This window comes from Diadema antillarum, unplaced genomic scaffold (assembly GCF_040938485.1).
Source record: "Diadema antillarum isolate AM-2024a unplaced genomic scaffold, OU_Dant_1.0 seq00001373_RagTag, whole genome shotgun sequence".
NCBI classification, from domain to species: Eukaryota; Metazoa; Echinodermata; class Echinoidea; order Diadematoida; family Diadematidae; genus Diadema; species Diadema antillarum.
Window position 1 is genome coordinate 818,247 of NW_027272134.1, and position 103,563 is coordinate 921,809.

At 39.3% G+C, this 103,563-nt stretch overlaps 2 protein-coding genes and 1 non-coding gene across 3 annotated transcripts; 1 reads left to right on the plus strand and 2 right to left on the minus strand.

Moving 5' to 3' along the window:
* Nucleotides 1-6,364: 6,364 nt before the first annotated feature.
* LOC139708775 (E3 ubiquitin-protein ligase DTX4-like) lies at nt 6,365-73,059 on the minus strand. Its single transcript, XM_071620725.1, has 10 exons — nt 72,762-73,059; nt 23,488-24,295; nt 22,699-22,872; nt 19,839-19,915; nt 15,151-15,297; nt 13,442-13,503; nt 11,424-11,573; nt 9,054-9,215; nt 7,989-8,078; nt 6,365-6,647 (listed from the first exon to the last, which is right to left on the minus strand). Exons 1-10 carry the CDS (start codon nt 73,000-73,002, stop codon nt 6,420-6,422), a joined length of 2,139 nt encoding a protein of 712 aa, XP_071476826.1. The 5' UTR covers nt 73,003-73,059; the 3' UTR covers nt 6,365-6,419.
* Trnat-ggu (transfer RNA threonine (anticodon GGU)) lies at nt 64,594-64,666 on the plus strand. The gene has a single exon. It is a non-coding gene; the product is annotated as a tRNA-Thr (tRNA).
* A 6,025-nt stretch (nt 73,060-79,084) lies between the features above and the next one.
* On the minus strand, nt 79,085-86,076 carry LOC139708796 (galanin receptor 2b-like). The gene is made up of 3 exons (XM_071620745.1): nt 85,474-86,076; nt 82,140-82,266; nt 79,085-79,524 (listed from the first exon to the last, which is right to left on the minus strand). Exons 1-3 carry the CDS (start codon nt 86,074-86,076, stop codon nt 79,085-79,087), a joined length of 1,170 nt encoding a protein of 389 aa, XP_071476846.1.
* Nucleotides 86,077-103,563: the final 17,487 nt, after the last annotated feature.

Consider the following 103,563-nt stretch of genomic DNA (forward strand, 5'->3'; position numbering starts at 1 on the left):
ATCCACACTTTTTCATGTTGTTTGCAAAGCATTTCTGTTCAGCCCCATGTATGAAATCTCACCAGTGTACAGTGTAACATTCTTTTTTCGTGTGATTTACCAGGTACACTTCAATTTGTATTTCTTTCAAAACTCAACACACAATACGTGGAGAATGCTATGGTGTTGCACAAACTCCACAAAAGAGGGAATTGGTTTTTTCATATAGTCAGTAAGAAAATCAACTAAACCACCTACACACATAAAAAAAAGGAATTTTTTGTTTTGTTTTGAAGAGGACATTGATTAGTTGATGCTAGCTCTTTCTTCCAAGGTCCACTCAATGAACTGCATAGTAGGTTGCCCACTGACGTTTCAAATATCAAACTGTCCTCGATTATTTGTCTATTTTTTACTCAAAGTCTCACTAAGCTCTTGTTACCAGTTAACTGATTTCACACACACAACAAATCTTTGAAGAAACAGATTTCCCCGGTTTATCTCTGTAAGTATTCCAATAAAGATTCCAGATGCTGAGAAAACTTAAATCACACGCAAACATGCAACTGTTCCAGGGTTTGAAAATAATGCATTGTTATGACATCAATCATCTTTGGTACAAATTGGATGATAAAAAAAAACACTGAAAAAGCAAACAAAAAAACAGACAAAAACTCCAAATTTTTCTGAGCAGGGAATGGAATTAGTTTCCCAAATGAAGACCTAAACAAGCCACTTAGTGACTTACATTCTCACATCCCCACTGCACTGTTTAAAAGGACATTTAAACAGCACATTCATAACACAACAAAAGATTGAAATACAAATTATGTTAGTAACTGGCTCTTTTCTCTTTAAATTTTGCTTTGATTAATGCATATCACATCTCAAATAATCACTGTCTTCTGAGAAACAGACAAAGTCCGAAAAACAGATGATGTAAATTTCAAATGGAAAACTTTAATATTGGTTTCTTTTAACTTTGAACACATACATGTACTTGGAGGAAGAGTTTCTAAGTTAGTCTCCAACCAAGACCCTCTTTTCTCATCTTAATTTCACACTTCCTTTCCTTTGGCTGCAAGTAGAAGAAATCAACAGATTTCTGGACACTCAAGAAAAAGGTGTCTTGCACAACTACACATTACCTTGATCACATGTGCCAAATTTCAACTGAATTGCTTTAAAACTGAGAGAGTACATTGTAGTTCGATCAACAACATTTTGCATGATCTTAGTATGAAAATTTGCTGCTACTGTGGTGATGCATTGCTACATATACTGACAAAAAAGGTGTCCTGCAAATTTACCTATAATAGCAGTCACATATGCCAAAGTTTTTGTCAATTGCTCAGTAAGTGAGCTAGTAGTTTAAGCCACAACATATGATTTTTATGAAAATTTGCCATTACCATGAAAATGCATAACCCAGTACTGATAAAAGAGGTGTCTTCCACATGTACCTATGATAGCAGTCACACATGCCAAATTTTAGGTCGATTGCTAAAAAATGAGAGTAGTTCGAGCCACAAGATCTTGCAATGAACAAACCGACTAACCGATCGACCGACCGTTCGGCCACATGACCGCAGAATGATTCCTATATACCCCCATACCCACTATATGTGGGTGGGGGTATAAAAATTTCCCAGACCCACATTTGATTGGGAAAAACATCAGTCAATATGTATGTAAGTGGTGTGGCTCTACTAGCCATACAATGATATTGGCATTTACAATGTCGCTTGGGCTACCATAAAGTTTAGCTGTATCACATAAAAATTCTGCCAATTACCCACATTGCCTAAATATTTGAACTCCATAATCTGGAAAGCTATGAAAATACAAAATAAAAAACAAATGATGACCGAGCATTATCTCTCCACACCCGTACCAGCAAATAACTACATATAATCAACATACTGTAAAACGAGGAATTTTTGCGTGCACTTTAATTTCGCGAATTTCGCGAGCGCCAAGATTCGCGAAATTAAAATGCACGCGAAAGTTCCTGTTTACACTATATGCATTGAATGCCAGTGGCACTTCGCGAAAATTTCATGCCACGAAAAAGGCTGTCAGCTCCAATTCGCGAAAATTTCATGCCGCGAATATATCATGTTTTACAGTATATTCTCCAAACCAGTTTTACCAGCAAGCAATGTGCAAGCCATGTACATACCTTTGTGATCACACACACAAGTCCTAAAAAAAGAAAAGAATATAAGCTTATCTATTCAAGAGGCAAGATTTAAAAAAGAATACTGTCCTACATAATAGGGTTAATGGAAAGATGAAAGTATACGAACTGTTCCGATGTGACATTTTACATAATACCCGAACATCCCATAACAAGGTTGGAAATCAAATACAACTGTGGGACAATGTGAATCACACTGTACGAGAACTGTTTTACAGAAATTAGCAAAACTTCAAAATGTCATAACTTCCTTATTTTTCATCAGATTTCAGTCAAATCTTTACTGTTGAACTCATAAGATTTTACTCTCTTTTTTCTTTTATAGATCAGACTAACTCATATTTGGACTGGATTTCCCCTTTAATGAACAGTGTATTTGAACATCCTAAAGTGTACTGTATTCGTGCCAGAGGAGCACTTAAACATTGTTAAAGTGTACTGTACAGTGCCAAAAGTGGACCACTTCTTGATGTGCTCCTTATGCGCATTGTACCATACCGTACTGTGCCAAAGAGTGCTCAAACGCAAAGTGGTCCAAAAGCTGTTGACATAAGAGCGTGTGTAACACACACGTCATAATGGAAAGAGTCGATTATCTTTATTGAGGACACCTGTATGTAATATAAACACGGCAGGTGAATGATGCTGTTACTACAGAAAGTGTCGCCCTTCTGGCTCGAGTCCAAAAATAACTCGTGAGGTATGCTATCTCCACAGAGCATTTGAACGGTCCCAATTTGGCAAAATATGGTACAGTACGGTACAATTCACATCTGAGTTCACGAACATGGCCAAAGTGAAAAAGTGTTGACAGGTGGGGAAACCTTCCATAATATTTTCGACAAAAAAATGGTATGATAAGCACATTGCTGTGAAAAGTGGTACACCATTGAAACTTCTCGCACAAACTTCCAGCAACTTGTGGCAAAAAAATATACGTACAGACGATCCAACGTGTCGAGGACAAGACAGAAATTATTGGTTCGTGTAGTAGTGCTTGTAATCTACAACAAATCGTCAAACGTTGGTAGAAAAACATACACAAAATATCAAAGTTGAGAGATGAAAATTGAGATATGTGTAACAGTTGATTTCCTGCTGGTATTGAGAGTGGAAAATGTTCAAGCAATATCAGTATGGTAAAAGCAACAGAACAAAGACATTTTCATCTTATCAGCGACCTTCATCTTGACATATGACCTTTGACCACAAACTTTCCACCAATCAGTGACTATAGTGTCACATACCTTGGCATTCCAAACTTATTCCAACTAATTGCGGATTGACCTCAAAAGAGAACAATTCTTGGACAGCGGAGTATAATTATACAGTTAGTATGCTGTTCTATTTTGCACACTTTCTCTAGGACTATTTTGAAGATAACAGTTTCACTGACAACATATGTATGTGGATAATCATGGGAATCACCGCAAGTTTGCATTCAAAAGGAATTCCAAAGCAATAGAGGCAACTCTGTTAACTCTCCTTTCAGTTACAAGCTTCAATTCATTTTCAGGTCCACATACAATCACAATACACTTGGCATTTGTCTTTTATAACCTGGTATGTCCAATGATGGCTACATCTCTATGAAGTTACACTGGTCTGATTGCAGGAAGGAAAAATGTTACAAAAAAAAAACACACAAACAAACAAACACAGACTATCAATACAGTCTGTGCCCTTTCCCCCCATCTTACCTTTGTCTTATGTTCTTAAATTCTACATACAACCACTGTCCTAACAACAAATTCCATTATGAAGATTGCTTGTCAGTAGTCACGTACCATTCAAGACAGTGAAACATTTATTCAATGAAAAAAAACAAATCTCCCTGCTGATTAATCTCCATGGCAACTGGTTCCTTTCCAACCACCCACCCACTTGCCCATTCTTGTGGTACATGTAACGCAAAATGCCTTCTGTGAAACGATTATTCGTGTCTTTCACTCATACAAAAATAGATATATTACTCAAGAAAATATTTAACAGCTTCCTTTCATTTTGCCTATAAAGGGCTTCAATGATGTTCATTTTTTTTTTTACAAGTGATGTACAGAGCGAAAGAAAAGCAAAAATCACCCGCATTAAAGAGATATAAGATTTGTATATATATATATATATATGAATATGACTACTTAAATTCATTCATGCTCTAACAAATGGAGACATAATAATCCACTTCTACATCTACACAATAATTCAGACATACTTGCAAAATGCACACACGCACACACTCAAATTACAGACCAAGTCACACCCTAAAAATGAACCTTGCTATAAGCAAGAACAAGCTAAGTAACCTATCAAAGGAAAGCAAATCTGAGGAAGGAGATGAAAAGGAACTGACGACAAGAGATGAAAGCGAAGCATATGAGGTTGAGAATAATGTCATGGAATGCATTCAGTGCAGACTCACATGTCTGCACTGCCCTAACACGGTGGTCTTTCTGTTTTGTTTTGCTTTTTTAATCTACCATCATTACGTATAATACACTTACTCCACAGAAGAAGAAAATGTAGCAATGGTAAAAGCAAGTAAAATAGCTATAAACTATCTAGACACATGAAGTGTTTATGCATGATGATGTATGTATTGCCCCCTTTTGGCTATTAACATTTCACAGTGTCTTTCTTCTTTTCTGTTCTCTTTTTTCATATAGTTTGCCGAGGACAGCTCCTATGTAGAAATAAAATTTGTAAAGAATAAAAACATAAAGAACATCCATGTGGTTTTGAATTAGAAGAATGGTATATGAATTCTCTACCTTCCATTCCCCTCCCCCCCCCCCCAAAAAAAAAAGAAGAAAAATCATGTTCTGCAAAGAAAAGTGGTTATTACATTGATTGTCTCTTCATGGAACATGGAATAATCATGTGAAAATGGGACAGGCTTGATAAAGACTACTGCCAATGGGGTAGCAATACTGTCCTGTACTGTTTTTACTTAGGCAGATAAAATTACTATAAACATTTCTTTTAATTTTTTCACCCTACCAAATATGAGTGCAAAGTCACATGACACTTTGAGTGTGTCACATGACCATTCATGGAGAGGATATCAAGACTCCATCCTCCAGCTTAGTTCTCCAGATGCTCTTGAGCCATTTTTGAGAGAATCCTTTTCCATAAAAGAAGAAGAATACCTGAACTAAAGTTCCCAAAATACTTATATTCAATCAAGGGAAATAGAAAGGAAAGAAATAAAGGAAATCCCACAAGCTAGTATTTACAAAGCATCAGAAAAAAAAATCAAAAAACAAAACACAACTCTTTGTAAATTCACATTGGATTGCCTGCTTATTGTTCATACTGTTTTAAAACTGAAAAAAAACCAACAACAATATTCGCCTGTAATAATTTTTGTACATAACATACCCAGCCAATAAGAGCACCTATTTATTACACGGAGAAGTAGTGATTTTTTCCCATTATCTTTTTTTTTTTTTTCTCTTGAGGCATGTACCATCATACAGGATGCTTTTCAACACCTACCCACATTCTTTGAAATGTGGAAAAGTATTTTAATAACAAGTGGATGCAATAAATTAAAGGTAGAAAGCAAACCTTGATGACTGCTTGGCAATTTGAAGGGCTATACTGCACTACTGTATCACAAAAAATATCCTATTACACCTTTTTTTATCATGAAAAAAAAAATCTGTTTACCAACTGCCAACCTATAAAATATTTCATTTCCAGTGCAAAATGCTATAATAATATCATATATATGTATACATATACATATATACAATGTATAATGCATGTATTACTGAGTATGATATACATAACACACACACATACAATCATAAGTATATGTGTATATATATGGGCCATGACGCGAGAAAAGGGCCCTTAGCACCGCTGCGCGGAAACGCCAGAAAACTGCGCGGAAGTTTGACAAAGCAATACGCGCAAAAAAAGATCAACTGGCTATAACTACGCGCACACGCATAGACGTATCAAAAAGTGACAGGATTTGGGCAAAACATGTTTTTTTGAATGTCATAATGGGGTCATTTATGATTGGAATTTCAGAAAAAGGTTTGCATAACTAAATGCGTCAGAGTTTCTTCTACAATGTGGAGGTAAAACCTCATTTTCGGTATGTAATGCCCTAAGGGCCCTTTTCTCGCGTCACGGCCCATATATATAACATACAAAAACCTAGAAATAATACATACGGTACACATCCTAACTATACATCACACAAACGCACACACATACACACAAACACATTTCAGAAGTCATCTAGACACTCCTCCGTCACACCCTGCGATGCCAGCTCGCCCAGGACGTTGGAGAAGTAGTTTGGGTCCGGGTAGCCGTGGCCCGTCACGTTGGACCCAAACTCGGTCTTGTGGTGGATCTCGTTCCAGACCACGGTGTTGGGCTCGCCCGTCGTGACCGACGTCCCTATCGTGAACGTCAGCCGTCTGTCCCACGCCACGATCAGGAGCCGCAGGATCTGGAGACAACACCAGAGAGATAATTTAGGGGCTTTCCTTAAAGTGAAAACAGAGTTCTGGTAAGGGTTTGAGAACCCGTCTTGCACCATTTCTTATTTGCTTGCAATATATTGAAAGAGTCTACCAAGAAACTTACCTGGCTGATGCGATTTGCCGGGATGATGAGTTGTTTTGGAATATTTTGAGATCAAAAATAAAAGTCAGTATACCAACTTTACTCCAGAAGGATCCACGCTAACTCGGTCTCAGAGACAACTCAGCCCTATTTCAGACAATTTACTCGCAGTTCATGAGCGCCATATTTCATACACATTAATTTTGTATGCGAGCCAAAGAGGTTCTTTGATGTGCGCGTTGTATCAACTTGGCCCATAACTGCGACCAGCCAAAATGCGAAGCGCTCCCATAGTGCAACACTGTACAATCCAGAGGGACAACTCAGCCCTACCGTCAATTAAAGCGAGGCCAAGTTGTCCCCGGGTCCAAATTAGCCTGACCCCGTTCTGAGATTGCGACTCTGGCAAACCTTTTTGGTTAATATTTCGCATTTTCATCGTTATCCAACGAATATCTTGTTATTACAGTGCTATTCCACACATTTCTAAGGCATATGTGTAAATTTTTGGAGCGAAATTTGACAATTCCGCAGGTGTACCAGAACTATGTTTTAACTTTAAATACAACTGCATCATTGCTATTCAATCTATAAAAATAAAAAAAAATAAAAATCTGTATCCACAATAACAAATGACAATTCTTGACCCAATTTGCAAACACATATCTGGCATTAATTCATATACTTTGGATAAATGTACAAATACATTGTATGTACACACACAAATCACACAGACATATATGTATATGTACACACGCACTCTCTCAATCGACATCATAGAACATACAGCTTAATGTTACCAATCTGTCATTTGAAAAACCAAATCACTACATGAAAAGGTAAAGATATTAGCTATTCAGATTAGTCTCATGAGACTGAGTTATTCAACTGAATGAAAGAAGTTTCAGATACATTGCTTACACCAAATACTCACAAAGAATGAAACTTTGTCTAAAGCACATACAATAAAAAAAAGAATCAACATTATAATGAGTCTAGGACCAGGGGGAAAAAATCATTAAAATAATGCCTAATATGACTGCAAAACTATGTTAGCCATTTCTCTAGGACCTACAGGGACGATCTGAGATTTTTTTTTGGAAAAAATCAGAAATCAAAATTTTCAGGTGATTTTGATACATGAAAACAGCAAAATGTGTAGACTTGAGAAAAAATAAAATCTGAAATCACACTTAAATCTATAGCAAATCATGCCTGGACCTACCTTCCTTCCCATTTCGTTATCTGGTAGATAGCACATTCTGGGGAATCCCCTAGACGTGTACCGCTTCCCTGGACTCGGATGCTCAGGACCCTACACGGAACGAGAAACGTGTAATGTCAGAAGAAAATTGCCCACTGTAATATTCAAACACCATGAAATCAAGCTTAATTAATACATTGTCTATGTGACCCTCCACATTTTGAGCTTTTTCATTCTTGTCCTGCAAAACTAAAAAGCAATCAAACAAACAAAACAAACAAGCTCCCAAAACTTGCAGAATCAATAGCAGCACTTAAAAGTTCATAAAATTCTCAATTTGTAAATACATTTCCTCAACAAAAATCACATAATGAATAGACTTCGATCACATCTCCAGTTCAACTTCAATCACTGAATAAAGTTTTCTGCTTGGTGACTGAGGAACTCTGTTCATATGTCACAGACATGACATAATTACCTCTGCCAAGGGAGGAGGTTATGTTTTCGTTTCCGTTGGTTTGTTTGTTGGTTAGTTAGTTAGTTGCTGTAGTTAGTTCGTTAGTTTGTCCGTGTGCAAAATAACTCAAAAAGTAGTCAACGGACTGGAATGAAACTTGCAGAAAAGGTTGAGAATGACGCAAGTAACAAACGATTAACTTTTGGTAGTGATCCGAGAATTTTTGGGGGAAATCATGAAGGATTTTTTATATTTTGGCAGGTAGGGTCAATGAACTTGGGAGTTCAGGCTGCGCGTATTTGAGGTTTGCATATGCGGACTTAAGTGTGTGCTCTAGTTTCTGCTAGGGTGAGGCGCGCCGTGCAGCTGAGGGTTTATGACGTAACAAAGGCTTCTATATTGGGAAATCGGGCGACTTTTCATGCACACAATGTTGTAAGTACGTAGGGCCTATGGATGGAAATCACTGATATCTCTATGGAAGAACAAGATCAGTGGTGGAAATGAGCTGCGTGCGTGGTGGAGGTCTGTGCTCTCAGAGTGCTTTTCTAGTTATTACATGGTATGGTATTAAGCAACAGACCTATCGCTCAATGGATACGGGAAAATAAACTGACGCTGGGACTGACCTGGGTTCCTGGCGGTATATTGTAGATGATGCGTATTGTGCCACAGGTGGAGAAAGCCGGTAGGGAGTGTGGTATAACGTGGTAGTCCATGGTCCCCGGCGGCTGGTTGCCACACTTGACCCCGTATATGGCCTTGCAGGTTGGACACTGCAAACTGCCGTCCTGTGAAATATTGACAGTAAGCATCATAATCAACATCTTGTCGGAAGAATCTACAGAAGTCATCATAATCATCGTCATCAGGCTCCTCCTCCTCCTCCTTTTCCTCCCCTCCTTCTTTTTTTTTCTCCTTGTTTTGTTTGACACGATATGTCCACATGACACTAGTGGCTGACTATCAACTAGTTGCCTGGACTAGAATGCAGTGGGTAACTATCATTTACCCGTATCCTGGAAGCTGTGTGCAATAGAGCAACATCAAGATGCAAACATTCACTAACCATAATCAAGAAGGCTTCATGGAGAAATCCGGGAGATACTCAAGTGTCAATCCATCCTGACAGCAGAAAACACAGCCCAACTTGGGGAGAATTCTATATTGTCTTTTAACCCTAAAAAGGCCGGGGGGGTTGCCCTCGACATTTTTCGCGACTACTCCGCCGTGCGAAATTTTTTGACCGCGCCGTTCACTGACTTTTTACTTTCAAGTCTCGCACATCTTTTGACATCATTTTCGCGAAAATCGCTTCTCCTGTTATGACGCTGCACGACCTTTTATACATGCCTGTCAGACCGAAAATGGCTCAAAAACGTGATTTTGTGTAGAAAGTCTATGCAAATGGAGTTTTCTCACCTTATTCACAAAGATATGATTATTTTCACTTTCAACGGCTGAACTCAATTATTTTCAGCATGATTATGCTTGAAATAGGTTCTGTCATAAATTTTGTTTAAAAAAATGGAAAAAACAAAAGGTCGAAAAACAAGGAAATACATAAGAAATTCATAAAACAATAAAATACTTAAGAAATTAGTTTTGATACCAGATTTTTTTTCAAGTACATTGTTAGGAATGCTACAAGGAATAATGTAATCAAAAATTAGGATGCCATTAGCTTTATTTTCTGAATTAAAGCAAAATTCATGATTTCACGCATATTAATTAATATAAAATATAAAAAATGAACAATTCAATTTTTTCTTTTACAGTTTGGTAGATTACGTGACAGGTAATGAATCAACCCTCCCCCAGCCACAGAACACCCCAAAAAGCCCGGCCTGGTTAGGGTTAAGGACATTTAGGTAAAGATATCTAATTATTCATGATGCTTCCTGCAAAATCAGGGACACTTGGTAGCTCTGATAATGCTCCTTTAATATCTTCTTGTTTTATACAATTCATTTATTGTGACAGTAGATAACTTCAGTTTTGTTTTGTTTTTTTGCGGAGCCTAGCACTCTATGCCATAAAAAATCATCTTCCTACCTAAATGAGTGAATGGATGAATACACAAATAAGTGAATAAATGGATGAGAGGCACAAAAGAAAGAAATGAATTCCTGCGAGGACAGGCAACCATTTTTTTTTTTTTTTTTTTTTGATGTAGAGTGCTAGGCTCCACAAAAAACAACAACAACTGAAGTTGTCTACTGTCACAATAAATGAATTGTATAAAACAAGAAGATATTAAAGGAGCATTATCAGAGCTACCAAGTGTCCCTGATTTTGCAGGAGGCATCGTTAATTAGTTTAATCTTATCTGTTTAAATTTATCTAGATATATATTTATATCTTTTTTTTTCTGATACACAAGAAATGTATCTACACTTTTCAAGAAAGCGTATTTTGCCTTGAGATTTTGCATAATATTGCATTATAAATTAATATTTCATGAGCTTATTATAATTTTGTATTTATATGATATGTAATCTTCCACTTTTTCTTTCTTTCTTTTCCATACCTCTTTATAACTGGTCCCCATGGAAGACCAGCGGCACCAGAAAAGTGCAGCTGATTATGGGCTATCCAGCCATTATCTTTCTATAATCCTACATTCTATTCTTTTTGTATATCGATGATGTGTCACGCTATTCATTTGCCATGTATGTATGCTTCATTTTTATGCATGATGTATCATTTTCCTTGTACTATACTGTAAAACAAGGAATTTTCGCGTGCACTTTAATTTCGCGAATTTCGCGAGCGCCAAGATTCGCGAAATTAAAATGCACGCGAAAGTTCTTGTTTACATTATATGCATTGACCGCCAGTGGCACTTCTCGAAAATTTCATGCCATGAAAAAGGCTGTCAGCTCCAATTCGCGAAAATTTCATGCCGCGAATATATCATGTTTTACAGTATATGTTGTCTTTTATATCTGTATGTATGTTTATGATGGAAATAAAACAAACAAACAAACAAACCATACCTTTGGACCACTGTTGTACATGGCATGGAGACAGCTCTGGTGAAAGAGATGACTGCACCTCTCCAGCTTGACCACACGGTCACTCTCCTCCTCCTCCTCCTCGGTGTAGTGGGAGGAGCTTCCCAGCTTCTCAAAGCAGATGGGACATTCCTGCATAGTGCGGACCAATCATCAACACGTTAAAACGTTGCATCCTAAATGTTACATGTTATGTGTTTACATGCCAAGTATGACGCTCTCAGTGGCGGATCCAGAGGGGGGTGCACCAGGCATGCGCCCCTCTTTATTTTTTGTTAAAACAAATGAAATAAAAAGAAAAAAAATTGGGGGTATGTGCACCCCCCCCCCCCACCTTTAATTTTGTAAAGGCGCCTCCCCTTTACGGGATTCCTGGATCCGCCCCTGCACTCTGATGAAAAGGTTACATTGCATTACAACTGTCATGCCTGGTCACTAATGAACAGAACTTGTCACAGATAACCAAAAATCTCTACCTGTAAATGTCAGGTTATTTCTTCTGCATATATGGTGGCAACACATTATGACTGTTCCAGACCAATATTTCATAAAATGAGAGTGATTTTTAAGAATAGAATTGATTTATGTTCATATACCTAGTTGGTAAGGGATATAACAATTCTTTTAAATATCAAACATTTGATTGCTTTCATTTTGTATACACTTTTGAACATGTATGGGAACTAGACCTTTCTATCATTTGGATCTCTGTTCCAGAATAGTTTTTTTTTCATTATTATCTATTACTCACCATGTTGCAACATGTGCTTGAGCCCCATTCCCCCCCACCCCCCACCCCTTTAAAAGCTTTCAGCAAAATTTGCCTAAAGGTATTTCTATCCTCATCTGTAAAAAGTCCTGTCATACCGTCACTCTGAACTACATCTAATGTAGAAATCATTAGACATTTCTCACTTGATTGCGTTGCCTGATAGAAACATTTCGAGTCGTGAGACACATTATAAACTGAGATGAATGGAAGGGAGCAGAGATGACTGAAAGCACATAAGTACAGTACTTGGTAAATTTATATTTGATGCAGATAACTTTTCTAATTTGAAATGCTTAATACACTCCTCTCATGAAGTCAGATTCAGTTTGACTCTGTACCAAACAGTGAGAGTTTGGTATCGTAACTGTCTCTTTTTCGAATTTCAGTTTCTCTATGGTTTGAGATTCAGAATTATTGAGATTTTCATGACGCATGCTACTTCTGTCTTTTGTAATGCCCCATTACATTTAAGTGTCCAAACTCTGGCATGCCTGCTTGCCAGCGTGCAAACTTCAGAGCCATTGATCCCAAAGTAGTGTTTATCTGGTGGTTGGATATCTGACCATTTCTTTGGTAGCTTTGATGGAAATGAAGTGGACCAAGTTGCGTCTAACTGGAAAGCAAAGAGCCTAGTGACTCTACACAACATTATAATCAGAAATCTGATTTTGGTGACTTCATCAGGCTTTGGTGGTGACTAGCCACAATTGGTGGATTTCCAAAATGTGTTCAATGGTTTTAACACCTTGGTATGGTGCTAATTATAAATGCGTCAAAATACAAGCGAATTCACTGCCAAAAAAGAAACCATACACTGTAAACTGCATTTTGGTTTGGCACAGGTCCGTACCACAGCTTATGGAGACCTCGGCAATACATCAGAATCCACAGTACTGTTCCCCTGAAACTAGAAATAGCTGCTCGCGGTGCCACATTTTCTCTGTACACCAATAATTTCTGCATCCCCCCCAGCTTTTCATTCCCCATAAGGAAATATACGGGACATTGCCATGTTATGCTATTTTAATTCTATGATAGTTGGTAACTTCAAACTCATCAAATAGTTCCCTACTTAATGTCAGTCGCTTTCCTTGCCCTGTTAGATGCAATAACACACAATGCTGTAGGTTAGATGCACACCAGTCAGACATACTGTACATTGTACATGTACATTGATGCTAATACACATTTGGATGAATGGTCCTAGCACCTCATTTTCTTTTCCTACCTCATCTGGTGGCTTTTCCTCCTTCTCCACGTATTTGCATACAACTTCCTCTGCTGTTTGGCCTGTAAAAACAAGAGGATAGATAATACCACATCAGGAATGGTGAGACGCTACTGATATTCCCTTCATACATGTCTTACGACAATGATAATCAAATGATGATGATGATAATGATGAAAATGATAGTAGTCCAGTAGTCAGAGTCATTCATGTCAGTATCAATTATCTAAAATAACAACACCAAGTAGAACATTATAACAACTATGATAATAGTCATATCACTGAGAAAAAAATTTGCACAAACTTAGCAGTGCAAAAATGAAAACATAGTTTTACAATATCCATCCTGCTCACTGCCAAAGTTATGAAATTATTGTCTACCTTGAAGTGAGCAAAACATGCCATGAAACGAATGGTGTGCAATCAAGCATTCATCTATGTCTTACAGTCCCCTTGGTCAGTCTTGTTATCACACAGTTTTCATACTGCTCATCTCAAATTTCAGCTTGTGGCAGCATTAGACGAGATCACACCAGACCTCGGTCGGATGACCAACGTGTCGTCTTCCAACTTTCACATTAATCACACTTCCTGTTTGCGACAAAAGTCATCCCACAACTCAACGACAGCAGTCTCACTACGGCAAAAACACAAGCTGTTTTTTATTGCCGGTGTACAAAATCTAGTTTGTGGCCAAATCCCAAGCAGAGGTCCCTAGTTCTCACATGGCAGATTGTTTGTGCAGAGAAGACCATGTAAAATACCTAATAGCATGGAGGGAGTTTACGGAAACACATGCAAATCAAAACTCATCTCACTAAGTCCCTACCACCTGCGTCAAAAAAACAAATGATGCTGTCAATGTCCCCTGAATGAGCGTTGGCAGAAAGGGGACATGTGGTGTGAAACTTTCTTGTGTGTGATTTGTGACTAATTTGGCACGAATCATCTCTCTTGTATTTGGCTTTTTCCCTGCAACAACAAATTACCCCTGCTTTCAACCATGGCAATGATCACTGAAGGCAAGAGGTTCATGTTGTCAGGCACATGTTTTTAATTCACATATTTGTACTGTCATTCTGGATTATGCTTTGGATAATCTCTTGCATCATACTCACGCCACCCGAGTTTGTTCCATTTTGTAGCGCATCATAAATGCGGACGGTATGATCTCCTCGAGCATGAACACATTTCAGTACCAGTGCTTTTATGATCCAAAAATTACCAAATTTATTATTTCACCATAATAAAAGAGAACTCGATATGGATAAAATACTGCCATAAATCATGATTATAGATAACTTCCTATCATGCATGAAATTACATGAGTCATGAGGGACTTGAAAAGTGATTTCATCTACCAAAAATGCTTACAATAACTGTCAGACATCCTCAGAAAAAGGCATAAAAGAATTAAAGATTTGAGATATGCAGAATTAAAAAAAAAAATGCAAAATACCGCTTTCGTCATGTGGTATTCAGCTATGAGACAATGGTCAGTAGCCTGATGCACAAGTGGGGATATTTCTCTTCTAAATCATATATAAAAGATGTGCTTGGAGTATATCCACATTTTTGAAGATGGAAGAAAGAAATGCCATGACTATACTGTAGTGTCTAGTCTGTAGTTTATGGGGTTCGTTTGAGATGTGTGCTGTCACTTTTGTACAGCATGGCCAGCAAAGAAAGGGGTTGTATGTTATACGCACCTCGGAGCGAGATTTTCCTCTTCTTCTTCCGCGGCTTCACCCCCTCCACGGGTCGGATCCCCCCGGACATCGGCGGGCAGTAGACGGGCGCCCTCACGGGCACGAGTTTGACAGGTAGTGCTGTGGAGAGCAAGATGCTCGTCATAGCTGGAGGGAGGGGCGGATATAGAGGACAGACTTTGATGGATTTGATAGCATGTCAGTAAGTAGGGATGACAGCCGGTGACAGGATGAGGGATGGTGCTCATGAGGTTAGGCAGGCTCGCCCACAGTCAAACTTGTCATCTCGCATGCTGCATACAATGTTACGGCAGTGACGTGGGTCTGGCGCAATTCCTGCAGTGCTTTCAGTAAGAAGGCGCGTGGTTTGTGTGCGGCCGTAAAACTTGTGTGTCCACATGCATAGACTCTAGGTACACCTGCAGTAACATCTCTCAACAAAGCTGTATCAAGGAGTACTGTAAACGTCCATATTTTCGCGCGATTAATTTTTCGCGCTGAGCGACTCAAAATCATACTGGCGGGTTCTTGAATTCGCGCTGCACGATTGTCAACCCATTCAAAATGTACAGAGAAAATTGTGAAGATATTTTGGCGGATTTTAGAATTTGCGCTAGCCAAAAGTATCGCAAAATGTGCAAATATTAGTGTACCACAAAAATTTGTGCATTTACAGTATCCAGTTACATGTTCATCATTAATTTAATAGATGTAGTAAAGCAGAAGCATGGCTGGAATGCCTCCTCGGGAGTAGAGAGAATATGCACAGTGTGTGAAGGTGATATTTCAGTAGCCGGATTGATTAAGACATAAAGTGTTGTAAAGGACTTTAAGCACTGTGTCATAGTGAAAATATAAGTAAATGTTACTACAGTGTATTCCACACATGAAAGAGCTTGTGTATCACGCAATGCTTTGCCACACAGGACATTCAGAAATGAGCCACCTTATTCGGTGATAGGGAAAGCCCTTCTGAAACGACAAGTGTTTCTGTACAAGTTTGACTGTGTGCACCGGATGAATGGGTTATACGAAAACTGTTAAGATGACATTAAGTAGAAGAGTATAAAGTCTTAAGATGAATTGTTAATGGTTCTGTACAGGCACTCCTCTGTAAAAACACAAACACAAGAAGACAAAAAATACAATACTGTGCAGCATTAAATATTGTCACATCTTTTCTAATGTAGTTTATTCTACCAGATACTGTGAAAGTGGAAATTTTTTCGAGCAACTTTTTGCACTCAGATGGGCAAAATTAATTTCAAGTGTTTCTATAATATATCATCACACATTACATGCAAAAACAATTGCGCTGGTGTCATATCGCATGAAATGCACCAAAATTTCCACTTTTACAGTAATAGAAATACTGAATTCAACAGTGACTTGCCTCTAGGTTAGTAATAGCTATAAAATACAATGATCATGAAACATATTTTCATCACTACTACTACTACTACTACTACTACTACTACTACTACTACTACTACTACTACTACTAATGTTACTACAAATATAAATGAGAAGAGAATAAAATGAGAAAAGAAGGAGCATTATGAATCATGACTTATCTTCAGCTTTTATGAAATATTCCAGATTTTAGTGAGACAATCCAAATCAGGAAGCATTAGCAGGTCAGTTATACAATTAGTAACACTTTCTTCATTGATAGTGTAAGGACATTAGTTTTACTCCCATACCCTTTCAAGCTTGGGTTAGCTTTCTTCTGATTCAACATAAAAAGGAAAGTCCTTGTTTTGCATTTTCATGTCCAAAAAGGTGAGGCATACCTGGTATATGTAGTGCCTTTTTCACTTGATTTAAAGTTATTTCATAAGTTAGTTCACCACTTCAGCTATTAAGGAGACATTTTATTCATCCTGTGACTCAAGACTAACCAAAACTATTTCACACAAAGTTTCGAGAATTCTTTGGCTGGTGTTCTTTTATAGATATGGGTAAATGTACTTGTGTTTCCCTTTTTGAAATTTGTAGTACTAGCTACTCTAAAAGAAGAAGCTTCAATTTATTATCCACTTCCTCAGGAGGGAAATGCCTTTTCTGAAACCAACCTTATTGATAAGAGTGACCATGGCACCAGTAACAATTACTCTGGTAATAAAAAAATGTCCCTTAAAAACCATGAAAAATAATCTCTGATTCCCTATTGTGAATATCTCTGGTGCACATTCAGGTGATAGATGCTTAAAACAACAAAAAAAACAAACAAACAAACAAGAATGTGTGTTATCTCATGTCTTTTGAAGAAACTAGAAATGTCGCTATGGCGACTGGTATGCCTTTGCCATAATGCATGGTTCTCCTAAGTACAGTTGTACAATGTCTTGACAACATGTGATGACAGTTTCACATAATGAAAAAAATATTAAAATGACAGGTTTGTCACCAATGTGTTGCATGTTCACTTTCCTTGAAGTACATATTGTAGGTTGAATTGGATAAATGGTTATACTGTTTAAGAGTGCAGGTATTTGGGGATTTGAGGATTTTTACCTGACTTTTGACCCTTTTATAAGTTTAAAGAACTTAGAAGTGAAATTTAGCACTTTCACTTGACCTTTGACCTTTTGACCTTTGGGCAAGAAACTTCCAACAGAATCTCTATTGGGTAATACATGCATACACAAGTTTTAAGAAAAATCCTGCAGGCATTGCACAGATAAGAGAGAAATAGTGAAATTTTGAGGAGTTGACCCTGACCTTTGACCCATGACCCCTAATTCCCTAGATAATCACTGCAAGTCAGTACATGCATATGTACTAAGTTCCATGAAGATACTTTGAACCATTTGTGAGATATGGAGAAAAAAGTTAAATTTTAACATTTTCACTTGACCTTTGACCTTTTGACCTCACTACCCAAAACTCTCTCTGGAGAATCCTTACTTGGTAGTTCATGTATACACTGAGTTTCACGAAAGTATCTTCATGCATTGCATAGATATTGGGGAAATAGTGAAATTTTGAGCATTTGACCTTGACCTTTTGACCTTTGATCTTGAGCATGCGTGCCCGAAAGTTGATAGGCACAACTTCGCCCACTCATATATGTACATGCCAAGTTTCATTAGGATACCACTCTAACAGTTTTTTAGATATGCTGTCCACAAAATTGATTACGGACGAAAGACGGACGGAAGGACGAATGGAAGGACGGACGGACTGACGGACGGACGGAAGGACGGGAGGACGGAAGGACAACCTGAAAGCATAATGCCTCCGGCGACACTTCATGGAAGAGGCTTAACAAAAAAAGAAACTAATAAAACCCTCAGGTTGTAACTTGAGAAAAAATTGTTGTCAGCACTTAGACAAAGCAATGGACTCCCTATACTGCATTATAAATGACCAAAATGGTATGTATATCGATGATTGCAAGCATGACATGCATTATTGATAAGTGCTCTGATAAAAAAAAAAGGAAATAGTTTTGCTACAAATGTCACTGACTACAGACATAGCAATGTGGATATAACAAGCATCAATTCTACAAAGGTGGAAATTTTCTCTCAATTCATTTTTCATGCCATGCTAATTTCTGTGAAATTTGCTTATCTGAGATTAAGTGGAAGGCATTACATTAGGTGACCTAATATCTACAAAAACATTTATTGCATTGGTTTTTGCATTTTGTGCTAAAAAGTTACTGCAACTGCAAAATTTGTGGAATTGTTCTCACCATCAAACTTTCCACATTTATAGTGTCATGGAATGTGCAGTAACACCACTTGTGAACTTAGGTAGTACAGTAGCTAAAATGTGTGGTACCAGTATCTGTCGTATGTACAGTATATAAAACTGATGCAAATGAAAACAAACTAGCAATAAATGGTAGGTGTTAGACACATTATATCATAGATATCCAAATGAAAATTCAGCATGTATGAAATGTAAATGCAGAGTATTAGAACTGGGTGGAAACACACGGAGTGGTGTGGTAGTCAGTTGCCATGGTGAAAACTACACCAAATTAGTGAATACAAACGTGATGTATGATCCCAACTCAATGCAGAAAACAATACAAACACTTGCTACATGATGTGAGGGTCATACTAAGAATTTACTGATTAGAAAATTCCTAGGGTGTCCTCATCAAAGAGGACTGCCTTTCATCTTTAATGCAAAGGAAAAAACCAATAAAATGTTGTTGAGCACTTGAATTACACATTAGACAGTGAAAGTCATCAAAGACCGCACTCTGCCATAGACCAATAGGCAGTTTCATTTTTATGTTTCAAAAGAGGATATTGCCTCAAAATTTTCAATTGCATGATAGCCAGTGTAACTGGATTTTCATTCAATAAAAAGTTGCAAGCTTAGCTGACCTACACTGTCAATTATTAACGTTTCCCACAAAGGGGTGTTCAAAACTACTTGGTTAAGACTTGTAAAACATTTATGCCTGATCAATGCTAGAATTTCGAAAATTGAGGCTATGTGACTATATAAAGACTATACTGGAGGTCGAGATTTGTGCCAGGGTCCCATTTCATGAAGCAGTTTCTGACAATTGCAGCATGCAATGATGATTGTTGCCATGGCAGCAGCTGAGCATTAACCAATCAGCTGCAAGTATTTCTCTCATCACCATGGCAACTGTAATTCATTGTAACTCTTGATAATGGTGTCAATGTCTCCATGAAATGGGACCCAGGTATAGTTACCTGTCATCACAGGACTCAGGCGGGCACCGGCTGCATTTGCTGCCCTCGCTTGGATGGTGCATGGTGTGGACTGAGATCTGAAGGGGCGACAGTGAGAAAGGGTGGGGGGTGGTAGAGAAGGAAAGGGAAAGAGTAAATAGAGAGAGATTTATGAAATTGCTTACAAATATCTCTTCCAGGTGAAGAATTCTGTGGACCAACATTAGTGAATGACCAGAATAAATGCAATCCATCAGCATGCCGTACAACTACACAAGTTGGTATTAAAGACATTTTGTCATTAAGTATCAGCCACATACGTGTGGTTGTGTGTTTGGGTTCTCCAATACGAGCTGAATTTTTCGTGGTGGTTTTAATTTCGCGAATTTCGCGAATCGTCTTTGAACCGTGAAAATAAAAACACGCAAAAATAACAACGCACGAATAACTATGTTCAGTTAGACCCTCGCAACCGCGAAATTAACAACACGTGAAAATGTCCTCCAAGTAGCAATTCGCAAAAGTATCTGTACGTGAAAATTTTAGCTCGTACAGTATAACAAACTTTTTCTTCTTCTTTATTTAGCTTTTTTTCTAAATTTCTGTCCTCCTCCTTCATTCTTTCCACCTCCATCTCCTTTTTATTTTTCTTCTACAACAGTACCATCCGCCATACTCACTCATACCACATTCATGCACCAGCAGGTACAGTGTGCATACACACGTTGCCGTTATCAACTCGTCTCTAATTTCTGTGATGAATAGCCTGAAAGACATTCCGACCAACCCAACTTTGGCAGGGCTGGATGTTCGACATATCTTCAACCCTCAAGAGGGCTACAGATTGTGTTTAGACAGCTGATTATGCCACTGCACAATATACCTTGCCTATGCGTGATCACACAGCTGTCACACGCCTGATTTGTAGTGTCTGAGATTCGTATGGCTTAAGTGGCTACATGATACCCAGAGAGACACGAAGAGAGAAAGAGAGACAGAGAAAAAGAAACAGAGAGAGAGAGAAAAAGACATCTGATGATATCACAGGTGACTTGGATTGGATCATGTGACTAGTGTCATGTGATTCCTGTCTACACCCTCGGGGCACATTAACCTCATTCAGCTATTAGTACTGTTAATCCCTTGTCTCTCAAGACGTGGTCATTTCCAAAGATTCACTGCACGCCACATCCACTTGCTGTAAGTAGACGGTTAATTAAATGATTGCTCATTACGAACACTCTTCATGGGAGCCATATTGCTTTTCACAAAAGTCTCCTGAAAATGTAATTCACACACACAATATCAAAGGGATCATTCAATTTACCCCATCAAGCCCCACATACCACAGTTCTGCGCTTTGGGGCTGTACGATACTTCCACCAATGAGGTTTTGTTTTTTTCCGGCATTGGTTTACTGTAAAACGAGGAATTTTCGCGTGCATTTTAATTTCGCGAATTTTGCGAGCGCCAAAATTCGCGAAATTAAAATGCACGCAAAAGCTTTTGTCTACACTACATGCATTGAATGCCAGTAGCAATTCGCGAAAATTTCTTGCCACGAAAAAGGCTGTCGGCTCCAATTCGCGAAAATTTCATGCCACGAATATATCATGTTTTACAGTATCTGTTTGTCTGCTTGCAAAATATCTCAAAAAGTTGTAAACAGATCCAGATAAAATGTCCAGGTTCAGCTGATAACATAAGGAACAGATAATCAAATCTTCGTAGTGATCAAGATCACTGTCTGGATCCAGGAATATTTTGGCATTTTTTTTTTAAGGATTCCTTATCACTGGCAAATACGACAACATATGAGCGAATTCAAGCTGCGCGAATTTGAGGAGCGCAAAAATGCACTGAGCTAGCTCTTGAGGCATAGCAGGAAGCTCTTTTATAGAGACACTAGAAGGACTCTTTATCACTGGGAAATTTGATAGGACCATTTTTAGCATGTTTTTGTATGAACGGAAGTGAGCTGCTTGGCGGAGGTCTGTGCTCTCTGAGTGTGGTATTCATTGTCACTGTCTTATAATGTAGAGTACACAATTCCCCTTCATGTCAGTCCTTCGTTGTCCGTATATCATTACTGTTCTTCTTTTGTGTGTTTATGGAATGTTCAAAGCCTCCTTATTTCTGAAATGATAAATTAATCTCAAAATATCACCACATTTCAGAATATCAAAATTCATGTTTTTATCTTGACTTGCATCTTTCAGACGGCAGGGGAAATGATATTACCCTTAATATATATGTCAGTGACAAGTAAAGGATTTGTGTTGATTTTATTCCAAAAAATAAAATTTTGTGAAATTCTCTTTATATTTTCCTTATATCGTTCACGCATGTGACATCATACATTGTAGTAGTCTTCTTATCCAGCAGTTACTACGCAGATATCTTAAAAATTCATAACTTTTGAACGGTTTGTCCAATTTTCCCAAACTTTCACTGATATGTTCTAGTAATATAGCTCCATTCACTCAATTCACATGTATATGAAGGTGGACTTGTCCTTTAATTTTGCTAAATAATGGCAATGCAAAGAATGCTCATCATTTGTGTACTTTGCTACTGTGAATAGGCGTTTTCACATCAGCCCGATAAAATCCAAGCTCGAGATATTTTCCAATTTCCAAGTCAGAAAACAGCGTGCTATTTCGAAACATCAGGCTGATGTGAAAACGCCTTTTGGTTGTAACAAATTTTACTTTTGTTCAGAGTCAGATTTCATGCACAGGCTTAAATTACATAAATGCTGCTCACCATCATCATCATCATCGTCATCATCGTCATCATCATCATCATCATCATCATCATCATCATCATCATCATCATCATCATCATCATCATCATCATCATCATTATTACGCTTGCATACTTTCTCATCCTTGACGTGGTTGCCGCGGCAGCCGTTGCCAGCTGTGACATTGTGGCACTCTGGGTTAGTGGCGGCAGCACGCCCCCGGAGCTCGGGCCAGGGCTGGCCGTGGGATGGAGTTTGCTGCCCTCACTGGACTGAGATGCAGCCATGGATGCTGGAACGCTGACAGACCTTCCATTTTTTTTTTTTTGGGGGGGGGGGGTAGGAAAAGAGATTTTTAGAAACAAATTTTGAACAAACATAAAACCAATGTAACACATGCATGTCTTGATGGGATACTATCCCATAATACATGAATTGGGGCCACAGAATGTGACTTAAAATCATTTTTTCGTTTTGTTTCCAAATTTTCCTCATGAAAATGCATCAAGGTAGCTAGATGAGATTTGCCTTGGAGTCTTTGATTCTGCAGAAAACAGAACTACCCATATGACACAGCATTCCATGCACAACTAGAAATATTGAAAAAATAATTAAGTCATATGATAATTGCAGGTGCAGTCGATAGATTTCTGCAAAGAAATCACTCATACAACCTCATCATTCACAAAGGTCAAACTGAGCTAATTTGACCGAACAGTAAGTAGTAAATCAAGAAATTCCATCGCTGTCAGAAAGTTGTAGGAAGCAGATGACTAGAAAATAACTAAAAAGAAATTCAACAATTAAGAAAGTGTGACTTAATTTGTAAACACTATGGAAACAGCTTGCTGGCAAAATAGGTGTTAATCTAAGACTTTCAAAGATGAAATCAAACAGACTCATCACACTAGAACTTCATGGCACCTCGGGAGGGTTGTTCTTCCAGTGCTGCCGGTTGATGAAGCCGCTGAGCTTGTACTTGCAACGTCTGCATCCCCCGGACTGGTCCATGCCACGGTTGCCTGGACATCTCTCGTCGCTGCTACCGCTTTCCTGGATGATGACCGCTTGCCATGCAACCGCTTCCCTGTCCTTTGTGTTCCTGTTCCTGTTCCTGTTCCCGTTCCCGTGGTTGCAGGATCGATGACCTGAGGCACATTTGGCGTCGTTGCAGCCGAGGCAGGGCTCGGCGAGCTGGCATTGTCCGCTTCTTCAATGGTGTCTGTTATCGATAACGAGGTTGGCCGTGATAACTCCAGGCCCGTGGGTTCAATGACCGTCACTTCGCTCACCATCTCAATCTGACAGGTTTCCAAGGTAACATCCGGACCATCCTCACCACTACCATCATCACCACTGCTACCACCTCCTTTGTCATCAACTTCCTGAGTCTGTGCCAACCGTTCCACCATGCCCACTGTAACATCCTCACTTTGGGGATTGTTCGCCTTGGGGTAGGCAGTGTCGAGGACCACTCTGCGCAGTGCCCTCTTGAATCCTGAAGTCCTGCGAATCTGCATCATCTGCGTGAAGTCGACGGTATAGGGCAGGTGGCACTTGGTCTTGGAGAGGTCCACCAGGGGCAGCCGGTTGTTGTAGGCGTCCTCCATGATGGTGCTGGTGTCGAGGTCGTACTGGATCCAACCTGAGGAGTCTTCCCACTGCCACTCCACTCCCTTGCCTGCAGGGGAGCTGGCCGGGAGCTCCCTGCGTCTGATTGGTCGGGCATTACCTGACAAGACAATTTGAAATGAAACAGAAGAAAGAAAAAGATAACAACATCTGAAACTGACAACTAAACACTTTACGGGCCGACACACATTGTTGCAACTTACAAAAGCTATTTTACTGGATTTCAGTTGATCCCCATCAAACTTGACCTCAATACGAAGTTGGACAACCACTTCGGTTTACAACAATGTCACAGTCTTTCATTAAATTTCCAAGATGATACAGCACAGTTATGGTGATTACTCGACCACATTCATTGACAATTAGATTCTGGATTTCTGAATTATTTGAAAAGAACGAAGCCAGGTGATATGCCAATCGGTGAACGAAGTACAGTAAAGGTTACACAAAGTGTGCACTTGTTTAGGTACACCTCACAAAATGAACGAAATAGCTACATGCCAGTATACTGACAGTGAATAGTGGCAATGCTATAAACTTTGTATTTTGATTTTTCAATGTTTTGTTCATGTTATGTTTGTAAACGATTTTTGGGCTCTTTCTCAGCTCTTTCTAGGTGATGAAAAGGCACTTTATAAATATGACTGCTATGTTATCTCAAGTTAGGTAACTCAATGACTAATCCTGTCGGAAACACTTTGCAATCTCTTCTTTTCTTTTCACACACATCCCTCCCCCGACATCTGGGTTTGAACATTGAATTTGTTACCGGGTCGCGATGAATATCCCAGTCTTAGGTAATCCAGTTTCATACACATCCAGTCACCTCTAATAATGTGACTGTACACTGCATTCATGCAACAAATTGTGCATCATTTGTAATTATTCTGTATTGATCATATAAATACTCAACAGTACTGGTGCTGTTGGAATGTTGCCATGGACAGAAATTGTAACACACAGACTTTCCTATAAACTATGATTCTTAATGTCCAGATTCAACATGATAGCCATATGGAGAGCAAAAATAGAAGTGTATTTCTGTGCTGTTCCTTTCGAACTTGGCCCTAATTCGTCCTCCTGCATTCCTTTAGTCCCTGCATGCCAACATACCTATTTAGCCAAAAGAGATGCTATTACCGTTTGGATGACTTTTGCTAAGTTTCGGGAGGGGGGGGGGGGGGGAAGAAAAGAATCTGCGCATTTTCTTTGTCCCTGGCTCTCCTTCCCCTACGTACATGAATCACGTCACAAACTGGAACAGAATAATTACTATAATAGAAATTGGCAAATGAGCCAAATCAGAACTACAGAGAGACAAAACTGGAGAGTAAAGAAATTTGATGATCCACTTTTGACCAAAAAAGAGAGGAACAAATCTTTAATTGGAATATCCAATAAAGAGCTTCTAATTAAAAGTCTGAATTGCTACCAAATTTCAGCTCAAACACAATGGAATTACAATAGAGAACTTCAGTCCTGTGGTGGTGTATCTCCCAATTAAACATGGCAATCTTTGGAAATGTACTCCCTGCTGCAAACTGTTAGATCTCACAGTAGTTTTTCATGCTACGATGTACATGATCACATTGCTCATCGCACATACAATACTGTATACAACTGAGGTAAAGATCGCCAAGCTCGGTGTAAATGCAGCGCAGCAAATTTTCACCTCTGCTGACCTACAGACGTGGGGGGAAAAGAATTCAGCAACAACCACACCGGAATATGATGTGAGAATGACAAAAAAAGCTACTTGGGCTTTGATTCTTCCCCCCCCCCCCCCAGTTTTCCCCATTTTCCTTGGCAGCATTATGAAGAACATGTCTCCAGGACATTCAACGAAATTTAATTTCGGTCTCGCTCTTCCCCTCAAAACTCACTTTCCATAGAAATAATGATCCATCATAAAACGAAAACAAAAACACACACAAAAAATGTGAGAAATATCCGGAGGATAGAGAGACGGAGAGAGAAGTTGACAAATACATTATGAGTGAGTGTATGTGTGTGTGTGTGTATGTCTGTGTGTATGGGAGAGAGATAAAGGAAAGAAAGAAAATGGAAAGAATTAGAGAGAAAAGGAAAAACGGGAGAGCACGAGCAGCAACAGACCGAAGGGTGTAAACTTGAGCTTGGACCTGGCTACCAGGGGACTGCAAGGGTAACCTTTTTGTATGACACTGGACTTCAATCACAGCCAGCTAACCTATACTGTTTATTTTTAACTCCCTCCTCGATATTCGCTCTGATTTGCCCAAGAGATTCCCAGCAATTCCTCCTTTCTTTTTGCAAGGACAACACTCTCGTTAAAAAAATAAAAAATAACCGAAACTTAACCCCCACCTCATCCCTGAAAACACACACACGAACACATATTCACACAAACACACTTATGCACATTTATGCACAAAAGACACTGATAGGCAATATCTTTGGATTGATCAAATGACATGCTCTGTTAGCCCTAATCAATATATGTGACCGTGCACCACAAAACGAACAAAAAGTCGCACACACTGATTTTGTGTGAGGACTGGAAACAGGTGAAATGGGTCAACCGAGCCGATCTTGACTTTTTCATATTTTCTGCAAGAGCAAGTCCTTTTCTACACTATGGTAAAATTTGGGATCATAAAACAGGCAAAAAAGTGTGTTTTTTAGCAGTTTCTTTCGAACATTTTTGGCAGAATAGTTTGATTAAGTGTGTCTTTAGAGTCCTCTTTTTATTTCTCAAAAATCTTGTACACACTTTCCACTTTCAACTCCTGTAACTTTTGAAAAGATGATGCTTCTGCTTTGAAAGTTGGCATTAATTAAGGACAGAGTGTATCAATAAGGCATGCTCAATTTCAGTTTGATCTGATAATCCTTTCATTGTTGCTACTCCAGTGGTTTACATCCTGTTTTTTGTCCCATTCATCGCACAGCCAGCACGGCTTGGTAAAGATCATGTGCTTGAATAGACACTGTACTTCAGAGTCTCTTTTTTCAGTTCACACTTTTCCTGAGTGTGTGCTTTCTTTCCAATATTTAGATAGGTTAGGTAAGTCCATTTGATTTGAGTTATACATCATTTTAAAGCTTAAAGTCTGCTCTTCCATAATATGCCGTTAACTAAAATTTCATGTCTGGCGACTTTATGTTTGTTTTGTGGTGCAGGGTCACATATGCAAAAGATACACACTCTATATACCACAGATTTTGCAATCAAGCACCAAAGTGACAGAATCAGATTATATGTTCAAAATCCCTTTTCGAGAAAAAAATTCAGTGATTTTCTACCTTAGATACAATTAACAATGCATCTTTGTATGGGTGGTTACATTTTTGCAAGGTGTTCATGTCAAGAATATCAGCGGTCTCGCAAAACTAAAAACACCATAAAAATTATTTCATGTATGTAGCAATTAACATTATTGCCATGAAATTTCTTCAATTTCATGCAGAAACTTTGCAAATCATCAACTGTGATCGTAATATATGCAGAGTTGCACAAAGTAGACTTGACGTACATGTAGACAGACGGGAAACTAGTTTAGGATGAACATGACAGGATTTAGGCAAAGTCCACATCTCTAGATGCTCTATACACTAGAGTACTCCATTGCTTTATTTGCAATGAAGAATGCACATTTGTTTATTAAGTTGTTAACTTGTTTGTTTAAAAAAAAATGTATTAAAGGAAAATACACTTTGAGGTGAAATGTTTTCATATTCCGAGCAGGCGCTGACACACAGCAGATGATAACAGAAAACATAATGGGGAAAAATCAGACAAACATACAAAAATTACAATCTAAACAAGTCATCAAAATTTATCATCAATTGGCCCTCTCAAATGAGTCACTTCGGTCAAAGAACTATGGCATAACTTACAGAATACAAGAAAAATGTGTTTGCATACAAGGTCATCTCCTACAAAATGTTGTTTTAAATGCAAACAATAATGTCTTCAGGGCTACACTTGAGATACCAGAGAAAAAACGAACAACTTACACCCTCTCCATAGCAAGGAGGCTTGATACTTTAAAAGGATGGTTTAGTTTTGGTGGAGATGAGAATTGAGCTTATAAATATTTGTGAGAAAAAAATTATAAAGTAAGACAGAGCATACCATTCTAAGAGGAATTCAAAATCTATCAGATGACAATTAGTTTTCAAATGGCTGAGACATCCAAAAATAAAGTAAAACAAAGCGATCCTAAATGAATGGTGGGTTCAACCTTTTATCAGGATTGCTCTGTTTTGGATATCTCAGCCATTTCTTAACCAATTTTCATCAAATCAACATTGAATCCCTCTTGGAATTACAAAAAGAATCATAGGGGGGGGGGGGGTGAGATGTGTACATGAGGTATTCGGAAGTCTGCCCGCCCATCTTAAAGATAATGAACAAATTTAGAACAGCTGAACATCACCTTGGGGACAAGTGAGGTAGGAGACATATTCTATACAATTCTTTACCAAAAAAAGAAGAGAATTTTCATGCTGCTTGGTGAATCCGTGAGAGCATTGCTCCGAAATGTGAGGCTATAGATCCTCCAGGAAAACCAGCCAAGGAGATTTAATTGAAAAACGACCTCAACACCCAGACGACCATCATTCATGTTGCATCTTCGGGGAAGCCTCAGGCGACACAGCATACAGAATGAAAAGACAAGTCAGATATGATCTGCGAGCAAACCTGACTTTTTAAGAAGGGAGAAAAAAAAATAGTTTGAATCCTTGAAAAACAAAGGTTGGAGAAAGGGGATCATTGGTGTAATTGGAGATAACATTGCCTTCATCCACCCGCCCTATAACACCTAAAACACGTGTGATGGATCAGGTTGCACCTCATAACGACCCGACAGCACAGTATAATTACATTCCTACACTCTCTCTCTTTCTCTCCTTCTCTCTCTCTGTCTTTCCCTGTCTCTACTTCACTCACTTCTTTCCATCTCTCTGCTCCAAGCGACATGCAAACAGAGAATTCAAAGTTGAGAGCGGATGCAGAGAGACGTAACAATGACACATGACACGAGCCATGTCGCAGAACTGGGATGGGAGACGGCAATATCAGTATCGTGGATTACGTTATCTTCTCGCCCAGGGACGACTTGACTGCAGTGTGATTAAGGCTGCGTTTATCTAACTTGAGAGAGAGAATCACGTTTCTAAACGCGTTTGGAACGGTGTTTGCAAACATGGTTTGAAACGCGATTCTCGGGGTGCCGCGTTTATCTAACCATCATACAATCGCGATTCGAGTAGTGTCACTGCACAGCTACTTTGTGCCAATTGACCCGGGAAGTAAAGGTCAACTGCATACCACCAAACATGCCTCATCAGTCACACACAAATAATGGGCAGAGAGCACCACCGGAAACAGGTGGGATTTGACCTTGAGATATAAACGCGTTTCAAAACGGCATTGCGTTTATCTACTCACAGAACGGCGATCGTGGTCTCAAACGCATTTCAAAACGCCCTTTCAAGGGCGTTTCAAAACGGCATTCCTAAACACGTTTGAAAACACGGTTGCGTTTATCTAACCCCCTGAAAATGCCTCAAACGCGTTTAGGATCGTGATTCTGCCTCAGAAAATTTTTAGATAAACGCAGCCTAAAACTTCTTTGATTCCCTTGTGCCCCATTTGACATACTTTGTAAGCTTCTCTGATTTTCCTTGGTCAGAACAGTGTTTCATTATGACACTGTCCAATGCAATAACATGTGTCAGAAACCAGAGATCTAACAAGCAAGTCCTTTCTTATTCTTCCTCTGAAAGAAAACACTTTATGGTGTCTAATTTCTGTCACAGATATTGATGATTCATCGCTTATTTTTTCTTTTTTGTATGTGAGCTAAAAATTACAAACAATAACATTACAATGAACTGTTTAAACAGATAAATATAAAAACAGAGAATAAAAACAAAAACCATACTGGATAGAATTGTATGACTCCTCCCTCTTCCTACCCCTCACCTCCATCTTACTACCCCTTCCCATCTATCTACCTCCTCAATCTCCATACCCTTTCCTTCCCTCTATCTACCCTTTTCTTCCATCTCTCTACTCTTCCCTCCCCCCCTCCATCTACCTGTCCCTTCCTATTAACCTACCCTCCATCTTGCTACCCCTCCATCTCCCCATCCCTCCAGTTCCCTATTCCTCCCCTTCATGACCCTCTCTTTCACGTCCCTACCCCTCTACCTTGCTACTTCTTCATTTCTTTACCCCTCTTCATCTACCAACCCCCTCCCACCATTTTGCTATCCCTCTATCTCCCTATCCCTCCCCTTCATGTTTTTACCCCTCCACCTTGTTACCCCTCCTCATCTGCCTATCTGCAGGGTTGCCAAGTTCAAAAAAATTTATGAGTGAGATTTTCATGACTCGGCATGCGAATGTGTGCGCGAGTGAGGGTGTGGGAGGGGTTTTTCCCCCCTGTGGCCTCCCACGGTAGGGAACTTTTTCAATTTTTAGCTCTTAATGGTGCGATCAGGTGCATACTTAAGTGACTATTTTTTACTTATTTTGAAAGACAAAAGGGAAATATACCTTCATTTGCAACTATCACTTTAATCTTTTGAGCTATACTCATTATTATAGGCCCAAGTTGCAGACTTGGCCCGATGCATGAGAAAAATGGGTGTCATGCGTGAGATCGTGAGATTGCCCCTAAATGCTTGAGTCTCACGCAAAATGCGTGAGACTTGGTAGCTCTGTATCTGCCATCTCTCTACCCTTCCTTCTTCATCTCTCTACCTCTCCATCTTGCTACCCCTTCATTTCTTTACCTCCCCCTTTCATCTTCCAACCCCCACCATCTTGCTTCCCTCCATCTCCCTACCCCTCCCCTTCAGCCCCAACCCACCCCCATCCTCCATCTTGCTACCCCTTCTCGTCTACCTACCTTCCCTCTCTTTGCCCATACGTCTCCCCCTCCATCTTGTTACCCCTCAAATTCCCTACCACTCCTCTCTTCATCTCCTAACCAGTCCCCTCCATTCCCCTACCCCTCCATTGTGTTACCCCTCCATCCCCCTACTATCAACCTACCTCCTCTTCCCCACCCCTCGACTCAAGCTAATGGACACTGCCAAAGGGCTGGGAGCCAGACAATTTTAATACCTTCAGTGTGTCAGAACTCATGATTTATGCATGTTCAACACAAAGAGTAGCTTTATCATAAGCATGTATGCTCGAGCGATATTGCTGCTACAGTGCACAAGCCATTGCTTTACACACATCTTATGTGCATCCAAGTTACTCTGGGAAAAAAAATGTAAAATTGATCAACACTATCAAAAGCTTTCTTGTGTACCTTTGGGTCTGGCATACCACTGCAAGTGCAAATGACCCACAGATCTCAGAGTATTCAAGGTAGATTGCCATCAACTCTATTAAACGTACAGACAAAATTGACTCTGGCTAAGGTTTGATCTGACACTAGCTTTTTTGTCACCCTTTCTGAGGACATGCACCCAGCCACAACCTGCATGGCTCTTTGAAGTTAGCATTCAGTTACTTTCTTCCCTTCCAAATCAACTAAAAACAAACAAACAAACAAACAAACAAACAAACAAATACCAAACTTAACTATAATGCTATGTTTAAAATAGACAAAGTCACTTTGGTTGAATAATGTGACAGTCACCCACAAAGGCGGCGGCTGCCACACAATACAGCGTAATGAATTAAATGATCCCTGTTCAATTACAGCTCAGTTAAGTGTGGGATGTGTACTCGTTTGACCATGGAGAGTGAGGACCATGCAATAGACTCGAAAGAGTGCAGTGCAGGTTGCAGGCAATGATTTTAATGTCTGTTGATGGTCAGGTGTATTAACTAATGCCTTCTAAATCATTTTGAGGATGGTTCACTCAAATCATCCTTATTTTTTTCTTCTTCTTCTTCTTCTTCTTCTTCTTCTTATTCTTATTTTTATTTTTATTTATTTTTTTGAATTTATTTATTTATTTATTTTTTTTTTTTTTTTTATTTATTTTTTTTTTTTGGGGGGGGGAGTCTTTTGTTTACTCCAGCCCTTGGAATAGAGCATGTAAAGGGTGAGCCACCAATGTACAATCAGACCCACTTCAGCCACCACCTGTCCTTAAAGACCACCTGTCCTTAAAGACCACCTGTCCACTGTCAGAAATGTTTCTATCCCTTCGGAGCAGTTGACATCTTGCTAAACCTATCAGTGAAAGACCTCTCTTTCTATCTCCCTAAGGTTGGTACTTGGTAAATATATAATGCAACTTCACTAAGCCATTAAGTCCTGAAGTGATTTTCATGCAGAAATTATCATCTTGTCTCCACTATGTTGGAGAAAATTTTGATGGAACTGGAAAGATTCATAATAATGCACAAAATAGTAACAAATATAAGTTACAGAAATTGTCAACTCAAAAATAGAATCAAATCAGAAATAGAATCAATATCTTTAATCTTCTAAAATGTATTATAATTACACCCCATTTACACTAAGCATAAAGGGGGTTCTGAAGCCTCACAGAGCAGCCTTGAGCAGCCTTACAGCTCAGTATAAACAGACAAAATGCAGAAAAGGAGGTCCGGTCAGGTCAGGTTCTGAAACCGTCTCCATGGGGTAGTTTCATAGCCTGTTATAGCAGCCTCAAAGAGCCTCAGCTGTACTATCAACACTAGGGCGTTCAAGAAGCCGCTTTATTTGCCGACCCGGAAGTTAATCACTGAAGGTCATCGCCAGCTAACATAAACAACCCAGCCGTCATGGCCAGCTGCCGCTGATAAACGCCACACAACTTGCACACTTCCGCGCTCAATCACGTTTGCAGTTATGTAAGAAATTCAAAAGCCTGCACCGTATATCCAGGGAGGTGGGAAGAGACAGGGGAACTCTGTTACCATGGGAACAGAGCCAGTCGAGCCTGCTAGGGCCTGCTTTGGGCGAAATCAACTCGCGCAGTATAAAGAGACAAGAAACTGCTTTTTCCAACCTCCTCCAGGAGGCCTGAAAACCCACTTGCAGATTAAATGGGTTATAGTTAAGAATCTAGTGATTTACAGGATTTGTTAAATCCACAACTAAGACAAATAATGGTATATATGATCACAAGAGGGATCAAATGAAAGATAAATGTTTGAAATTCTTCCTTATGAAATACCAGCAATGAATGATGAAAATTACAAATAAAAAGATTATGGTACCAAACCACAGCAATATGGGTGCTGCAACTTATTGGGTTAAAGAACGGAAGCTAATGGATGTTAACACACTGAACTGGTATGTGTTCAGTGCAGTACTTATAAACAGTATGTCTTTTTATAATTTCTATGTAAAGGTAAAACCATTTGGCTGACCAATGAGGAATACCTGACTTTTAAGATAGTATGCTTGATTAATCAGCCATCCATGCTATACTTTTTATATCTCAAGTGGTCATTGTTCTTACTAGTATCCAAAAGGGAAAAATATGAAAAATAAAAAATGATTATCATCACATGATAACGATGACTGTTATATGGGGGATGCTATTGTTTGTTTAGGTGTACTATCCATGCATTATCTGACTCCTCTAGACTTTGGTGATTGATCACAATAATCCCGAGGTATTGTGTATGTTCCAAGCAATCAAAGCTACAGTCCGCCGTCAAGCCTTTTGTTCACTGAAGGATGATGGATCACCCCATGAAAGAATGATCATAATGTAAGCATGTCTGAAAGAAAATATCCACTCTGCTATCATGGTTTTATTGTTAAGGAGATGATATATCAGAGGGGCAGTGGGGAGGGGGGGGGGGAGGAAGAGATGGGGAGAAGGGGAGAGAAAGGAGCACATGAATATTTGTCCCTCTGACGTCAAGCAACATTACCCAGACAATGCACGCTGCCTTCAAAGTGCACATCACCTCTTCCCTTGCCATTCAGCTGGAGAGAAATGTTCGACTAATGCCTGCCAAGGTTCTTTACATTAACGTGTGCCATCGTATCCCGCTACTGCTGTATATTCACTTCCAAAACACGACAGAATACGACCCGATATTCGCCGCCAAGGCCCGGGACATTCGTGCAAGCCCCCCGGTGTAAAGTATGTGCGAGATGAAAAATCTCTGCATATGTATACACGAACACACTCATACGGCCATCTGCGCCTTTTCCCCTGAGACACGCCATGGGTACCCACGAATTTAGCACAAGCTGTCCCCGTGATAACAATAGAAAGTGGTATCCATGCCAACAGTGGCAAGGAGTAGCAACTCTCAGTTCTACCCTATGCCGTATATCCGATGGCGGCACACACATACACAAAGCAAGGAAAGAAAGAAAACACACAAACATACACACACACACACACATGCATGCACACACGGGTGTGTTCACACATGTAACACAGGAGCACACACACATATGAACATGCACACATGGGTTCCTACATGTACATTGACAAATACATATGGACACCGACACACAGACACAGACAGACAGACAGACACACACACACACACAAACACACACATGAATGTTCTCTGAATTGCAAATTATTTGAGTGACTGCTTTCGACGTGCATGGAATGTATCTCGCCATCATCATCATGCACATTGTCAGCAGCGCACTCGTCACAAGTATGAAACCTGACTGCTAACAACGGCCAGGAGTTACGACCCGCATGCGACTCGAAAAAGTCAGCCAGAAACAGAGTGTAAATCTGTGCTTGTCTATTCCTCCAACATGAAATGTACACATCTTAAACATAAAGGAAAGTATGAGATATCCATAGATTAAAAAAAAATTGAAAAATGCCTCATGACAAACCTCCTGAAGGGAACCCACTATACACTAAGCACATCCACATGTATACACAAACACACACAACACCATAAGTCCTACACATATTACGTATCTAGATGATTACTCATGGGAGAAACATCTGCGAGTTTCAGGAACATCTGCTGAAGGTAACCTAGCAACAACATCCACCCGTACACTAAATGCTTGATAAAACGAAAGAAGAGTTAGAAATCAACCTCTTCTCCAATTAACCAAAATAATCACAAAACACTGTCAGTAAAGCAAAAGAACACAACATTCAACTGTGCACAAGAAAACCTTGGAAAAAGTTGACTCGATATTTTTTTCTCCCTGCATATGATAACAAAATAACTCGGGGGGGGGGGGGGGGGGGGAGCTTGTTATTAAAGGCTAACATCATGCCTTTACTAAAAATACTGATTTGAAAAGGCTCCACACTTTCATATTCCAGGGTACCAGCTGCATCACAATTTAGGTCAGCAATAAGATCAATCCATAGAATGATGAGTTCTGAAGTTTTTGACAAATCCCCCACACAGTCGCCTCTTCCACCATCTCCAATACCCATGGATGCCCCCTCCCACAGCCCCCCCCCCCCTTCCTCATGACATGCAGCCAATGGCTAACCCTCACAGAAATGGGTCAATACAATATAAGGAATTCTACTAGCTTTGCATACAATGGGCACAACCAATCCAGTACGAGGAACAGTGATTAAAGTTGTATGCGCTACATGTTAAGATACTGCACATATCTCTGCTAGTTGACAAAATGTGATAATCCCTCAGAATTAAGACACGTATACCCATGTTGTTTTTTTTTTAATCACATGATCAATGTTTACACTGGAAATTACTTTGTTGAAGGTACATCATCGCTGTTTCATTCTAGTGGTCTACAGTTCTGCTTTGCTTCTACCTTTTTTCTTTCCCTTTTAAATTGACCAAAAATCACATAATTTCAGAGAGGAACACATTCATCCATCTATCACATCAGTAACAATCGTCGTTAAAGCAGCAGTAATCATAATCATCAGCATTACCTTTATCTGGGCTCTCAAAATAATAAGTCAGCAGAAATAGCTATAGCAGCATAGACGCACGGACGATACAGGTATTGGAAAATGATAATTACCCTCATTCCAACAGGATTGACTGGGAATGAAACTAAACCTCATGATTAGAAATAGAAGACAGAGATAACAATAAAAACCAAACATATTGCCCCTAAAATGCCCCCCCCCTCGCTAAAAAAAAAAAAAAAAAAAAAATGGGAGTGATCAGGCAGCCTTTGACAACTGCCACTCTATAATCAGCATATCACAATATCAAGCGTTTGTTTACAATAAAGAACATGCAGGCCTTGCTTCACAGAAACACCTCACGCAAACATATAAAAGTGGAAAAATGAGCAGAGAAAATGGGATTCCATCGCAAGTCGAACCTGAGACCTCCGGATTGCTAGCCCGGTGCTCTACCGACTGAGCTATAGAAAGAAGCCCTAGTACAGTGTTCGTCCCAGAAACCCTTAATTCTCAATGCTCAATTTCTCAATGCTCAAAAACATATAAAGTGTAATATATATACATATCATATATATATACAGAGTGTATATATGAGCACTGCGGTACATCTTGATAAAAGGAATTGCATGTCAACATCTTTATGTCCCCAAGTAGGCAGCAGTTTCCCATTGACACCTTGCTCAATGGTTCGCCCTCTCTCTCTCCCCCCCAGTGTCTACCTTTCTCTCTCTCCATCTTCCCTAGATATTAATCTTTCTTTTTGCCTCTTGTCTCTCTCCCTCTTCCCCCCCCCCCCATCCCCCCCCCCCTCCCCTGTTTCTGTCTCTTGGGTGTTTATCCATCTTTTTAGTTACCTTCTTCTTTCTCCCTCACATTTTCTGTTTTCATATCTCCTCAATGCTCACATGTTTCCCCTCTCTCCCAATCTCTCTCCTGCTCAATTCAGCTCTTCAATGTCTTTTATATATCAAATCCACCTTTGTGATTCTCTCTCTCCTCCTCCACCCTCTCTTACTCTTTTATAAAACAGCCTGAAATTTCATTATAAACAATTTTCTGAACCAAATGACCTGGGAATGAGTCTAATTCTCTCTTCCACGTATTAAACGGTCTTATATTTCCCCTCATTTCTCTTTTCTCCTTCTTCTTCGTCTCCTCCTCCTGTCATGACATTTGGATTGACTCATTAAAATCCGCAAACATCGAGCATCTTTTCCTCTTAGTCGAATGCATTCTGAGCCTCTTAAAAGCAGCTCACAGGCGCATTATAGTTGCTTCCCGAGCGCAGCTACATCTCCCTTCCACTGCCACAGGATTTGCCACGCCAAGTCTATTATTTCCTCTTCGTCTAGGACTGGCTGTTTACATTAGTCGCCACGTTTGTTGTCCTGTCTGCCCACTCAAGTACACTGTAGATGGTGCACTGTGGGGAAGACAGAGGAATATCTAGTGCCAAAAAGGGGACAAAGCAAATTCCCATTTCCCCCCCCCCCCTCCTGAAAAAGAAAGAGCAAAGAAACTGAGCCTGGGGAAAATTGTCTGCAATTAAGCAATGAAGTTATAACTGCTTGCATTAGCATATCATCTCATATCACAACACCCTCATATGAGAACCTGATTTTCTTTTTTAATCACTTTTTTGCTTTCTCCTATTTCACTATCATCCATGATTTCACCCTTTTGCAGGGCCTTATGTCAAACTAGCGTATCAGGGCAATAACCCCCTTCCCCAACAATTAACCCCCCAGCTAAATACTGGTTAGTGATAAGGGTAGAATAAAATTCAGGTTTAGGGTTAGGTTTAGGGTTACTCATGGCTGCCCTTGCATTGTGTGTGTGTGTGTGTATGCATACAGGTATCTTTCCATGCCCGGCTCATATAGCCCCATCATTCCTATTTTGTACTTCAATTTCCACAAACAAAAAGTTACTTGTCGAAACCCATGCACATTGATTTCAAATCTATTTTTTTTCTTCAGTGAAAGATTGGCATTACAGGATACCTTCAGGGTATGGAGGGTTAGCCGCTTCATGACCCCACAACTTCTATCTTCGTTATCGATTATCAATCATCATTCTCTAGCACTGGTCCCAAGAGGTCAAAGTTCATGAGATGACATTCTGGCGGGACCTTGACCGGATGGACAGACGGTCAAGGTATCCTGCGGAGTGTCCTACTTTTGGCTCCTTGCTACCACCCACAAGTTTGGGATGACACAGCCAGCTCTCGAGGCAGGATGGCTTGAGACACAAGAGGGAACCAGACGGGAGGAAGAGGCAAGCACCCTCCTGTCGTCTTACATGTAAGGAATACGCTCTGATGCCGAGACTCCAGCAAGAATTGCATTCATACTGGAATAGATTTCGCCAAAAGGCAGTGGATGCGAGAATCCTCTGTCCTTGTCAGGCAAACACGGAGGCACTCAGCTCGCCTTGACCTGCTCAGGCTGAAGGGCATGTATGACCTTTCTTTTTTTTCTTCACTGCATACCCACAACGACCATGCTGGAATCGATTCACCCCCCCCCATGGAGGCTCCTCGGCAATGACGACGATGGGGTGCATAATGTTATGTCGAAGGTATCAAATATTACCGTTTGTGATCAAACTGTAGCAATGCAGACCATGGAGAAATGACACTGTCAATGCAGTTGTGGCTACCACACACATTGCTGTACAGGCATTGAAGAGAATTTTTTTTTTTTTTAAACGCTATGAGAGGGAGAAAGCAACTTATATCATTCATTATCTATGATTTCATGTACCCCCCCCCCCAACCTTCCCATTAACACAACACTGGCTGGGCAAGACATTGACAAATGACCCTCAACAGAACAGTGGCATGAGCCAACGTGAGAAGCGTACCAAGTCTTTGACCATACGATCCCCCTTCACTTGCCCATCAGTTTTTAATGACTTTGGCGCTTTGGCTAAAGCAAAACAGTGATTAACTCTCCCTTACAAGTGCATTCTAATGAGAATAAGCCTAAGTACCAAACTATGGCTTTGGCATTAAAAACATTAAAAACATGTCACATTTTTTTGTTCTCCTTTCAGCAAAGATCACTTTACAAAAGTGAATATACATGCATGTATGTGTATATATATATATATATGTGTGTGTGTGTGTGTGTGCATGCGTATCAATCACAGCCATATGAATATTAAATCATCCTTGTATGTATAGAGGCCTAAATTGAATGTATAAGGTGATATCTACTATGCTAATTATTCCCAGGCACGTCCGATGTGCCTATGATTGCAAGCGCCGCATGGAATATCTACATTTGAAGGAAATGCATCTCATGCCCCACTGCTCCTAACATCGCATTAATATCACTGCTGTCAGAGAAGCAGAAATGTGTCTTCTTTTCATCACTTTCTGTTTATTCATCTCTCCATTTTTTTTTCTCTCTCTCTGCCTCAGTCTCTATCTAATCCATTTCCCTCTGGATGTGAATAAAACAGTCTCTCCAGTAATCCCATAAAGCCTGAATGAGGACTGGAATACGATGAATGCAGTTGGTCGATGCACAACATCCCAATTAGGGCAGCGACACATCTAAATTCGCTTGTTAGCATCCCCATCCCCCTTTTTTTCTGTATGTAGCACCACACTGGAGTATGCAGAATCTACTAGTGCACCACACCACTGCCTTCCCACTAGAAATAGTAGGAGTGTGTTCGTGCAGTCAAAGTGCTTATAGAGATGTAGATTTCAGAAAAAGCAACCAAATTTTCATGCTTTTATTGTGTTTATGAAATATAAAGTGAAGATTGAGTACAAAATAGCACAGAAACGAAATAAGTTAAATGCCCACTTCAAGAAGTGGTCCTTCTCAATACATGATGTAAATCAAGTCTGACCTCAACCTTAGTTTGTTTAGTTCTCACATGTTAACACTATATAGCCACTAAACTACATTATATATATGTTTCACTCTACAATTCTCATGTGTTACTACTCTTGTGCTTCAATCCTTTTGTTAGAAACTGTGCACTATTTTTGTAAATATGTTACTTAGCATTCTTCTTGTATCACTCTATGTTATACACTGTCTATACGTTAATAAAAACAAAAAGATAAAAAAGTGCTTCAGCTGTAAAATAAAAAGAGAGAAAGGGGGGAGGGTGGGGAGTGAGCATTCCCTTTCCAGAAAGATATAGCTCTATAACACTTTACCTCACCTGAACAATATCGGTAAATCTAGTCAACTGGACTTCATCATATACAAGTAAGTCCAGTTGACTAGATTTACCGATATTGTTCATGTGATACTTTACCTGGATGACTGAGAACATTCACAGACTTTACCTCACGCTTTCTCTCCTTCTTTCTTCCTCTCAAACACTACCTTCTCATTCTTTCATCTCACATTTCTAAATCTCTCTCAGCATAGATACAATGAAGTAGTTAGTGAAAGGGGGAAATAATACTGAAAGCAACGACACAAACAATATACCTTATCCACTTACAAAAGAACTGTGAATGAACTCTCTCACTGTGGCTGACAATTTGTATTTGTCCAATGTCAAATGGCATATTGGTTTGATGACCAGTGAGGGTGGAGGTATATACAGTTGCATATACGACAGTATATTTCATTCCATCTAACCAACCTCTAAACTGCTGTATATACTTAACAAAGTGATGATTCCTCAACAGTATATAAATCTAAAGCTAGTTTTTTGTCACATTACTTACTAGTAAATGGTAATACATGTTTTAAACTGTAACTCCATTGTTAGCAAATTTCAAAGTGGCACTAAACATACAACTCAAATTGCTGTAAACCTGAGCACTGTGTCGCAACGACCTCCTACCCTGTACATCCTGTTTGTCTGACAGTTCTGCTCTTTCTCCGAAAATCATGTGATTTCAACCCTCTGTATCAACCTTCACAACCTCACAAAGCATATTGTGTAAACGAGAACATCTTGTCGTGTACACACCGGGAGCTTGCAAGGGTCGGAAACTGCATCTTGGGTTGTGGAGATGACGCAAATACACCGGTGGCTATTTTTGTGGATCACTTCCCTGCTCCCCTCTTTTCGGAAGATACACTTACTTGAAAAAAAGAAGAAGAAAAAAATCAAAACAGAAAAATGAATCTCAGCCCCTACGTCACACACAGCACAACTTATATTGATTGAGAGCATGACATCTGTACACGTGCAGGACTTATGTAGGTAGGGGAAAAAAATAACCCAGAAACAAATAGGATAAGATCAACCCCACCCTCAACTACCACCCCCATCTCCTTAATACACTTGCACATTGCCTTGGGGCAGAACGAGTTCGTGGCGTCATCAGTGTCGTCGACGACACCGGACAGCAGAGGCACCGTAGGAGTTAGATGTCGATGGATCGTTACTTTCCCTCCATATTCCCAGAGTCCCCCCCCCCCCCACCACCCAATTCACACTGAGATAGACCCATTTCACATTCAAACTACATGAGGAGTTCCGTATAATTTCTCTTACCTGTCATGACTCATTGCACTATATACACATTGCTTCTAATAACCATCACATAATTTGCGGGTCATCGTTTCGCATTTGATAGGAGACAAAATAAGTACAAGCTCTTGAGTTCTGAGCCGGAATACTCTTACAAAACACACAAAAATATTGCTCCCTTGGCATGAATAGCACGATATCTACAGACTATGGTAATAGACCCCATGGAAATTCAATGCCAGCAAAGCTCAACTTGTGCCTGGTGAAATTGAGTTGTTTGGCAAATAAGGTAGATTCTGCTGGTCTCAGGCTACGTTTATCTAACTTGAGTGAGAGAATCACGTTTTTAAAACACGTTTGGAATGGTGTCTGCGAACCTGGTTTCAAGTGCGATTCTCGGGGTGCAGCGCTTATCTACCCATCATACAATCGCGGTCCCAGTGTTGTCTCTGCACAGCTGCTTTGCACCGTTCAACCCGGGAAGTGAAGGTCAAATGATGTTTAAAATTTGCATTTCTAAATATCCTTTGAACGACGTTTCAAATTGGCATTTCTAAATGCGTTTGAAAACACGGTTGCATTTATCTAATCCCCAAAAATGGCTCAAACGCGTTTAGGATCGTGATTCCGCCTCAGAGAATTTTTAGATAAACCCACCCTAGGGATCTCAGAAGCATGACAGTTACACACAGTGCAAACTTAGGCAGAAAACAAAACACTTTCAAATAAAGAACTATTATGTAATACAACAGAATAGTTCAAAGCAGCATTTGAATGAAGTAAACTTGACATTATGTGAGGTCTGTAACTGGGTGGAACGTAATGACATGCTGTCACTCCATTCAAACCTCCTGAGATATCAATAGCTACCTTCAGACGGTGATCCTTAACTTCGAAGTTAAGCTCACTTTGAGGATAAGCTCGTAGCTAAGTACCATGTAGACGCACTGGAAGTTAAGCTAACTTGACGTTAACCCAATGACAACCACAAGATTCTCAGGGTTCATGCGCAGTCCATGAACCAAGGGGGGGGGGGGGGGGGGGGTCCTCACTTAAAGCTAAGCATCTTGCAGACACAACTCTAAGGTAACCGTGACCTCTCTGTAAACCTCCATTCCCTTTAGCTTCCAGTTCAACCTCCCAAATATAAATACAGTACCTCTCATACTGGGGTCATCACAAATTTTCGGTTCTGTGGTTTTGTCATTAAGTGGCACGACTTGCTTGAAGTCACGGGGACAAGGAGCTTTCTGTAAAACGAGGAATGATTGTGCGCATTTTAATTTTGCGAATTTTGCGAGAGCCAAGATTCGCGAAATTAAAATGCATATGAAAGTTCTTGTCTACACTATGTTGTATCTGCATTGAATGTAAAAGGCGGTCGGCTCCAATTCGTTAAAATTTCATGCCATGAAAATATTGTGTTTTACAGTATCATCGATAAGCTACCTTCACGGATAAGCTTCGTTGTGTGGACGCGCATTGCTTATCCTCAAAGGTAGCGTAACTTTAAATTAAGGATCACCATCTGCACGTAACTATCGACTCTAAATGCCGATACCACAGTGTACAAAGATGTCCCTTTTGGTAGCAACACACGTAACCATGGTGCAAAAAGGGGTTCAAGTAAAATGGGGGTCAAAGTTCATCCTTACATCTTCATTTAGGTCAGAATGACCTATGAGTGTACTGGTTCTTCTTCAGTATAATGAAAATATGAAGAGGTTTGTGCACAAGGCACACCACACAATGGGTAGTCCACAGCGGCCACTGGATTATTCCTCTAAGGGTACGACTTTGTTACCGCTTACTCACAGCATGAACATCGTAGGGAATCCCGGAGAACTGACAAACTGACAGACACACATACAACAAACTGACAGACACACATACAACAACACACAACAAACACACACCTTAAATGATGAAGTGATTCATAAACAGTCTGCTATATACATGGCACTAAAATACACAAACACACCTCCTGGACAGGAATTCTTGAGTGTGATAAATGTAAACTGCTCCAGTACTGTTGTTCAAGTGTCAAAACTGCTTGCAGGGAGATGCCCCTTTGACTGTGCAAAACTCATTTTGGAATCTAGATCACAACCCCCCCCCCCCCCCCCACCCCCTGACAAGCGCATTTAAGAAATGAGAATGTTAGTTATCATATTTCCATAGCTTGACTTTACCAGCTCTTACCCACAAGTCTCACTTCAACTTCAAGTCAGAATCGTGAGAGACATGTAAATGTAAACATAGAACTTGAAAACATTGGACGATATTGCACACCACGCAGGATGTTGACAAAGTGAGAAAAGTATTACGCTTGAAATATCTGTCCTACTTCAGATCGAATACTTGAGATTTATGACCATTTTCTTCAAACCTCTGCTTGCATGGAAGTGAATACTGACCTGTTTCCTCTCTGCAGAAGAGTTTTCATGGAAATACTCCAGATTTGAGAGCCATTTTGTTTTTAAAAAAAGACGTAGAAGTAATGTGCAACATTACAATACACTATTCTATCATCCAGGAATACCAGCTTTGCAACAGGACAGCAGTAATCTGAGAGCTAAAAGGCCATTATTTTTGCTGGAAAACAGTATTTTACCTTTCCTGCAAGTGCCATGTGTAATGATACCATATATGGGAAAATAGTATTTTTCATGAAACCTGTGATATCTTTGGCAAATAAAACAATACAAATACTTTTAAGAGTGATAAGTGTTATTTCTGTATTATCTGTCTGACAAAGACTGGTGAAGTGATGATGGTTTCTTGCTGTCCATATAACATATTTCCACTGTCTCCCATGGAAGCCCCATGAGAAAACATGCCATGCATTTTAAGTTGAAGCAAAGTGGAGCTTTTAACCCCTGCAAACATCCGGAATGGATCTCTTCCCTAACCCTAGTCCCCCCACCCCCCCCCCCCCCCCACTCATTGCCATCTCTTCCTAACCCTTTTCCTCTCGTCCTTGCCCTCTCCCCTTTTCCACCCTGTCCCCTAAACCCTCCTCTCTCCCCTCCACCTGTACCCTTTCCTCCCCCATCTATCTTCTCTTTCTAAAACCTTTCCACTCTCCCTCTTCTTTCCCATTATCCCTCACTTCTCCACCATCCTACATTTCCTCCCAGATGTCTGTCCTCTCCTCCTGGTCCTACTGCTACCCTCCAGCCCTCTTCCTACCAGTCCTCTCCCCTTCCTATTTCTGCCCTCTTCTCCTCTCCATCCTTTTTTTTCCCCTTCACCATCCCCTTCTGCTCTCTGCTCATTACCTCCTGCCCTAAATGCCCTCTGCTCCTCCTACTCTTTCTGTCAAACTGTCCTCCTCCCTACTTCCTTGCATCCTCCCTTTATTACCACCACCTCCTCCTCCTCCTCTACCCTATGATCCTAACCTCTTCCTCTGCCTCCTACCACTCCCCCCTCCTCCTTCTCCTCCTCTTCCATCTCCTCCTCCTTTTCCCTATAATCCTAACCTCTTCCTCCTACCACTCCCCCTCCTCCTCTTCCTCCTTCCATCCCTTCCTCCCCATCCCTTCCTCATCCTCCCCTCCCTCCTCATCCTTTTCTATCTCCTCCTCCTTTTCCCTATAATCCTAACCTCTTCCTCTGCCTCCCACCACTCCCCCTCCTCCTCTGCCTCCTTTCATTCCTTCCTCCTCCTCCCCTTCCTCCTCATCCTTTTCTATCTCCTCCTCCTTTTCCCTATGATCCTAACCTCTTCTTCTGCCTCCTACCACTCTCTCCTCCTTCCATCCCTTTCTCCTCCTCTTCCATCTCTTCCTCATTTTCCTCTTCTTCTGCCTCCTCCTCCTCCTCCTCTTCCATCTTCTCTTACTCTTCCCTAAGATCCTATTACTTCTCCTCTACCTCCTACCACTCCCTCCTCCTCCTACCCCTCTTAATCATCCTTTTCTCTTCCCACCCTCATTGCCTGCTCTCCCCTTCTCCTTCTGCCTTCTCCCTCTCTCTCTCTCTCCTAAAGTCTTGCCCTTCATCCCCAAACCACCTCCCCTCCTCCCCTCACCTCCTTGGCCCTCTTCACATGGGGTATGAAGTACCATCCTGACAGTGTGTGACAAAGCAGCCTAATGACATGACAGAAATGTGCCGCTGTACATCCTAGGCCTAGCCAACCATGGTGCCGATGAGACCTGATGGTGTAACCCATACAAGAAAGTATCAGATCATGGATTTAAAATGTAATCAGAACTTCTTGTTTTGTTTCTGTCTTTTTTCATTTAACAGGAACCCTAACCACTGTTACCTACTTTTCTCATTTTTTTTTTTTTTTTTGGGGGGGGGGGGGGGGGGGGGTGGGGGGAGCATATTGCTTCGTTTCACATTGATTTTTTTGTTCTCTATCTGGATACACATATGTATGAATTTCACATAGTGCTAAATGCCTCATTTCTTTTTGATCAATTAAGACTGCTTGATTTGGTTCTGAACAAATTTCTGCCATTGTAACTTGTATTCCATACATGCTTTAAATGGACAACAAATACACAATGGGGCTGGATCAATCAATGTCAGGTATTTTTACTGTTTTGTGGAATGATTAATCATGTGAAAAAATTCTTTTTACCACATTTGACACTTAACAATGATCATACAACATAATTGTATGAAAAAATGTGCTCCTATGCAGGAACAGCTGTCAGTGAAATAGAGACCTAAGTAAACCTCTGATCCTCTGTTGCTAAACAAAAACTTACTAAATAATGCTCACGTTTCTAATTACACAGCATGAAAAATGTATATTTACTATATAAATGAGATCCCAGAAATACATGTAGGGAGATACTTTCTTCTTTTCTTCATTTTTTTTTTTTGCCTTTTAATACAGTGCTGAAAAATGAAAGAAAATTGTTATGCACAATGAGGAAAAAATATGCTAGTTTTATTTTACTGAGATTTGATTAACTGTGCAATAAAATTACTCTGTAGACTGGTATACAAACACATTCTAATTTTTTAGGCAGGCATCAATTCCTAGCACAGATCATTCCTGTCAACCAGAAAGGTTACCAGTCTTGCCATGTATAGTAGCAACTAATGCATGCACAGTGCATTCTAAGTATTGGAAGGCACTATACAGGTGGGTAGGACAGCTCGTTACTTTGGTCTACAGATCAGTGGAAATATCCCACAATTTTACACTAAGTATTAAAACAGGCTTACTTTCACTACTTCCAAAGAAAATCCTGCTCAGTATTTGATCATGTCCGGTGCAGATACTCTTAAATTCATGGACTGTTCTATCAGGTGTATGGAGTAATTTGAAATTCATCAACTCCTTGCATGCCTTTTGAGGATCTTCTTCTGTTTTTTAACATGCACCCAATCCAATTTGTATTCATCAATCATTGCTAGTTAGAAAATGGCGGGACAAGATTTCTAGTTGCTGTGATAACTAGATCTTTTTATTCTCAGTGTGTGCATATGACGCTCTTTATACAAGACAATATTTACAGATAGTTATGCATTCTTTATACCTGGAAAAACTTCCTGGGCACCACAGCACCTGGTGATGTTTGATTCCAACGGGCTTTACATACAGTATTAAGTCTCCTCTGATCGCAGCTGGTAATAAGGAATCCTGCTTGTCGACCCACTCACACATTATCTCCAGCGACAGGTTAACAAATGCTCTGGCTGAGATACAGACACTTAACCCACAGAAGACTAGTCCCATATATAATCAGGCATGTGTCTATGGGAAACGTATGTTGTTGCAAAATCAGTTCATATTCCGTGGGTTAATCACTCACAACCACGTCAGCCATTTTAGCTGTGTAATACAAATGATGTGTGTTTTGCCACTCTTGGCTTCCCATTACCGCCATGTAATGAGCACTTTTTTCCCCATGGACTAATGTATTGACTTATGGAGTATCTTCGGCCTTGCAACAAAGTAAAGAAATAGATGGCATGACTAAAACGACAAATATTGATGATTTAGGGCATGCAAGCAAAGCTACAGTATGCACAGAATCATGTGTGTACAGTATTCATATTATTTTTTGTTTTACTAAATATAACATGAATGTATTTCATGACGATTGTGGCAGCCTCAAGCAGCTTATGATTTGTGCAACTGACAAAAAGCATTTTGATGAAATTCTGACAGAGGGCTAAAAAAAAAATTATTCAAACTATACAATCATTATCAATGATGTTTACAATATTGGAGCATATTATGATTTGACAGGATATGGGGAGGGGGCCTTAGACTAAGATAAGCAGTATCACATTCAATGCCACCCCATGATAGTTTCACACTATTTGCATATCTCATTATATTTTCTCTTACATGACCTCGAACGATGGTTCTTCAGTGAATTTCTACCAGCAGAACAGCCGTGCTTCACAAACCATATGTTCACCCTCAACACTTCTGCCCATCTCTCGTGTTCACGCTGTGTTCATTTTCCACCTTCCACTTTACCTTGTTTGGCCCATGTTACCTCGGGTCTTTTCAATTTCCTTTTTGCATTGTATTTCCCTACCTGCTGGATGACGTTTCTGCCCCACCCTTCCACCTCCTCCTTCTCCGCCTCCTCCCCCCCCCCCTCCTCCTTCTCCCCCCTCATTATTATTTCCTACACTTTCTGCGACATGTGCACCATCTAAATGTATGAGCCCAGAGGAAGCGAAGGAGTATTTTTTCGTATTCTTGACGAGTATCCTCTCCATTTCATTCCAGTCATGTTCTCAAGACACAATTTTCTTCCTTGTGTGCAAGTGTACACATGTTACATTTAAAGACACTCAGTCGTGGCGAGTGGTTTGTGCGGCACGGAGACGAACGCAACACGCTGCCTCCCCCATTCTGTATCAAATGTAGTGACCCCCGAATGAGAATAGCGCTGGCTCAATGGGTCAGCGAAAATACGGTAGGCTACAAGAGAGCTCCCTGTGCTTATCTCCTAACCCAAAATGGCTGTCCCAGCGAGCCACGAGAGCTTCCGAATGGACGCACACTCTCAGTGCGCATGCGCATGAAGAGAGGCCAAAAGAGCCACGCGTCTTCTGGCCTCTCTCCTCCAATCACCGCAGCTCGCGGTGACAATATTTGTGTATGATGCGTACACACACACGCACACACACACACACACGCCGCAGCGTCTTCTGGCCTCTCTCCTCCAATCACCGCAGCTCGCGGTGACAATGTTTGTGTATGATGCGTATACACACACGCACACACATACACTAAAACTTGTCTCAGTGGTAGCATTACACGAACTTCGGTCGTTCGGAGTTTACGTACCATTAGGGATGGCGATCGGCTGCCTTTAAACATTTTTCTGAAGGGAGGTGAGTGACCCCATTTACTGTTGCACTTGCCTTACAGATTGCAATTGGATACAAATTGGAATGTTTATGGTTGTTTTTGTTTGCTTTCTGCCCATTACATCACAACTTTAAAGGGGTCATATAGTTTTAGTTGAGACATAACTTCAGGCTTCTAATATTTTTTTGTAAAATAATGAGAAACCTTTCATAAAATATGAAATAACATATAATATCAATTCCAAGAGGAATTCAACATTTATTTGATGAAAATTGGTTTTGAAATGGCGGAGATATCCGAGTAAGAGCGATCTTAATAAAAGGTGGGACCCACCTTTTATTACAATCGCTTTGTTTTACTTTGTTTTTGGATGTCTCAGCCATTCCAAAACCGATTTCCATCAAATGAACTTTGAATTCCTCATAGACTCATATGGTCTGTACTACATAAGTGGTTTCTTGGTATCTCGCAAAAATTTAAAAGCCCAATTCTCATCTCCACCAATACTATGCCATCCCTTTATAAAACCAAATAAAACACAAAACAAAACCTGACCTTTCAAAAACACTATTGCTAATTCTAATGAATCTCAATCTGACGGGGTAAAAAAAGTCTTTAGATAAATGCCTTGCCAATTCTAATTTCAAATTTATCAAGCTCTGGAAATGAGATAAAATATAAATCTGCCTTTGTGAAATGGTCCCACAGACATTTTCACACAGCGCCTACATTCAAAGCACTGACTTCCACAGAAGAGACTGTTCTGAGAAGAAGTACTTTACACCGGAGTCATCATTTTCGGCAAGGTCTCCTGTTAACAGAGTAAAAATAACAATGCTGCTTGCTTCGGTTATCAAATGCAATTGTCAAGCCAGAAACATTCATGGCATGAAACTTACGTGAACTGGATCCATCAGTCTTTTTCGCAGCATGAAACTTTCGCCAATTACTGCCCATGCAGAAATTACGAGCAAACTGCATGTACTGGATTGTACACAGAAATACTGTCATGAATCATGGCTTCTTGCAAAATTTGTGAAAGTTTCACGCACTTCAAAATTTTTGGTTTTACAGTATAACACTCAAAATCATGCTTGTAATGATCAAGCAAACACAAAAGAAAAAATAATACACCCTAAAACTAATGGAATAAGTGGCTTCAACCCTTCAAAAAATATAACAATATCAGCACATTCCCTTCAAATCACATTTTAGTTATCAACAGCATACTGGGTCCATCAGTAGAAAGGCTAATGAATTTTGATATTTGACAATCATGGAAATTAATCTTGTATTGCTCTCACTTCACTAATCAAAATGTAATTTGCAATATGTACCTCTTGGCCCCATGATATATGAAATATCCTGCAATTTTGCTTATTAAAATGTGCTTACTTTGAAAGAAGGCTTCAAGAGTGACACATTTCTCGTCAGATAATTCATATCTAGATTTGAATATACATTCCATTTGCACTGTGGATACAGCTATATCTTGTCTACTCATTTGTTTTTTGTTATTTTTTTTTTAATGTGTGATATTTCACTGAGGTTGGATTTACATCACTAATGTGTGATATCCCTAACATATTGGCACATCTCCAGGGAAATTCTCATTATCTCTTTTTTTTAAAATCAAAACGGAAAGCCCTCGAAAGAAAGTAGACAAATATCTGACAGCAGTTTTCACAACAACAAGCCCTTGAAAATGTCAATTCAGAAAATCTCTGTGACATTCACACTGGGCTGGCTCAACTCCAAAATTACTTGTCAGTGACTGACTTTGATGATAGTGGATCTACAAAGGATTTTATACGCTGGGATTGTGCGAATGCTCATGTAGTTCAAAAACTTTGGCTTGAAACCTCAAAGTTACAGCCGTAAGTGCATGCTCTTCACCACAAGATTTCATGATCACTGTAAAAGTGGAAATTTTCGCGCATTTTGCACAACCAGACACTAGCGCAAAAATAAAAGCTCGCGAATACTTTTGCTTGCTTTATGTTGCAGTAGCGCATGTCTTGACTCTGCGGAATCAAAAACATGCTAAACCAATCTTACCTGGCCAAGTGCAAAAAATTACACACACAAAAATATCCACTTTCACAGTAGTTTGATTAGTTTAGAAGTCATGGATAGTTTGATAACAGGGATTCCCCCCCCCCACAACATCATAACTTTAGTGCCAAGTGTGAACACAGCCATCTAGGAGCTCTTTGTCAAGCCCCATATTTGATTATGTGCAAATGCTTTGTAACTCTTTGCAGAAGAACATATTGGCCATTTACCACTCACACCAAAATACTGTGATCCTTCAAGATTCAAGCAGATTCACTTTCAGTCTTTCCAATGCGAACACAAATCTTCTAATCACCAAAGAACATGTACACGTATGCACATGAAGATTTTTAGCCTTGTGTGTGTGAATTTGTGCACTGTCACAGTGTCTTCATGTGGGACATACATGCATCAACACTTGTGATGACATCTCAAATCGGAGATGGATAAGCAGTCAGTACATGATCAATCTACAGTGAGCTTTTGAAGCATCAAAAATATTTTCAAGAAGTGAAAAGAGGACTAAAACCTTGTCAAATTTAATTTTTGAGGTGTTTGCACTCGAGAATGGCCCTATATGAACTACTGTATGTTAAACTCTGCATTGAAAATTTGAGCCAAAACTTTGACACGTCATACCAACATCAAATGCAATCTTGGATGGATTCAGCAGAAAGGGCCATTCTCACTCGCGTAACCTGAAAACTAAGTTTACCCAAACCTAGCTACCCAAACCACACTCACCTAAAATATTTTGGTGTTGAAAGGCACTATGCAAAAGAGGTTACACATCCATCCTGAAAAAAAAAAAAAATCCTTTACCTATGTCTGAAAGTTTATATTTAGAAGTAAGTGTTAACAGTCCTCGCATCGACTTTTCCATTCAGCGGTTTGCATGAATTCTCTCCCTCTTCATTTCCGAACTAACCTACAGGCATCATCACTCACAAAGTAAACCGCTCATTAGCATATTGATGGGAATTTTGCTCTCCGTGAAAACCACAGTGGTGGCCTAGTTCTGAATGCACTCCAGGGGTAACTCTTTTGTTGTTGTTGGTTTTTTTTTTGTCTACCTAAACTGAAACATCAGCTGATAATAGCCTTTGTTGTCAGCCTTGCTTTTCAGTATTATTTATTTTGTACAATACATGTACATGCTGTACATAGCACAAAACCAAAACAAACAAAAAACCTTAGATAAGTGTGAAATGTAACAATAATCACATTTTCAAAGTCATATGAAAAGGTACAAAAGGTAAAATCATCTAAAGAACATAGAAAAGGTGTACCTCTGCGATTACTATTGGAATCCTAGCCCCAATGACGATCAGAAGTTGGTTTATTTGTTCAATGTATATTATTTCCAGGCTATGTCACAATCAAATTAAAAACAATAGTGTAGCGTAACAGACACGCTTCATGCATTAGCCTTGACTTTGTTTATGATTTTGTTTGATAATAGCCATCTTGGTCATGTGACTCTGATGTAATTTTTTTATAACATTAACAAAAAGGGACCAGCAAATGCTCTTTTGTAGATTTTACATGATGAATATGGCTTCTTTACCTTTAAGAATTTGAACCAAATGTAGAAATGTGTGCAGGTTAAAGTTTCCACTCTAAATGATGCAGGGTGAAGTATAAGCTTTTCTTTTCATTTTTTTTTTTTTTGCAATCCTCACAAAAAGAGGAATAATGTACATTTGAGCATACAAAACATGGTGATTAAATATTGGTACAATGGTGATATTGTTTTTCGCGCTGTTATCACACACACATGTAGCTATAATGCACTAAAATGTCTGCATCCCTGAATATTCCATCTTAAAGGTTCTGTGATTCTGATATTTTATCTAGAGCAAATTGACAATTTTGCTGTCTTTTTGACAGAAAATGTAAATTGAGAGCTGTGCCAAGTGGCCCGCCAATGAGAGGTCTGACATTAATGATGTCATAATCATGTGACCAAGATGACCCTCTATGACAAAATGGTCTCATTTGACTGTCAGTGTGTCAGCCATTCTCAAGAAAGGGATTTTTTTCTTAACAACCCTCTTGACGCAGAACGAGGGCATTCATTTGCAATTCCCTGAATTTTACTTACAGGAGCAACAACTCACTGGATGAATGGATTTCCAGTTATTGCCATATTATGCTCCACTGTGACAAGTTATTGTATCTTTGGCAAACAGGCCCAGTATCTTTACTATAGAAAGACTGAAATCCTCATTTATGAATAAAAGAGGCAAAGAGTCTTGACTATAGGTTAGTCAGAGTCCAGAAATGATTATTCAATAAGCTTTTATTGTTTGCATATATATCATGATGTCAAGAATTCTATAACTGCCAAAGCAACTTTAGAAGGAGTGAAACATACGGGATGATCACATTCTTGTGAAATCAGGGAGGTTCTACAGAGCATTCAGGAACATACTACTTGTTTGTTACATGAAGTCGGAAGGAATAATTCCAAATCAGGATAATTTTGCCATTATCTTGTCAGGATACGTAGTGAAAAGTACGTAGGCAGGAAGCATCCTACACAATCTGGGAGACTTGGATTATTTAGCATTTTATATAAATATGTAGTAAGTATACAGACTGAGCATGTACGCTTCCAAGTCTCTGACATTACCATCATCAGGAATTGAATTGGTTTTCATATCTTGATGCGTATTTGACAAGACAAAATTGCTTTCTGCTTGTCACAAATGGGTTGCGAATAAACAGAGTGATATGAAAGCAATGCGTGCACTTAATCCACATAAGGCTCCTCAATGCATGTATGCAAGTCGATGTAAACGCTTCTTCACTGCCGATTTCATGCACGCTGCCGATTTCATGCACGCTGCCGGCTTACCACAATTCCTGGAATTATGTCTACGACGATGCACCGCTGTCTCTGACTGAAATGTCACACAAGGATTTGAATGTGAAACCGTCTTGTTTTCTGCAAAACTGCTTGAAAGGCACACTAAATGGCTAATAATGCAGTCTGTCTTGGTTGCTGCCTACATACAGCTTCCTGGAGCAGTATAGGGCAGTGGTAGTCGGTGGTATCATCAACCTTTTCCCTGTAAGATACTGAAATCTTCATAGACTTTGTAGACACCCCACAAGTTTCCTGTACACAAAGGGGCAAAACTTTGGAAACTGAAAGATGAAAATGTTTTCGTGTAACATATAAAACAGGCTTGCTCATCCTAGCTGGCAATCATTATTTACACAATTGTAATAATTAAAAACAATTCCCACAACTCCAGGACTTTTCACGGCATTAAACAGATTCAAGCAAATTCCCAATTATCAAGCCCTCTCTAGGGAGAAAAAAAATAACAATATATACAAATCAATAAAGACAGCTTTCAAAAGAGACTACACTCAAAGCAGGTGAAACAACAGCAACAACAGCTATTCGGTAAAGGCTGACAACATTCCATGACCTTAACCAGGACAGCCTACTTTATCCTAACCAACCGACATACATACGTGCACTTCCTTTGTACACTGTCATGACAACCACAAAAGAGTATTAAACTAGGTCCACGGAGTATCTCTTTATCCTTCTTCATGAATCTTTTGCAACCACCTGCCAGTCGCTACAAAAACAGGGAGAACCGAACAATATCTATTTCCCGCCCTATATAAAAATGTCCAGTTCAGTGTATTCTGTGCCCCGGGGTAGTTCTGTCTTCATCTGTCCATGGACTAACTTTCATTGAGTTTCATCTGTACAGAGTGGGAATGACAGGAAGTTCTCAATCTTTATGGATCTCAGTTTCAGCATTTTGTTCAGAAGTCCTTCTCTTCCCTTTTGCTTTCCCTAACACTAAAAAAAAAAAAAAAAATACACACACACAAACAAACTGAAACAAATCTTGTACAATCAGGAGGAAAGTTTCAAATGGAATCACAGTCTCATTTCCTTTGATTCATTAGCCACGGTCACACTGGCAAAAAAATTGCGAAGTTTAAGATGCAAAGTCTATGTAATCTTTGGTCGTCCAACCACACTGTAAGCCAAACTTCTCAATATTTAAGTTCTTGAAGTTTGGGTCACTAGTGCATGTGCATAAGAAAGAAGATAGAGTACACCGTTTGACCGTGAATGATTGTGACATAACAATGCACACAGGTACATCCCACAGAGACACTGCCCGAAAACCATCAATCGATGGGGCAAACAGGTGATGGACTGGTCATGTGACAAACTTTGTGAAGTTTCAGGGGTGAGCGTTCAAATATCGGGTCCCTAGTTTAAGTGGGAGCTTTCGCAAGAAGTTTGTAGTCACAGTGGCAAAATTTTGAGTGAAACTGTGCCACTAGTGTCACTGTGACAAATATTATTTTTTTAGTGAGAGCATGCTCAACTTTAATAATTCTACAAATTGCTCAATTTCTGTTTGGTTTTCATGAAATCTCCACAGTTCCCATGATATGAAATTCCTCCACTGACTGCTAAATTTCACAATGAACTAGGAGCGGATTTTTACTCTGTTATCATATAACAACCATGAGATTGGTGATGTAAAACAAAAACCCCATTTCAGGTCATGACATATTTGTGTGTGTGTGTGTGTGTGTGTGTGTGTGTGTGTGTGTGTGTGTGTGTGTGCGTGAGGGACTTTGATAACTAGTGCTTTGATCAAAATGGGGTCTAAAGCAGACATAGGCATGCTTACCTGGTTTCTTAGGAATGATCAAATGCAAAAAATCAATATTGAGGCATTTTCCACCAAAACAGCTACAGGCAATTTATGGACCAGTAAATACATTCTACACCACACATTTGAAAATGCTGGCAGCTTTTTCCTTCTTTTTTTTTTTTTTACTCATTGGTTTTGTGTTTTTGTTGCTCTCACTCATTTGATTTTGTGTCTTTGTTTCTCAAGCCGAGGTAAGGACTCCCCTTTAGTGCTAAACATCATGACTTATTGAGAGAGGCCCATAGAATCAGCTCTGACTAAATATCATCAGCCTACCAATCAGGAGAGCATGATGCATTCAAATACGGCCTGTATAGTCCCATCTAGTTGTAGCACTTCCCAAAGAATCTCATGCATTTTGAGCCAAAGACACTGGTTAGGGGCCTATACCCTGCTTGTAGACAGTGAAAGCTATTTGCTCAGACCAGGGAGAACTTCTAAATACAGCAATGAGTCTTGTTTTTCCCTGAAAGCATTATTATGATAAGCATTTTCAGAGTAAATTTGGTTAGAAGTACTTTTGAAATAGAGTGTATTATTCAAAACGACCACACGCTGATTCCTATACCCCTTTACACTTCGTGTATGCAGGGGGTATAGAAATAACCTACATTTTTAACTCCTGAAATGTGTAAACTTTTTACCCGCTCAGCCAGTTTGTGTAATCAAAAAAAAAGAAAAAAAGAAAAAAAAAAAGGCAGTTGGTGCAATTAACAAAGTTGATTTTGGTTAAACTGCATTCAAATCAAGACTCCCAGCTCTTCTTTTTTATTGTTTTTCCTTTTATTTTGGTCTAAATTACTTCTCACCAGATACTTTACCATATTTTTCACCCTTCCCCAGAAAAGCAGCACGTAAACAAACAAGCATGATTTACTCAAAGCAGATCTGATAATGTGCATTTTGTCTTTGTTCTTTCTTGTCTCTGCAGTGATTTAGCTCTCCCTTGGTTACAAGGAGAAGGTGACTCGTGCTCTGACGAGGAGGGGAGAGTTTTACGACTTGCCATTAACGCATTAAGGTCGCTCCTCGCAGAATCCTCTGCTGTCCCATTTTATCGGCGCAGGGAAGCATCAACGCGGTCCTAAAACAAATCCCGCAAATGCTAGTTCAACAAAACACTGGAGAAGAGCAACATACCACTGCTACGAACACCAGTAAGGTCACATGACTACCCGGTAATAAGGCGAAGAACGTGCGAGGTTTCTTTCTATTCATGAGAAGGACGTCTCTGCTGTAAGTGAATGAAGCACTCGCTTGGCGTTGCTTGAAAGCCAAAAGAAATTCATCCTAATCTCAAAAGGTTGATCAGACAGGGACATCATATGGTAAAATATTCTTGGTATATCACACTTTAAATTCAAAGTTATCTTCATTCAAAGCTTAAAGCACATCTAATGGACAGTTAAGAATTTATAAATATACATACGTAAACCACATATATCTTTTTATCACATGGAGAATATTACAGGGTTATCTTCCTGTTTTTGTTTCTGTTTTTTTGTTTTTGTTTTTGTTTTTGTTTTTTGTGGGTTTTTTTTTTGGTGGGGGGATGGGAGAGGGGTTGCTACAGACTACTAGGGTATGCACCATGTCACAACGAACCAAAATGTAAGAAACTTAAATACTGTACAAGTACATATTTTCGTGCGATTAATTTTTAGCGCTTGGCTGGGTGAGAAGAGTTTCGCATGTTTTTGATTCCGCGGAATCAAGACACCAAGTACAGGAACATACGGCAAACAAAATTATTCATGTGATTTCATTTTCGCGCTGGTTTCTGGTTGCGCGAAATGCACAAAAATTTTCAACACCGCGAAAATTTCCACTTTTACAGTAAAACTTTATTTTCAAGGGAGACAGAATGGTACCAATTACTCAAGAAAGAACACAAGCCATTGGAGGTAAAAAGCGTTGAAATTACATGTATACACTACAATTTAATCATTTAGTCATTTAGCCTTTTTCCAGCTTCATCCATTTTAATTCACAAAGTTTCTACTGGGCAAGTTGCAGACAAGCTTGGTTTATTTTGAAAATTACTTAACTGACCATGTCCTTTCTCGATACGTTCAATGACCCAAAGAAAAGCCGAGAAACTCCCTAATTTTCGAAACACCAACTTTAAATCAACGGAACATGGGACACAGACGGGATGAAAGCCTAACTTTCGTATTTAAGTTTACCGATTTCAATATGCATTCCAGTTTGTGACAACACAGGAATTTTGAAGTTACATTATAATTATATAACATGGAATGGTGAGTGATGAAATATAATTGGTGAAAAGTGTGGCAAGATATTGCAAAATGTGCTCATTTGAGACAGCTATTTGATACTTGTAACAAGCAAAAGATACGTGTGTACCTACACTATACTCAAATCTTGCCCACAGTCCCAAAAATATTTGTTAGAATGTTGCCTGTTCAATGCTTCTTTCATTTTTTTTTTCTTTTGATCTGAAGGAGGTAAGTTACATTACAGCTGTACATGCTCAAAATTATCAAAAAGGGTGTCGCCTGTTCAATGCTTCTTCCTTATTTTTTTCTTTTTCTTTTGCTATAAAGGAGGAAAGTTACAACATTACATGCTCAAAATTACCGGTATCTAAAAAAATGTCGCCTGTTCAACGCTTCTTTCATTTTTGTTCTTTTCTTTTTCTTTTGCTCGATAAAGGAGGCAAGTTACAACATTACATGCTCTGCTTGTGACAGAATATGAGCATAATGAATAAGATGGAGATTTAGGCTGATAACTACATCATGTATGAACGGGGATCATCATGAGATATGCTCTCTTTACTCACTGTCTGTCTGCTCTCTTCTTTGTATCATTCGTTTGTCTTTGTTTGTCTTTGTTTGTATCGTTCGTTCCCTCTCTCTCTCCATCTCTGATACAGCACATTCTCCCCCACTCTCCTTCCCTCGCCTCTCAAAGTTTCTTGGAGAGTAGCAGGAGGCAATGACTGCTGAATTCCCTTGCTTACGTCACCGGAGGTATGTACGCGAGAATCATACCATTTCTATCTCAACCCCTCCCCCCTTCCCCCCCCCCCCCCCCCCAAAAAAAAAAGGAAAAATCTTCATAAACATTCCCCTTACTTTTAATAGCCAGGCTATGTTTAGATCCAAGACTTTCAATTCAAGAGGATTTTTTTTTTCTTTGTCTTCCGTTTTCCCCAGTTAATCAGTTTTTGTCCGTTTCCCCAAGAGAGGAAGTCAAAGACGACGTAGAATAGAGGGAAAGTGAAAATGGGGGTGGAGGAGGTTGGAAGGCAAGAGCTATTCCCATTCTTTAGGAATTACTTGCAGTTTCAAGTGGGATCCTTACGTACACAGCACAAAGTTCAATTGTGTTATCGTACATGTACATAAAAATTTACTTCAAGTCAGTCTGATCATGTGTTTCTTCTCCTATGCAGCGATACCACACGACTACAGTAATCCCTGTATTTGTGGCTATAAACACCCTCTCTGAATAGGAAAAAAGGCAAATTAATTTTTGGATGCATATAGATTATAAAGAAAATAACTTCACTTTCACATAAGCTAATTGAATAAAATAATCTTCCTTTTGTTTACCTGATCTTGATATACTTGGCAGACTTTCAGAGTATCACAATACCACAGTGAGAGATTTTTTCTTTTGTTCAAACCAGACTCAACAGACTTTTCAGACTTGACGTAAACATTCCGGATTAGAACAACTTTTGATTTCAATATGTCGGATAAAAGCGCATGGAGATAGAAGGCAAGCACAACTTTAGACGAGCGCAATTTTAGAACAAGCAATATCAGTCTCCATAACTATCTAAACTAAAAAAAGAAGAAGAGTATAAGCTAAAATGAAGGTTGTGTACAGAAGTTCTTTGTTTGATAATCAAGTCAATCACACACTGGAGAATCCGCCATGCACACAAACCCTTTTTTCGCTTTTGCCAGCAACATCTCGTGTGCTGGAGAGGCAGAGGCAGGTGATACCCACGGCTGTTTTGAAACCGACGTCCCGAATCGATACAGCCCACACTCTCAGCCCCATGGGCTATATTGTATAATGTTCTCCCGCTCTCCTATCGACGAGCAGAGAAAGCCGAGAGTAAGTTATCTCTAACCCCCAAACACTTAACCTGGATTCCCGGGGCTGACAATATTGCTTGGAATTCATCAGTCCACAGAATCGACATCCCTTGGCCTACATTATGATGATAAGAAAGGATGCCCGATGGGTTTTAATTTTTGTGAAGATAAAGAGCCCCTTATTCAATTACAAAGTGTACACTGTATAAAGGCTGAACCATGATTGCGGTCTACTCTTAATCATGTTTTTGCCAAAAGTATCTATGTGCTAAATGCCATTTCTTATGTAATTTTTTTTTCTCTTTGTTACAGAACAGAAACGGAAGTTTCAAAATAAAGGTAGCTACTGTAATGAGGGATTGGTATACATAAGAAATGCAACAGAACATACTGTCCTTGGTTGAGCATTAACTTAAAAAAAAATTCAAAATAGATAGGCACATTAAAAAAATGCCACTGCACTACATGCAGTATACATCTGCGAATGGAATACAAAATAGCTCTCTAGAATAAGACTTGAGTCAAAAATAGTCACCAAACGTGGACTTGACAACTTCCTGTCACTGCCGTTCAAATGAGAGTTAAGGAGCTCATTCCCTCATTCACATTTTCTCTTTTTCAGAAGAAAAGTCATGAAAATGAAGCAATATTTCAAAAAATGTGAGTCTGATTAATCTGCTACATTGATGTTAACATATGCCGGAAGCCATACAAATGATGCTCAAGGACAATACAATCGTTGACCATGGCTATTAAACCAACAAAATACTGTAGATCATACAGTACACACAGTATACAGGTAATAACATATTTTGTACACACGTTTGTGACAATTAGAAGGAAGCTGCATATATATATAGTGCGTAATCCATCCCTATAGCTGTGAATGTGAATGACACACTGACCATTCGCTGGTACACTCCCCATAGAGAAAATGATATCAAAATAATCTTTTAAGGTACGCAAGGGTCTGTTGTTATTAAGGCTCTATCATTTCACATTTTTGTGGCTTAATATTTCCTCAATTGTGTCTTTGGCCTCACATTAAACATAAATTAACATTGTTATTGTTCTGCTGCTCTGCACTTACCCATGGTGTAAAACGAGGACACACACACGAACTTTACATTTAAACAGTCTGCTTTTGCATGCTTTTGCATGTTCATGTTTGTAGGTCCTCGATTAACATTATTGTAATACATCCAATTGTAAGTCCTCGGTTGGATGGTAATACTAACAAGGAAAAGTAGAAATTACGCGGTGCGTAATATATGTCCCCGCCGGAAGTAGCATTTAATAGCAAAATGTACAATATAGGTAAAAAGATGAAGGTCAAAGGTCAAAGAAGTCAAAGGTCAAAATTCTATGTAGAAGTTTTGAAGCCCTCACCTAGTGCCATCACATAAAGCAAACGGAATCGAAATCGGGTTAGAAATGGCGAAGGAGTAGCATTTTGTAGCCAATGTACAATATAGGTTCAAAAATCAAGGTCAAAGGTCAAAGAAGTCAAAGGTCAAAATTCTGTGTAGAAGTTTTGAAGCCCTCACCTAGTGCCATCACTTAAAGCAAACGGAATTGAAATCGGGTTACAAATGGCGAAGGAGTAGCATTTTGTAGCAAAATGTACAATATAGGTCAAAAATCAAGGTCAAAGGTCAAAGAAGTCAAAGGTCAAAATTCTGTGTAGAAGTTTTGAAGCCCTCACCTAGTGCCATCATATAAAGCAAACGGAATCAAAATCGGGTTAGAAATGGCGAAGGAGTAGCATTTTGAAGCAAAATGTACAATATAGGTCAAAGGTCAAGGTCAAAGGTCACAATTGAAATTCTGTATAGAAGTTTCAAAGCTCCCATGTAGTGCTATCATATAAAGCAAACAGAATCAAAATCGGGTTAGAAATGGCGAAGGAGTAGCATTTTGAACATTTTGATCACACACGGACGCACACACGGACGGACACACGGACGGACGCACGGACGCACGGACGGACACACACACGTACGGAGCCCGTTTCATAGTCCCCTGCTCGAACTCGTTTGGCGGGGACAATATACGAATGAGTCCTCGGTTGACAAGAGTCCTACTGACACACAGGTCCTCGGTTATGTGGTAAAATTCTTACAGGTAAAACAGGTCCTCGGTTTCCACCGTAGACACGTATCATGTGTGTGTGTGTGTGTGTGTGTGTGTGCATGCATACATGTACAAACTACATTGTATATTTGTCCCCGCCGAACGAGTTCGAGCAGGGGACTATGAAACGGGCTCCGTACGTGTGTGTGTCCGTGTGTCCGTGTGTCCGTCCGTGTGTGCGTCCGTGTGTGATCAAAATGTTCAAAATGCTACTCCTTCGCCATTTCTAACCCGATTTTGATTCTGTTTGCTTTATATGATAGCACTACATGGGAGCTTTGAAACTTCTATACAGAATTTCAGTTGTGACCTTTGACCTTGACCTTTGACCTATATTGTACATTTTGCTTCAAAATGCTACTCCTTCGCCATTTCTAACCCGATTTTGATTCCGTTTGCTTTATATGATGGCACTAGGTGAGGGCTTCAAAACTTCTACACAGAATTTTGACCTTTGACTTCTTTGACCTTTGACCTTGATTTTTGACCTATATTGTTCATTTTGCTACAAAATGCTACTCCTTCGCCATTTCTAACCCGATTTTGATTCCGTTTGCTTTATGTGATGGCACTAGGTGAGGGCTTCAAAACTTCTACACAGAATTTTGACCTTTGACTTCTTTGACCTTTGACCTTGATTTTTTAACCTATATTGTACATTGGCTACAAAATGCTACTCCTTCGCCATTTCTAACCCGATTTCGATTCCGTATGCTTTATGTGATGGCACTAGGTGAGGGCTTCAAAACTTCTACATAGAATTTTGACCTTTGACCTCTTTGACCTTTGACCTTCATCTTTTTACCTATATTGTACATTTTGCTACTAAATGCTACTTCCGGCGGGGACATATATTACGCACCGCGTAATTTCTACTTTTCCTTGTTATGTGATTGTATGTGCATGTGAGTAGTGTGCACACTCAATAATCAAAAACTGCTTCAGTGGGAATGATACTTCTCTGTTGTAGGTGTAATGAAATTCAATGCAACAATATCAATTACTGCAGTATCACCATGAAGGTGACCCTCCCTGGTATCACTTACCAATTAATAATTGGCATCATATCTGGCTTTCAATCTAAATCAGGACAGATTTTGGCTGAAGCACTTCCAAGTTTCACTGGCCGTCATAAAAGTCTACAATGGATATTTCAATCTAGGGAAAGTAATTACAGGAATTTTTCCCTTTACCAGAAGTGTTACTTTTCTCATCAACTATAGATTCTGTGGAGCATGCAGTCTACAAATCTATCATTAGGCAACAGAATGACCACACTGCACTGAATAGAGTTAAAAACACACTTCTTGGCTGTTGTCCACTAGAGTACACAATTTGATGTAAAAATTGTATACCATAGTTGCAAAGAATATACAAAGCCTTGGATGCTTCACAAACCTCCATGACCTAAAATGGAAAGCGGCCTAGCAGTCTTACTCTGGTATATTTTTAATGACGCATGCAGTATAGTAATATTCAAAATAAATTGAATGTAGGGGAGACTATAAAATAAGCAAACATACATAATTTCATTAAAAGCACACAACCCCAAATGCTGAATCGAGATGGTTTCTTGCAAGGTGTACACTTATACTTAAAGAGAGAAGAATTTCTTAACAGAGACCCCAAAGGTGGTATACTAAATGTGACGAATTTCAGGAATCATAGTAGTCAATGTACTAAACAAACAAAACATGTTCCCTATTAGTATTAAGAAGAAAGACAAAATCTGTGCAGATAAACTAGCAGGCATGTCATTTCCAGGGATCTGCTGTGACTGCAGAGCGAATTCAACACACACAACTACATTCTCCAGGCAATCCATACTGTATAATCAATCTACTGCTCTCTGGTTCAAACACACATACACACATACACACATACACACGTATATAAACACTGGTGGTCGTAAGCCAGGCGACACTCACACGTCAGAATTGGGAGGCTCCAAAAAGCAATCAGGGCAGAACTCATTTGTTACATCACTTTACATACCATGCACATAAATAATAGAAAAATGACGCCCAGACCCCAGGAGGCCCATTCTGTATACGTGTCAGAACATGAAGAGATATTATACACTAATCAACGAAGTTTCTCAGAGCCTCATACAGAATCAGGGGGGTTGGGAAGCTTCGCTGGCTGATTAATTTTACATCACTAAAATTGAAAAGAGCGAAAATTGAGAGAGCGATCGCCTGACAATACAACATGCACACATGTGGTTCCACTTCACGACGTACAACACATTGAACACAAATTGCAATATCAATTAATGACAATTTTCGACTAAATGATCCCCAGTCCGATATCGTAGTGATATGCGTGGAAATCAGTTACTTTCTATTTTTCATTTTAAAACAAGATAAATCACTACATCATGCAGTACTGTTTTATTAGGATTACTTTGTTTTGGATATCTCAGCCATTTCAAAACAAATTTTCCTCAAATAAACTTTGAATTCCTCTTAGAATTATATGCTCTTCCATATTTCATAAGAAGTTTCTCATTTGTAAAAAAAAAAAATCATCATAAAAAAAACCTGAAACCTAGAAGCCCCATCTAAAATGAAACTTTACTCTCCCTTTACAGGGACATACATTGTATCAATCATATTTCTGTTGGTTCTCGGAAATATGTAAAACCTATCAGAATGACACGAAAAGAAGGTCATGACATCATCATCATCTTATCTCATTTGCATTTTTAATTCTGTAAAACAAAAAAAAAATTCTTCAAATTCATGAAATTCTTCCATCAAGACGGAAGAATTTCATGAATTTGAATAACTAAGCAGTACCCGCTGCATGCTATAAGGATTAGAACCAACACTTGCTGTCGGGCGAAAGCTCGGTGGTCTAGTGGAGATGACGCCTGTCCGGTGATCAGGAGGTCGTAGGTTCGAATCCTGCTCGAGTTTGTGCACCCTTGATTTTTTTATCATGGCTACTACTAAAACACTGATCAATTCAGTGCTTACCTACGTCGATGTAGGGCAATTTGTCAATCAGTTGCAAAAATTTTTCTCATGCACGAAACTTTCGTGAATTTCGCGAGCCAAGATTCCCATACTACAGTTAATATGCACACAAAATTTTTTGTCTACATTGAATGCCAGTACAATGCCGTAAACTATCATGGTTGACCATGATTGGCCAGGCCACTAAAAAAGCCAATAGCTCAAATTCACAAGAGTTTCGTGCCAATGATTGTTTCTGGTTTTACAGTAAAATGTAAGTCTTCTATCACCACCTTATTAGTTGAAATGTAATGTTATTAGTTGAAATGTGAAACTTTTTTTGGTGTCAAAACTTTCCTAGTTGTGTGGTTTTAGTGAACTCCTACCAACAGCTGCATTCACATTTACTGAAGTTAGCAGTCATCACATCTTCTGTATCATGTCTTCCTCAATTATTTGTGTTTATTTCGATGCATGTAAAATAGGCATATTGCTTTTCCTTTCTTCATGCTATGTTTTGTACACCGACACTCTTCGTTGAAAATGAAAATAAATGCAATCAAATCAAATTACTGTATACGTTGTTATTTTCGCGTACAGATATTTTCGTGAATGACGAGGTCATAGACATTTTCGCAAGATGTTTTTTTCGCGATTCGACCCGACGCTTACCTTAATGCACTATTAACAAAGCAAATGGAGGCATTTTCGCGTGTTGTTAAATTCGCGATCCAACTATGATTCGCGAAATTCGCGAAAATTAAACCCTCGCGAAAATAACAGCTTACACAGTAAATGCATCTCAATGAAAAAAAAAAATCAGACTTATCTGCTAGCATTCACATACATGGCAAAAAAAAAAAAAAAGATAATAATGTAATAATAAGTTGGCTGATGACTGCATATCATGCCTTAACAATGACCAGTGGTAGAGTGTGATCCCAGGCATCTGAATTTGTGGACCTAATGTAGAAAGTTGCATTGTGGGATTTTTTTTTTTTTTCATGTGCCCTTCAAACAGGCTGCAAAAGCAAATTAACAGGAGTTTCAACAACAACAACAAAACATTCATGATGAGTATCATGAGAGTCAAAGATATTTCTAGTGGTTTTCATACTGCAGCCAACACCCCCCCCCCCCCCCAAAAAAAAAAAGATTTTACAAAAAGCTTTCAATTTTGAGTGTGTATCTCTTTGTTGCTTTTGTTGAATTTAAAGGCACATGGTCCCGGTGGTTTAGTCAAATGCGTACACGGGCGCACGGCGCAAGTTTCCTATATAGAGACCTATGCTATCGACTCCTCTTTAGCGCTTATGCTGTGACCCACTTCCCCGAGTCCGAAGAAGTTCGATCCACTGTAGTCAATCACAGTTCACAGATCACAGTTCGGCTCGTGATTCGGCTGAGAGGGATGACAGCTTCAGCAAACTTCTTTTATGAAGTCATAATAAGAAGCACATATGCACACACCCTGACATTACTACAGACTGCGTGATGCGCAGAGAAGACAACTAAGGCAACGTTACTAAGCAACACCTATGCACTTAACTCTTGATGACAGCTCAACTTCGCTAATCTTAGTATCAATGCTAACGGTGATCCGCAGTATCATCAACAGCGCCCTCTACACTACTGGGACTATGCGCCTTCAAGAGACAACTTGAGTATGGCGAGGCATTTAACTATAAGCAGAAGCTTGATAGGCTTGCACTTCCAAATTAGTTTATCAAACCTTGTTCATTCTCATCTCATGTTTTGACGACAGGGATATTAGAGGCTGGTAATTATCTGAGATATTGGACCTCGGCACAACAATAAAAAAAAATAATAACAATAATAAAAGACACATCAGCCACGAGAAAAAGAGACAGAGGAAAGCATTTCCAGAGAGAGTGAAAAAAGACGAAGAATGAGGAAGGAGACAAAAAAAAGAAATAACAAAAGCAGAGCATGGAAAAAAGAAAAGGACTGAAGAAAGCAGAAAAAAAGGAAACAAACAAAAAAAAAGGAATGCAGAAAAAGGGCAAAGAACAAAAGGAACAAGAAAGAAAAAGAAAGAGAAAATCAGAAAAAATAGAGCAGAAAAAAGAGGAAAAATGGTGAGCAAGAAAAAACAAAAATAGAAGAAACTAAAAGTAAATCAAAGCTAAAAGTTGCAACCTTTGCAAAAGAAACAAAAAAAAAAAAGGTTCTAATTTCATGACAGATAACTAACTGTATTCGTGGTTCCTCTGCGGAAACAAATTCCTTGAATGATCAACCAAACAGTTCACTGGGGATGAATAATAATGGAGCTTTCAATCTCAGATCTACCACCCACGATCTTCATCGTGCCAGATTGCGGTATAAATATTTCACAGCAAGTACATAAATCATTCAAACTGGAGTTTTAACCAGTACAGACCTTTCTTTTCCAAACCCTTATAAATTCCTTAAGAAATCAATTTCAAGAACATGTGTCATCTTTGGAGTATGAAACAGGTATAGGACATATACAGCTGTATTATGTCAAATGATTACTAGTTGCATATAATGTAATGAGCCCTTTGTGCCTTCTTTTGACATCCAAGAAAATTTCATTGCAGATCATAATTACATAGTCTTTACAGGGTTTTCAGCTTTAAAAAAAAAACAATGCCATGTATGGCTGCGGGGATGAAGAGTGTTTGCCATGCAAATTTCTTTTTTATTCGGCTGCAATACGTCTGTCATACTCTGACCCCGTTCTTTCCTGCCTAAATTGGTCTTAAAACAGTCGGGGTAGAGGTTACGTTTCCATCACATAATTGACCTGTCTGAAATTTTTACCTCACTGGTGAGAAATCTGACGCTATGAGCTACTTCATATCCATTTCTATTTAAATCTAATTAGTAGCAACCCCCATTCCTATAAAAAAAGAAAAGAAAAAAAGAAGAAGCTATTACTTTGATTGAATTCAACAAAATCTGAAGTCCAGTCTCGGATCTTCATTTTAGTGTTTGTGTTTGTTTCTTTCCCGATGATATTCAATTGCATGCTGGGAATTGCATATTTCCTGAGCCAGGATGGATGGATCCATGTATAATGTGGGGTATAATGTGGTTGCTTACAAACCAGGACATGCTCCACCATGAAGGTTAGGTTTCATATTGGTCACCCTCAAGTAATTCCACCAGTAATAAAACTAATTTTCAAATAACACTCACACTTAAACCTCTAATATGGATCCCTGTCTGTATTATTAATGCTGTAGTTTGCCAACCAGGACATTCTCTACCACGAAGGTTGGGTTTTATATTGGTCACCCGCCTTGAGTCATTCCACAATTTAAAAAATGATTTTGTTAAATTTTTTGTTCAAATTACATGTACAATCATGCTTTGATTAACTCTAAAAGTAAACAAACAAATCAATTATTTGACCAAAAGTCTCAGCATAGTGGCAGATGAGATAGTGAGCCACTCCCATTTATTGGGCAGCACCTGAATTAAGGACTTCCAGTGATTGTATTTACGGCTGAGCAGTTGACCACTTAATCAGGTACTCTGGTTAATTGGATAAAGTCTGCACTCACTGATCCTGGATGCAATTAAGTATAGAGCACTGGACACAATAATATGAAATGGAAACAAAAGACTTGTCTGAAACATGGCACTGTATACAACAACAACAAAAAACCCTCTTTATGTAGACAAAAAGCATGTCATACACAAAGACTAAACAATAATTACAATCCAGCTCCATTATTTAGTATTATATAAAATAGTAGAGGAGGATGCTGTTTTCCGACATTGAACACTGTGGCATTTCTGACATCCATTATGATAATCCACTGAAACCATACAAATTTTGTCCTTGAGCATACAACTGTGTAGATGCGTGTATAGATCGCTATCTATGTACAAATGTACCAAACGGGGATGACTGCTATGATTTGCTAGTCGACAAGTCTTATCGCAAGGATATCACTACTGATTGGAAAAGTTGTCCTTGAACATCAGCAACACATCCTTCAAAACCATCACCACAGATACGCCATGACAGAGACTCATTTATATTGCCATCACCACATGGTCTGTCAATATCCATTCTGACATGTCAACAAGATGGAATAGGCAACAGTATACTAATTGCAGAGTGCCAACGCAAATTAACAAGGACACATACAAACTGTGACAGTGTGTGAGGGCGATGAAATGCTTGCATGGACAAAAGAGGCCACAAATGATTGTGATTCACAATTGAGACTTGTACCCCTTTCAGTAACTCATGCATTTTTGGCCAGCTCCTGGCCCGAGCTAAATTGGCCCGCGCCAAGCAGTAAAAATTGCGTTCAGTAACTACAGCGAAGCAGCACTACTTTTACGATGACCCATTCACGAACCTGGCCACGTAAGGGATAACTCATACCATGGTAACTGAACGTGCGCTCTGGCGGAGGCACGGCCAGGAAATTGTGACCTTTCACCGTGCAAGGACTTTTGGCCCGCACCTGGCCCTGCTATCGTTCATAAACTCTTCGATCGGCACCAGGCCCATGCCTGGCCCGTGCCTGGTGCTAGGCTGCTGCAGCACCAAAATAGTCCGCGCCTGGCGTGGGCCACTTTGCCCGAGCCAGGAGGGTTACATAAAAGGGGTATTAGTGCACTTATGACATCGTAACAGCACAGCTCGACACTAACTTTTTCTTTTGGTGGTCCAACACTGATATTTGGTGACCCCATCAGGTCACCAACACTATATCTTTCCTTAATAAGTGGTGGCCTGGCATCTATTTGTCAAGACCTTAACAGATATTTGTTATCATTTTCTCTTGACTGAAAAACTCTGGGTGCAGGCTATGCTTTCTTCTTCTGGAAGAGAGCAAAAACATAGTATACGAGATTATTTCTACACAATATTGTCATCATAAAAATATGACCAATGACAAACGAAGCGGTCAAGATTGACCAGGGCAAAACCTGGCACAGTTTTCGCCAATATGCGTCGTAGTAGCTTGGCTTGCAGCACGTTGTACAATTCCTATGCAATATGCGCGTTCTCTGCGATCTTCAGCTGAACGCCTTCATATGGCTTGCGAACGCTGCGTAAGCGCCAATTCCCATTGTGAAAGCATGGGAAAATAGCAGGCGCACATGCACGGTGACTGACTGCAAACAGGGATCGCAACTCTGGTGGTGTTGTTGATGTCTTTCTTGTGTTTTTCCGATTTTTTCGATGGTAACATCCACTTCCAGAAAAAATGGCGGCCCACAGCGGCTCGCAAAAGTTTTATCTTATGTGAGGATATGTTTTCAAGATCAACGAACATCGGGAAAATAACAAAATATCCAGTTTCTTAGACCCTTGTTTCCTAAGTGTGATGTTAAGAAGTACCGAAAATAAAATTTTGGATGTGATGTTGTCATTTAGGTGAGAAAATTTCACTTTTGTTGGAGATTGTGCCCATATTATCGGTTGTTTTTTGTAGATTGGTAGTGTCCTAGTATATGTGTGGTATGCATGTATGGAGTATGTTGCCGTGTTTAGTGGTACTTGTATATTACGGAATATGTTGTACCTGCCGTGAATGTGCTCACGGCCGCATACTGCCAAAATTACCTCCAATTTTCGGCCAGCCTCCAAAATTCAGACGCTTATCACTTATCACAAGCCAGCAAATTATATTGTCACAACACACATATATCACATTGTTTCACATACTGGCACACTCGTTCACCACAGGAAAGTGCCCGAGTCACCTCCAAAAATCCATCTAAAATTCCAAATTTTGCTGTCAAAAACGCAGAATCGCCGCAACTTTTCCAAAGCGCGCGCGAATTAGGTCCCGTGTAAAGAATCGGGGTTGCCAAAAAAGCACTAAAAATTGAAAAATTACGCCGTTCTGTTGCGAGATTTTTTGCTTATCGCAAGCTCAGATAATGGTATCCTCAAAAACACAAAAGAAAAACAAAATCTCCGCACATGCTGATGCAGTGAATAACTGTACAGGGGCTGAATGCAAGTGCAGAGTCCCCAAAATTTGGACACGAACAAGCGCCGCAACATCCCCGATGCAACCTTGCGCCAACAAGGTATAGCGCGCGCTCATTTTTCAGAGGCCTTGTATGCGTATTGACATTGCGCGCGTGTCCCAATTTTGGAGAGGCTGTCCGAATTTTGGGGAATTGACAAAGTGATAATATTTGGGGATTCTGTGAAATTTTATGATGTATCTAACAAAATCAACATTGGAAAAAAGCAGGTTGATATATCTAACATAAATTATAATAGATATGCGCGCGTGTCCCAATTTTTGAGAGGCTGTCCGAATTTTGGGGAATTGACAAAGTGATAATATTTGGGGATTCTGTGAAATTTTATGATGTATTTAACAAAATCAATATTGGAAAAAAGCAGGTTGATATATTTAACATAAATTATAATAGATATAATTTTGCAGAGTATTATTTGAGTTGAACAAATGTTGCAAAAAAGTTTAAGTGTCCAAAAATTGGGGGTTTTACTCTATATGAAATTGTATTTAGGTTGGCTAAACATTGATAGAAGTTCCTGGTTGCAATAACTTATATATTATCTGAATTATGCATTTCAATTTCGTGAGAGCCAAGATTTTCAAAATCAGAATGCACGTAAAAGTTTTTGTCTACACTGAATGCTAGTGGCAATATGCGAAAAGTAAATGTCTCAAAAAAGGCTGTCAGCTCCAGTTCACAAAAATTTCATGCCACGAAAATATCTTGCTTTACAGTATAACAATCTTTGAAACCTTCGTGAGCTTCCCCAGCTCAATGACAAAATACCCGAGTGAGTGACTACACGTACGTGACTGAGTGACAGTATCCGAGTAGACTACCTAGATAGAATTCTACTTGACCGAAAGATCGGTCTGTACTGTATCTGGTCGTCGGGAATATGTTCCGCGGAGACTGCGTCTGGCTTCATGGATCCAGCGATAACGTCAAAAAAATAAAAGACTCCTCCAGACAGACGGATCTTTCTGTCTAGAGACAATGAGTAGAGTTCTACTACATAGCTTCACTCGACTAAAAAGCAAACAAACAACCATACATCATCACTGGAATCACAGGCAGAATGAGCTGAGGTAGCCGAGACAAAAATGACTCAATCAAGCACAAAGAGACAGACTTGTAAACACATCTACGTAAACAGTTCTGATAGTGATACTCTTTATCACTCACAGGTAAACCTACGGCCTACACTGCAGCTAGCTGTACTTCATAGACATATCATTCTCAAGATCTCATCCACACACTTCGATTACTTTATACGTGTGTGTGTAATATGTGTGTGTACTGAGCCAAGGGCAAGGTTGACCGAAAGATCGGTCTGTATCTGTCCGTCGGGGAATGTTCCGCGGAGACTGCGTCTGGCTTCACGGATCCCCTCCGTATACAGACCGAAGTCAATGATTGCGGCTCCTGTGTGGAGCAGTCGCGCACAGATCAAACGTTACGATAAACCAAATTTCAGACAGCTTTTTTACATTCAAACAAGTTTGACATGACATGACACATTATGCAGCAATATTTGGGATAAATTTCTCAATTGTGCAATCGAAATACGCAGACATTTTATCGATATCGCAACATCGCCGTTCGCAAGCTGTAAGTCGCCATTTTGAATCTGTAAGCCAATCACATGCGAGGTACGTGTTTTAGTAAAACAAACACGTATAAACTACCTCGCATGTGATTGGCTAATAGATTCATACTGTATGTTTCTGCAGTTTGAACGTGACGACGCGACAGGCTGTGTTTTACGTTGAAAATTCTACTAAAATTTTGGATTATTCATTAATCTGGTGAGTTTAATGTATTCTTAAAAAGCTAATTTCACTATACAAGCTTAAATTTGCCGACCTAGGGCCGTGAATTAGACGCAATCGAGAAGGGTGAGGTACCTCACCTAATTTTCCATAGAGACAGTGGTTAAGAACATCCACACAGCAATGGGTACTGCAACCTTCCGTCTGTCTACGGAGGACAGCGTTAATGGCAAAATATAAAAAGAGTCCTCCGGACAGACGGATCTTTCTGTCTAAGGGCAAGGTACCTGTACTTGTGCGGACTTGCTGCATCGCTGCGAAGTCGATTTCGTACGATGACAACGCAGGTTCGATGTCCCCTAATGATACGGTCTCGTCTCTTCCATACGCTGCCTCGAGTCCAACGACGACGGCGGGATCGTATGCCCGCCACCGACCATGGTCAGAAAACCATTCCCACACGACTACATGGCCGGTGTCCATGTTGTTTACGTTCTTGTCACCTTCGTTTTGTTGCCCCTCATTCATTGCCACAGATTTCGCCGGTCCATCGCTTTCCCTTGCGGTGTTGCGGCGAGGGGATAGGACGGGATCACTGCTGCTTCGGAAGCAAGCCGTAGTCATTGCTTGCTCGGCGCTCGTACGTACGTGCAATGAAACGAAGTAGACTGCCAGTACAAGTCTCGACTAGATACTCGCATTTCAAAACAAGGCAATCGGGACAGCGAAATGAATTGCGCAATACTAACGGTGGTGGCACTCTTCCGTGTTCAACAACAATGCTGCTTGAGCAGCTGCAGGTCGTGAGCTACGAGTATTATGGGTAGGGCCTATATGTGTCTGGATTTTAGCAGGGAGGACCTCCCTGATTTTAGCAAGATCAGTGAACCCAGACGTCTTGTTTCAGCTTCTTACATATTTTTCAGTTGTCGATGATCACAGAACATACGTTTTGTCTCAAGGAAGCCAGAACAACGTATGAACTTAGTGTATTCATATTCTGAGACTGTACGATTGCTATTACATGACTATATTTCAATTCCACTTCCAAATCCAAATAATACAGTCATGTACAATTTGTACATTGTATTGAAAAATTAAGCATCCAGTGATACTCGATCTATAGTAGTTGTATGTTACGATTGTTTGGTCGTATTGTTCATACGATTAGTTAACCTTGCTTGCCAATTTGTATATCACTGTATATATGTTTAGTAGGTATAGACTATTTTATATACATCATTGTAATATATCACAAACATGTATTCTTTGTCATTGTAATGACCGTATCTTGTATTTATGTGTTGTACTCTCATACCCCGGAATGGGGTCGGAAGAGTCAATAAAATCTCTCAATAAAATCTCTATTGATGCGGCGGTATGAGTGTAAAACAATTTGATGGTGAAGTTTGAGGAAAATCGGACAATGAATCCTTACAGAAGCAATTAATCTTCACAGTTTCCGTGTCATCGCACCATCGCTGGATGAGAAGATTACAGCTCGGACCTCACTGCAGGACTCATGTTTTGAACTTTTGAATGGATTGTCCAATTTTCCTCAAACCTCACTATTGTGTTAATTTTGATATCACAAGTCTTCTCTTAATATTGCTGCATTCACTCAATCCACATAATATTTGGTTGCGCTGAATTCCTTGTGTGTGTTTTTTTTTGTGTATGTGCGTGTGTGTGTGTGTGTGTGTGTGTGTGTGTATGTGTGTGTGTATGTGTTTGTGTGTGTGTATGTGTGTGTGTGTGTGTATGTGTTTGTGTGTGTGTGTGTGTTAGCTGATGAAACCCGGAAATGGCACCAGATATCTTCGCCCCCATCACAGCGCATCACCACTCAATTTTCAAATTTGCTATTTAAAAAAGACTACTATACAAGCCCAAGTGCGACATACTCATGCAGAGCGATCTTGAAGAAAAAAAAACCGCAAGGCCAACATCAAAGAAAATCACTTGTACTTAACCCCAAGGAACATGTTAATGCCTTATGCAGCATTTTTTTTTTTTGCAGTACTTAATAAAATGACATTTGCATGAGTCGAATGCATTCTGACAAGAATGGTTACTGTATGGTTCAGAAAGGTGATGTGCGTTTGCGTGATCGACTCAGATAATAATCACGACCTTGGTTGTTGTTGTTTTTTCTGTAGTGACAATAATCAGAATTAGTTAACATCAATGTCGTCATAACCACCACTTATTTGCCTCCTATATATTTGCTCCTATACAGGAGCCTTGTGTCGGGTAATCACTTTATCAAAATAGACCCCTACAGGCCTAATCATTGTTATATAAGGTAGTATCGCTTACAATGACAGTTATATATGATCATAATAAGAGTGATAGCCAGATATAAGCAACAATAACCAAAGTAATTATAACGGCACTGTCTTCTTCTTCTTTGTGAGTATAACAGTCAGCCGTTAGCGTATTTATATAGAACTTTATGCTTGTCTATTGTCCATGTATACAGTGCAGGTTAGACTCTTCTACTTTACTTGGAAACTATGCGCTTCTAAAGATCTTAACATAGATTGCACGTAAAATAGGCCTAACATAATAGCAGTAGCCACTGATATGCCAGTGCCGTATATACGACACTGTGACATGCAACAACGGGGCGACCTCATCGGAGAAAGGAGACATTTAAGCGTCATACTGAACCAACGCACTCTGTTTTACTTTTTTGTTCGTTTTTCATAGGGATTTATCATTCATCTGACTGATCAAGAGCTCATTCAGAAGACATTAGTGTAATCAAGAAAAAGCCTCTCGTAATAATCCTCACCGTCTCATAATGCATTTCTTGCCACTATAGAATGGTCCTAAATCAGAGCTTTGTTTGTCTTATTTTTGTTTATGAGGGAAAAAAGAATAAATAGCGCCTTACTGAAAAAGAATTTGCCCCAGACAATACTGAGATCGAATCAAGAGATATCATAAACACCTCAAACGTTCTTACTATTTATATTATGCTATAAAAGGTCATCAAGGGAGAGCCTCATAACGTCTCCACGTGGGAGCTCGTGATATCATCCCAAGAGACTGACACCCACGAGTCATACGGCCCACGAGTTCGACATTGAAAGCAGGTCCATGAGTCATACAGCTCACGAGTCATAATAGCCCATGAGTTCGACAGATACAACACGGGGCTTAATGTGTCGGTCTCGTGGGTCTTGTTAGCTTAATGTCGAACTAATGGGCTGACTCGTGAGCTGTTATAACTCATGGGCTGTACCGTGACTCGTAGGTGTCGGTCTCGTGACGTGCACCCATGATAAAAGTGGGACTGAGCTAATAAAAAAAAAAACAAATCTCCTCCTTTTTCGATATAGCACTGAGAAACGTAAGAAACGACGGCTGAACATTATGCCAACAGAGGCGAGATCGTGCGTTAAGCATTCAATGAGCGCAATGGTGGGCTATTAATGCATGTGACAAATCATTTTGATAACACTATCCTGAGAGAACAATTTCTCACGGTTTCTTACGCGTTGGAGTACGAGTGTTGGCGGTGGTAGGTATGTTACATGTCCTACAATATCTCACCTCAATGATCACTACTTCTTATTTAACATGTGGGGAATTGTATACTTTTTTTGTATGTTTCTGCGTTCATCGCTATTAGCTGCTATTCTCTATGTCGCTTATAGTCGCCATCTTTGAAAATAATTTAAACACATTCATCTTGTACGTATTATATTATTTATACATACCGAAAGTTACAATTTCTGTGTCATGCAATGGCCGTTAGCAGAAGATCGTTACATGAAACTGACTCTGAATACGATAAGGCATCTTTCTGACGATTTTTTTTCTTTTTCAGTTTGATATAGCAAATGATACGAAACAAAGAATTTCTCCAAAAGAAAATTCATTCAATGATACCTCTTAGATTTCGTCTTCGTCTCTTCGGAATATTGTGATTTATTTATTATGATTATCTTTTCTCCTCCCGGTGATTGTCCAACATAAAAGATATCATTACTCAGACAGAAACACATTATTTTGAACAATAAACATTTTATTCGTGAATTTTCAATGGATACAGAATTTCATCGTAGAGACACAGACGAAACTAATTAATGACGACTTGTGATACCCCGAAACAGAGAAAATGATGTATCAATCAACAACACCGCCACGCGAACGTTGATGTTAAAATAAAAAATACTTGTAATATTACAGTGCACTCCCGTTATAACAAACACGGTTCTAACAAGTTCCGGTTAAAACGAAGTTAAAATTCAAGCCGCAAGATTATCCGCTCTGGATGTTTGTGTCTTTTGTGTTTGTGGTTTATTCGTTCGGTTATAACGAGATTTCGAAATAACGAAAGAAACACAGTCACGAAAACATCGTTAAAACGGAAGTTCACTGTCAGAAGTCGTGATACATGTACAGGAACGGACATGGGAAAAGCCATCCAACCCTCTCTCTACGTCACGACAAATCTCACAAGCAGTTTAATCTCAATAATGTCACATGTCGTCAATCCGGTTCACAAGAGAAACATCTGCAGGTATTTTTGCCTTGTTTTCCTTTGATTGTGATTGTGAAACAACAGAATATATCATAAAAAATGGTCCTGTTAAAAGTTGCGTCCCAACTTTAATTACGACCACTTTGTTTTTTAAATATCTCAGCCACATCAAAAACGATTTTCATCAAATAGACTTTGTTTTCCTTCTAGAATAATACGTTTTATCATATTCAAAGTAGTTTCTTATTACATATAACAAAGATAGAAAAAGATAAAACAAAATAATATATGAAGCCCCATCTCAACCAAAATTATACAATCCCTTTAAAGAATAAGGCTATTGTATTTACAAGATTGTCATAACCGGGTTAATGTATTCAAAAGATTGGGCCACAGATATTATGGTTGTTTCTGTCTGCAAAATGCCTTATCAAAAATGATTAAGGCATTTTGCATCGAATATACAAATAAATGTATAGGCCTACACACGTATGCACAAAAAGAACGTAGAGTTTTTACTATCAATATTCACAGTGATAGTGCTAACGTTAAAATGATGGTATTTACATCAACATTAATATCCATATGAGTTTTGATATCATTAATGATATATGTTTACATAATAACGGCAACTAGAATGCCTCAACACAGCGCATAGTGTGTCATGAGTGCGACTTATACTTCCACTTCTAATTGTCACAGCGCGTATATAGCATTAAGCGACATTGTGCAGAACTTGATGTACGAAGTGTGCATTTTTATAATTAATTCCCTCAAATCTTACCATTATTATGTACAATGCAATCTCTGTAAGTATTTTCATAAAAATAATAATGTAATGTACCAAAATAATTTGACTATAAATTAGATAATGTACAGCACTGCCTAATAACATTCAAATGTTTTCAGCTTATACATAAACAGTGTATGCCTTCAAAGTAATATTGACATTGATTGATGAGGTCATTGCTTTTTATACATTGTGATGCACGTGATCACGTTTTGCTGCTGAAACTTAGTAAAGTAAAATACTGTGAACGAAAATAAATACATCAACACTAGAAGGTGACAAATTGTGTGATTTTTCTTGAAATGCCCTCGGCGCTAGCTTTGAAAACTTCAAATGCACTATAATTTGCGTTAATGAGAATTTAGTTAATCGTGCCTAGGCTTCACAGAAATTAATTTCGGGGGCCTGGGGAAAAAAGAGAAAAGGGAAATAAAAGAAAAAAAATCGGCATACCCGGAAGCATGAACATCAAATAATTCTCAACAAAATGGTAGTAGAGAAAATGAAAATGCACAACCAATTGAAATTCAGGGAACATTTAACAAACCAAACATATTTCACAAGTTGCCTTAAGTCCAATAAAAGATTATTCAACTTTTTTCTGTAAAATAAGGAATATATTCAAAATTGCCTCTCATTTTAAGGAAAATTAAAAAATTCATCTAACAGTTTGAAGAATGTATTCCCATTCAGCTTGTAATCGATTTTAAGATATATGTTTGATTTTAAGAAATTTGTTTCTCAAAGAATACTTAAATCGTGATATCTTTCACCATTACAACATCTTTGACTGTATCGCATCGCATATTAAAATGCATTATGATGAGTGTGCGGCTATAGTGCCTACATATCATAAATAAATGCAGAGTTTCATCGAAAAACGGTTTATGCGCCATTTTAAACATTTTAAATTAAGTCAATTATCAGATAGAGCAAAATAAAACCTTTTCAATGGTACCTCACTTGTTGATTAAAAAAATCCCATATTTTCTTATCATTCTCTTTGATTTTTTTTTTAACCAGCTTTAAAAGCAAATAGCTCAAATCAACAAGAACTTTATAAAAGTTAGAGTTATCGTGACGATGCGATAATTTCCGGAATGACGCTCTTAGAACTATTAGTGTGAAAAGCACTTCTTTGCTAAAGATAACAATACTTTAAGACTGTATTCTTCAGCAACAAAAATTGCTTCCTGCAGTGCCCTGATGTCAAAATTCTTTTAACAACTTTGAAATTCCACAGCATAATACTGTACTATTCTGATAGGTTTCCCAGCAAACGTCTGGAGGCCAAGACTGAACGCATCCACGACTCCATGCGAAGCTTACGTCACATACGTGCTTGCAGTTGGATCACATGTTGGAGCCGATGTGTGACCGTTCGCTGAATCTGCAACCTCGGCGGGGGTCTCCCTCGCGTCCGCTTTTCTTCGTTCGACCGCGGGCGCTACGCGATTCGCCATCCAGCGCGCAGACGATCGTCCGACCTTGGCGCATCCCAAGGCCTTGAGGACGCCCTTGCGGAAATCCCGGTTCTTAAAGACGTAGATGAAAGGATTCATGCACGAGTTGCAGAGGGCGAGGATGACGGAGAAGTGGTAGGGCGGCTTGGTGAAGTCGACGTTGGCACCAAGGTTGAAGGCAAGAAACATAATCTGATTTGGAGCCCAGCATAACATAAATGTGACTACCACGACAAACAACATTCGCTGAACGTCCTGTACCACTTTTAGCTGCCATTTCTCGGACTGCATATTACCTCGACCTGTTGGTTAGGTGAAAAACAAAGAGTGAAAAAGCGTCAATTTACTTGCACTAGTATAATGGTAGGCATATCAAAGAACAGGTTGTTTCTTCTTCGTACAAATGACTTTGTAAATATGACTTTGCTTTTATCAAATTGCTTATTGATCGTTTTGATATGATTCTACGTGACTATGTTCATTAAAATTAGGATACTAGTTCACAACGCATGAAAACCAAATCAAAACAAACAAACAAACAAGCAAAACCTCTGCAGGAGAATTGCACTAAGATGTTTGCTTCTAACGATTTCTTGCAAATCTTGTTGTCCCAAACCTAAACGGTGAATTAGTTCAAATATGACACTTTAAACATTCCACAAACCTAGCTCACTTCTGTCATGATTTAGCATGACGGACTTTCAAACAGTCTGAATCGTTCTGTAGTCTGAATTTCAACCTGTGTGTTTTAGGTTCCACACCTGTGAATAATTCTCCTTAGACGAAAAAAAAAAAAAAAGAAACCTGCATAGAATGCACGAAAGATTCAATGTCTTTCGTCTATTTTTCTCCAGCTCTGAAATTTGCAGATTTTTTCCCTTCAAACTGTGCTCAGAGGTCCTTTGACAACAGTTTTATCACTTAAGAAAAAATACGTGTTTTCTTGATCCCCTACGAAAGAAATATAGTTCCCATTACATCTTTAAAAAAAGTTTACATCTATACAGCCTTCTAATGAGGTGCATTTTGTAGAGGGATTCACTCTCATAAACCACACCTATATAGCATTCAACAGGCTCGATTTGCTTATTTGCTATATTTTTCCGGAGCTATTGTCAGAATCTTTTTTTTTCTTTTTTAAGTGATCGGGGTTCTGCTGGTCCTCTTTATAAAATGTATGTGTCACATCATAATTGCAAGTTTTACCTGATACACATCTATTACTCTTGAGGAGATAATTTTTCAACTTTCACTCTCGTGCTCCAAACAAAGCATTTTTTTTTCTATTTGTCACAAAGTATTCTGTTGTAATTACTGTAATTTATTTATAAGATATTGCTCTAAGTGTAGAAGAGAAGAGGAAAATTACTTTTTATTTTTCCAACCAGAAGGTAAATCGGAAGTAATTTTCTCTCAATGAGAGATAATTGCATTTAATTTAGATTTTCATATAACTCCTCTAACGTCAAACAGCGGCAAAGTCCATACAGGCAATTTGTAAAAAGAGATTGGGAGCTAGGGAGAGCCAGATGCAATCCAAGGCATTGAAATCGTCTCAGCAATGACCTGGAGAAATATCAGCCAGCCTTGATTTACATTTCAGGTACAAAGGGAAGGAGAGCAGAAATCCAATCAATAAAATGACGAAGTACGTTATTTTTGGATTGAACGATTTTCAAGTTTTCGTGCTTGCGTTTGTCGTCTTTTGAAATGTCGATTAAAAAAGCTAATCGTAACAGAATTGGCATACATAATAGTTGAGCATAATTATAAAAAAGTCCATTATCTCCTCGTCGCAGATAAATATATGTATGAGAGCCCACTGCAGAGGCAAGATCGTCCCTGGCTAGATTTTACGACGCGATAAAAAAAAATCGAGTGACACTCTAGAGCTGTTTATGACGATCAAATACGTATTTTAATATCCCGAATTTGCTATCGTGCGAAAGTGGATTAGACGTGATCGATCAAGAACCGGTGCTGCTAGGTTGCTGGTGGTGATGGTGGTGGGGAGGAGTTGTATGCAACGATTGTATCCCTAAGCGAAGAAACCACAGCGTAAAATGGCAATAGCATGTCAGAATCTTGAAGTAAAGGGCCTCAATCTCACTGGAGAAGACTTCACCGCGACTCGTGTGACTCTTAAACGATAGAGACCAAGAAATGTCTTGCTCTCTCACGAAAAAGGCGACGTCAGAACGTCGTCCGAGACGTCTCCGAATCAAGGTGACAACTCATTTGCGTTTACTTTGTCATGACGCCGCTGCGACGTCTTCAAGACGTCTTCTCAGTCGCGGAGACGTCTCCGCGACGCATAGGTTGCCAGTGGGTCTCCACAAGGTCGCGGAGACGTCTCGGAGACCTCGCGGACGAATAGTCTCCGCGACTTTGCCGCGACTATGGAGACGTCGCGTAGACGTCGCGGAGACGTCTTCGAGACCAACTATATAGAGACTGGAAAAAGTCTCTGAAAAAAAATCGAACATGTTCGATTCTCTCGTAACTCCCCGGATACCATGCAAGTCTCCATGCGACGTCGTGGAGACTTCGCAGAGACATCTTCACGACCACTCCATTGAGACTCGAGTGGCCACCAGGTCGCCACCTAACCTCCAAGCCAACTCTCTAAATTCCTTAGATTGAGATGGGGGACAAATCCCAAATTAGATTGAAAATCTCAATCTGATAGCTGATTTAGAAGTCAATCTAATTTTAAAGTCTAATTTTGGATTTGTCCCTAACCACAATCTCATGGGTTGATTTCCAAGCTAAGGAATTTATGAGAGTCTGTAAGATACCCACTTCAGTGTGTAATATCAGGGAGATGGATCCACCACCCTTTGTAATAATTATCATGAATAGCGCTGTTGGCATACACGTCTACGATCCTGAAAGAGCTACATGAAATAATCATTACCAGTCTCCATGTGGCCGTCGAGAGAGTTGGCCTGCGCCCTCAGTGTCTTGATCATTTTAGCGTGGCACACCAGATTCAACGTGATGGGAATAAAGTAGATGAGCATGAAGATGTACACGCCAATAACCTTCGAGTATGAAAGAGAAAGAGAGAAGAGAGAGATGGGGTAGGGAGGGAGACGGAGGGATGGGAGACAGGGAGAGAGGAATACAAATATAAACGAGGTTTTTTGTCATCAATTTGATAACATGTATTGAGCTTTTGTTAGTCACGTTCTGAGCACAGCCGATAGATTTAAAGTGAATGCTGCGTTCCTACACCCAGTGAGCATTGGAGTAGAATCTTCTTTTCACCTATTTTTTTTTTTCTGATCCTTTTTTTTTTATCGGTGTTCATTTCATCCTATGAAGATGGAGGTCATGTTAATATGCCATCATAATATGAAAAGGTTCCGTCAACTGTAACAGTAACAAATGGTTGGACGGGGCATAAATCATTTAGTCAACCATTTCATATTTGCCACGTGTGTCACTAACGCTGCATGGGCATGATAATACATTTTCAATCTCGACGCCATTAAAACACACACACACACACACACACACAGACACAGACACAGACACAGACACAGACACAGACACAGACACAGACACACAGACACACACATACACACACACTCACACACACACACACACACACACACACACACCAATCAGTAATCTATACAATTAAGGTAGGATATGACGGTATTTCATGAGAAATATTGCGTCAAAGTATTGAGGTTTATTGCAATTGATTGACAAAGTATCTTAATTAAAAAAAAGGTACTGGGTTACAAGGGGGACATGCTCTGGACTAAAATCATGATTTCTTTTAATTAAATCGTTAAATTTGATATCATTTGCTTTGATGTCGTTTGTTTTCACAAACTTTGATTTGAAAGCGATCTTCAGATAATGAAGGCTTTCTGTATATTGAACAATCACAGAGAGGACTATCATCCCCGTCTTTTCGTTTGGATGCCAGAAATCATAGTTATTGAAGACTTGTCAAACTGTCAAAGAACCTGGTGTGCGAGACATTCTTTGTGGTTAAAAATGGGGCAGGCATTAAAACACACACACACACACACACACACACACACACACATACACACACAAATACACATACACACCATATGGAATAACATTGACTGTTATGTGTATGAAAGTATCAGTTAATGGGTCCCTTTATTTTTGACGGAAAGTTGTGACATATTGAGAATGACATGAAGAATCCTATAAAATTTAATTTGCACTGATGTGCTTTCTTGCATTGTGTCGTCATAGCATATTCCTGGTAGTGAACGTCCGAGCCCTGTATATCACTGATGTTCAGCCAGGAGATGAAATAAAACTTCAAATGAATTGGATTTTCCCAGCCTGAAAAATCCTGAATTCCTTGCGAGATGCTCAACTATGTATGTGATAATTATCTTGTCATATTTTCTCTGAGTTTTTGATCAGAAGGAGGTAAAGATCCAAGGTCATGTTGTATATGTAAATGTGAGGATAATTATGCGGTATTAAGGAGTGCCGAGCTAAGAAATGAATAAAAATGGAATCACCATAACAGAGAAGAATTGAATAAAAGCCGGACCCCACCCCCCCAAAAAAAAATAATAACAATGAAAACAAGAGTCTTGGCTCAATAAATATATCTATCATGAGGTGAAAAAATAGTGAATTAGTAGGCCTACCCTTCACTTCGAATTATTAATGTTGTTTCAGGGATGCTTAGTTTTAAAGGGAAATTTCTTGTAGTTTTATGATAAATTTAATTTACACAAAATTCAAGATTAAAAAAAAACTGGGAGTGTTGTAGGGAAATGCCCCCTCTCTTAAACACAGTGTGTATCATGCTTGTGTATGTTTCTCTGTATGTTTGCGTGTGTGTGTGTGGGGGGGGGGGGAGGGATTACAACCATTTTTTTTTCAAATAAGCCGTGTGTCTCAAAGACAAGACTATGATGATTCTTCAAGCATGCTACATTCACAGCATGTGCCGACCTGCCATAGCATGTATTTTCACTGCCCCGCTGATTATTAAGTCGTTGTTGAGATTTTCACGTCAGTGAAGCATTTTATTTTCTCCCTTCCTGGCATTGATGTGATGTGTACTTTGATTCCCGCGCTTGCATTGATGGTGTTGGTCTACACATCATCATTAATAAGCAATTTTGTTTCTCCTTTACATGCTTGCGAAGAAAATATATACTCCCTGGGGATCTTATACACGAAGTGGTTGCAAAGATGTCTCCATTAGCCGTAGAATTACCTCAGTCTTTTTTTATACCTGCATCCACACAGTACCGCTCTCATTTGATAACCTCACATACGTGAAACGATTTTGACGAAAAAGCATATAACAAAAACACACACAAAAGAAAATCCAAAACACACATGATATATCAGTACAGCAATTCCGTTTGCTGTCGTTGTGGGCATGATATTATGGTATATGAAAGGAATAACAATGAATAACATGAGATCATCTTTAAGATATACGAATTGTTGGGGAATCAAAAGACGTCGAGAGCAGCTGATGTGTGATCAAAGCAGCTCCGGATCTATTTTTGTATATTCCAAGATGGCTCGTGATGTACAGCAACCTTTACGGCGTCGTATATAAATCTTTGTTGTTACGCAACTCCATTCACAAAGCTTTCTCGCGTCATCAATCGAGGCGATCGATTACGCGCGTAACGATCTCGATAGATCTGTCTTTAGAAGTAAGCGTTTTGTGTATTCTATGTCAACTTTCTAAATATATTCTGTATATTTTGTTTTCAATGTAATACATTTCGATGTTTGTATCTCCGTCTTTGTACTTTTTTTTTTTGCACGCTGCCGATCTCTCGTAGCTAATTTTACACTGATAGACAAAAGTGGTGATTTCATAACTCGTTATGTCATCAATGATATTAAACGGCAAGAGATGTCTGGAATATTATATTAAAATGAGCTAAATTTTCCCATTCTATCATGAGCACGAAAATAAACATTTTTGCGAATAGAATGAATGAAAAGAGACTGATGGTAAGATAACGAAAATATGTGAAAAAAGGCTTGATATTTCAATGAAACTTTAAAGAGGAAACAGAAGAGGCAATGAACGTACTATATACCATCTCAACTCCCCCCCACCCCCCCAAAAAACCCCACCCAAACAAACAAACAAACAACAACGACAAACGGGTAGAGTGTGCAAAAGTGACATGCAAAAAAAGTTGTAAGCGCTGAAATGCTTTGATAGGCAAGATATCTCCGCAATCAATCATGGATTCTCTTCTTACCTTTTGTAAGTATGTAGTCGGGTATGGCACAAATTGGCATCCCTCCCCGTCGTAGTCGTAGACGTAGAAGAAAAACGAATTCGAAATGGCGCCCACGAGCCAGCAACCGACCATGATGACGAGGGAGTATCTGAGTGAGAAGGTAACCTTGTATTTGATCGGGTAGACGATGGCGAAGAAGCGCTCCATGGTGACGGAGACGAGGCTGTAGACGGACGCGAACACGGTCACCCACAGCATGTACTTGGAGACATAGAAGCGACACATGAGTTCGCCGGCGAACCCGCCAGGGATTGGAGGGGTGGAGGGAAACAGATGGAATGGAATCACCCAAAATGACGTCATAAAGTCCGTCACTGCAAGGTGGATGATGAACTGGCTTGTGCGCGTGCGCAGAGAAGGTACGCGCAAGAGCACCAGGCATACGAGCGCGTTGCCCGTCATTCCAGTGAAAGAGATCAACCCATAGATGGTGCGGACGATGGCACTGTTGTCGATGCGGTTCACGGCCCAGCCGGCGAGATCGTCATCGCCTTCAGTGTCCGTCCCTATGGCTGTTGCATTTTTGAAAGTGTCAAACGCAGGCTCCAAAGATCCCGTCATCGTTCGGATTGAGGTTATCCTTGGTTGACGCCACTAGACGGGCCTGTGACTAATCGGTCTCCCCGATGCCAACACGTGCAGATGAGCGTGAACTCGTACTACGATCCAAATAGGTATCAGAAAAGAAAAAAAATCTAGAGTATGACACGTGATGGTTTTGATTTAATCTGCCGCAGTCGTCATTGTCCACGGGTTTTTTTTTCTTAAATCACACACTCATAGAATTTGAGACACGTCCAAAAGTATCATAGGGCGCTTTTTGATTCTGATCAAGACGGCTGTCTTTGACTAACAAACTTTCTGGGCGAAAAGTAGTTTCGTTTCTTAATCTAATTATCATAATGAAGTCATGTATTCCCAATATCACTCTACATCTTCTCTCCCTCTCTCCTTTCCTGTCTTATTCTCATCTTCCCTAATTCATTTTCTTCTTTGTCATCATTCTGTTTTTCTTATATGCGCGCTGTTTTTACTTGCTCTACATTTGCTGGTGAGTTCAATTAAAAAAAGCCCTCCAATTGTGAATGCAATACACTTTCAGGGAACAAATCACAAACTAAAGGTCATATCTTTCTTATTTCCAACAGATTAGTTAAATTCAATGGTGTTATCCTCCTTTCCTTCACGTTTTTCTTTCCAATTTTATGAGTAGTAGGCCTACATGTCGGTCAGAAAGGTAAACGAGGGGTTGAAAAGAAATCGAATCCTAAGGTACCACTTTACCTTCAGAGCACAAGCCTTATATTGCAGTTTTGCATGAAGAATATTGTTGACGCGTGGTTGAGGTGATATTTCTCTCTTTGCAGATTTGACGTGATCTTCTTGACGTTCCCAAGCTGTAGGGGGGGGGGGGGGGGGAAGGACCAGGTCAATGAAAATTAGCGTTCGGCAAAATACAAACATAACGTCCAACTTTTTCCATTATAAAACTTTAGATCTTGGACAAGCTGACATCTGTTTCGGAATGTTCAATTGCAGAGTTGAATTTGAATTCGCCCTGTTTACCAGGAGCTCGAATATCTAAGATCGGAAAAGAATGAATTTAAAGAAAGTATAAATTTGAATAAGTTCGTTGTTAAGCAGGAATGCGCGAGAACAAAAACCAAGAGGTTGTCAATATCGTTCTCTTTGATCACAGGAAGTTTAACACATGTCGACAAAGAAACAAGTATGCTAATTTTGACTCCTACGATTTTTTTTTTAATGCAATTCTCCACCACAGTGATCAGATGACGTTATGGAATACGCATTCCTAACGATGAAGCAGTCCCAGTGATACATCCTTTGTCGTCGTTTGAATCGTATAGATATTCATGAAAGCCACCGAAACCTTTGTCGGGAGCAGAGGGAGATAGAGATGGAGAGAAAAAAAAGATAGTGAGGGAGAGAGAGAGAGAGAGAGAGAATGTGGGAGAGAGGGAGAAGGCGAGAGAAGAAGGAAAATAAAATAATGACGACGGAGTGAGAAGGGGAGGGAGTAGAGGGGGATGGGGGAACAGCTGGGGGTGGGCAGGAGAAGGAAGGGTTGATAATACCAGGGAGGTGCACTACCAACGGTATGGTATTATGCTTAGAAGGGGAAAATAATTATGTCAACGTGCGCGACACAATACATTTAAAAGCTGCCCGGTAGAGGTCAGTGTCATATTGAAGGACAAACGGCGAACGAAATAGCCGTAGACAAAGAGTTAGTCCGTAAGGCTAAGAAATTAACATTGTGCTGATCTTGTATTGCGGCTTCTATCAGAAATTGGAGAGGAGATGACTTGAATTATAGTCTGTTTCCTTTTGCTGTCGTTTCTTGCAGCGCAGATGTCAATACACACGACTGATTAAAAGCTCATGATTGGAATGAACATCATAATCTGATAATCATCGTAAGGGATGGCGTAACGCTATACTCGGTATGCATGAACGCGATGTTGAAAAACAGAAATCCCTCTCCTTCCTCAAATAATAGCAATGTTACAATCATATAAAACAAGAATCTGAACCAAACAAACCTATCTTCGTCAAGGGAATTTGAACATAATGACTGATCCAAACAAATATAATCATTCCTTAAAGCTCCTCAAAACACTAGACCCAATCGTAAGCCTGACAATGTAGGGACGGTCATGTTTTTCCCATTTAAATTGATGTGAGATCTAAACTGTACAAACATTTTCATTTCATTATTATTTTCATTTATTTCATCACGGTACTGGGCTCAGCCAAATACTGTCTTTCGGTCAATCCGTGAACTAAAAACACATGTATAAAACCCGATACAACCACATTACTAAAATACACATAAAACACAGTATAATACATGCACAAAACTGAATTCGTATATAATCATATTTCGCACAACGTTGTGTTGTTGAAAAAAAAAAGGAAGGAGAAAAAATAAGCAGAAAGATAAGGATGTGAGAGGTGGTTGCTCATGCGTCTCCCCCAGCCCACATATAGGCACACACTTAAAGAAAATGTACAAATATTTTAAAATGTGAGTTATGAAACCAAATAAAATGAAATTCTGAAAGTAGATTATCTCCTGGATAAAAAAAAATATAATTATTCAACGAAAGATCCTGACGCTATCAAGCACTCGCAATCATACTGGTAAGCTTACACTCGAAGAATTCGGGTCAATGGAGCAAATGATGGGTCGACGTCCTAGTTGCCAGTGGTAACAAGCAATGCAAGAAATGGTGGACACATTTTGGATCGTGACCAAAGGGACAAGAAAGAAGGGGAAGAGCATTTTCTTTATGGTATGTAGTACGTGTATACATCAAGGTCGTGACGGATTGACAGAGAGGAATGGGGGGGGGGGGGGGAGGGGGAGAGAGGGACAAACTAAAGTACGGTAGGCGACTTGTTTTATCTGGCAAAGGCTCCTAAACTGTTCTCGACGAGAAGGTAAGAAAGCGATCCCTGCAGGGATCTCTGACAACTCGCAAAAGCACCAGACGCTTTCGTGTTTTAAACGAGGCATTTACTCAGAAGCCCCCTTCACGCCTTCTCGTCCGGAACAAGGCGCCATGAGGGCAGTTTCAACAAGTCGCTCTCTCACAGCTTTTTGAAAGGTTAAAGGTCAACGTGCACAGGTTTCAAGTCACCGAAATCCCCAAGGAAAACTGATACAACTGTCTCTCTCATCTCATCCCGCATCGTGTTGGACAACATGCGATCATTTCCCTTTATTCTTTTAGATTTCTTCAAACCTGTTCTTGGTAGATAAGAGTAAAATGTTTTTGCATATCCCGGGGCTTATGTCCTCAGCGGATAAGTTCTGTCTATATGCCCAATTTTGTATGAGAAATAAAGAATGAAAATTAGCGAGAGAGAGAGAGAGGGGGGGTTGCTGTATTTGATTTTCAGTTGATGTACGTATCACTCTCATTCTCTGTATTTGTTTTTGATAAATCGATGAAAATGTTTTATGATCACCCTCGCGCAGATGTCCACACTATTTCAGTCGATGCACATCAACAGACAAAAAGTGGGGAAAGGGCGGGAAGCGTGAAGAGATGTGGAAATTGTCAAATCGTTGTCATGTGTCTTTTTCTCTCTTTTCTTTCCCCTCCAAGTTTTGTCGTTTCGTATGCCTTCAACAGTATTGAATAGCCACCCCATGATGTCTCCGGTGTATTTCTAAAGTGAACAATTTCGGTTGACACTTAAAATGTACATTTACAGACAACTGTCATTTAATTGATTTCTTGAAAAAAAAAATCAGGTCGCATTTGATTGGTTACCAAGGTGATTAATGACGCCATTATTAAGTAACGGCTATGCATCAACTGTTATCAAACGCTGCATTTCAGTTGTTTCGATGTAACGGATATTCACAAACTGATGTGTTGTTTGCTTGCTTTTTTATCTTTATGCACGCTATTCGCCACCCTTTCCACTTCATGAAATCCTGAAAGATGTTTTTTTTTTTAAATTGACCATTACATTTCAATTATAGCAAGCAAGACTGTAGACAATATTCGACATGAAGAAAATGGATGGTGAAAAGAAATCTGAAGTCTGTAATGGAACGATTCATGCTTTAATTTGAGTTCTTGCTCCATGTCATTTCACAAGCAAGGAATGTGTACGTTCTTCTGAAATTTATTAGAATGTCTCAAGATTTGACTCTGCATGAGGTCTGCATGAGGTTTTAATCAAGTATGCTTGCTTCTCTAAGATTTAGTGGCAAACAAAAATAATTTGGGCGTTCAGGCAAAATATAAGACGGTCGTGTGATATAGCTCTCATTGAATCCTATGATGAGAATCCATATCACTATTTTATGATAGGCGTTGTACGTATATGTGTCGAGGGACGTACCCTTGGAAACTCACGTTGTTTGTTTGTTTGTTTGTTTTTTGGCTTATTATTTCTAATACACGGACTTGATGTCACCCATAATGAAGTTTCTCGGACAACGTTTCTCCGAACACAAATGACTATAGATTGAAACTCGATCATCACTTCGCAAGACTTCACATTGCAAAGACAGAAGCGATTTGCTCAAAGCACCCGGTTTCAGCATTCAGCAACCAATCTTTAGATAAAATGTACATATTCTTTTTCTCTTCGTTGTTTTTGACCCTGCCTGTGTAAAAACCAAAGGCAAGTTGCTTACTTTCAAAGTCAAAGTGAGGCTTCTGACTACTAGTATATCTGAGTTGATTAACGTCAGTACTAGGTTTTTTCTCTCTCTGTTCTGGACTATTCCTTCTTTATTTTTTTACTATTTTGGATGCACGCCCCATCACCATTCGCGGAGATAAGATCATTCCAGCTTTTGGGAATGTGTAGGGCCTTTTTTCTTATCAAGGTCACGATCGGTAAGATTTCTCGCATTCATGTGCAGCTAGCAGATCACACTACATTGCTCGAGTCAAGATATCCGAGTGAGCGACGGTGAGCTGTGCTCACGCACGCGCAAAAAAGGGCCCGGTTGACCAATTCAATCCTGATGGTTATCACGATATAAATCCCCTAGGGAATATAAAGATGACAGAAGAAGACGGAAAAAGAGAGATGGGGATTTGATCGGAAAGGGAAATCAGTTTCGGGTCTCGTGCCGCCATCGAGTGACTATCTATCTATCTACTTGCCTTATTTTTGTTGAACCGATTCCATCACGTTTTGTGGCAACATGTACGACAAGTACCGGGAATGTTCGCGCGTGACTAAAACTCAAACACTATATAGCTGGCTGTTTGTTTGTTGTTTTGTGTATTTGTTTGTTTCTTCTGCTCTACAGGAGATATTTCATTTTGTTTTTATCATCACGTACACCTGACTGAACACGTGCACGAGAGATGCACGAGATTATAGGTATCCACAAGGCTCTTCGTATACCAAGCATATTTATTCTGGATAACAGCCTCCCGCTCATTCAGTTATTCGACAATCCGGGTTAATATATTGTTCATCAACAAAGAATGCACGTTCATTGAGAACGGTAACAAAGGATGAGGGAGAGACGAGGAGAGAGGGAGAGAGAAGGAACAAGTGAGACGAATTAGTAGAACACACACACACACACACACACACACACACACACACACACACAATCAAACAAGCATTTGTTCATCAATGTGAAAAACCTATCATTAACTGAGAAGATATTTATGTGGACGTTGAATTACAACTTTCAGTTGTTATTCTATTAGTCGGAGACATCTTCTATAATTGTGAGTACTCGTAACATCACCTATAAATTGGTCTGCCGACCTTTCTGCAATATCACGTGATCGTCATATTGTGATGAATATTTCATCCTCTCGATCAGTTCTATTGAAATTACAAGAATGAAACTAGAGCAGTCATTTATTTTTTTTTCATGTATGAAGCCCGGTCTTATAATCAAATTAATGACCATCTTGTGCGCATAACCAATATGTGACAGCTAAACTTAGGCACTATCTGGGCTTCGTCAAACTATCAAAATGGTATGCCGTATATTCTTTTTAAAGCATGTTTTATGCTTCTTCGTAATCGATTGGTATAACGAAGAAATTGCTTCAGCGACTACCAACGACGAACATAGTATTATAATGTTTGAATTGCCACTTTAAATATACATACATACTAATATATAGTACAGCAGTTGTAACCATTCTTATAGCTCTGTTATCGTTAGTAATACGTATGTGTTGATGACCATTATGACTTGGATTGCGATCCAGAAAAAAGTGATAAGTTCTTTAGAGACAAGAATGAACATTGAGTATGATGCTGTCATCATTAGAATTGCAACCAACACTCTCCTGTGGTTGTTTTTCAAAGAAGAATGCATCTTTCGAGAGGAAAATGTAATTTTGCATGAACGTATCTGAGGATACATCCGGGGCATTAATTCAATCAAATTTTCCTCGAAATCAGGCAGAACCTAAATCGACTTAAGGCACGTTAAGTTTGCTTGCATAACGCGAGCATGTCGCATCCGCGCTTTACGTGTGAACACGTCAAAGCTCCTCCGTCACATAAGGATGATCGATATTTTCCTTATGACTCTACTTCATGATTCCACACAAAATGCACAAAGTATTTTGTCACATACATAATGGTACACATCATTCTTCCTGATTCATAAACGGAGGACCTGAATTTCTTCCTTTTTTTTTTGGGGGGGGGGGAAGGGCTAGGTACAAAAGAAAAAAAAAATCTTGTTGAAGTCTGTTTATATCAATTTGCTATCTGTTTATTCAACGAACGTCGACCTAATAATGTCACTCATATTATCTCCGGTCCTGCATAAGACACCCTTTTGGCATTTCATCCTGCCGCATTTATCATACGTGTTAGACTTCACTCGTACTTTCGCGGAAGTACTGTTTTGATTTTGATTCGACATCCACCAGGATTCAGTTAGGGACGCTATCAAAAAACAAACAAAGTTTATTCTTCAATAGTATATTGTAAGCTTTCCGAGAACAATATTAAGCAATGAATAAATTTGTATTTCATTGTTCGGGTGCGTAAGTGCATTATAAAAAGGGGTGATCACTATCACGTCAGATCTTGCACAGTGAAGCAAAGATACACGCCAATTTCTTCCTTTCAATTGACTAAAAATCACAATATTTTTGACCTAATAATCTCTTAAGAGCTCCAAGAGACGGATGTTACCATCGTGGAAACAACCAATGACTCTTGCTCTTCCCTTATAATGATACAATATCCCCAAGCTGTAGTCATAATTGGTTATCAATTAAATTTTTGATTGTAAGTTGTGCAAATATTGACTGTTTTATGAGACATGAGACATGTACATGAATTTGATCGCTTTCTGATTGCATGTATTGTTTTTTTTTTTAACACAAAAGTAATGGGGGCGGAGAATTGAGATAAAGGAGGGGCGGGATGGAAGGAGACAGAATTATGAAATTCTATAAGGAAGGAATCCTTGGAAAACAGAACCAATTATTTATAATGGTCGGACCAACGCCCTTACAAAAAGTAGATCACGAACATGACAGAGACCGTTGTATCAGTACGACCCACCGTCATGTCAAGCATAATGTAATCAATAATGCGTATTGTATAAACACTACTTGTCGACAACCCGCTTTCAAACCCCACAAAGAATTCTTAAAGACAATGTAAAACATTTGTTAGTTTTGTTTATTATTTTCGAGTGACCGCTAAGAAAGCATCCAATGCTTAAAAGCAAGCAAACACTGTATCCGAAGGCCCAAAGCTTCCTACAACAAACTAACACAGACCCCCCCCAAAAAAAAAAAACAAACAAACAAACAGCCACTTACTAAACAAAACAAAACAAAACAAAACAAAACAAACAGCCACTTACTAAACAAAAGAAAAGAAAAGAAAAGAAAAGAAAAGAAAAGAAAAGAAAACAAAACAAAACAATCTACAATACAATACAAAACAAGATAAAGAAAGCGAAACAAAACAAAACAAAACAGAAAACGAACATTCAAATACATAGGTATATTTCGACCTCCAGAAAGGAACTGCTTGTTTATTATGCTTCACTGACAGCAAAAGTGTAGCCCTCCCCGGACTCCCCCCTCCCCTGCAGCTACGACCACACCTAGACCGCGAGAATTTATAGTAAAGGCAAGTTGGAATGACTGTGTGAAGCCAGCGACTTCCGTCGCCTCTGCAGTGATGAACAATTAGCCCGCGGCCCCATCTGCCTTTACATAGATGCAAATGAAGGAAGGAAGTTCCGGAGTAAGTCCCAACTCTCACGCAAGGGAGCTAGTCTACGCTGTATCATTATAATGATCCTCTTATTTCCTCCACCTGTCTTGTAATAAGAGGGTTGAATTTTCCACCAATCAAGCAGTTTCCTTCTGGCAATAATGTCTGGCGCTCCTGCTGGAAGTTTCAAGTAATCACACGCCATCATTGATTTTGACTTTTAGATTTATACTGAAAATCCTCGTGGTAGGAAGATGAACGGTTGATTTATAGTTTGGAAGCACGAGACTGAACCTTATTTTATCATTCGCTCAACGTTTTGTTTGTTTGTTGATCGTTTCCAGTGGTTTTGCACTATTACGAGGGTGCGAAATCTGAGTTTGAAACTTTTACATCCCTGAAAGCTTTTGGACATCAGGATGATTTCCAAAATGGGCGCCGAAAAGGCAGCCGAAATAAGAAATTCCGTTGTATTTCCTATACAATATTGTAAGAATTGTTCTCTTTATTCAGGGAATCGAACCGTACATGGTGAAAATAATGATTCTATTTCTATTTACATTTACACTGGGCACGTTTGTCAAAATCAGTCAAAGTGGTGTAAAAGATAGTATCCAAAGTGGTAATCTTAGAAAACTCAGTCATTGTCAGTACAAAATGTAAAGACGTTTTCACAAGCCTCTAAGGGTGTAAGAGTTGTATCGTTCAGATTCGGATTCAGCACCCTCGAAATAGGATAATAATAATCACCAAATGCTTTTCTATTTTTCACTATTTATATGGAAATACGTGGGAACTTTATTTCTTGGCAGCTTGGCTTCGAATACTCAATTCAAATGGAATTTTTTATAAAACTATCTTGTAACCTTCAAGGATGGAAGAGTTGCATCTTCCAAATTTGGATTCAGTAGTCATATGAAATTGACTGATGTCAGAAAAAAATGTACATACGTATAATTATACTGCACTGGGCAGAAATCAAAACAAGGTTAGGCCCAAAATCTGACTTTGGCACATTGTCTGTCAGCGAGTTGTACGCACCACTCAACCTAAAAATTAATCATCTAAAATTGATACCCCCCCCCCCCCACTGCGCCATAATTACTAGTACTCCCATTTTAATCCCAGTGCTGTTTTGTAGCTTTAGACGCTTGATTAAATCACAATTATTTATCGAAAAAGACGTATGCAGGCTGTAAAATGAAACAACTAAGCTCACGAAATGACACACTTTTGGCAACTCCCAATAGACTGAAGCCAAAACAGACATTCATTCATTTTGCTCGTTTTTTTTCTCATCCTTTTGTTTATGGTCACATGCATAGTTATCATACAATGTGTTTCAGAATTCATTACCTCTTACCTACTTCTTCACTAGAACTTTCAGTTGCTATACTAATATCCTTCCCAAAAGCCTGGTTTACCACATGTTTCTCGTGATGACACGGGTCTAGGGCAATTACCCCGGACTCTTCCCCTGACCCTACCCCTAATCCTAATCCCGAATCTAATCCTAACCCTAACCCAAACTCTGAACCATATAAACCTAACTCTAACCCTAATCTTTACTCTAACATTGTAACTACATTTATCCGGAAGGGGGGGGGGGCAGGGGGTAATTGTCCTGATACGGCACAATGATAAAAACTAAAACACTATCCACTTCTGGTAATACATGTATATAGGTCTACTCCTAATTCTTCTACTACAACTACTTACTATATACTACTACTACTACTACTACTACTGCTACTACTACTACAACCTTTACTTTTACTACTACTACTACTACTACTACTGCTACTACTACTACTACTACTACTACTACTACTACTACTACTTCTACAATGTGGCTACTATTACTTATACTCCTACTTCTACTTCGAATACTATTACGATAAATACTTCTACTGCTACTACTTTTACTCTTCAATATCACTTCTATACTCCTACTATAAATACAGTTGGGTTTTTTTTTTGACTGATGCCACTTTTATTCCTGCTTCTACTATACTGATGCTTTCCATTGACGTTGATAACTTATGTCATAGGTCTAACTGTACTAATGGTAACAACAAACCATTACAAAACACATGTCAAATTTAGGGCAATGCCGTCGTTGTGAACTTAGGGATGAAAACACCGACGAGAGAGAGGCGCATATAATACAACCCAAATTAGGAAGGTCAGTCGGTGACTAAAGTTTTACTTGACACAGCGAGATAAGAGCCGTTCGTGGCGTGGAAATTGGGTGCACCGAGAGGTTCTATGATTTATGATATAAAGTGATGTGCGACTGGATGGCCAACGAACTGCTAAATGTTAATGGTGCAAATTGAGGAAAGACCATTAATAACAACAGAAAAAAAGTAACTTATGATGCATTTCTTGACGCGATCATTACAGCGACATGTTACAGCTAGGGAGATATAAACCATAAGAAGAAACTATACATCCCGAACACACACACACACACACACACACACACACACACACACACTCACACTCAAAGTACGCATGTGACGAACACCCCATAACTTTTTAGGCCCTCGAAGCGTCTTCTCTGCAATCTTAGATTAAGATAGGTATCTTCAAAGCTAAAAGAGCCTGCAATCTTAGATTAAGATAGGTATCTTCAAAGCTAAAAGAGCCTGAATCATCAGCAATACTCTGATAATTCTCTCTTCGAAACTCACTTTCTCCTGCGAGGCGGTCCGTGCCTGCCCCTGGTTCCCGGGTGCGTACAGAAACAAAATCTCAGCGTGATGCGGTCATACGCCAGCAGCGTTCCTGACCGGATGAAAGTCGCAGTGCGATATGATCCGTCGCACACCTGCCGAGCTAGTGAACTCCTTAGAGACGCGCGCACAATGCGAGTGATGTGCGGCGCCAGCATCTTGACGAAGTAAAGGGGAGACGCCCATGCGTCGATATTTTACTTGCAAAGCGTTAATAATTATGTTCAGTCCTCAAGTACATGCCGTCTCGCTCGATAGCAGTCATTGCAGCTTGAAGATTCCAAAATACATACATTTATTAATCTCTTACAGGGAAAACAAAGTAAAACGCTTCTTGCTTCTTTGTGGTGTCTGGGATTGTAAAATACCTTTAAAAAAGTCTATTTCCGTCCCCCTTCCCCTCTCTCTCTTTTCAGACTTCACTACTGCACGCTCACAAGCCCACAATAGAGTGAACATGTTACTAATTTCTTGTACTTTGGATGCATTAGTAAGTGAAAGCCACGGGGGTAATACCTTCCTTAAAAGACCATGGATTTAATACACTATCATCTTATTTTTCTAATAGCCTAAAACTTGATGTTACGCTCAGTGCGCTAGTCATTAAAAAAAAAAAAAAAGACTACTGATGAAAAAGTACCTTGACTTTTGTATGACTCCGGAAAAGATAGATAATTGATAGTTGAAAATTAAGTAAATGTGCGCTCTTTGAGAGCCCAATAAACAATAGGCAAAACCTGAGAAACAAAAAGACAAAGATGCAGGAAATTGAGATCATGATTTTAAAGCCCGTTATGTTTTACTTTCATATCAATGCTGCCACCTAAATTAAACAATAGAGTCTAAACTTATCCCCCTTATTCTTTGTCTGTTCAGCGCACATTGTTATCAAAACAATTTGTTAATTTGCGGGGTTTTTTTTAAGTTTGGAAATGCCGCTTTCTGGAGGCGCTCACATCACAATCAATCCTAAACTGAGGTCTTCGCTATGAAAATATAGGAAAAGATATGTTTAAAATGATCACCGGAAATGGCAAGGGTTATTCACATTCCCCCTCCCCCCCCCCCAATTACCGATACTCGCAGCGGTGGTGGTGGTGGCGATGGTAGTAGTGGTTATGGTGACAGTGTTGTTGACGGTAATGATGATTATGATAATGATGATGATGATGATGATCACAACGGTGATGATGATGATGATGACGATGATTGTTTCTGTTCCCAGGCACGTACGTAGGAGGGATGACCCGTGACTGACAGGGTTCAGCGGATGTTGTACAAAGAGCTGGGTTCGAATCTTCAAATTTCTTGTAACTGATTGACAAATTACCCTATATCCACATAAACAAGCACTGAATTGATCTGCGTTCTAGTAGTAGCCATGACAAAAGAAATCATATGCATTATATTATTATATTCATTAGACCAGCCAATCTGTGGCAATAAAAACAAATCGACGGAAGAATTTCATCAATTCAAATTTCTTATCATCATCATCGTGTGTGAGCTGATGTCTCTCCGGTGCAGTAAAAACATGACTGTAATGAATGTCGCAAGTGCTGGAGACCCCCCATCCCTTCGATCACTTCTAACCATCAAACAGTGTATTTTGTTCGATGGCTCGAATATCACGGCATAGTACGAGTCGGTGAGGTTGCAGGGGCGGATCAAGGAATTCTGTAAAGAGGGGGCGCCTTTACAAAATTAAAGGGGGGTGGCGCAAACACCCCTCCCCATTTTTTTAAATTTCTTTTGTTTTTACAAAAAGATAAAGGGGGAGGGGGGGGGGCACCTAGTGTGGTCCATCCTGAATCCGCCACTGAGTTGTCTGCAACACACACAGATACACATCATATCATACACACATGCCTGTGCACACACACACACACACACATACACAATACCAAAATATAAACACATCCACACCATACATGCAAATCCATTTCACTCAAATTGTGAATCAAGTGCACACGTGAACATGCACATTCAAACACTACACGACAAAATCAATACTACCCGCCCTGTGGCACATTTATCATTACAACATCAACATTTCAGTTACAAGACAAAAACAACAACAAAATATAAGGAAAGTAGTGATATTTTTGAGGAGTTGACCTTGACCTTTGACCCCCCTGACCTTTGACCCATGACCCCCAACTTCCCTAGATAATCACTGCCCATCGGTACAAGCATATATACTAAGTTCCATGAAGATATCTTGAACCATTTGCGAGATATGGAGAAAAACATGAAATTTCAATTTTTTTTTTCACAAAATAACCTGACCTTTGACCTTTGACCCTGTGACCCTAAAATCCACACAAAGTATTATCCCCCAAGGATATACCCTCATACCAAGTTTGATGTAAAACCACCACACGGTTCTTGAGATATCGACAAAAACAAAACGGGACGGACGTACGTACGGACGGACGGACGGACGGACGGACGGACGGACGGACGGACGGACGGACGGACGGACGACCTGAAAACATAATGCCTCCGGCCACTTCGTTGCGGGGGCATAAAAATCACCATTATATCGGACACATGTACATGCTACATAGCATTAAATATCACAGAAACTGCATAGCTGAAGACTCTCAAAACAACACAATATACTTTTCATTTCACACATATCATTTTATTCAAGGAAGGTATGAGTCATAAATAGAAAGAATCATATAACTCTGAAATATATACATGTATTAAATGATTAAATTCTTCAAATGGAGAAAATGGAAAAATGCCATCAAAATTAGGTTTCAGCAATTCACTCAACCTGTTGTAAGTGATGAAAATGTAAACTTTATGCAACAACAACAATGAAACAGCATACATGTAGAATGTACATGAACAATTGTACTTTAGGCACTCAAATTCATAAGTCAAGGTAATTGTTTTGAATATCATTCACCCATGTTTGCAAATATACTTCTCTGTTCCACACACAAACACATATGCACACGATCAAACACACACACAAATACATGTACACACACAACGTACAGAACTTGTCCCATATTCTGACATGGTGCTAATTTGTGTTGCCAATCAACTGAATACAATAGATCAATAGATAAATTTGAATACAGTGGAAACTCGATATAACGAGATGGTCGGGACCGAGTCATTTTCCTCGTTATAGCCGATATCTCGTTATATCAGTAGGCATAAAAGAAGGCATAAAATAAAGACATTAATTTGCACATGTGGGACTACCCATCATATTTCAATCAATACTGATAACTTGATATTGTGTGTGAGGAAATTACTCACCTTTATGGGTAGGAAGATGTTTTTCGCCAAGGAAATCCAATATCAAGAATGTGTTTCTTATTAATTGTAGATGTTTGAATTTGTAAATTTATATAGCTTGTGATTGTATCAAGATCGTCTGTGGATTGGTATATGGTTATCGTATGGGTGTGTGTTGTGTGGAAAGCTTGAATATGGTCTGCACAATGCTGTGTGTGTATGTGACACATTCTGTATGTACATTATGACTGCGTCTGTGTGAAGACGGGGAATTCCCTAAGTAGAAGGCCAATCACAGCATCAGATTGCCTCACACCTGCTAAACGTCATGATGATGTCATGTATACATATGGCCGTCCCACCACATTTTCTGCATGTATCAGTGTGCGTGCACACACACACTTCACATGTACAACATGCAGTGCTAGCTGGAGTGCACTGAAGAAAATGATTATGTGTGTACAAGACAGTTTTTGGCGCATCAAGCTTTACAATCTCGGAAGATGATAGCACAGGCGAAGTAAAGCTTTACCGAAGGCATTTTGCTTTACCTCGCTATAGCAGGTTTGATTTACTATGTTTTTCTTTGTTTGGAAGTCACAAAATTTATCTCGTTATAGCAGTTATTTCGTTATAGCCGATCTCGCTATAAGAGTAGCATTTTACATAGACTTGTGTGGAAGGAAATTTGGGACCGAGAAAATTTCCTCGTTATAACCAATATCTCGTTATAGCAGTGTTCGTTATACCGAGTTTCCCCTGTATTACTGCCTTGTTATTCTAATGATACACATCATGTATACCTACAATCATTGACTGGTTATGTAATCTGGTAGCTTCATATCAGAGCAAACTTGACTCCCAAATGTTGCATAGAGCACGAAATCACAATCACAATGGAAAGAATGTGGACGGATATCAGTATCTGCTCTTTGGTCAATTTTTTTTTTTTTTGAGGAATATGCCTCATTTCATACCTTAGATATTTACACAAACAAATGCAGGCATTTCATGTAACCAACAGTAAGGTAGTGCACAGCAAATCATATTCACTGTACAAGAAGTTAAGAACATGAAGATGAACATACAAGATAGCTAAAGAAAATGTATGAAGAATTTACAACAAATTTGTCTTACTCTTAAAAATGTAACATTTTCAACAAATTTCAACACACTAGAAAAAAGAAAGAAGACATAGCTGTTTTCAAATAGGTAGATAAGAATCTGAATGATGTCAAGAATCACTAACAATATTCTTAGGAAATAAAAAAAAAAAAACCCGAAGGGCTGAGCGAAAGGTTTGCTATGCTAGCTCCCAAGATGACCAAGCACAAAGACTATCATATCAGTAAAGGCTTTTCAATCAAAATAACTTCAATGAAAAAAGCACCCAAAAGTAGAAAACACATATCTTCAATGTGATAAAACATATTCTTTCAAGTCACAAAGTCCTTACGACTCTACCTTCTTCCATTTTCATTCAATGCTAGGTCACATTCTGATGAAAGTACATTTCATTTGTAATCACAACAGGTATCTTCTATAGAACTTACTGTCTCGCCCTCAGGGCAGTGATAGTAATATATCTGGTGCTCTCTCTTGGACAGAAAGTGACATGCTAAAGCAGCCAAAGACCTTTTTCTCTCCCTTCCTTGGATATGTTCTGATATAAGCTGCATATTCACAGCTGCTACCCTGGGTGAACTCCATAAGGCAGCCAGTTGTCATATGACAAGAAAAGGTAATGAACTAATGTCAATATTGACATAAACAGGCCAGTAAAGATATACAAGTAGTACGTAAGGCAACAGAAGGCACGGATTATACCATCAAGGTGAGATAGTGATGTAGATACATATAATCTCATATCAAACATATTAGACAAAGTACTCTGAATTAATACAATAATAGTTTGACTGCTTTATAGATGGGAGTATATGGGCAACACACATTACTATTGTAAGTTGAATACAAGAAATTTAGTGAGGTACACAGTAGTAGGCACTACGTATGCAATCAAGGTGAACAAGTGATTCAAATACACATCTCATACAAAACACAGATGATAGAGATCTTAGACTGAATGAGGTTTGATAGTCTTATGAATAGATACAATGCATGTAAAACAAACACACTTTACCTAGTTGTTTTATAAAGTATGTTCCCATCTGAGCCACCCTTACTAAAGACCGATGCATATACATATGCAAATTCTTGTAGTGAATAAGACAAAGCAATAAGGAGACCACAAATCTTTGGGAGCTAGGTCTGATGAATATTTGCTTGGTATCAAGTTTTCTTTCGTTGCAACTTCCGTGTTTAATTGCTTTTTATTAAGGGGGGGGGGGTGCTACCCCTGAAGCTGAAAATTCTCTTTTTTCTTGACTAAAGTTGCTTTTTTTTTCAAAATTTCTTTCCTTGGTCACCTCTCTCTCTATCTCAATATTCCATAGAATCATCCTTTGCCTACGGCTATCGGTCAAATGATAATGAAGAGTCCTGGATAGGAAAGGAACTCCCGCTCCTGAATTTCTGTCAGCATCACAATACTGCACTGTTTGCAATCTACTGCTTCTCCCAGAGCTATTCTGTTATCCCGTCATTACAGGAGATTGAATTTCTGGTCAGGACATAAAAACTTCTTCAATTGAAAGTCAATACAATACAATCACAGAAGATAATTTCTATCCCCTAATCCAAAGAATTGGTACGCAAGAGAAAACAGAAGGGTTTAGATATATGATATGTCTCTACATTATATTTTGGTTCTTCTTTCCAGAAAGTGCTATGCAGTCAAGTAAGAATCTCTAGGCTTATGATTCTTCCTTGCCTCTTATGAGATTTAGCCTCACGACGCATGCGGCTTTCAAATGATTACGGGATTACCTCTGCATCGTCTCTGCGCGTTATAGACGAGAAAAATCATGACTCAGTGAGGTAATTCTCATTCGTCCTGAAAATTAATCTGCTTTAATACAGAGAAGAAAATGGGTGACACACAAATGCACACGCAAAATAAAACATTGACAAACAAACACACACACACACACACAGACACACACAAAATATTCCAACTTTCTTTGTATGAAGTCTCCTTATTTCCATCCTCCACAAAGATAATTTCGACATTCAGAAAAGGGTCATTTTCAATACCTTAATCTGAGGTAAAGTTGTTTCTGGAAATTACTGGTATGATTTTATGGTAATAACGTTCAGCACAACAATTGATGCCACCTATTTTTTTTAATTTTTTTTCTACTTAGAAGTAGGACAGTTTAGTCTCTGTACGTTTAAGCTTCCCTTTGCATAATTCATCTTTTATTAACAA

Coding starts and splice junctions, on each gene's coding strand:
- LOC139708775 (XM_071620725.1), bottom strand. CDS start 73,002: ATGAATGAGGGGCAACAAAACGAAGGTGACAAGAACGTAAACAACATG. Junction 11,574..13,441: donor AGGAAAAGCCACCAGATGAG/GTAGGAAAAGAA, acceptor CGCACTATGCAG/GAATGTCCCATCTGCTTTGA. Junction 8,079..9,053: donor ATATACCGCCAGGAACCCAG/GTCAGTCCCAGC, acceptor CGTTCCGTGTAG/GGTCCTGAGCATCCGAGTCC.
- LOC139708796 (XM_071620745.1), bottom strand. CDS start 86,076: ATGACGGGATCTTTGGAGCCTGCGTTTGACACTTTCAAAAATGCAACA. Junction 82,267..85,473: donor CGACTACATACTTACAAAAG/GTAAGAAGAGAA, acceptor TCATACTCGAAG/GTTATTGGCGTGTACATCTT. Junction 79,525..82,139: donor CGACGGCCACATGGAGACTG/GTAATGATTATT, acceptor CCTAACCAACAG/GTCGAGGTAATATGCAGTCC.